The 107699-nt window shown below is 44.5% G+C and overlaps 2 protein-coding genes across 3 annotated transcripts; one reads left to right on the top strand and one right to left on the bottom strand.

The window, feature by feature from the left end:
- Positions 1–27283: 27283 nt before the first annotated feature.
- LOC140453282 (CD276 antigen-like) lies at positions 27284–72157 on the bottom strand. 2 transcript variants are annotated; one of them, XM_072547843.1, is made up of 5 exons: positions 72060–72157; positions 67392–67474; positions 60699–61052; positions 57978–58265; positions 27284–27346 (listed from the first exon to the last, which is right to left on the bottom strand). In XM_072547843.1, the coding sequence occupies exons 2-5, from the start codon at positions 67450–67452 to the stop codon at positions 27333–27335; spliced, it is 717 nt and encodes a 238-aa protein (XP_072403944.1). In that variant the 5' UTR covers positions 67453–67474; positions 72060–72157; the 3' UTR covers positions 27284–27332. The 2 variants fall into 2 exon arrangements, with proteins under 2 accessions (XP_072403944.1, XP_072403943.1); XM_072547842.1 differs by lacking the exon at positions 27284–27346 and adding an exon at positions 55788–56482.
- A 14708-nt stretch (positions 72158–86865) lies between these two features.
- Positions 86866–104762, top strand: LOC140453448 (F-box only protein 39-like). Its single transcript, XM_072548139.1, has 5 exons — positions 86866–86944; positions 93935–94402; positions 95087–95659; positions 101802–101978; positions 104566–104762. The coding sequence occupies exons 2-5, from the start codon at positions 93956–93958 to the stop codon at positions 104692–104694; spliced, it is 1326 nt and encodes a 441-aa protein (XP_072404240.1). The 5' UTR covers positions 86866–86944; positions 93935–93955; the 3' UTR covers positions 104695–104762.
- The last annotated feature ends 2937 nt before the right edge of the window (positions 104763–107699 follow it).

Genomic DNA, 107699 nt, shown 5'->3' with positions numbered 1-107699 from the left:
TAAACAGACTGCACAGAGTGGGGTACACAGACAGTATAGAGCGGGGTACAGAGACAGTACAGAGTGTGGTAAACAGACAGTACAGAGTGGGGTACACAGTACAGAATGGGGTACACATTGTACAGTGTGGGTACACAGATAGTACAGAGTGGGGTACACAGTACAGAATGGGGTACACATAGTACAGTGTGGGTACACAGATAGTACAGTGGGGTACACAGACAGTATAGAGTGGGGTATGCAGACAGTAAGAATGGGGTACACAAATAGTACAGAGTGGGGTACACAGACAGTACACAATTGGGTACATGGGTAGTACAGCGTGGGGTACAAAGACAGTACAGAGTGGGGTACAAAGACAGTACAGAGTGGGGTACACAGACAGTACAGTGTGGGGTACACAGATAGTAGAGAACGGGGTGCACAGACAGTACAGAGTGGGGTACACAGACAGTACAGAGTGGGGTATACAGACAGTACAGAGTGCGGTACACATACAGTACAGAGTGGGGTATACAGACAGTACAGAGTGGGGTACACATACAGTACAGAGTGGGGTACACATACAGTACAGAGTGGGGTACACAGATAGTACAGAGTGGGGTACACACACAGTACAGAGTGGGGTACACAGACAGTATAGAGTGGGGTATACAGACAGTACAGAGCGGGGTATACAAACAGTACCGAGCAGGGAATACAGACAGTACAGAGTGGGGTACACAGACAGTAAAAAGTGGGGTATACAGACAGTACAGAGCAGGGTACACAGACAGTATAGAGGGGGTATACAGACTGTATAGAACAGGGTATACAGACAGTATAGAGTGGGGTATACAGACTGTATAGAACAGGGTATACAGACAGTTCAGAGTGGGGTATACAGACAGTATAAAGTGGGGTGTACAGACAGTACAGAGTGTGGTACACATACAGTATAGAGCAGGGTTTACAGACAGTACTGAGTGGGGTATACAGACAGTACAGTGCAGGGTATACAGGCATTATAGAGTGGGGTACACAGACAGTACAGAGTGGGGTATACAAACAGTACCGAGCGGGGAATACAGACAGTACAGAGTGTGGTAAACAGACTGCACAGAGTGGGGTACACAGACAGTATAGAGCGGGGTACAGAGACAGTACAGAGTGTGGTAAACAGACAGTACAGAGTGGGGTACACAGTACAGAATGGGGTACACATTGTACAGTGTGGGTACACAGATAGTACAGAGTGGGGTACACAGTACAGAATGGGGTACACATAGTACAGTGTGGGTACACAGATAGTACAGTGGGGTACACAGACAGTATAGAGTGGGGTATGCAGACAGTAAGAATGGGGTACACAAATAGTACAGAGTGGGGTACACAGACAGTACACAATTGGGTACATGGGTAGTACAGCGTGGGGTACAAAGACAGTACAGAGTGGGGTACAAAGACAGTACAGAGTGGGGTACACAGACAGTACAGTGTGGGGTACACAGATAGTAGAGAACGGGGTGCACAGACAGTACAGAGTGGGGTACACAGACAGTACAGAGTGGGGTATACAGACAGTACAGAGTGCGGTACACATACAGTACAGAGTGGGGTATACAGACAGTACAGAGTGGGGTACACATACAGTACAGAGTGGGGTACACAGACAGTAACGAGTGGGGTATACAGACAGTACAGAGTGCGGTACACATACAGTACAGAGTGGGGTACACATACAGTACAGAGTGGGGTACACATACAGTACAGAGTGGGGTACACAGACAGTACAGAGTGGGGTACACATACAGTACAGAGTGGGGTACACAGACAGTACAGAGTGGGGTACACATACAGTACAGAGTGGGATATACAGACAGTACAGAGTGGGGTACACATACAGTACAGCGTGGGGTACACATACAGTACAGCGTGGGGTATACAGACAGTACAGCGTGGGGTACACAGACAGTACAGCATGGGGTATACAGACAGTACAGCGTGGGGTACACAGACAGTACAGCGTGGGGTACACAGACAGTACAGAGTGGGGTACACATACAGTACAGAGTGGGGTACACATACAGTACAGAGTGGGGTACACATACAGTACAGCGTGGGGTATACAGACAGTACAGCGTGGGGTACACAGACAGTACAGCATGGGGTATACAGACAGTACAGCGTGGGGTACACAGACAGTACAGCGTGGGGTACACAGACAGTACAGAGTGGGGTACACATACAGTACAGAGTGGGGTACACATACAGTACAGAGTGGGGTACACATACAGTACAGCGTGGGGTATACAGACAGTACAGAGTGGGGTATACAGACAGTACAGCGTGGGGTATACAGACAGTACAGAGTGGGGTACACAGACAGTACAGAGTGGGGTACACAGACAGTACAGCGTGGGGTATACAGACAGTACAGAGTGGGGTACACAGACAGTACAGCATGGGGTATACAGACAGTACAGAGTGGGGTACACAGACAGTACAGCATGGGGTATACAGACAGTACAGAGTGGGGTATATAGACAGTACAGAGTGGGGTATACAGACAGTACAGCAAGGGGTATACAGACAGTACAGCGTGGGGTATACAGACAGTACAGAGTGGGGTACACAGACAGTACAGCATGGGGTATACAGACAGTACACAGTGGGGTACACAGACAGTACAGCATGGGGTATACAGACAGTACAGAGTGGGGTATATAGACAGTACAGAGTGGGGTATACAGACAGTACAGAGTGGGGTACACATACAGTACAGCGTGGGGTATACAGACAGTACAGCATGGGGTATACAGACAGTACAGCATGGGGTACACAGACAGTACAGTGTGGGGTACACAGACAGTACAGAGTGGGGTATACAGACAGTACAGCGTGGGGTATACAGACAGTACAGAGTGGGGTACACAGACAGTACAGCGTGGGGTATACAGACAGTACAGCGTGGGGTATACAGACAGTACAGAGTGGGGTACACAGACAGTACAGCGTGGGGTATACAGACAGTACAGAGTGGGGTATACAGACAGTACAGCGTGGGGTATACAGACAGTACAGCGTGGGGTACACAGACAGTACAGTGTGGGGTACACAGACAGTACAGAGTGGGGTATACAGACAGTACAGTGTGGGGTACACAGACAGTACAGCGTGGGGTATAGAGACAGTACAGAGTGGGGTACACAGACAGTATAGAGTGGGGTATACAGACAGTACAGAGCGGGGTATACAAACAGTACCGAGCAGGGAATACAGACAGTACAGAGCGGGGTACACAGACAGTAAAAAGTGGGGTATACAGACAGTACAGAGCAGGGTACACAGACAGTATAGAGGGGGTATACAGACTGTATAGAACAGGGTATACAGACAGTATAGAGTGGGGTATACAGACTGTATAGAACAGGGTATACAGACAGTTCAGAGTGGGGTATACAGACAGTATAAAGTGGGGTGTACAGACAGTACAGAGTGTGGTACACATACAGTATAGAGCAGGGTTTACAGACAGTACTGAGTGGGGTATACAGACAGTACAGCGTGGGGTATACAGACAGTACAGTGTGGGGTATACAGACAGTACAGAGTGGGGTACACAGACAGTACAGTGTGGGGTACACAGACAGTACAGCGTGGGGTATACAGACAGTACAGCGTGGGGTATACAGACAGTACAGAGTGGGGTACACAGACAGTACAGCGTGGGGTATACAGACAGTACGGCGTGGGGTATACAGACAGTACAGCGTGGGGTACACACACAGTACAGAGTGGGGTATACAGACAGTACAGCGTGGGGTATACAGACAGTACAGCGTGGGGTACACAGACAGTACAGCGTGGGGTATACAGACAGTACAGAGTGGGGTACACAGACAGTACAGCGTGGGGTATACAGACAGTACAGCGTGGGGTATACAGACAGTACAGCGTGGGGTACACAGACAGTACAGAGTGGGGTATACAGACAGTACAGCGTGGGGTATACAGACAGTACAGAGTGGGGTACACAGACAGTACAGCGTGGGGTATACAGACAGTACAGAGTGGGGTATACAGACAGTACAGCGTGGGGTATACAGACAGTACAGCGTGGGGTACACAGACAGTACAGTGTGGGGTACACAGACAGTACAGAGTGGGGTATACAGACAGTACAGTGTGGGGTACACAGACAGTACAGCGTGGGGTATACAGACAGTACAGCGTGGGGTATACAGACAGTACAGCGTGGGGTACACAGACAGTACAGCGTGGGGTATACAGACAGTACAACGTGGGGTATATAGACAGTACAGAGTGGGGTACACAGACAGTACAGAGTGGGGTATATAGACAGTACAGAGTGGGGTATACAGACAGTACAACGTGGGGTATATAGACAGTACAGAGTGGGGTACACAGACAGTACAGCGTGGGGTATAGAGACAGTACAGAGTGGGGTACACATACAGTACAGCGTGGGGTACACAGACAGTACAGCGTGGGGTATACAGACAGTACAGAGTGGGGTATACAGACAGTACAGCGTGGGGTATACAGACAGTACAGAGTGGGGTACACAGACAGTACAGCGTGGGGTATACAGACAGTACAGTGTGGGGTACACAGACAGTACAGCGTGGGGTATACAGACAGTACAGCGTGGGGTATACAGACAGTACAGCGTGGGGTACACAGACAGTACAGCGTGGGGTATACAGACAGTACAACGTGGGGTATATAGACAGTACAGAGTGGGGTATATAGACAGTACAGAGTGGGGTATATAGACAGTACAGAGTGGGGTATACAGACAGTACAACGTGGGGTATATAGACAGTACAGAGTGGGGTACACAGACAGTACAGCGTGGGGTATATAGACAGTACAGAGTGGGGTACACATACAGTACAGAGTGGGGTACACATACAGTACAGAGTGGGGTACACAGACAGTACAGCGTGGGGTATATAGACAGTACAGAGTGGGGTATACAGACAGTACAACGTGGGGTATACAGACAGTACAGAGTGGGGTACACAGACAGTACAGAGTGGGGTATACAGACAGTACAGCGTGGGGTATATAGACAGTACAGTGGGGTACACAGACAGTACAGAGTGGGGTACACATACAGTACAGAGTGGGGTACACATACAGTACAGAGTGGGGTATACAGACAGTACAGCGTGGGGTATATAGACAGTACAGTGGGGTACACAGACAGTACAGAGTGGGGTACACATACAGTACAGAGTGGGGTACACATACAGTACAGAGTGGGGTATACAGACAGTACAACGTGGGGTATATAGACAGTACAGAGTGGGGTACACAGACAGTACAGAGTGGGGTATACAGACAGTACAGCGTGGGGTATATAGACAGTACAGTGGGGTACACAGACAGTACAGCGTGGGGTATATAGACAGTACAGTGGGGTACACAGACAGTACAGCGTGGGGTATATAGACAGTACAGCGTGGGGTATACAGACAGTACAGCATGGGGTATACAGACAGTACAGAGTGGGGTATATAGACAGTACAGAGTGGGGTACACAGACAGTACAGAGTGGGGTATATAGACAGTACAGAGTGGGGTACACAGACAGTACAGAGTGGGGTATATAGACAGTACAGAGTGGGGTACACAGACAGTACAGAGTGGGGTATATAGACAGTACAGAGTGGGGTACACAGACAGTACAGAGTGGGGTATATAGACAGTACAGAGTGGGGTATACAGACAGTACAACATGGGGTATATAGACAGTACAGAGTGGGGTACACAGACAGTACAGCGTGGGGTATATAGACAGTACAGAGTGGGGTACACATACAGTACAGAGTGGGGTACACAGACAGTACAGCGTGGGGTATACAGACAGTACAGAGTGGGGTATACAGACAGTACAGCGTGGGGTATACAGACAGTACAGAGTGGGGTACACAGACAGTACAGCGTGGGGTATACAGACAGTACAGTGTGGGGTACACAGACAGTACAGCATGGGGTATACAGACAGTACAGCGTGGGGCATACAGACAGTACAGCGTGGGGTACACAGACAGTACAGCGTGGGGTATACAGACAGTACAACGTGGGGTATACAGACAGTACAGAGTGGGGTACACAGACAGTACAGCGTGGGGTATACAGACAGTACAGCGTGGGGTATACAGACAGTACAGCGTGGGGTATACAGACAGTACAGCGTGGGGTATACAGACAGTACAGCGTGGGGTACACAGACAGTACAGCGTGGGGTATACAGACAGTACAGAGTGGGCTACACAGACAGTACAGAGTGGGCTACACAGACAGTACAGAGTGGGGTATATAGACAGTACAGAGTGGGGTATACAGACAGTACAACGTGGGGTATATAGACAGTACAGAGTGGGGTACACAGACAGTACAGCGTGGGGTATATAGACAATACAGAGTGGGGTACACATACAGTATAGAGTGGGGTACACATACAGTACAGAGTGGGGTACACAGACAGTACAGCGTGGGGTATACAGACAGTACAGAGTGGGGTACACAGACAGTACAGAGTGGGGTACACAGACAGTACAGAGTGGGGTACACAGACAGTACAGAGTGGGGTATACAGACAGTACAGAGTGGGGTACACAGACAGTACAGAGTGGGGTACACAGACAGTACAGAGTGGGGTACACTGCCACTGGCCCCCACCTCCCCATGTGCTGCAGCCACTCCATTCTGTCACAATTTGAGATTGAAACATCCAACCTCACCTCCCCACACCTCAACACGTATCCCCCAATCCACATCCCCATTCTTCCACCCCATCCCCCTCGCACAACCCCCCCATACTCCTCTCAACCCTTCACTCCACCTCCCACCCCACTCCTCACCCCCCTCCCCACACCCCTCTTCCCCACATTCCTCCCACTTCCCTACCCCATCCCCCTAGCCCCACCTCCCACCCCCACCTCCCCACCACCCCCACATCCCCCTCCTCAACACCATTCCCCAATCCACATCCCTCTCCCATCCCTCCTCCCCAACCCCACTTCTCACAATCCCCCACCCCACCCTCCTCCGAACCCCTCACTCCATCTCCCACCCCCTCTCCCCACACCGTCCTTTGAACTTCCCTCCCCAGTCCCCGTCCCCAGCCCACAGTGGAGCAGTGGAAGGCTATGGTTTGTTTGATCCATGCTCCCAGCCTGTGACTCCTGGTGCTTCCTGATGAACTGTGTTCCTTCGGTATCTTGGATCAAGCACCGGATTTTACTGACACTCAGTCGGTTATCACTGACCTCTCGATTGGTTTCTTCAGCACAATCAATAATTAATGATCGCTGCTTGTAGAATAAAAACCATGTGAGTGAATAAAATCATGTCACAAACATCATCATTTTGTGAAGAACTCCAGCAATACACTTCGTGTATTTCGTTCCTGGTGAAGGGCCTTTGCTCCAAAACGTCGACTCTCCTGCTCCTCGGGTGCTGTCTGACCTGCTGTGCTTTTCCAGCACCACACTCTTGACTCTGATCTCCAGTATCTGGTGTCCTCACGTTCGCCTAATACATTTAACCCCCTTCATCAAAGTCATTAACATGGATCGGGAATAGTAGACGTTTCTGCATGACCGCAGTCACACTCCATAATTTCCATAACCAGTGGAGTGTTGCAGGGATCAGGGAGGGATAGTGACTATTCCCGATCCATATTAATAACTTCAATGAAGGAGCTGAGTGTATTGTTGGAATTCTTCACAAAATGCAGTTATACTCTTGCTGCTGTGTTTCAGTTGTGACACCCTGTGCTGTGTGAATTCAGCTCATTGTGAGAGAAGCAAAATGAAAACAAATTCTGCGAGACACACAGAATTCTAATTTCATTGAATGGTTCTGTCTGATAACTATCTCCTGCCTTCATTTTGTTTATGCTATTCAATATGATGAGCAGAGCCATTTTACTGGAAATGTGTGTGTGTGCTTCCTTTCTGTTATAGTGGGCGCTCAGTGCTCTGTTCACATACCAGGTAAATATAACTTCAGTAAAGTTTCCAAGATTATGTTGAACACAAATATTAAACTAAAAGAAAAATACTATAGCCACTGCAAGTCTGAACTAAATGCAGACAGTGCTGCAGAAATTCAACAGGTCTGGCAGAATCTGTGAAGAGAGAGAAAACAGAATTATGAGGTTTTTTTCAGGATCTCTTCTTCAGTTCTGTAGAAATCATATTGGACTCGAAATGTTAATTCTGTTTCCGATTCCATAGATGCTGTCAGATTTGGTGAGTTTCTCCAGTATTTTTTGCTCTTGCTAACTAGTTGGCTTGGAATTGTCATGATTCTTATCTGTTCCCTTTTAAAAATAGGGTTTATAATAGCTGTTCACAAGTCACACCCCCAACATATCAGATGGTGAATTTCCGACAGGAAAACATGTTGTTAGTTGTTTATTTCCGGACTGGTTAGAACATGACTGTATTGCCATGTGTCAGCTCCATGAGTCCAAGGAAATTCTGTTAATAACCTGTGAGTCTTTAATCCCATAACGTCTTTGAAACTTTCTCATGAGATTTTGTGATGTAAACTTAAAATATCTTAACTGTTTCTCATATTAATACTGTATGTGGGGTTAACAGCTATCACAATCAAGTGAATCACATTGTGCTCGTTTTCTTCCTGTGACTGTACACCTAGTGTGCATTTGATGTTTACATTTTGAGATAAAATTAACAGTTCATTATTTGTATTCATCAATTTTCATTCCCCCTATTTTTGGCAACTGTATCTTCAGCCCCCTGTATCGTAAACTCTGAAGGGCCTTTGCTCCAAAACGTCGACTCTCCTGCTCCTCGGGTGCTGTCTGACCTGCTGTGCTTTTCCAGCACCACACTCTTGACTCTGATCTCCAGTATCTGCTGTCCTCACTTTCACCTAATACATTTAACCCCCTTCATCAAAGTCATTAACATGGATCGGGAATAGTAGACGTTTCTGCATGACCGCAGTCACACTCCATAATTTCCATAACCAGTGGAGTGTTGCAGGGATCAGGGAGGGAAAGTGACTATTCCCGATCCATATTAATAACTTCAATGAAGGAGCTGAGTGTATTGTTGGAATTCTTCACAAAATGCAGTTATACTCTTGCTGCTGTGTTTCAGTTGTGACACCCTGTGCTGTGTGAATTCAGCTCATTGTGAGAGAAGCAAAATGAAAACAAATTCTGCGAGACACACAGAATTCTAATTTCATTGAATGGTTCTGTCTGATAACTATCTCCTGCCTTCAGTTTGTTTACGTTATCCAATATGATGAGCAGAGCCATTTTACTGGAAATGTGTGTGTGTGCTTCCTTTCTGTTATATTGGGCGCTCAGTGCTCTGTTCAGATGTAAATGACAAAAATGACAAAAAGTCGAGGACCCAGCACCGATCCTTGTGGCACTCCACTGGTCACAGGCCTCCAGTCTGAAAAACAACCCTCCACCACCACCCTCTGCCTTCTACTTTGAGCCAGTTCTGTATCCAAATGGCTAGTTCTCCCTGTATTCCGTGAGATCTAACCTTGCTAATCAGTCTCCCATGGGGAACCTTGTCGAATGCCTTACTGAAGTCCATATAGATCGCATCTACCACTCTACCCTCATCAATCCTCTTTGTTACTTCCTCAAAAAACTCAGTCAAGTTTGTGAAACATGATTTTCCACGCACAAAGCCATGTTGACAATCTCTAATCGGTCCTTGCCTTTCCAAATACATGTACATCCTGACCCTCAGGATTCCCTACAACAACTTGCCTACCACCGACGTCAAGCTCACTGGTCTATAGTTCCCTGGCTTGTCCTTACCACCTTTCTTAAACAGTGGCACCACGTTAGCCAAACTCCAGTCTTCCTAACCTCACCTGTGACTATCGATGATATAAATATCTCAGCAAGAGGCCCAGCAATCACTTCTCTAGCTTCCCACAGAGTTCTCGGGTACACCTGATCAGGGCCTGGGGATTTATCCACATTTACACTTTTCAAGACATCCAGCACTTCCTCCTCTGTAATCTGGACATTTTGCAAGATGTCACCATCTATTTCCCTACAGTCTACATCTTCCATATCCTTTTCCGCAGTAAATACTGGTGCAAAATATTCATTTAGTAGAAGACAGAGGTTGGTGGTGGGGGGTTGTTTTACAGACTGGAGGCCTGTGACCAGTGGAGTGCCACAAGGATCGGGGCTGGGCCCTCTACTTTTTGTCATTTACATAAATGATTTGGATGCGAGCACAAGAGGTACAGTTAGTAAGTTTGCAGATGACACCAAAATTGGAGGTGTAGTCGACAGCGAAGAGGGTTACCACAGACTACAACAGGATCTTGACCAGTTGGGCCAATGGGCTGAGAAGTGGCAGATGGAGTTTAATTCAGATAAATGTGAGGTGCAGCATTTTGGGAAAGCAAATGTTAGCAGGACTTATACACTTAATGGTAAGGTCCTAGGGTGTATTGCTAAACAAAGAGACCTTGGAGTGCAGGTTCATAGCTCCTTGAAAGTGGAGTTGCAGGTAGATAGGATAGTGAAGAAGGCGTTTGGTATGCTTTCCTTTATTGGTCAGAGTATTGAGTACAGGAGTTGGGAGGTCATGTTGCAGCTGTACAGGACATTGGTTAGGCCACTGTTGGAATATTGCGTGCACTTCTGGTCTCCTTCCTATCGGAAAGATGCTGTGAAACTTGAAAGGGTTCAGACAAGATTTACAACGATGTTGCCAGGGTTGGAGGATCTGAGCTATAGGGAGAGGCTGAACAGGCTGGGGCTGTTTTCCCTGAAGCATCAGAGGGTGAGGGGTGACCTTATCGAGGTTTACAAAATTATGAGGGGCATGGATAGGGTAAATAGGCAAAGTTTTTTCCCTGGGTTCGGGGACTCCAGAACTAGAGGGCATAGGTTTAGGGTGAGAGGGGAAAGATATAAAAGAGACCTAAGGGGCAACATTTTCACACAGAGGGTGGTACGTGTATGGAATGAGCTGCCAGAAGATGTGGTGGAGACTGGTACAATTGCAACATTGAAGAGGCATTTGGATGGGTATATGAATAGGAAGGGTTTGGAGGGGTATGGGTCGGATGCTGGCAGGTGGGACTAGACTGGGTTGGGATATTTGGTTGGTATGGACGGGTTGGACCGAAGGGTCTGTTCCAATGCTTGTACCTCTCTATGACTCTATGGATACCAGGCAAATGTAACTTCATTAAAACTTCCAAGATTATGCTGAACATAAATACTAAACTAAAAGAAAAATACTTCAGGTGCTGCAAGTTTGAATTAAATGCAGACAGTGCTGCAGAAATTCAACAAGTCTGGCAGTATCTGTGAAGAGAGAGAAAAACAGAATTAATGCTTCAAGACAAATATGAGTTTTTTCAGGATCTCGGTTCTTCAGTTCTGTAGAAATCTTATTGGACTCAAAATGTTAATTCTGTTTCCAATTCCATAGATGCTGTCAGACCTGGTGAGTTTCTTCAGTATTTTTTGCTCTTGCTAACTAACTGGCTTGGAATTGTCATGATTCTTATCTGTTCCTTTTTAAAATAAGGTTTATAATAGCTGTTCAGAAGTCACATCCCCGACATATCAGATGGTGAATTTCCTACAGGAATGTTGTTAATTGTTTTCCTGACTGGTTAGACCATGACTGTATTTAGTTCCCTGAGTCCAAGGAAATTCTGTCAATGACCTGTAAGGTTTTAATTCCATAACGTCTTTTAAAACTTTCTCATGACATTTTGTGATGTAAACTTAAAATATCTGAACGGTTTCTCATATTAATACTGTATGTGGGTTTAACAGCTATTACAGTCAAGTGAATCACACTGTGCTAGTTTTCTACCTGTGACTGTATACCTAGTCTTCATTTGATACTTACATTTTGAGATAAAGATAACAGCCCATTATTAGTATTCATCTATTTTCATCCCCCTATTTTTGGTAACTGTATCTTCAGCCCCCTGTATGGTAAACTCTGAAGGGCTTTTGCCCGAAACATCAACCGTCCTACAGTCTCCAGCATCTATAGTCCTCACTTTTGCCTGCCTCTGAAGTTAAACCTAATCCTCAACATCTTTGTCTTTCTTGCCCTCTCTGTCTCTCTCTCTCTCCCTTAAAAGCCTACCTTAGTCACCCATCCTAATAGCCCCTTACATAGCTCAGCTTTAAATCCTGTTTAATTGCACATCTGATGCACTATTACATTAAAGATGCTATATAGATGCCTTGGAGATGCCGGTGTTGGACTGGGGTGTATAAAATTAAAAATCACACAACACCAGGTTATAGTCCAACAGGTTTAGTTGGAATCACTAGCTTTCGGAGCACTGCTCCTTCATCAGGTGGTTGTGGAGGACAAAATTATCAGACACAGAATTTATAGCAAAAGTTTACAGTGTGATGTAACTGAAATTATCCATTGAAAAATACCTTAATTGTCTGTTGAGTCTTTCATCTGTTTGAATACCATGATAGTTTTACTTCTTTCATGTGTAAATCACAAAACTTTTTTAAAAAGTTGCTATCTCCGGTTAGCTGTAACAATTAGTGTTAGCTGGACAATATGTTGAAGGTGTTAGCCCCCTGTATTCTCTGTCTGTGCCATGATGTTTAGATTGACTCTAATCTAAAAAGTGAGATAACAGAGTTTTACATGAATTCATGCAGTTTTTGAGCAAAGTACAATGTAACTCTGCAAGTACAAATTGACCCCACAAACGTGTATGTGTGCATGTGGGTCTTTGTGTGTGTCTGTGTGTCTGTCTGGGTTGGGGGATTGTGAGTGTGAGAGAGAATGTATATGTGTGTGTATGTGAGTGTAGAGTGTCTTAAGTCTGTGAGGGGGTGCATGTGTGAGTGTGGGAGTGTGTGTGTCTGTAAGGGTGCGTGTCTGCATATATTTGTGTCCATGTGTATGTGTGTGTATAGGAGTGCCTTTGTGTGTGTCTGTGTGTGTGTGTATATTGTAATGGTGGTCACCTGTAATGTGACATGAACCCAAGGTCCCAGTTGAGGCCCTCCCTATGGGTACTGAACTTAGCTATAGCCTCTGCTCGGCCACTTTTCGCTGCTGCCTGTCCCGAAGTCCGCCTTGGAGGATGGTCACCTGAAGGTCTGAGGTCAAATGTACTGGACCACTGAAGTGTTCCCCAACTGGGAGGGAACTGTCCTGTCTGTTGATTGTTTTTGCGGTACCTATTCATCTGTTGTCGTTGCCTTTGCTCAGTATTCCCAATGTACCATGCCTCCGGGCATCCTTGCCTGCAACGTATAAGATAGACCACATTGGCTGAGTCACATGAGTACCTGCCACGTACAAGGTGGAGGTGTCCCCACGTGGCATCCATGTCCACACTTTGACACGTCTTGCAGCGCCTACCATGACAGGGTTGTATGGAATTGTCCTGAATGATGTACGAACAATGATCTGTTTGAAGTTTGGCGGTTGTTTAAAGGCAAGCAGTGGAGGTGTGGGGAAGGTCTTGGTGAGGTGCTCATCCTCGTTGATAATGTGTTGCAGGTCACGAAGAACATGGTGTAGTTTTTCAGTTCCTGGGAAGTACTGAACAACGAAGGGTATGCTGTCGGTTCCAGCACGTGTCTGTCTCCTGAGGAGGTCATTATATTTCCTTGCTGTGGCGGTCGATGAGTTGAGTACCGTATTCAACTCATGTGACTCAGCCAACGTTGTCTATCTCATACGTTGCAGGCAAGGATGCCCTGAGGCACGGTACATTGGGGACAACAGATGAATGGGCACCGCACAACAATCAACAAACAGGAGTGTTCCCTCCCAGTTGGGGAATACTTCAGTGGTCCAGGACGGTTGACCTCGGACCTTCGGGTGACCATCCTCCAAGGCGGACTTTGGGACAGGTAACAGCGAAAAATGGCCGAGCAGAGGCTGATAGCTAAGTTCCGTATCCATAGGGAGGGCCTCAACCGGGACGTTGGGTTCATGTCACATTACAGGTGACCACCATTGAACTATACACACACACAGACACTCCTACACACACACACACACACACACACACACACACATGCACACATGCACACATATACACATATGTTTGTGGGGTCAATTCGTACTTGCAGAGTTACATTGTACTTTGCTCAAAAACTGCATGAATTCATGTAAAACAAGAAACAACTATTTATTACAAAGAAATTTATTGTCATCATAGAAAAAGGAAATATGAATTATCAGCTCATATCTCTGCTAGTTAAATTCCACCTACGTCCTAACCTATTGTATATGAATACATAAAGGTGCAGACAACCAAACATAGATAACTGGGGAAACACAGTTCATAGCATGAATCCACGGGATTTTTTGAGATGTCTCTTCGATTCTTCCAAGGTCTCTGATTTCCTTATTTCCAATTATTCCAGATATTTTTGCTGAAGACATGGGTCAGTCAACACATTAATTGTTCAGTCTTCCAGTCACTAGATAGAGGCAGCAGCTTATATCTAATAGTGAGAGAGATTAACTAGCTCTGTCCATCTGCCAACCTATTCTCAGAGTTTGGTTAGTTCACTGCAGAGAAGGGAGAAAGAGGTGCTGTCTCTTGCAATCTGGAGATATTCAGTCTCTTTTCTAGTCACATAAACTCTGTCCACCTGCCAACCTATCGTCAGGATGTGCTCATTCAGTATATAAAAGTACTGTTCCCTTTTACATTGCTATTCCTGATGAGTGCAAAACAAAAGGCTTCTGAAAGGTCTAACTTTTCCAGTACTTAAGTTCAAGATTACCAACATCTATGAAGCAATTTGTTGTCACTTGTTAAACTTTACTTCTTAGAGAGGTTGATGCATGTTACAACAGCTGTTTCAGGAAAGGGGAACTGTTTTGTAGAAAATAATCTTGTTTTACTTTCCACCCATTAGTAACATGCAAGTTTTTGCACAAAAAATGGCAGAGACAACAGACTTGAAAACATCATTGGAAACTGAAAATAACAGCATCTTGTCTTTACTCGTTCCATGCACTTCTTTCACTTCTTTTCTTGACCGCTTCCATTCCCTTTGGCACTGAAAGATCTTTGTTTGTCGTTATCTCCAGTGCTCCTTGCTCAAATTCTTTATGGCTTTTCTCTGTTCTAATGAAACATCATCAATCTGAAGATGTAACTGTTTGCGAGTTTTGAGAAGATTTGTAGCTCAGCTTGAGGTTCTGGATGTAGGTTTTCTCACTGAGCTGGATGGTTTGTTTTCAGATGTTTCATCGCCATATGAGGTACCATCTTCAGTGAGCCTCCGAATGAAGTACCGGTGGTGTAGCCTGCTTTCTATTTATATGTTTGAGTTTCCTTGGGTTGGTGATGCCATTTCCTGTGGTGACATCATTTCCTATGCTGACATAATTTCCTGTTCTTTTTCTCAGTAGTGGTAAATGGAATTCAAGTCAATGTGTTTGTTGATAGAGTTCCAGTTGGAATGCCATACTTCTAGGAATTCTCGTGCATGTCTCTATTTGGCTTGTCCTAGGATGGATGTGTTGTCCCAGTTGAAGTGGTGTTCTTCCTCATCTGTACGTAAGAATACAAGTGAGAGGAAATGACGTCACCACAGGAAATGACCACCAACCCAAGAAAACTCAAACATACAGGTGACTGACTGTGTGGAGTTTGCACATTCTCCCCGTGTCTGCGTGGGTTTCCTCCAGGTGCTCCGGTTTCCTCCCACAGTCCAAAGATGTGCAGGTCAGGTGAATTGGCCATGCTAAATTGCCCATAGTGTTAGGTGAAGGGGTAAATGTAGGGGTATGGGTGGGGTATGGACTTGTTGGGCTGAAGGGCCAGTTTCTACACTGTAAGTAATCTAATCTAATCTAATCTAATATAAAATACAAAGCGGGCAACACCACTGGTGATTCATTTGGAGGCTCACTGAAGCTATTCCCCAGTATGGTGACGAAACATCTGAAAACAAACCTTCCACCTCAATAAGCAAATCTACATCCAGATGTAAGTGTTTCTTTACACAGATACTGGATATTTCCAGAATTTTGAAAGACTCTTTCCCCAAGGCAGCAATACCTTATTCAGAATTAACTTTTGGCCACATGCAAAATGGTTGTTTTCCACATCCGCTATTAACTTCTTAGCGATTACAGCATTCTTACAAATTAATTTGAAAAGCAAGACAATGATATGTTGTTCTGTTAAACCTATTCAACTACTTTTACTTAACACTTTTGATGGATATCAGAGATAGGAGATGAACTACTTATATGAAATGGAAACACAACTAGCTCACAGAAATGATTGCTCCTCTCAAGTTTCTAAATTTACCTCAGAAAGCTTGGGGGGACACAGTGGCTCAGTGGTTAGCACTGCTGCCTCACAGCACCTGGGACCTGGGTTTGATTCCAGCTTCAGGCAACTGTCTGTGTGGAATTTGCACCTTCTCCCCTTGCCTGCATAGGTTTCTTCCAGGTACACTTGTTTCTTCCCACAGTCCAAGGATGTGCAGGTTAGGTGAATTGGCCATGCTAAATTGCCCATACTGTTAGGTGCATTAGTCAGAGGCAAGTGGGTCTGGGTGGGTTACTCTTTGGAGGGTCGGTGTGGACTTGTTGGGCTAAAGGGCCTGTTTCCACACTTTATGGAATCTAATCTAAAGTAATCTGCTACCAATTCTTTGAACTAATGTCGCATCAGTTCAGATGAAATGGAACTGCTAACTGAAATTATTGGAGCATTTTAATCAATAAATCAGAAATTAACATTCATAACTTTGTATTTTCAGACATATTTGCTGAGGCCACAATCAGATCAGCCATGATTTTATTGAATTATGGAATATGGTTTGATTGCCCTACCTCTGTTCCAACTTCTCACATTCATTTTTCTCTTTGTTGCATTGGAAACAGCTCGGCAGCCTGAAAATAATGAGCTTTCACACTTCTTAACAATATTGAAAGTTATTATTTGATAAAATCAAATAATCAGCCAATAGAAGAAAATAATTTAATGAAAATATATATAATTATAATCAACAGATACAAAAAGGAGACGTGAAATGTCCCTCAGTGCTCATCAATGGTCTAAATGTCTTTTCAATCAAGCATTTTATTATTTTTGCTACCTTCCCTCTGAGCGTCTAAAATAACTGAAATTTGACAAAAAAGCTATCTTTACTTATGAAACATGACAATACATACATTCAGTGAACAGAAAAATGGATACACAATCACTTTTGATGTTTTGTTTTGCAGCAAGTGAATAGCCACAGTTATAGAGGAGAAACCACCCATTTCATTCATGTTTGCTTATTCAATTAATCAGATCCAGGACACTGAAACATTTCATTTCATGGCAGTGTTATATAACTCCGCTGTTTTCAATTAGTGTGATCCTTTCATGTGTGGCTATACAATGGAGAAATGGTTTGAAAAAAAACTCTGAAAAATAAAGACTAACAAGAAAGTGGAAGGGGACCATTCATTACAATGCATAGTTTGTGGTTGAAATAATGCTTTTCGAATCAAAGTAATGGCAGCTCTTAAAAGAAGTGATGAATGGTAACAATGTTGAGCTGCAGTTTCACTGCAATAACAGACTGACTAAAAATCACAGCCACACAGTTGCATGAAATGCTTTTTCACTGGAAAACAAACCTCACCAAATATGAAATCTGTCAGTACTTTAAAAAGGAGTTCTTCCATTTTGTTTCTCTGAGTGGCCTTTTCCCATATTGTGGCCCAAACAAGTCACTTTTGCTTTAACAGATTCACTTTTAGCCAGATGTATGCCAATACTAGCTCTCTGTAGCCATTCAAACAGTTGTTCAAGTGTTGCAAATGATATTTTTCAGGTTTGGCTGAAGAGAGCCATGATGTTTATTTTTAATGTTGGGTCATCCTTTACTGATCTTGCTGGTCAATTTTGGAAGTTGCTGGTGAATTTTTCATTCCAAACAGTTTGACTCGACATGGAAAAGGTTCATTGGCGCCTCTTTTTCTTTGGTTGTATCAGCCAATGGAACTTGCCAATATCCTCTGAACAAGTCAATTTTTGTAACCAATCATACTTGTCTAATCTGCTCAATACAATTCTGCAATTGTGGAAACAATATGGATCTGCCCTTGTTACTGCATTGACATTGCAATAATTAATGCCTGTTACAATCAGATCCTGGGTGATGTTCTTCAATTCCTTACACTTCCTGCTGGGATACCCCAAACTGTTAAGGTCCCATGTGAGGAGGGATGAACTGCTCCCCATGTCCCTTCTCTCCCACTCCCCACCACCCCCAAACCCCACCTTCTTTATTCATTCACCCCCTTGGTTTGTTGCAACTAGGTTAATTTAGAAAGACTTCCTTCCCTGTGGATGCCTTTCTTCCCCATCCCAAATGGGAATGGCATGGTGGCTCAGTGGTTAGCACTACTGCCTCATAGCACCAGGGACGCGCATTTGATTCCAGCCTGAGGTGACTGTCTGTGTGGAGTTTGCACATTCCTCCCTTTGGTTTCCTCCCAAAGATGTGCAGATGAATTAGCCATGTACAGATTCTATGAAAATGAACTCATGTTTTAAAAGCAGCCAAGTTAACTGGGTTTTCTTAAACTAACAAAGGATGAGATTATTAATTATTAAACACAACAAAAATTGGTATTGCTACACACAGATTAGAAATAAGAGATGAGTCCTGAAAGATAAAAGTGAAAAAAAAATTAGTCCCTGCACTGTTCATGATCTATTCCAGACAGATATCTCAAAGTCTCTCTTTTTCTTTGATATTTGTGTTTTCCCACATGACCATCTACCCACCTGTAATTGTCGGTGCAAGATACCACAATAAACTGACAGGAACTCTGCTTCTTGGATCTTTAATACCTGACACAATCAGTTTTTAAGTTTGTTGGAACGTATTTTCAGAATTCTTCTATGATCATCATTTCCCTCCCAGTCTCAATCTTCTTTCTCACTTTAGAGATCTAAAGTAATGATTCCACAGCCTTGCAAACTATCTAAATGCTTGATTAGGTTCATTTCTTGTTCTAAATTTGAACTGACAAACTTCAGGCACAAGCTCATAAGCAATGAGTATTGCCAGTTTCATAATCTGCAGATTGTTCTTCTGACTAACTGCCATACCGAGATATTATTCTACCTGTCAAAACACTGTGAAACATGAAAGTCCAATCAACTTTTGGCCACTTCATTAATCCAGCTACCTTCCCATTGCTATGAAATACATTTCAACGTTCTCCTCAGGACATTTCGACACCAAGCATCGATACTTAGTTAAATCAAGCTGCTCATTGACATCAGAATCGTTCTCTGAGCTAGCACCTTTTGTTTCCATCTATAATCTAAGCTTTTCTATGTACTGGATTAGTGGTGCTGGAAGAGCACATCAGTTCAGGCAGCATCCAACGAGCAGCGAAATCGACGTTTCGGGCAAAAGCCCTTCATCAGGAATAAAGGCAGTGAGCCTGAAGCGTGGAGAGATAAGCTAGAGGAGGGTGGGGGTGGGGAGAAAGTAGCATAGAGTACAATGGGTGAGTGGGGGAGGAGATGAAGGTGATAGGTCAAGGAGGAGAGGGTGGAGTGGATAGGTGGAAAAGAAGATAGGCAGGTCGGACAAGTCCGGACAAGTCAAGGAGACAGTAACTGAGCTGGAAGTTTGAAACTAGGATGAGGTGGGGGAAGGGGAAATGAGGAAGCTGTTGAAGTCCACATTGATGCCCTGGGGTTGAAATGTTCCGAGGCGGAAGATGAGGCGTTCTTCCTCCAGGCGTCTGGTGGTGAGGGAGCGGCGGTGAAGGAGGCCCAGGACCTCCATGTCCTCGGCAGAGTGGGAGGGGGAGTTGAAATGTTGGGCCACGGGGCGGTTTGGTTGATTGGTGCGGGTGTCTCGGAGATGTTCCCTAAAGCACTCTGCTAGGAGGCGCCCAGTCTCCCCAATGTAGAGGAGACCACATCGGGAGCAACGGATACAATAAATGATATTGGTGGATGTGCAGGTGAAACTTTGATGGATGTGGAAGGCTCCTTTAGGGCCTTGGATAGAGGTGAGGGAGGAGGTGTGGGCACAGTGTGGGCACATATTTAATAAATAATAAACTCATTCTTTGTTTATTCAAGTATCACAAAGCTGGGCCCTTTTTTCTGAAAGTTGTTCCTTTTCTCAAGGGTATTACATCCTTGTTTTTTTTTTCAGAGAGGTTGTAAACTATCCTGATGCCGATTAGATTGGTTTGGTACAGAGATTAAAAGGTACTGAGAGACCTTTTTTGTGTAGATGTAAACAAATGAGACTTCAGGCCAAAGCGGTCATGTTTTAAAAGTGACCTGAATAATGAAAGGGGAGTGGTCAGCTCCCCAGCTGTGCAGTTCAGTCCAGAACTAGTTAGGAATTCAACAGTGAGCTGTGTGGGATCTCTTTCTCTCTTTCTGCCCTTCTAACTTCAACCTGTAAGCAACTGTTCCATTTTCTAAACTGTGTTTTAAGGGAGTTTGCTCATTGGGACTGTTGTGTATATTTGGAACAGCATAATTAAGTCTAGTTTGAATAGCCTGGGTTCTTTATTCTGTTCTTTGTGTTTCATTGTGTAATTTAGTGAATACATTTTTTGTCTGTTTCAAAACCTGATAGTCAACCTAGCTAACTTACTTCGGGTAATTTTCACTGTACACTTACCAAAACAAATTGCAAAGTTATGCTCTGGGTTGCCTGCTCAAGAATGTTTTGAGTGGTCTGGGCTAGTCCGTAACACAAGAAAGCCTGCATTGTTCACTTTAAAACAAAATATTTTATGGGTCTGGGAGAGAGATATTCAGAAGATAAGTGATTTATTTATAAATTAACATGTTGTGACCTACTAAGGGATTGGATGGATGAAGAATGGAGCCAGCAGATCCTTCCTCACCAGAGTGATTAATAACTTCTGGAACAAATTGAGGAATCTTGCCCAGGGTCTGGGCGTAGCAGCTGTCTGACATGCAGTAGAAGTTGAAGTCAACAGAAATAAGAAAAATGTAGGAGCAATGCAGAATGAATCACTGAAAATAATTTTACATGATTTGAATAAGTTGGAAATGGTCCAAATGACTCCTGCACCGCTCTAATTCCCAGACCTAAACCTACACCTATGACCATTGGGCACCATATGGACAACAACATACTAGATACCATGAATTTCTATGTAAGTTGATTAGGTTTATTTATATTTAACGAAACATGCAATATTTTTCATATCATATTTGATCATTGCAGTAAGTAACTCCACACATTGTCCAACAGTTCTTTTGCATCTGAGTGCAGGAAAATTGTTCTGCACTTTTCTGTGAACAAATCTTTTCTGTAATTCTCTGTCATAACCGAAGTGCAAATTGCAGCAAATTAGATCAAACAATGACTTCTACTTAATGATGTGAGATTTGTACAGCTTGATTTCTTTGATATTTCTAATAACTGTCTTAGTTGCACGTGATAAAAAAAACCATCTTCATTAAAATTTGAAACAATCTGGTTGGTTGAATACAACTAATCTAGAAATAGTTGTATTCATGTTCATCCTTTGGAAGCCGAAGTTAAAGATGTGTTCGCTGTGCTAATGCCACACTTGCCCCACCCAAGGAATTAATCCACATCTAACAATAAAGACTTCAGACTGCCTCCTCTCAAAGCAACCAAGTTGCAAATTTGTATTGCATAGACCAATTTTGATAGAACAAAGTACAGAAACATGCAAAACAATCCACCTCAATCCTTTCAATTGAAACACTACAACAGTTGCTAAAATCATGCCACAGTACTAGGTGAAATGATAATGATTTTCATTCATGTCCTATAATTTGAGCTGATTCTAAAGCTTTGAAATCTCACTTTGCTTCAACCTAAGCTATCACATGTTAAAGAAATCAATGTTCATTTCGCAGTGTCTTTAGGTTTGCAGCCAATTTAAAATTATACTTTAACTAATGGCTCTGCTGTCTAAAGAAACCACAGGCATGAGCAATGGTTTTGAAAAGAAAACAAACTTTTATTGTATCTTGGAAAGTTGACATTTTGGATAGTTGTTCAAGAAATGAGTTTGTATTTTTGCTGACTCACTTTATAGTGGAGCAACTCCAATTATCTAATAACTTTGCTTTTGGCAAAATGAGTGAAATATAGCAGTAATTAACACTGTTACCACCTTAAACAATACACTGGCAGAGATTTTGGGCAGGATTAACATGACTTTTTATATAGTAACTGGAAGGATGATTCTGATTTCTGTTGAGGGCAGAAACCTTTCAGCAGTGGATTCCGTGCCCATCATCCTCTACATCATTGACTTCAATGGATCAGAAAATTAGGCAGGGGTTTAATGACCTGCTGACCTAATGTCCTACCCCTGAACAAATTAACAATCGCTTCTGCTGTTCACTAAGAATTGTGTTATGGACCAGTCCAGACCCTCTCAAAATATTTTAACAAGGTTGGCTAGACCCTAATGTTTTATTATTTTATGGATAGAGGTGAAGTGCCGTGTTCTAGATGTAATGTGGCTGGTCAACCTACTCAATGTTAAATAAAACACAATTTATTTAAACATTGTAGTTAAAATACAAACAAAAAAAGGAGGAATTTAGATTAACTTAACCAAATAATAAATACAGTACCTATTACTAATTATCTGTTCCAATATAATAACATGCCATAAATATACCCCTTGGGAAAAAGGCAAATTTAGACACAGATTCTCATATGCAGTTCTCCAATCCAGGAGGAAACAACATCAAGAGAAAATTCAGAGAAAGTAGCAGCTAGGAGATATTCATGGAAGCTTCTGACTCTTTTGAGACCCCAAAGGCTTCTGCTTAAAACTAAAACTAAAAAGAAGACTAGAGACCTTGGTCTACGAGAGTGGGCCACACCCCCACTGCTTGCCTAGTTCCAACGTTTTAAATAAATCATCAAGTCCTTATAAATTGTTAACTTACTTAGAGACATCTTTGTATCTCTGCCTTACAAGCTCTCTTCAAAAAAAAAAGCAGCCTCTTGAAATGAGAGCCTTGTCACTGCTGAGAGCCTGAACTGTGGAAAGCATGATTAGGAGCTACTGTCATTAAAGCCAAAGCACTGTCTGTATTACCACTTCAAGATGTTTAAATCACAGGGATGATTTAGGAATGAAAGTTTCTCAAAGTTTCAGAAACAGTTCTCTGCAGCAGAAGATGGATGACAAGTGAAATTTCATATGCTGTCAATGCGTACTGAACCGAGTCTTCAATTATAGGAAATGTTTGCAATTCATGTAATTTTTGAAGTTTCATCTTCTACTTTGTGTCAATGCCATACCATGGTCTTCAGTTCTCTATTGTTCAACAAACACACCCACTCTATGGAGTTTCAGCCAGTCAGTATTGTTTTCTTGATATGATCATAGAGAAAAGGACAATGGGACAGACACTGCATTGTATGATAGCGGTAGCATGATATTGCATTAGGATTGAGCGGCTTTTGTTAGTAACTCAAACAAACACAAAGAGAAACTCAGCAGGTCTGGCAGCATCTGTAGAGAGAGAAACAGTTAATGTTTTAATTAGAAAGTGCTGCCAGACCTGCTGAGTTTCTCCATATTTGTTTCAGGTTTCCAGGATCTGCAGTATTTTGCTTTTATAACGTTACCAGCTCCTTTGGTCTGTTATGTGCAGCACATGATGAGGCCATGTGCAAATGGTGAAGTTTGAATTCAATTTAATAATAAAATCTGGAACGATGAGTCTAATGAAACCATGAAATGATTGTTGGGAAAAACCCATTTAGTTAGCCCTTTAGGGAGGGAAACTGTCATCTTTATCTGGCCTGGCCGACCTTTGAATTTAGAAACATAGCAACAGGGTTGACTCCGAATGCCTTCTGGGAAATCAGGGATGGGCAATAAGTGCTGGCCCAAGTAGTGATGTCCATATCCCATGAATGAATAAAAAGTGAAAGTTGGTGGGAGCTCAGGGAATTAATACAACCAGCCATGAGTTCAATGTCTCAATTCTTGTAATTCTATTGTGACTAGCACATGGGACTGGGAATAATCCTGACGCTACTGCTTTGGAGTGGCCTTTCAAGCTCCTACTGAACATCCTGAAATCTGTTTTCATGACATCATTCCCAATCCTACTTAAGCCATTGCTATCAACTTGGACCACAAATTCTGCTTAACCACTCTTTCTCCTGAAAGAATGTCTTGCAGCTAGTTGTAAAATGTTTTACCCTGGCACCAGGGAAGAAATATACCATTCTGAGTCATGTCACCAGCAGCAGAAGCACTTACCTCACTATGGAACTATGGAATCCTCTAACACTATTGCTCATCTACCCTTCTCCAGCATTCATGTTTACTTGGAAAGGCTATTGTTAATTAATTATTCCAATTTAGTTTCTGACCCTCTTAAAAAAATTGCAGAAATAAAACTAAAGAAACCTTTACTTTAGAATTCAAATTCACAAATAATATTATGATTAAAAACCTTTCTCGCACCAGTCAGAAACATTGACGATAGTGAAGGGGAAAATGTCCCAAAGCAGCTAAAAGATAGTGCATCAAAATCTGATATTTTCATCAGCCTGAAAATGTACAATGTTTGAAACCATGGGGGATTAAATGAAAGTCTCCAATTCTGAGATTGGGAAGTGAAAATGCCTCTTTTCTGAAGCTGATGGAGGATGGAAACTCTTTTTGTTGCAAAAAGTGCAGAAGGTTATTCAGTCAATGCTCAAACAAAACTCCAAACTCAGAAACAATCTTTCATGACTTCACCAGGTTAAAGGTCCCAGCTACATCTTCCCAGAATATATCACACTAAAAGCATTTGAAACCTATAATCACCTGTCATCAATGTGCTAAAACTCTTCAATAGTTCTCAATTGATACTTTAACATTTCCTTCAGAGCAAATTTCAGCTGTCAGTCCTGCCCTGTAAGTACTTCTTCATACACATAAATATAATATTCCCTCCTGTAACCGTTGGGGATATGTTCCAAGACTTACCGCAGAAACCTGAAACCACAGATAGGAGCGAACCCATTCATTTAAATGGGAAATGTACCTTCCCGGCAGCCTCCTGGACCCTGGTTTTGGAACGTTCCCTATAATATGTTTGTGCTGCGGTAAACCATGAGTAATTGAAACCACGGAAACCGAACCCATGGATACGGGGTTGCCCTGTACACCGATTGCTCGAATAGATAGGTTGGACAGCCAAGTTCTTTTGTCCAAGGTAAGTGAGTCCAAAACTAGTGAGCATAGGTTTAAGGTGAGAGGGGAAAGATTTTGAGGGACAACCTTTTCAAGCTAAGGGTGGTGCGTGTGTGGAATGAGCTGTCAGATGAGTTGGTAGATGCTTGTACAATTACAACATTTAAAAGGCATCTGGATGAGGACATGAATTGGAAGGGTTTAGAGTGTTACAGGCCAAACAAGAAGGCGTTTGGTATGCTTTCCTTTATTGGTCAGAGTATTGAGTACAGGAGTTGGGAGGTCATGTACAGGACATTGGTTAGGCCACTGTTGGAATATTGTGTGCAATTCTGGTCTCCTTCCTATTGGAAAGATGTTGTGAAGCTTGAATGGGTTCAGAAAAGATTAACAAGGATGTTGCCAGGGTTGGAGGATCTGAGCTACAGGGAGAGGCTGAACAGGCTGGGGCTGTTTTCCCTGGAGCATCGGAGGCTGAGGGGTGACCTTATCGATGTTTACAAAATTATGAGGGGCATGGATAGGATAAATAGACAAGGTCTTTTCCCTGGGGTCGGGGAGTCCAGAACTAGAGGTCATAACTTTAGGGTGAGAGGGTGAAGACATAAAAGAGACGTAAGGGGCAACTTTTTCACGCAGAGGGTGGTATGTGTATGGAATAAGCTGCCAGAGGAAATGGTGGAGGCTGGTACAATTGCAACATTTAAGAGGCATTTGGATGGGTATATGAATAGGAAGGGTTTGGAGGGATATGGGCCGGGTGCTGGCAGGTGGGACTAGATTGGGTTGGGATGTCAGGTCGGCGTGGATGGGTTGGACCAAAGGGTCTGTTTCCATGCTGTACATCTCTATGACTCTATGACTCTAAATGGAACGAGATCAGTTTAGGATAGCTGATCAGTATGGATGAGTTGGACCGAAGGGTCTGTTTCCGTGCTGTATAACTCTATGACACTAACTCCAAAGGTTCACATGACACATCATAGTTTTGCTTGCACACCTATTAAAATAACTATCGCCATCTATAGACTGACATTGGAATTGCACATAGGTGCTCGTCTATAAGGCCATTGGATGGAAGAATAGAGGTTGGCCATTTGAATCAAGTCTGCCCCACTATTCTATGAGACCATGGCTGATCTGATATTCCTCAACAATCCTTTCCTGTCTTTTCTCCATAAACTTTCATTCTCTTACTGATTAAAAATGTCTCAGGGTTGAATGTACTTAACGACTCTGTTTCAATAGCCCTCTGTAGTAAAGAATTCCACAGATTTACCACCCTCTGACAGAAAAATCCTCTTTATTTCTACAAGAAAGCCAGATGATGAATCACGAAACTAGGCAAAAGTCCTTAACTTGATTGTTTCATTGTTTGTAGAATGCAGCTTTTCCAAGCCAGTGTATAACTTGATAAACCAATAGGAAAACAAATCTAAACTGAACTAAATTAAACTGAAAGAATGAGTCGATAATGCCTTAGGAGACCATAATAACTAAAGACAAAATCACAAAGGAAGTATTTTATTTCAATTACAATGTCTTGTAGAATTAGAATTAGGTTTATTGTCATGTGTAGCTTATGCCCGAAACTCGATTCTCCTTCTCCTTGGATGCTGCCTGACCTGCTGCGCTTTTCCAGCAACACATTTTTAAGCTCTGATCTCCAGCATCTTCAGTCCTCACTTTCTCCTTATTGTCATGTGTACTCAAGTACAGATATACAGGGGTACAGTGAAAAGTTTACAATGTTGCTCCTCATGGTACCTCGATACAAATCTTAGATACAAAATGGGGAAATAAAGGAAAAACAAGTTACATTACCTTATACTGATTCATAGCACAAGCGAGAAAATAAGGAATAAAGTTAAAAGGATAAACATTACAGTCAGATAAACAGATTACAGATAAACATGATATTGCAGTAGCTCAGCACAGCAGCTTCCACACAAAGTTTGACCAGGCTCAGCAGATGCCGATTGCCCACACTGTCCCCCAGTCCAACACCTGACCGTGCCATCAGCCCACTCCGCTCCAGGTTTCCACCTGCCTCCACTCCGCTCCGTGTCGTCAGCCCACTCCGCTCCACTTTGAGTCTCAGACTTTAAATGCTTAGAAAAAAAGAGAATGGAAGAAAAGAGAAAAGAAAAAGTGGATGAATTTTTGTGGGGTTTTGATGCATCCCAGTCCTTGGGCTGCCCACTAATTCCAAAGCCCTAAGTGATAGCCACTAGAACACCATGTGGTTTTTCTCAAAGATCACCCATGACAGACACAACTACAGAAGTAGGATACAGTCTCTTTTTATACTAGTATATATAAAACCAGTTGAAAAGATCATATCTTTTTATTTTCTGTAATTTCGATTGTGGATTGAAATGGGAAAAGGACTGTATTAAAAACTGAGTATTATGGAAGAGCTTGCTTTACTTTATAACAGCAAGTTACTGAACCTCATTGCAAGTGATGTTTACACTGCTGCTTTGTCCAACCAGTGGGGGAAATGGGCTGGCATGACAGGGAATGTGTACAAAGTCAAATTTGGCTGGCAACTAGTAGCTGCTTAGTTTGTGGAATGTGGTGATCTGTTGTTGATAATAAAAGCCATCAGACAGCCAACAACATGATTGATTCCTCAGTAGCTGAAGAGTTTGTGGAAGTGAATGATAAGATCAGAAGGGGAGTGGTGTGTCCCTCTATAGTAAAAAATATCTGAAGCCTGAAGAAAGCCAAATATCTTCTCCCACCAGTTGATGTAAGCTGTTGTGTTTAGCTAATAAGTCAGAGACTTTCTAAGTTGTGAACCAATTGCTCTGTGCCTCCTGCACAAAAATGAAAAATACCTGGAAGAAAGATTGAAGAATGGCAAGCCACGCCAAACAAAACAGCATCTCAGCAAACACCATAGACAGGCACCTTTGAACAGCTTTAAAAGCTTTATTTTCTCACCACTATAAAACCAAAGTTTTTATCTATCTGTGTCTGCCTGAATGTGAATATAGGGAGAGTTTTACAAGTGAGTTAGAGTTTTAACTAACAGAGTTATATGCTGACAGTTCTCAGTTGTTAGAAACAAAAAAAACTGCAGATGTTGGAATCCAAGGTAGACAAGCAAGAGGCTGGAGGAACACAGCAAGCCAGGCAGCATCAGGAGGTGGAGAAGTCAACGTTTCGGGTGTAACCCTTCTTCAGGACTGGGGCTGGGTGTAAGCGAAGCTGCAGATAAAGGGAGTGGCAGGGGCAGAGTGGTGAAGTGGGAGTAGGTGAAGACAGGTAGAGGGTATGACCTTGTTGGTCAATGGGAGGAATGAACCTGGTGCAGAGAGGAGTGGAATGGAGGGGGACGGGCTTTGAAGGGAGTCAGAGGAACGGAAGGGATGTTATTTGAAATTGGAGAACTCAATGTTGAGTCCTCCGGGCAGTCGGCTGCTTAGGAAGAAGATGAGGTGTTGTTCCTTCAAGTTGCAGTTTGGTTTGTTGTGGTAATGGTGGAGGCCAGGTCATGTCAGAAAGGGAGTGGGAAGGGGAATTAAAATGGGCAGCAACTGGGAGGTCCGTCTGGTCAGCAACTGTGGGCCCGGCTGAGATGCTTGACGAACTGTTCCCTAAGTTCTGCCTGTGATTAGAATCTATTTGTACAAAATAGTAATTCTTCTTAAATACAGAAGGTAAATCCACTTTTTGTTACCTGGGTCTACAAAGAGTATAAACTGGAGGCTTGGCATACTTTGATAAAATATTTAACTTTAATGATGACTGTGGGAATAGCTGGGTTTGATTTCCAGTGCATTAAACCATACTATACTGCAGAGTGATCGTACACTCCAGGCCTGGTCTCCAGCCCTACAATTTCTTTTGCATTGCAGATCAAATGCAGGCTGGGTGTCCACTTTGTGGGAGACTTTGGCTCTGTCCATAGGTATGAGCCGGACCTTCTAGGTGCTTGCCATTTCAATAACTCACCTTGCTCTCATGCTAATGTTTCTGTCCTGGGTCTTCTGCACTGTTCTAATGAAGCATAACACAAGCTGGAGGAACACATCTCATTTTGCAATATTGAATTGTGCAACATTAGTGCCTGACCGCATGATGTTTGTTCTCCTTTTTCTTACATTTCCTTCCGCCTCCCCCTCTTCTTCCATCCTGCCAGCTGCTCCGCGCTCTCCCCATCACCACACACACACCTCCCCCCCCCCAAGCTCTGCCACAACTTTATCTAGTTTGTGTCTAGTTTCCTTTGCTTTCAGTAGGCAGTGTCCATTTTCTCCCTCTCATAACTTACACCCACTTTTCATCTCTTTTTCTCTTTCGCCACCATGAACAATTCCTTTGTCTTTTGCACTGGGCCTCCACACTGTTCCCTTCTCTCTTCCTCCAACTCTGCCAAAAGTATAAACACAAACATTTTCCAACACCCTTAAATTTTGAAGAAGTCTCTATTTCTCTCTCCATGTTTGCTGCCAGATCTGCAAAGTTTCCAAAACATTCTGTAGTCACAGTAATTTGCTTTCATCACAATTATTCTCAGTTGCTTGAAATTCCTTCCTAACTAATCCATTTTTTCTTACCAGGTTTGAACCTTGTTAGAAATAACCTCGAGGAATTGCAGATATAGACCTGCGAATTTGATATTGGTGGTGGGTAAGTTGTTAGAGGTGATTCTGAAAGATGGAATTTAGATGCATTTGGAGAGCCAAGGACTGATTAAGGATAGTCAGCGTGGCTTTGTGTGAGGGAATTGGTGTCTCACAAACTTGACTGATTTTTTTTGAGGAAATAAGTAAAAAGCTTGATGAGGGCAGAGAGGTTGATGCTGATTGCTTGGGCTTGAGGAAAGCCATTGATAAAGTTACACTTGGTAGACTGGTTAATGAAATTAGATCAGATGGGATTCACAGTGACCTTGCCAATTGGATACAAAGTTGGCTTGATGGTAAGAGACAGAGGATGGTGGTGGAAGGCTGTTTTTCAGACTGGAGCCCTTTGACCAGTGGTGTCCCACAGGGATTGGTGCTACATTCACTTTTGTTTGTCATTTATATAAATGGTTTGGATGAGAATAGAGAGGCATGGTTAGTAAGTTTGCAGATGGCACCAAAATTGGCAGTATAGTGGACAGTGAAGAAGGTTATCTAAGAATACAAAGAGATCTTGATCAATTGAATCAAAGGGTTTACGAGTGGCAACTGGACTTTAATTTGGATAAATCTGAGCTATTGCATTTTGGTAAAACAAACAAGGGCAGGACTTATACAATTAATGCCCTGGATAGTGTTGTCAAACAGAGAGACACCTAGAGGTCAGATACATAATTCTTTGAAATTTGCATCACAGGTAGACAGGGTGGTTAACAAGGTATTCAGCACATTTGCCTTCATTGCTTAGACCTTTGAGTGTAGGGGTTGGAATATCATCTGGAAGTTGATGAGGCTTCTTCTGGAGTACTGTGTGCAGTTCTAGTCAGCCCGGTTTAAGGAAAGATATTATCAAATTGGAGAGGGTTCAGAAAAGATGTCCCAGGATGTTGCCAGGAATGGAGGGTTTGCATGATTAAAGGAAGACTAGGACTTCTTCCACTGGAACGTAGGAGATTGAGGTGTGATCTTATAGAGGTTTATAAAATCATGAGGGGCATAGATAAGGTGAATAGCAAAGGTCTTTTCCTTAGGGTGGGGGGGTTCAAACCTGGGGAGCATATTTTTAAGGTGAGAGGAAAAAGATTTAAAAAGGACATGGGGGGGCAACTTTTTTTATACAGAGAATGGTGAGTGAACTGCCAGAGAAAGTGGTGAATGCAGGTACAGTCATAAAATTTAAAGACCTCTGGATAAGTGCATGTCCAGGAAAGGTTTGGAGGGATATGGGGTAAACACAGGCAGGTGGGATTAGTTTAGCTTGGGAAACCTACGTGGCATGGATAAGTTGGACTGTAGGCTCTAAAGTTGTGCTAAATATATGATTTTAATTTCAATAAATCTTATTACCAAAAGTTAAAGGAAAAAAAGCCTATGTGAAAATGCTGCTGGTTTTGAACAGCAGCTAACAATGTAGAAGATATATTCTCAGGTTAACCTAATGTCAGCAGTAGCATTAGCTTTCTTGTAATGTTCAGAGGCTGAACATAAATTGTCTGGGAGACTGACGAATGGACTGAGCACCTTATAAATCTGGATTCACACTAATTAATAGCTGTAACATGCACAGCATAAGCAGCATGAGTTGTCTCCTGTAATGGCTTTGCAAGTGGATAAATTGAATTATTTTCTCCATATTTTATTTCTGCAAATTAATTTACCTGGTATATCTTAACAACAGAAATATCTGAAAGTGTGACTAATTAAACTGAAGACCATGGGAGATGGTGGGCAGGAAAACCTTTTTGGGTGTGAATCCATCAAAATATGCCAATTAAATGTACTCAAATAGACAGGCCAGAGGCTAGAGGAACACAGCAAGGCAGGAAGCATCAGGAGGGACAGGCAGGAGGCTGGATGAACACGGCAAGGCAGGCAGCATCAGGAGGGACAGGCAGGAGGCTGGATGAACACAGCAAGTCAGTCAGCATCAGGAGGGACAGGCCGGAGGCTAGAGGAACACAGCAAGGCAGGTAGCATCAGGAGGGACAGGCAGGAGGCTGGAGGAACACAGCAAGGCAGGCAGCATCAGGAGGGACAGGCAGGAGGCTGGAAGAACACAGCAAGACAGGCAGCATCAGGAGGGACAGGCCGGAGGCTGGAAGAACACAGCAAGGCAGGCAGCATTAGGTTGATAGGGTTGTTAAGAAGGCATATGGTGTGTTGGCATTTATTGGTTGGGGGATTGAGTTTTGGAACCACACAGTTATGCTTCAGCTGTACAAGACACTGGTAAGAAGCACCGGGATAATTGCATACAGTTCTGGTCACTGCATTATAGGAAGGATGTGGAAGTGTTGGAAATGGGTCAGAGGAGATTTACTAGGATGTTGCCTGGTATGGAAGGAAGGTCTTATGACAAAAGGCTGAGGGAACTGAGGCTGTTTTTGTTGGAGGGAAGAAGGTTAAGGGGTGACTTATTTGAGACATATAAGATAATCAGAAGGTTAAATAGGGTGGACAGTGAGAGCCTTTTTCCTCGAATGGCGAAGGCTAACATGAGGGGACATGTGTGGAGGTGTCGGAAAGTCTCTGCTGGATGTGGAAGGATCCTTTGGGGCCTTGAATGGAGGTGAAGGGGAGGTGTGGGTGCAGGTTTTACACCATTTGCGGTGGCAAGGGAAGGTTCTGGGAGTGGAGAGTGGGTTGGTTGGAGGTGTGGACCTGACAAGGGAGTCACGGAGGGAGTTGTCTCAATGGAACGCCAATAAGGGTAGGGAGGGGAATATATCGCAATCCTTGACACAGAAATCCATTTGGGACGTAACTGATGCCATTTTGTCCAGACCACAGTTCACATCCTTCCCCCATGATGAGGAAAGTCAAGCAGCCCAGGCAGTGAGATTATCCACCATCACTGACTTCCACCAGGGGAGGCTGCCCTCACGTTGCTTTGAGACCCCCCTATCGCCAATCTGCAGAGTTCCTCATTAGCTAAGACTTCCCGTGTCCAAACTGTTTGCGACTATTGATGCCAAATTATGGAGATCTGCTTGAAATATCTTGGGAGTTGCTGTGACTCTTACATATTTGACATCTCACAGATTTGTGCCTCTTTCCAAGGTCCTTGGGTGACAGCAGGATGGTTGCTAGGAGAGAAGAGGTATCCCTCCCCCTCCACACATGGCTCATGGTTCCATTACGAACCCTCAGACTGACATGGCATGAAGATACCATGCTGCCTACGCTTCATGTCAGGGCTGAAGTGGACCAGAACATAATCGTCATTAAGATGAGGTTCTAATACCTGGACCAGCCTGAGGGGGCGCTTATGGTAAAGCCCCAAAAGGGTGCCCCTGCATCATTGAGGCAGGTAGTGCCTTTTGCTGACAAAGGGCTGACAAAATGGAGGTGTGACAATGGCCATCTAAGGATGAAGATAAGGCTGAACTTCAGAACAGTGACTGGAAGGCCATCCAGGACAGCAGGACTGAACGAAGCATTATTGAGCCTGAGAGGCCAGAGATAACCTCAATGCAAACATTTTCCCGGATGGAATAACTTTGTTTGCTCTTTGTTTAACTGTTTAATGTTGGTCATGTGGCAAGCAGCCTCTGTTCAGTGTGAGAAACATGTGGACCTTATGAGTCAGTTTTGAGAAGACATGTGGACCTTATTTTTGAGGTCTTTGACCTTTCATATTTCTGAATAAATGTCCTGTTTTCCATGTGATTGTCTGCTTGATTTTTTTTTTGGTGATCCCACTTTCAAGTATCTGGACCTTACATGTTCAACTGACCATTAGGGATAAAAGCTGCTGACTGTGAGACAGTGCACTCAAAGCACAGAGCACTGAGGTTAGGTAGCTCTTCAGGCATCCATCAGGGTATCACATCAAAGTATTATGTAGTCAGGTCTCTCATGATAGCCAGAAGGTTAAGAGGAATCCTGAGGAGTGTCCAGTATTGATAAACCTTTGGTGCTACCGAATGCATGTAGACTGCTTCATTGCCCCGAATCTTTGACCATCCTTATGGGGCAGTGATGAACCTGTTAGACATAGAGCTCATGTAGGCTCTCTCAGTAGACCAGGTATTATGAGGGAGAGTGGAGGTGCCCACTGGAGGTGCACAATGGGCCTTGAATGACAGTGCACTCCTTTGAAAAGCTTTTACATAGAATGAATGACATGTGTGGAGTTCTCACTGATTCTGTAGTCTCACGTTGAAGTTTGGCAGGTGTGTGTAGATCAGGCCCTGTCCATTACATTGAACCATTACAGTGCTGTCCCTGTTACAGTGTGGTGTCTTGGCTGCAGTCATCAACGTGATGGTTCCAGATGTCTGAGGCTATCGCCTGTCAAAGAATCGATTGCTTGTCAGAGATGAGCAATGATTAGCCATTCCAATGTATTTCATCTGTGGGGTGTGTGAGGAGGTGGCTCATCTCTCATATGGCTGCAGTGTAACCAGGTCCAACAGCTACACAGAGTAGACAGGCAGGAGGCTGGAAGAACACAGCAAGCCAGGCAGCATCAGGAGGTGGAAAAGTCAACGTTTCGGGTGTACCGGTTATACCTCAAATGTTGATTTCTCCACCTCCTGACGCTGCCTGGCTGCTGTGTTCTAGGCAGAAGTGAGGACTGCAGATGCTGGAAATCAGAGTGGTGCTGAAAAAGCATAGCAGGTCAGGCAGCATCTGAGGAGCAGGAAAATCAACGTTTTGGGCAAAAACCCTTCATCAGGACCTTCCAGCCTCCTGCCTGTCCCTCCTGAGGCTGGCTGGCTTGCTGTGTTAGAACATAGAAAAATAACAGCGCAGTACAGGCCCTTCAGCCCTCGATGTTGCGCCGACCGAAGCCTACCTAACCTACACTAGCCCAATAACCTCCATATGCTTGTCCAATGCCCGCTTAAATGACCAGAGAGAGGGAGAGTCCACCACTGCTACTGGCAGGGCATTCCATGAACTCACAACCCGCTGAGTAAAGAATCTACCCCTAACATCTGTCCTATACCTACCACCCCTTAATTTAAAGCTGTGCCCCCGAGTAACAGCTGACTTCATTAGCGGAAAAAGGTTCTCACTGTCAACCCTATCTAAACCCCTAATCATCTTGTATACCTCTATCAAATCTCCCCTAAACCTTCTTTTCTCCAATGAGAAAAGCCCCAAGTGCCTCAGCCTTTCCTCATACGATCTTCCTACCATGCCAGGCAACATCCTGGTAAACCTCCTCTGCACTCGTTCCAATGCCTCCACATCCTTCATATAGTATGGTGACCAAAACTGCACACAATACTCCATCCTCTTGCCTGTCTTCCATCCTCTTGTTCTTCCATCCTCTTGCCTGTCCCTCCTGATGCTGCCTGTCTTGTGTTCTTCCAGCCTCCTGCCTGTCCCTCCTGATGCTGCCTGTCTTGTTGTGTTCTTCCAGCCTCCTGCCTGTCCCTCCTGATGCTGCCTGTCTTGTTGTGTTCTTCCAACCTCCGGCCTGTTTACCTTGGATTCCAGCATCTGCAGTTGTTTTTGTCTCCAACAGATATGCAGGCACTGGAGCAGACATTTGAAGGGTGCGAGTGCACAGATATTTACATGCATGCAAGAATTACAATGACGTGTCAACCATGACACCCATGCTCCCTCCTTACATTCCTTTCCTCCCTCTCCCTCCCACGATGCAGTCCTGTCTCCATTGTTGCGCTGGACAGAGCCTGCTGTGTTTTTGGCTCTGTTGGTGCGGAAAACATGAGAAATGACCCTCGATGCCTGCTCAAAGTCCTCTGCTCAGGAGTAGGCCCATAATCCTTGGCTTCAACATCTGCAGGCTTTGGGGTGACTAGCAGGGGCAGATGTGAAGGGGTGGGCACCTCCGGACTGTCCTGAGAAGAAGATTCTGAGGGTTCTGTGTGTTGCTCTCACCCCAATAACACCACCCTGCATCTTTGAGAGAAAGAGGCCCCTGGACTAAGGTCATGGTCCCTCACTCCCCTCTCTCACACTAAGCACCAATGGCTAGAACGATGGAGTGCGTGTCTGTGTACATATCCGACAGACATGGCGTTTCCTGAACCTGGCCTCCATGGTGTCTATCCACGGAAACAGCCAGGCACACGTGTGCTGGAGCCAGTATAATACTGGTCTCCATTCTGGTTTCCCAAGTACCTCTGGTAAATCTTCCAGCTGTCCATTTGCCTGTCTGCACCTTCTGACAAAGCTACTAACGGGCGAGAACACAGCATCATCTTCTGCCGAGGGCTGAACAGATTCCCGCTCTCGGGCAGATCTCTGAGGGTTATAGATCTGGGGAATTCTGTCCTGGACCAACAGCAGAGACGTGTCAGGGACATTGCCAGCAGACTGTGTCCCTGAGTCTGGTCTAGAACCCACTGAGGACAATAGCCCTGAGTTGCTGGAGGTTGCAGGTGAAAGCCTTGCTGCTGCATCATGTGTGGGTTTGAGAGCAAACTGAGGGCTCAGGGTCAGGGTCAGGGGTACCGCACTGGGGTTGGGTGGATGGATGCGGCTTGGGGTCAAATGCAGTTCTGGGGGTCTGTGCCAGGATCCAGCCCGGGCCCTTTAATTGTGCCCCTGAGAGATAAATAGGAGGGTGGGGTTGGGACGGTATCTGGGCAGGCTATAGGTGGATGCAGGTGTGGGGGATAATTGTGACAGGTCGTTGGAGAGGGTGGAGTGAATAGTTGGGAAGGAAGATGGACACGTAGGACAATTCAAGAGGGCGGTGCCAGGTTGGAGGGTTGGATCTGGGATGAAGTAGTGGGAGAGGATTTAGAGGGAACCAAGACAGGAGATACAGTCATAGAGTCATAGAGATGTACAGCATGGAAACAGACCCTTCGGTCCAACCCGTCCATGCTGACCAGATATCCCAACCCAATCTAGTCCCACCTGCCAGCACACGGCCCATATCCCTCCAAACCCTTCCTATTCATATACCCATCCAAATGCCTCTTATATGTTGCAATTGTACCAGCCTCCACCACATCCTCTGGTAGCTCATTCCATATATGTACCACCCTCTGCGTGAAAAGGTTGGCCCTTAGGTGTCTTTTATATCTTTCCCCTCTCACCCTAAACCTATGTCCTCTAGTTCTGGACTCCCCGACCCCAGGGAAAAGACTTGGTCAATTTATCCTAATGATGCCCCTCATAATTTTGTAAACTTCTATAAGGTCACCCCTCAGCCTCCGATGCTCCAGGGAAAACAGCCCCAGTCTGTTCAGCCTCTCCCAGAAGCTCAGATCCTTCAACCCTGGCACCATCTTTGTTAATCTTTTCTGAACCCTTTCAAGTTTCACAACATCTTTCCGATAGGAAGTAGACCTGAATTGCACACAGTATTCCAACAGTGGCCTAACCAATATCCTGTACAGCCGTAACATGACCTCCCAACTCTGACCAATAAAGGAAAGCATACCAAATGCCGCCTTCACTATCCTATCTACCTGAAACTCCACTTTCAAGGAGCTATGAACCTGCACTCCAAGGTCTCTTTGTTCAGCAACACTCCCTAGGACCTTACCATGAAGCTTATAAGTCCTGCTAAGATTTGCTTTCCCAAAATGCAACACCTCGCATTTATCTGAATTAAACTCCATCTGCTACTTCTCAGCCCATTGGCCCATCTGGTCCAGATCCTGTTGTAATCTGAGGTAACCCTCTTCGCTGTCCACTATCCCTCCAATTTTGGTAAAAACAATGACTGCAGATGCTGAAAACCAAATACTGGATTAGTGGTGCTGGAAGAGCACAGCAGTTCAGGCAGTGTCCAATGGATGCTGCCTGAACTGCTGTGCTCTTCCAGCACCACTAATCCACTCCAATTTTGGTGTCAACCGCAAACTTACTAACTGTACCTCTTATGCTCGCATCCAAATCATTTATGTAAATGACAAAAAGTAGAGGGCCCAGCACTGATCCTTGTGGCACTCCACTAGTCACAGGCCTCCAGTCTGAAAAACAACCCTCCACTACCACCCTCTGTCTTCTACCTTTGAGCCAGTTCTGTATCCAAATGGCTAGTTCTCCCTGTATTCCATGAGATCTAACCTTGCTAATCAGTCTCCCATGGGGAACCTTGTCGAATGCCTTACTGAAGTCCACATAGATCACATCTACTGCTCTGCCCTCATCAACCTTCTTTATTACTTCTTCAAAAATCTCAATGAAGTTTGTGAGACATGATTTCCCACACACAAAGCCATAAATAAGAAATAAGAAATAAGAAAGGGATGATCACCTTATTGGGATTGTATGATAGACCCCCCAATAGTCAGACGGAAATTGAGAAACAAACTTTGAAGGAGATCTCAGCTATCTGTAAGAATAATATGGTGGTTATGGTAGGGGATTTTAATTTTCCAAACATTGACTGGGACTGCCATAGTGTTAAAGGTTTAGATTACTTACAGTGTGGAAACAGGCCCTTCGGCCCAACAAGTCCACACCGCCCCGCCGAAGCGCAACTCCCCATACCCTTACATCACACTACAGGCAATTTAGCATGGCCAATTCACCTGACCTGCACATCTTTTGGACTGTGGGAGGAAACCGGAGCACCCGGAGGAAACCCACGCAGACACGGGGAGAATGTGCAACCTCCACACCGAGAGTCGCCTGTGGCGGGAATTGAACCCAGGTCTCTGGCGCTGTGAGGCAGCAGTGCTAACCACTGTGCCACCGTGCCGCCCACGGAGAGATGGAGAGGAATTTCTTAAGTGTGTACAAGACAATTTTCTGATTCAGTATCTGGATGTACCTACTAGAGAAGGTGGAAAACTTGACCTACTCTTGGGAAATAAGGCAGGACAGGTGACTGAGGTGTCAGTGGGGAAGCACTTTGGGGCCAGTGACCATAATTCTATTCGTTTTAAAATATTGATGGAAAAGGATAGACCAGATCTAAAAGTTGAAACTCTAAATTGGAGAAAGGCCAATTTTGATGGTATTAGGCAAGAACTTTCGAAAGCTGATTGGAGGCAGATGTTCACAGGTAAAGGGACGGCTGGAAAATGGGAAGCCTTCAGAAATGAGATAACAAGAATCCAGAGAAGCTGAGGCATTCTTCCTCCAGTCATCAGGTGACTAGGATTTGGCGGTGGAGTGGCCCAGGACTTGCATGTCCTTGGTGGAATGGGAGGTGGATTTGGAGTGGTCAGCCAGAGGACCACAGGGTTAAGCACCCCACGCCCACCCCCACCCTCTTATTTATCTCTCAGCCACCCCCCAACATTCATGATGAAGGACTTACGCCGGAAATGTCGACTCCTGCTCCTCAGATGCTGCCTGACCTGTTATGCTTTTCCAGCACATTTTTAATCTCTCTATCCCTCATGAGTGGTCACACTGTTTGTTCACAGGTTAAGTCCATTGTCCTACCCACTCTGCATGTGGTCACAGCCATTTTCTTCCCCATTGCGCACTTTGGGGTTCCAGCTCAATGTCAATGGAAGGTGACAGTACGAGTTTCTCAGTCAGTGGGTTCCAGCCTCTGCCTCTAAGTGTGGGTGAGGTCCTGAACATTCAGAACCCCTTCCTGTAAGCCCCACATGGTGCATACATCCCCAGTTCCCTAACTAGCCTATCCATATGTGCCTGCACCTACCCACCCTGCAGCCCCTGGTGTGTGAAGAGGTGCAATGCCCAGTGTCATTGTTCACTGAAATCAGAGTGCCCCTCACTGTGAAAAAAAAACCCTTCCTTATGACCTCCCTTGTATTCATGATCTACCATAACCCTCTTTGCAGATTTTAAAATTTAATTATTCATTCACAGGTTCGGGGGTGTCGTTGGCAAGGCTAGCATCTATTGTTATTAAGTGCTGTGGGTCTGGAGTCACATGTAGGCCAGACCAGGTAAGAATGGCAACTTCCTTCCTTAATGACATTAGTGACATAGAACATAGAACAATACAGTGCAGAACAGGCACTTTGGCCTTCGATGTCATGCCAACCTGTGAACTAACCCAAGCCCATCCCCTACACTATCCTATCATCATCCAATGGCCCTAATGTGGCTGAGTTAACTACCTTGGCAGGTAGGGCGTTCTACGCCCTTATCACTCTCCGAGTAAAGAGTAAAGAACCTGCCTCTGACATCTGTCTTAAATCTATCACCCCTCAATTTGTAGCTATGCCCCCTCGTACAAGCTGACGCCATCATCCTAGGAAAAAGACTCTCACTGTCCACCCTATCTAATTCTCTGATCATCTTGTATTTTTCTATTAAATCTCCTCTTAGCCTTTTTCTCTCCAAGGAGAACAGACCCAAGTCCCTCAGCCTTTCCTCATAAGACATTCCCTCCAGGACAGGCAACATCCTGGTAAATCTCCTCTGCATCTTTTCCAATGCTTCCACATCCTTTTTGTAGTGGGGTGACCAGAACTGTACACAATATTCCAAGAGAGGCCGCACCAGCGTTTCGTACAGTTGCATCATGACATTACGGCTCCAGAACTCAATCCCTCTACCAATGAAACCTAACACACCGTATGCCTTCTTAACAGCACTATCAACCCGGGTGGCAACTTTCAGGGATCTATGTACATGGACACCAAGATGCCTCAGCACATCCACACTACAAAGGATCTTTCCATTGACCCAGTACTCTGCCTTCCTGTTATTCTTCCCAAAGTGAACCACCTCACATTTAGCTGCATTGAACTCCATTTGCCCCCTTTCAGCCCAATTCTGCAATTTATCCAAGTCCCCCTGCAACCTGCAAAATTCTTCTAAACTGTCCACTACTCCACTGACTTTAGTGTCATCTACAAACATACTAACCCATCCACCTATGCCTGCATCTGTTATTTATAAAAATGACAAACAGCATGGTCCCAAAACAGATTCTTGTGGCATGCCACTAGTAACCAGACTCCAGGCTGAATATTTTCCATCATCCACCATTCTCTGCCTTCTTACAGAAAGCCAGCTTCTAACTCAAACTGCTAAATCACCCTCAATCCCATGTCTCTGCATTTTCTCCAAAAGCCTACCACGTGGAACCTTATCAAAGGCTTTACTGAAGTCCATGTACACCACATCAACTGCCCTACCCTCATCCACATGCTTGGTCACCTTCTCAAAAAACTCAATGTGGTTTGTGAGACGCGAGCTGTGTTTGACAGAACTATATTAACTATCTGCAATCAAATTGTTGCTTGCTAGATGATTATAAATTCTATCTCTTATAATCCTTTCCAAAACTCTTCCTACAACAGACATAAGGCTCACTGGGTCATCTCTACTGATCTTCTTGAACAAGCGCACAACACTTGCAATCCTCCAGTCCTCTGGAACTAAACCTGTAGACAATGACGACTCAAAGGTCAAGGCCAAAGGCTTTGCCATCTCCTCCCTAGCTTCCCAGAGAATCCTCGGATAAATCCCATCCAGCTCAGGGGACTTATCTACTATCACTCCCTCTCGGATTGATAACACCTCCTCCTTGCTAACCTCAATCTTTCTGGTCTAATAGCCCATATCTCAGTCTTCTTCTCTACAATGTTCTCCTTTTCCTGAGTGAAAGCAGATGAGAAATATTTGTTTAGCACCTCTCCGATTTCCACAGAGTCCACACACAACTTCCCACTTCTGTCCTTGACTGGCCCTATTCCTACCTTAGTCATCCTTTTATTCCTCACATACGTATAGAAAGCTTTATGGTTCTCCTTCATTCTACCTGCTAAAGACTGCTCATGTTCCCTCCTTGCTCTTCTTAACTCTCTCTTAAAATCCTTCCTAGTTAATCTGTAATTCTCCATTGCCTCTTCTGAACTATCTAGTCTCACCGTCACATAAGCCTCCCTCTTCCGCTTAACAAGAAATACAATTTCTTTAATAAACCACGGTTCCCTTACCTTATCACTACTTCCCTACCTGACAGGGACATATCTGTCAGGCTCATGCAATATCTGTTCCTTAAACCAGCTCCACATTTCAATTGTCCCCATCCCCTGCATTTTGCTACCCCATTCTATGCCTCCTAAGTTTTGTCTTAGCGCATTATAATTGCCCTTCCCCCATCTATAATTGTTGCCCTGTGGCATGTACCTATCTCCTTCCATCCCTAAACTAAACGTAACTGAATTGTGGTCACTGTCTCCAAAGTGCTCACCAACCACTAAATCAAACATCTGATCTCGTTCATTACAAAGTACCAGATCCAGTGTGGCCTCCCCTCTTGTTGGCCCTTCAACATATTGTGTCAGGAAACCCTGCAGCGCACATTGGACAAAAACTGATCCATCCGACGTGCTAGAGTTATAGCATTTCCAGTCAATGTTGGGTAAGTTAAAGTCTCCCATAATGACCACCCTGTTTCTTTCACTCCTACCCTGAATCGTTTTGCCAATTCTCTCCTCCACATCCCTGGAACTCTGCAGAGGTCTAATAAAAAGCTCCCAGCAGTGTGACCTCGCCTCTCCTGTTTCTAATCTCAGCCCATACCACCTCAGTAGACGAATCCTCGTCAAAAGTTCTTTCAGCCACCATTATACTGTCCTTGATTAACAAAGCCACACCTACCCCTCTTTTATCACTTTCCCTGATCCTAATGAAAGATCTAAACCCTGGAACCTGCATCATCCATTCCTGACCCTGCTCTCTCCATGTCTTCGAAATGGCCACAACATCGAAGTCCCAGGTCCCTATCCATGCTGCAAGCTCACCTACTTTATTCCGGATACACCTTGTGTTGAAGTAGACACACTTCAAACCAGCTTGCTGTCTGCCAGTACACTCCTGTGACTGTGAAATCCTGTCCATATCCTCCCTACTCACATCCTCCTGTGCACTGGAACTACACCACAAGTTCCCATCCCCCTGCTGAGCTGGCTTAAACCCACCCGAAAAGTACCAGCAAATTTCCCACCTTGATGAGTTTTAACTGACAATGGATTCATGGTCATCATTAGACTTTTACTTCCAGAGTTATTTTATAAATTCAAATTCCACTATTTACCCTGATGGCATTCAAACACAGGTTCCCAGAATATTACCAGGGGATCCAGATCTGGTGATAATACCATGCTTCACAGTTGATTCAGTTGGCCCATTAACCATGTGTTTACCAAAAAATAACCCCTCTTAATCGGCATCATGAAACTCCCCAATGAAAAAACTCACCACTGAAAAGATGCAGCAAGATACTCCCAATGTCAGGATAGTCCTCATTGGAATTTTTGTCTGATGCTGCCATAAATCTCACCATCCCCCATTTTGTCATAACATTCCACCTCCTGAATATTTTTAAAACAGAGGTAGATAGATTCTTCATAAGCAAAAACGTAGGCAGGTAAACCGAGTAACCAGATTAACCATTACCAAGACAGGCAGGCATACGGAGTAATCAGATCAACCATAGCCTTCTTGCAGGCGAAGCAGGCTTGAGTAGCCTATTATTGCTCCTTATTTATAAGTTCATTTACAAAAACAAAATTGCTGGAAAATCTCAGCAGGTCTGGCTTTTTTACAAGTTTGTGTATTTGTTCACACTATTGTCAAGAGTGTCAACCACACTGTGCTTGCAGTGTAGCACCAACTTGTTTTGCAGTGGGTTTTACAGAAGAGTATCTTTTTAAATCAAATATTCTTGTATTATACCCATACCATTTGACTCTGACAGCTTCACAGATCAGACCTTATTGTTGGGTTCTTTCCAAGACCAGTGAATGAGCAAGATGGAGACCAAGCAGGAGTCTTAAAAGTTTTCTTTATTGAAAGCACTTCTTTGTACATCTTCAAGCTTAAGATTTTTTTTACTGTGAATGCACATGGCTTTTCATATCGCATTGCAACTGAAGCTTGTTTTACAGTATTCTTATGGTTATCTGTCTCTACTATGATAGACAGACTTCTTACAGAGTATATACTTATTCTATTTCTCTTACACACTCAGCTTGACTCACACAGGCTTGACAGCATTTGCTATCATGTGCTCCTTGAGTTTTCCACGTTAACCCAATCATCCACATTAACCCACATTCATCATATTTGCTATCATGTGCTACTTTAGTCATTCACCTTAATCATCCTAACTATCTTCAGTCGCCTCCTTCCACATTATCTAAAGATCATTACCCCTCTGTATTATTTTTATGCCATTATTGGAAGCATAATCAATACTTACATTTACTCTTGTTGATTTTTGTAGATGCACTATAGAAAGCATCCTATCCTGATGCATCACAGCTTGGTACTGCAACTGCTCTGTTTGAGACCACAAGAAATTACAGAGAGTTGTGAACACAGCCTAGTCCATCACAAAAACCAACCTTCCTTCTATTGATTCCATGTCCACTACCTAGGGAGAGCAGCCAAATTAATCAAAGATCTCTCCCACCCCAGTTATACGCTCTTCCACCCCCTTCCAAAGATTTGAAAACACATACCCAAACATTTCAAAACAGCTTCTTACCTGCTGTTATCAGACTTATGAACTGACCTTTCACATATTAGAGCTGATCTTTCTCTGCACCTTCTCTGTAGCTGTAACAATAGATTTTGCATCTTGTTGTACTACCCTGATGTACTTATGTAAGTTATGATTTCTCTGGTGAGCATGCAATACAATATTTTTCACTGTATGTTGGTACGTCTGACAATAATAAATCAAATCCAATCAAATTTTCAAATCAAGATTTATCTTAGTTGAGCTAGGGCATTGGGATGGATGAATTACCAACTTAAAAAGCAGGAGCACATTGAAAGGGAATTTGTCACATACATTAATCAGTGAAACTAACCCTGAAATCAACTCAATCACATAATTAAGCAGATGTTATTATCTTTAAAGAGATATTTGTACAAATAACTTTTACAGCAGTAATTTATGGAGTGCCAGGACTTACTCATGTATTACTTATGATCGTTTCTGAAATCTCATCTGATTACATTAGTGTAACTTATTTATTACAGATTCCACAATTATACATAATAAATGAGTCTCATTAGTTTTTAATCCCTTAAGTCAAGAATAAACCTAACTTCAAAGAGATAGTAATTTTTAAAAAGTCTGCAATTACGGAATTCTTAATAACGGAAATTGCTGGAAATGCACAACAAGTCAATCAACACCTGACAACGAATACAAAATTATTATTTTCAATGGAACCCTTCATCAGATTTCCCATTAAAAGTGTCCACTAGAAATGTTAATCAGCCTTTGCTTCATGGAGAATGACTAAAATGTGATTATGATTTGGTCTGGTAGCTGTCAACATATTATACTTGGCTGTTATATTTTTGTCTTGCTATTGCCAATGCAGATGCATGATCCACTTTGAAGTAGGTCTTTTCTGTCCAAATGGCAGATGCTCCTGAAGATGGCAATCATACCACACCAGAGCTGTAGCACCGATACAGTCATCGATGTAGCAGAGAAAAAGGTGGGGGGCGGTGCCAGTGTAGCTCGATGTGGCCTCCTCTACATTGGGGAGACAGGCCACCTACTTGCGGAATGTTTCAGAGAACACCTCTGGGACACCTGCACCAACCAACCCAACCGCCCCGTGGCTGAATACTTTAACTCCCCCTCCCACTCTGCCAAGGACATGCAGGTCCTTGGCCTCCTCCATCACCAGACCATGGCAACACGATGCCTGGAGGAAGAGCGACTCATCTTCTGCCTAGGAACCTTCCAGCCACAAGGGATGAATGCGGATTTCTCCAACTTTCTCATTTCCCCTCCCCCCACCTTTTCTCAGTCCCAGCCCTCAGACTCAGCACCGCCTTCTTGACCTGCAATCTTCTTCCCGACCTCTCCGTCCCCACCCCCTCTCCGGCCTATCACCCTCACCTTAATTTCCTTCCACCTTTTCGCATTCCCAACGCCCCTCCAACAAGTCCCTACTTCCTACCTTTTATCTTAGCCTGCTTGGCACACCCTCCTCATTCCTGAAGAAGGGTTTATGCCCGAAACGTCGACTCTCCTTCTCCTTTGATGCTGCCTGACCTGCTGCGCTTTTCCAGCAACACATTTTTAAGGTCTGATCTCCAGCATCTGCAATCCTCACTTTCTCCTAATCATACCACACCAGCCTGAATAATCGTTTATCGCATTGTTACCATTCCAGCTGGTTCATGCACAAGTGATTCTTGGTCCTTACGGCCCCTCTCACTGACTATGAGTCACCTTCCTGAGTTAGTTTGCGAAGAGTTATATCCTAACTGTCCTAAATAGGCCTTTTTTTCAGGGTCTTTTAACGGTTGTATGGTGGAGGGCCAGCGGTCATATTTTGTCAAAATGCCCACCAGAATTCATGAAACACAAAAAGAAATTGCTGCAAAAATGCAGCAGGTCTGGCAGCACAGTGTGAGGAAAGGAACTCATCATCAGAGCTGTTAGCAGCCAGTTAAAAATGGTATTCCTGCTGAAAGTGTGCGGGGGAGGAGGGGTAGTGGATAGGTGGAGATGGAGATCTGAGAGATAGAAATATGAATGGGGTAGGGGTTTGTGGGCGGCACGGTGGCACAGTGGCTAGCACTGTTGCACTCACAGTGCCAGAGATCTGGGTTTGATTCCCACCTCAGGCGACTAACTGTGTGGAGTTTGCACGTTCTCCCCGTGTCTGCGTGGGTTTCCTCCGGGTGCTCCGGTTTCCTCCTATAGTCCAAAAGATGTGCAGGTCAGGTGAATTGGCCATGCTAAGTTGCCCGTAGTGTTAGGTAAGGTGTAAATGTCGGGGTATGGGTGGGTTGCGCTTCGGCGGGGCGGTGTGGACTTGTTGGGCCGAAGGGCCTGTTTCCACACTGTAAGTAATCTATTCTAATCTAAAGAAGGAGATAATGCATAGCAGGCCAGGACAGAAAAGCTGAAAAAGTGATAATAAGAGCTAAGAGTAAGAGAAAATGGGTCAGCTATACTGAATACAAGCCATACAATGTGACAATGCTTCTCGGAGTACCTGCTAATGGATAACTGTGCCAAAAACAACCCATGCTGTTAACAGGACCGGGTGTGGTGTGGGTAAAAACATGGGAGGATACAATCAGGCTCTCAATTCAGTGAACTTGATGTTGAATCCTAGAGTTTCAAGGGTCTTTAAGTGAAAAATGAGACATTGTTCTTTAAGCTTGCACTGAGGCTCACTGGAATACTGCAGCACCAGAAACATTGGCCAGGGAACATGGCGGTGTGTTGAATTGGTGAGCAACTGGAAGCACAGGGTCATATTTGTAGATAGAATGTAGGCATTTTGCAAAATATTCACCCAGTCTGTGCTTCGTCTCCCCACTGTACAGGAGACAACATTGTGAACAGTGAATATAGTAAATTACATTGAGTGAAGTAAATTGCTGCCTCACCTACAAGGTATCTGGAGCCTTGGATTATGAGAGAGAGGAGGTAAACAGGGAGGTATAGCTCTTCTGGGATTTTGTGGGAAGGTGCTGGGCGGGTGTGACATGTTGGGAATGGAGGAGGAGTGAACCCAGTGTGTCGCAGAGGGAACAATCCCTGCAGAATGCTGACAGGGGAGGGAAGGGATAACGTATCTGGTTGTTGGAGGTGACAGAAGTAGAGTCCTCACAATTATTTGGATGCGGAGGCTGGTGGGGTGGGGACCAGGAGGATCCTATCATGCCCAAAATTCATCTCCACCCTATACTGCTAGAGAATACAGTGCCAAGAAAGTAGGGAACTAAAATATTTTTACAGATTAAAAGCATCAAGTATTATGAGTGACATATTAAGTTGTTTTCAATAGTGTAGCCCTCCTCTAACAGATCTTGCATGTTTACTCAGTGTTTGACATTGCATTTGTAGCATAGTCATCTGTTACTTCTTTCCTCAACTGAATCAACCAACAAATCAACGGGTCCCTCAATTAGGGGCTCATTACTCTGTTGTAATGGCACATCAAAAGAGAACATGCTAATGATTGAGTAACTAGGATGTAGAACATGTGACCAGCTGCTGTGCTCTTCCAGCACCACTAATCCAGTATGTGACCAGCAGCCATTGTCCACTTTCAGCAGCCAACTTACAATTTGCAGTGTTAAGAAGTGTACTGCAATTTTGGAACAAATCTACCTACTGGTCTATCCTTTAACAGACGTTCAAACAAATGGAATCTATTTTGTGTTATGTCTCAGCGTTTCAATAAGACATGCTAATGATATTGCCCCTGTCTCATAGGATACGACTTGAGTGTATAAGGGTGCAGAAGGGTATAATCACCGTTTTACTAGGGTTCACTTGAATCATGTCACACCAATAGAAATGTGCTGTTCTGTGTAACCTAATGGCTTAATATTAGCCCAGCACTCATGTGCCCGTGAATGTAAAATTTGTATATAATTAATAACTCTAATAAAGATCTGTCGGATTCAGTACCATGTCAATGACGTCCTAGATGCTATGTTTCAATAAATAATGTATGCAATGTGGCATCTGGTAAAATACCATGCCAGAGGCAAAATCCCTACCATGGTTAACAGTGGTGGCTGTCTACTTAAAAAATGACTTCAATGCCACTTGGGTGCAGGTCGTTGAAAAACTAATTGAAGACCGACTGAATAGCAGCTCTGGGCATCAGAGAATTCAGATAATGGCAGTATTAGGTTCAGTGAGTGTAGACCTATAGTTAGATCCATGACCAGCCAGAAGACAGAATTAATTTGCTTTAGATTAAAGTACATTTCCTTCAAGGACTTTTTAAGCTTACCCATACTTAACACTAAAAGAGCTGAAGTTACAAATACAAGAAAGACTAAAGGCTTCATTAAAAAAAAGACACGTCTTCTGGCAATCAAATATCCCTGAAAGCACAAATCTAAAGTGCTCCAAAAAGAAAATGCACCTTTAAAATTTTCAACAAAGTGGTTTTCTGCATTAAGACAGTTTACCTCTGACAAGACATCAACTGGTTATCTCCACTATCTTTTTCCAAATTGTAGAGGGAGACAAAACAAAACTGCAGATGCTGGAATCCAAAGTAGTCAGGCAGGAGACTGGAAGAACACAACAAATCAGGCAGCATCAGAGGTGGAGGAGTTGACATTTTGGGTGTAACTTGTCTTCAGGACTAGGGGTGGGTGTGAGGGGAACTACAGATAAAGGGGGTGGCAGGGACAAGGTGGTGAAGTGGGGATAGGTGATGACAGGAAGAGGGTACAACCTGGTTGGTCAATGGGAGGAATGAATCTGGTTGGTGGCAGGGAGGAGTGGAGGGGTTGGGGAGGGGCTAGGAATGGAGTCAGCTGATGACAAGGGTAGCTGTTTGAAATTGGAGAACTCAATGTTGAGTCCTCCGGGCTTTAGGCTGCCCAGGCATTAGATGGGGGTGTTGTTCCTCCAATTTGTGGTTTGGTTTGTTGTGGCAATGGAGGAGGCCAAGGATGGTCATGTCTGAAAGGGAGTGGGAAGGGGAACTAAAATGGGCAGTAACTGGGAGCTCCGGTTGGCACCTCATCTTCCACCTGGGCAGCCTACAGCCCAGAGGAATCAACATTGAGTTCTCCAATTTCAAATAACCTCCCTCCTCATGGCCCGACTCCATTCCTAGCCCCTCCCTTTCCCTTCCGCTCCTCCCTGCCACCAACCGGATTCATTCCTCCCATTAACCAACCAAGTCATACCCTCTGCCTGTCTTCACCTATCCCCACGGCACTACCCTGCCCCTGCCACCCCCTTTATCTGCAGCTCCTGGTACACCCACCCCCAGTCCTGAAGAAGGGTTACATCTGAAACATCGACTTCTCCACCTCCTGATGCTGCTTGGCTTGCTGGGTTCTTCCATGAAAGTAGAGGGAACCCACATGTGATGTCATCACTCCTTATTTGGCATGAATGCCCCTCCTTAGTTGGCATGATTGCCACTTATAGGCAGAAACTTGCAACTGTAAACCTGGAATTTTTAAAATACAAGCATGTAGTTCTCAAAGTGACCTTTTTAGCATGATCAAGAGCAAAAGGTATTGCAATAGGAAAAAAGAGAGTGAAAGAGAAGCAGAAGAGGGAAAAAGAGAAGGAAAATGAAGCAAACCAGTGAAAGAAATAAACATTGCATTGTATTTTACTGCTTAAAGGAAGGTAATGATCTGCAAAGAGAAATAGAAGGCAAACATTTAATTATGGACTGGGCATCTAGTGCCACCTTTACTGAATTATGATTGTTCAAAAAGCACATGAAATTTGTTTTTTACAAATTGGGCAACAGATGGTCCCACAAAATATTGCTTACAATTGGCACGGCGGGGTTTTGCAGCATTAATAGGTCTTGCCTATCCACCAGTGATCAGAAAGATCTGAAAAGTTTTCTGAGACCAGCTCAAGGAAAAGATTAACCTCAGGATTAACAGACTCCAACTCATAATGAAAGTAACCCCAAGAGTCTATTGACGTGTTGGTCGAAAGATGCCACATCAAAGATATGAGTGCTATATTTCTGAAGGGCTGCTGTCAGACTGGCTTATTGAGTTAGTAATGGTCTCCACAGCAATTAAAGCTTTCGGTAAGGCTCTCCTGGGGAAGGAAAAGAGCCCTATGATTGATATTATACTGGAGGATAGACACAAGTGGGAAGCCATCATGACAGGCCAACACTACCACATGTTTCTGATGTAGCCAACACTTTACTACTGTCAGCAAAACACACCGAACCAATCAAATCCGTATCAGATCTGATTTGGTGCACCTACCAAAGATCTGTCTAGCTTTTCTTAATATCTTGAAAGCAGGTGGCACCAAGGGACATTGGGGCCTGCACCTCCATCTGGGTTTAAAGGCTAATTCAGACCCCAGAGCAAAACACAGGTGACTAACAAGATGGTACACTGGTAGCAAGGGAAGTGTTAAAAAGCTGCACATATACAAACTCATCTATGAGGTTCAGAGATAACCAAGTGAAATGCAAATTGCAGAAGATGACCAAGTTTACCATATCATTAACCTTACCCATCACATCAACAGTATAAATCAATCAGAAGCTTTTATGACCAGGAATATTATATGTCCTGAAAATGCAGAATGGCACATTCAATGCAATAATCAACACAATACCGACTGATGACCATTATGTATCCTGAAAGATATATATCTCAGCGAGTGGTGCTCCATGGTAGAGCCTATCATAGATCCCAATTCCATTGCAAGCTCATATTGGCTTTCCAAAATCTTGTACCTAGGACGTACCAAAGGTCCAGCATTGGCAAGACTATCAGTATGCATGAATCCAGGTCTAGCCATTATTCATAGTTCCAAACCAAACCCACTGTGCCAGAACAGACCATGTGCAATGGAAATGAGTCCATCAACAAACTGCAAATATATGATTTTGAAGTAAGGCATAAGCCAGGCACCGGGATGATAAGAATGAAAGCGTTAAACTGCTGACACTGGAAATCTTGCTCTTTCCTTCTCTATAGTTCCTTTCCCTCTGTATTTAGACTTAATTCAAAACCTTGCACTCTATGTGTGTTTGGTGTTTCTAGTGTCCCATACTCTTAGTGCTTGGTAACTCAAAAAGATATTTAACATTGTCCTGGAAACAAGAGGGGTGGGGGCTATGGAGGTGGTGGAGGTTAGGGGGGGTGTGTGTGGTGGGGAATGTTGGTTGGGTGGATATAAATTGTGAATACAAGCATAGAATCATAGAGATGTACAGTAGGGAGACAGACCTTTCGGTCCAACCACATATCTTAACCTAACCTAGTCCCACTTGCCAGCACCCGGCCCATATCCCTCCAAACCCTTCCTATTCATATACCTATCCAAATGCCTCTTAAATATTGCAATTGTACCAGCCTCCACCACTTCCTTTTGCAGCTCATTCCATACACGTACCACCCTCTGTGTGAAAAAGTTGCCTCTTAGGTCCCTTTTATATCTTCCCCTCTCACCCAAACCTATGCCTCTAGTTCTGGACACTTCCACCCCAGGGAAAAGACTTTGTCTATTTATCCTATCCATGCCCCTCATGATTTTATAAACCTCAATAAAGTAACTCCTCAGCCTCTGACATTCCAGGAAAAACAGCCCCAGCCTATTCAGCCTCTCCGTATAGCTCAATCCTCCAACCCTGGCAACATTCTTGTAAATCTTTTCTGAACCCATTCATGTTTCACAACATTCTTCTGCTAGGAAGGAGACCAGAATTGCACACAATATTCCAACAGTGGCCTAACCAATGTTCTGTACAGCCGCAACATGACCTCCCAGCTCCTATACTCAACACTGACAAATAAAGGAAAGCATACCAAACACCTTCTTCAGTATCCTATCTACCTGTGACTCTACTTTCAAGGAACTATGAACCTGCACTCCAAGGTCTCTTTGTTCAGCAATACTCCCTAGGACCTTACCATTAAGTGTATAAGTACTGCTAAGATTTGCTTTCCCAAAATGCAGCACCTCGCATTTATCTAAATTAAACTCCATCTGCCACTTCTCACCCAATTGGCTCATCTGATCAAGATCCCATTGTAATCTGAGGTAACCTTCTTCCCTGTCCACTATACCACAAGATGAAGACAAAAACTTGGTTTGAATGGTTAGCATTGAACCAGCTACTGAGGAATATATGAAAATAGCCTGAAAAGAAACAAAATGATGCCAACAGCCTCACCGAGGCTGTGGTAATAACTATCTGCTTGTTTATCACTCTTTCCTTTTATCCATACCTCCCATAAAACAGCAGAGTTAGAATGTGGCACTCAACTCTTCTCAGAGCCTCCACACACGGGCAGGTGCTGGAGAAGTGGTTATGTCACTGGACTCAATATCCAGAACCCTATGCCAATGTTCTGGGGGATATGCTTTCAAATCCAGCTGTGGCAGATGATGAGATTTGAATTCAGTAAAAATTTGGAACTGTGAGCTAGCCTATTGCAAATCATGTCATTAAAAACCCATCTGCTTCATTAATGTGTTTGAGGGCATTAAAACACTGGAATATAAGAAGGTACTGCAGTTGGACAAACCTTGGCTTGGCCCCATGTGAAGTTGACTGGGCACCACAACTTAGGAGGCATATATTGGTCTTAGAAGGAGTAAAGAGTAGATTTACAAGATTGATACCTGAATTTCAGGGTTAACAGGAGAGATGATACAAATTAGGGTTACTTTCTTTACAGTTTAGAAGGTTACGGGATGATTTGATTGAAGACTTCAACCTCTAAGACCAATATATCCTTGCTAAGGTGTGGTGCCCAATTCTGCTGATCGTTCTCCACATAGGGTCAACCCAATGTTGTCCAACTGCAACATGCCTTCTGCAGTACGTTCTTGTACTCCAGTGTTCTAATGCCTTCAAGTACATTAATGAAGCAGATGGGTTTTTATGACATGGTTTCCATTAGGCGAGCTCATTATTCCAGGTTTTTATTGAACTCAGATTTCACCATCTGCCATAGAGGGATTTGAAACCATTTCCCTTGAACATTGGTGTAGGGTTCTGGATAAGTAGTCAAGTCTTCAAGATGTTAATGGGAAAAGACAGGGCAAGGAAACCATTTTCAGTAGTTGGAGTTTCTAGAATTAGGGGACAGAGGATGAGGGCCAGACTGTTCAGGAAAGAGGTTAGGAAACATGTCGACAAAGGGTGGTAGATGTTGGGAAATCTCTTCCACAAATTGCTGAGGATGCAGGATCATATGTTCATTTTAAATCTGAGATAGATAATGCGTTGTTAGGCAAAGATATTAAGGGACATGGGACAATGGCAGGTGCATGGAGTTAGGCCACAGATCAGCTATGATCTCAATGAATGATAGAACAGGCTCAAGGGGGTGAATGGCCTATTCCTCTTCTTATGTTCCAAAAGTTTGTTGTCCTTACACAGCCTGGCCTGTATGTGACTCCAGACCCACAACAATGTATTTGACTCTTGACTGCCCAATTAGGAATGGGCAATAAATGCTGGTCCAACCAATGATGCCCACAATGAACAAATTAAACAAAAATAGTGGCAGAAACATGCCTGTCTGAAATGAGAACTGCTAAGGGAACCATACCTTTTACTCCAAGTGTAGCCACTGAGCTTGTGCAAAAGAGAATACGACATAATGATGTTAGTGATGCCTGTACCTGATGGAGGAAATGGCCCAATGATAATTATCACTGGACTATTAAGCCAGAGGTAATACTTTGGGTTTGAATCCAGACACAGTAGAGTGTGGAATTTGAATTCAATAAAAATCTGTAATTAAGAGTGTAATGATGACCATTAATCCATTGTTGATTATCAGGGGAAAAGCCCACCTGGTTCACTAATGTCCTTTAGGAAAAGAAACTGCCATCCTTATCTAGCTTGGCCTATGCTCTCCGTCTCTCAAGTTATTGCTTATCATTGTAGTTATGTTTAACAATGCCACCCAGATGGGTGAGGGCTAACTACAGGAGATCTGGCAGTGAGAATGGTAAGCAATGATTGAGACACAAAAAGCATAGTTCAACAATGAGAGTTCCTTAGCTGATTGGAAGAGGTATTGAAGAGGATTGATTGGGCCCAAAACATCACAATCTTTTTTTGAAAAATTCATTCATGGGATATGGCATTGCCTGTCCCTAGTTGCTCTTGAGAAGGTGGTAGTGAACTGCAGTCCATGTGCTGTAGGTAGACCCATGATTCCCTGAGGGAGGATTTTGACTCAGCAACAGTGAAGGAATGGTGATATATTCCCAAATCAGGCTGGTGAGTGGCTTGGAGGAGAACTTCCAGGAGGTGGTGTTCCCTGTATCTGCTGCCTTTGTCCTTCTAGATGGAAGTGGACTGTCTAAGGATGGTTAGTGAATTTCTGCAGTGCATCTTGTAGATAGATAACATACAGTCCTGCTACTCAGCATCGGTGGTGGAGTGGATGGTCATTTGTGGACGTAGTGACAATCAAGTGGGCTGCTTTGTCCTGGACAGTGTCAAGCTTCTTAAGTGTTGGTGGAGCTGCACTCATTCAGGCAAGTATTCCATCAGACTCCTGACTTGTGCCTTGTAGATGCTTCCTGCAACACTCTTGAGAGCTGCTGTGAATCATGAGTTATGTGGGATATATTGGAAGTGACAGAAAAAGTATTCGGTGAGCAACATTACAGAACAAGATTAGCTTTGTATCCACAAGTAGCTGTTGAGATGTGAGCGTTACTACTCTATTGAATCTTACAGCAGATTGATAGGTTGCTGTAATCCTTTGTTTGTGCAGAGAGAGTGCTGTTGGGGCACTATTCCATACAGCACCAGAAGAAAGTGAGTACTTCCATCCTTACAGGAAAGCCAATAAAAAGTTACTTAGTAGTGTCAGAACAACACCTGCATCCCATTCAGCTAATTTATAATTAGCCTCAGTGGTCCTGAAAAGCTAATTTTGTATTCTGAAATATAAAATTTTTCCACACAAGAAAATGCACTCATTTAAAAATATACTTTTCTCTTTACTGAAATATTTACATTTAGTTTAGCACCTATTTAATTTAGTCGTAATTTTGGTATCTGAAAATTTAAACTAAACATGATTCAGCATCCTCACTGTATGTTAATTGTGCGAGGCTCTCCGAGTGCATTTATTTGCTGACTTCATTGCTGCTTCCAGCCTCTTGCATGTACCCCTTGGCTTGTCACCAGATTTAAACTCAATGCAGGAGTAAATTACTGCAGATGCTGGAATCTGTACTGAAAACAAGAAATGCTGGAGAGCACAGTAGGTCAGGCAGCATCCATGGAGAGAAAGCAAGCTAACTTTTTGAATCTAGATGAAGAGTCATCTGTGCAGGTTTAAACTGTTCTGAACAGAAGGCAAAGCCATGCTAGACAGACAGCTTTTAAGGTTAGTGGCAAGCACTTTGGCTTTGACGTAGATTACAAGGTTTTAGTGACAATGTGCCTGAGGGGGTAGTACTGGTTCAGCATTGTTAATCCAAATAAAAACTGAAATAACTGTGAATCTTGCTAAGCCAAATGGTATTCTGCAGCCCCCCCATTTACTTCAGTAGTCGTACATGTATTGATTAATAATTTTATTGCTGAATTAAATTGAAATGTAAGGAGCAAAATTGATAACTAATATTCAGATTTTAACTAATACTCAGGTAAAACTTCCAAATATTCAGCATCTAGAAATGACTCATCAGTATGTCATAGCTTTTTCATCACTTGCACACTTTTTAAAGGTTTGATCCACAACAATCACCAAACACTCCTCTTGCTCTCCTTCCCATGCAGGCACAGAGTGCTCTTCCACATGCTCGACTGTATCCATCATTACAAGCATCTCCTTATAAATGCGAGCCTTCAAGGATTAATAAGCCTGGCCATATGAGCCAGTACAGATTTGATGGGCCGAACAGCTTCTTTCTGTGTTGCAAGAACTTCATGACAGATGGATTCCTTGCAGCCTCTGCATGGGGACCGCTGGTCAATAATACAACTATTCAGACACAGTAACCGGAATGAAACATTCGAAACATGCTCCCCCACATGCAACCAGCACAACACTGCGCAGATCGACACACACTCCAGCAGAGATCAGTTACAACCACTATCATCTTATTGTGGGTGTTGCAGTGATCTCATAATGAACTTGGAACAATGACTTCTCTGTTGTTTGCTTTAAAATATTTATAGAGACATAATAGTACAGCCAGTGAGATTATCATTAATATACTGCCAACAATATAATTTGTGAGATTTATATAGTGCGGTTTTGACATCGACGTTTCACATCCTAAAAACAGAAATTTAAAAAATGGAAAATGGAGAGTTTTATTAATTGAATATAAGGAATCATATAAATAAGAGTATATCATAAATAGAGGCAGGAAGTCAGTAAGTCTAGCAGCAACTAAGGAGGGAGAAACCAAGATAATGTTTTGAGTTTGATATGATTTCTCCCTGTCCACAGATGATACCAGGCTTGGTTAAAAATCACACAACACCAGATTATAGTCCAACAGGTTTATTTGGAAGCACTAGCTTTTGGAGCGCTGCTCCTTCACCAGGTGATTGTGGAGAATAAAATTGTAAGACACAGAATTTATAGCAAAAGTTTACAGTGTGATGTAACTGAAATTATATATTGAAAAAGACCTGGATTGTTTGTTAAGTCTCTCATCTTTTAGAATGATCAAGCTGTTTTCAGTTCTTTCATATGTAAATCACTAAACTTTTTTAAAAAGTTACATAACTGGTGTTGTGTGATTTTTAACTTTGTACACCCCAGTCCAACACCAGCATCTCCAAATCCTGACTACCAGGCTTGGCTACTTTCTCCAGCACTTTGCTTTTATTTCAGATTGAAAGCATCTGCAGTATGTTGCTTTTAATTCCTCTTCATAAAGAGCCTGCACTAATTTTGAATTAGTGGTTAGTTAGCATTAAAATGATGAGATTCATCAAATTATTTAACTACTCCAACTGATATTAAATGTACCACAGAGGCAAATTGCCCTTTTTTGTTTTGTAGACCAATTTTCCAAAATAATGAATTGTGACTCAATGTGTGTCCATAACATTGGGCTTAATAATAATATGGTTGATGATGCAAGCAGCTCCAAAGCCATCAACCTGTCTGCTGGGATGCTTCCAGGATGACATGTACTTGTAAGGATGCTACATGGTTGAATTTGAGAATCTTATGATTGCTATTCAGCTAATAGTCATGAATCATTAGACTGTTCACCAAATCTGGCTTATTATTAATTACCAAACATAATATGGGACTAGGAGATAAACATGAAGGGGTGACAACATGGGGCATCATACATTTTGATTCTTTGATCTGATATTGGGGGGGTGGTGTCCTAACCCAATATACATCGTAAAAGATATCTTACATACTGCTTAAATCCTCCAGTGGCTTCCCAGATCTGCCTACGTGCTCAACATATGCTACATCAGGTGCTAAAAGCTGGAATAGCAGTACCAATATGACAATTGACCTATGCACCCTGGTGAAAGTGGGTACTGCAGATGCTGGCGATTAGAGTCAAGCCTGACCTGCTGTGCTTTTCCAGCACGACTCTAATCTTGACTATGTATCCTCGAGACCAACTCTGCAATCCCACGTTTGTGAGAAAAGGTCTGACGTTTTCGAGACAGATCCTTTTGCAAAACACCCACTATTAATGTACACCCAGACAATGATATGCAGAGTGTTACCACAGTCTCCTAACTTCAGGAGAAACAGAAAATTGGTGAGGAAAGAGGAAACAAAATCTTACCTTCAGTTATCAAAGTAAAACTCCTCGAGATCGTTTGATTGACCACAGCATTTCTTAAAACAAAATTACAGGTTGTATTGTACTTCAGGTTGTTGACTTCCACAACACTTTGGATTGTGTACAAGCCATCAGCATCTTGCTGGTAGGAAGTGTTGGACAAAAAGGAAACATCTTTGTTGTCTCCGATATACCAAGAAATATCAGCGTTAGGGTAGCCGCTGGACTCAAACATTAAACTGGTGCCACATGGTTCTTGCTTGATGATTAACCTTGGCTCATTGTAAAATGCTGTGAAATTCAAACAGTCAATTATTTCCTCAGTAATAAATGACTCAGGGCCATTCCAAAAGGCAGTGTACAAACATCATGATGCTATTAATAATGATGTTGCACTGACTCATGCAGAATGGAAGTTAATGTCATTTCAATCCAGAGCCCACCTCCAAAGGGTGAGATGGATTCTGGCTGTAATAGAATCTGACCACACATGGGTGACTCTGCATACACCGTACCTCAATGGTGAGATAGGGTAAAACCACTACAAACGTTACTCATTCAGTGTGTATCATTTCCCCTTATTCTGGCAGGAATCCTGATGGGTTTATTCTGAGCAAGGTCCTGGATGAACTAAGTAAGTCACCTTCACGGTCCCTGGCAGTCAAATCCTCACCCAACTCGAGGACTGTAGATTTGATTCCAAGATGCAGCAACATTCTTTGTGTGTTGTGTAACAAGCACACAGCTTTTGGCTCAGGTGAAAGGTAGGAGAAATGATCATGAAAAACCTTAGGTAGATAAACCATCTTCAGTGGTGCTTACTGCTGCCTCACAGTGCCAGGGATTCAAGTTTGATTCCAGCTGTGTCAAGCTGTGTGGAGTTTGCACATTCTCCCCATGTCAGTCTGGGTTTCTTCCCACAGTTCAAAGATGTGCAAGCTAGGTGGGTTAGTCATGGGACAAACACAGTAATGGGCCTGGGTGGGATGCTCTTCAGAGGGTTGGTGCAGACTCAGTGGGTCGAATGACTTCTATCTGCACCATTGGGATTCTACGAGTTGTAGTTCATATTAGCCATGTGTGCATCTGAAATCTCTGCTGAATGTACACAGATGTGGTAACCAAGAGGCATGCTTCCTGTATTGCTGTAACTGAGAGTATTTTTAGATACAAAATACAGTACAGCACAGCACAGGAATAGGCTCTTTGACCCACCAAGCCTATGTTAATTCCCAATCTTTATTTAGACCCGCTATTTATTGCCCATACTTGGTTTCTATCCCTCCGTTCACTTCCCATTTACGTGTCTACCAAAATACTCCTCACATGTTGCTAAAGTGCCTGTTTCCACCATCTCCAATGGCACTCCATTCCAAGCTATGCAGCCTTATCTATGCCTCTCATAACATTGGAGACCTCTGTCAAGTTGTCCCTCGGCCTCTGTCTTTCCAGTAAAAACAATCCAAGTTTATCCAACCTCTCCTCATAACAAAAACCGCCCAAACCAGGCAATATCCTGGTAAACCTTTTCTGTGCCTTTTTCAAAGCCTTCAGGTAGTGTGCGAGTAGCACTGCATGCAATATTCCAAATGTGGCCTAACTAAAGTGTTATGCAGCTGTAACATAACTTGCCAACTTTTGTAATCAATGATTTGCCCAGTCTTAGGAAAATATAAAATAATGGGCCAGAGAGTTATAGAACCTGCTAACAATATTTGATGGGGAGATATTGCTTGATCTGATCTTGAATTATTTTGATAAAAGAAAAAATTGTTGTGAACAATGAGAATCATGCTTTGTATTACTTTTGGAAGTATTCATGGAAACCGCTACAGTACCTCAAATGCTGAACAAATCAATTTCTGAACTTATTTGTTCACTCCCTTTTCTAAAAGAACTTTTAACAGGATCAGGATGAGGATGTGTACTCAGGGTGGGGCTCACTTGGTTGCTTATTTGAATGCATTGGAGTAGTTTTAAAATAGTTTAATTAAAGTTCTCTCGTTCTCTATACCTCGAGCTTCAATTTTAAAATTACTTTATATTATACAAAATGTTTGAATGGACGAGCAATGAGCCTGAAATGAACTTTTGTTTGGACAATAAAGCAAGATTACAAGGGCTCTTATGGTGCAGTGGGAGTGTCCCAACCTCTGAGCTGGGTGGCCTAAGTTCAAGTGTCATCGTGAGGTGTGTCAGAACATCTTGAAATAGACTGATTAGAAAATATTGAAGTGAGATTGGATTGCACTACAATGGCCTGTTACTAATTTGTAATTTGTAAACAAGGAGGATGGTTTGCTGGGGACACAATCTCCAAAGCATAGAAAGTGGCCATTGGGCCCATCAGGTCTGCACTGACCCTCCGAAGAGTATCCAACCCAGACCCTGACCCTCACCCTATCTCTTAACTCTGCATTTCCCATGGCTAATCCAACTAGCCTGCACATCCCTATTCACTACAGGTAATTTAGCATGGCCAATCCAACTTACCTGCGCATCTTTGGACTGTGGGAGGAAACCAGAGTGCCCAGAGGAAACTAAAACAGACACAGAGGAGATGTGCAGATTTTATACAGACATCGCCTGAGGATGAAAGTGAACCTGGGTCCATGGCACAGTGAGGCAGTAATGCTGACCACCGAGCCACTGTGCCACCCCTTACATGAAACAGTACTTTCAAGTAAGATGTGAGAAGAAAAGAAACATGTTATCTCTATTTACCTGCAAGAACAACAGTAATTGTTCCGTTATCACCTTTACGTGCATTGCCAACATAACACAGGTACACCCCACTGTGCTCTGGGTTTACTCCTTCTAGTCTCAGGGAAGCATTTCCATTTTTAAACTCTTCCGGGAATAAACTCGTTTTGCCGGAGTAATGAGGATTCTGCTTGCTCAGCTGGTCTTTCCCATAATAGTAACTGTGGACAACCTCCCTGTTCTCATCACGCTGCCAGTTGATAACCACGTTTCCCAAAGGTAACTCTTCAGACACAGTGAAACTGCATTCCAGCACCACAGCTTGGTTAAGGATAGCTACTACATGCTCTTTAGGCGTTAGGACTTTGAATCTTTCTGTAAATAAAAGAGAATATGAACAAAATGTTGGCAAATCTGATAGAGAACCAGAAAACGCTCAGTAGCATCTGTAATAAAACGCCCTGCATTTACAGGAGAGGTATCACATGGGCCGTAAACCCACGGGCCAAGGTTGGTATTTAAGGACTCCCTTCAGTTACCACTAAGACTTTTATCAACGAGGTAAAAACAATGACTGCAGATGCTGGAAATCAGATTCTGGATTAGTGGTGCTGGAAGAGCACAGCAGTTCAGGCAGCATCCAAGTAGCTTCGAAATCGACGTTTCGGGCAAAAGCCCTTCATCAGGAATAAAGGCAGTGAGCCTGAAGCGTGGAGAGATAAGCTAGAGGAGGGTGGGGGTGGGGAGAAAGTAGCATAGAGTACAATGGGTGAGTGGAGGAGGGGATGAAGGTGATAGGTCAAGGAGGAGAGGGTGGAGTGGATAGGTGGTAGGGTGGAAGGTGAGCACCAGGGCGTTCTGTCCTTGTTGCGGTTGGAGGGGTGGGGTCTGAGGGCGGACTATTACATGTGAGGGATGTAGAAGATAGGCAGGTAGGACAGGTCCGGACAAGTTATGGGGACAGTTACTGAGCTGGAAGTTTAGAACTAGGGTGAGGTGGGGGAAGGGGAAATGAGGAAACTGTTGAAGTCCACATTGATGTCCTGGGGTTGAAAGTGTTCCGAGGCGGAAGATGAGGCGTTCTTCCTCCAGGCGTCTGGTGGTGAGGGAGCGGCGGTGAAGGAGGCCCAGGACCTCCATGTCCTCGGCAGAGTGGGAGGGGGAGTTGAAATGTTGGGCCACGGGGCGGTGTGGTTGATTGGTGCGGGTGTCCCGGAGATGTTCCCTAAAGCGCTCTGCTAGGAGGCGCCCAGTCTCCCTAATGTAGAGGAGACCGCATCAGGAGCAACGGATACAATAAATGATATTAGTGGATGTGCAAGTAAAACTTTGATGGATGTGGAAGGCTCCTTTAGGGCCTTGGATAGAGGTGAGGGAGGAGGTGTGGGCGCAGGTTTTACAGTTCCTGCGGTGGCAGGGGAAGGTGCCAGGATTGGAGGGTGGGTTGTTTGGGGGCGTGGACCTGACCAGGTAGTCGCGGAGGGAACGATCTTTGCGGAAGGCAGAAAGGGGTGGGGAGGGAAATATATCCCTAGTAGTGGGGTCTGTTTGGAGGTGGCGGAAATGTCGGCGGATGATTTGGTTTATGCGAAGGTTGGTAGGGTGGAAGGTGAGCACCAGGGCGTTCTGTCCTTGTTACGGTTGGAGGGGTGGGGTCTGAGGGCGGAGGTGAGGGATGTAGACGAGATGCGTTGGAGGGCATCTTTAACTATGTGGGAAGGGAAATTGCGGTCTCTAAAGAAGGAGGCCATCTGGTGTGTTCTATGGTGGAACTGGTCCTCCTGGGAGCAGATCCGGCGGAGGCGGAGGAATTGGGAATACGGGATGGCATTTTTGCAAGAAGTAGGGTGGGAAGAGGTGTAATCCAGGTAGCTGTGGGAGTCGGTGGGTTTGTAAAAAATGTCGGTGTCAAGTCGGTCGTCATTAATGGAGATGGAGAGGTCCAGGAAGGGGATGGAGGTGTCAGAGATGGTCCAGGTAAATTTAAGGTCAGGGTGGAATGTGTTGGTGAAATTGATGAATTGCTCAACCTCCTTGCGGGAGCACGAGGTGGCGCCAATGCAGTCATCAATGTAGCGGAGGAAGAGGTGGGGAGTGGTGCCGGTGTAATTACGGAAGATCAACTGCTCTACATAGCCAACAAAGAGACAGGCATAGCTGGGGCCCATACGTGTACCCATGGCTACCCCTTTGGTCTGGAGGAAGTGGGAGGATTCAAAGGAGAAATTGTTAAGGGTGAGGACCAGTTTGGCCAAACGAATGAGAGTGTCGGTGGAAGGGTACTGTTGGGTACTGTTGGAGACGTCTGGAGAGGAAAAAACGGAGGGCTTGGAGGCCCTGGTCATGGCGGATGGAGGTGTAGAAGGATTGGATATCCATGGTGAAGATGAGGCATTGGGGGCCAGGGAAACGGAAGTCTTGGAGGAGGTGGAGGGTATGGGTGGTGTCTCTAACGTATGTGGGGAGTTCCTGGACTAGGGGGGATAGGACAGTGTCGAGGTAGGTAGAGATGAGTTCAGTGGGGCAGGAGCATGCTGAGACAATGGGTCGGCCAGGGTGGTCAGGCTTGTGGATCTTGGGAAGGAGGTAGAACCGGGCAGTGCGGGGTTCCTGGACTATGAGGGTGGAAGCTGTGGGTGGGAGATCTCTTGAGGTGATGAGGTTCTGTATGGTCTGGGAGATGATGGTTTGGTGATGGGGGGTGGGGTCATGGTCGAGGGGGGGCAGTAGGAAGAGGTGTCCTCGAGTTGACGTTTGGCTTCGGCGGTGTAGAGGTCAGTGCGCCAGACTACCACTGTGCCCCCTTTATCCGCTGGCTTGATGGTGAGGTTGGGATTGGAACAGAGGGATTGGAGGGCTGCACGTTGTGAGGGTGAGAGGTTGGAGTGGGGAGGGGGGTCGACAGGTTGAGGCGGTTAATGTCCCGGCGGCAGTTGGAAATGAAGAGGTCGAGGGCAGGTAATAGGCCAGCACGGGGTGTCCAGGTGGATGTAGTGTGTTGGAGGTGGGCGAAGGGGTCCTCGGAAGGTGGGCAGGAGTCCTGATTGTGAAAGTAAGCTCGGAGGCGGAGGCGACGGAAGAAGTGTTCGACATCACGGCGTGTATTAAATTCATTGATGTGTGGACGGAGGGGGATGAAGGTGAGACCTTTGCTGAGGACTGATCATTCGTCCTCAGTGAGGGGGAGGTCTGGGGGGAAGGTGAAAACTCGGCAGGGCTGGGAGCTGGGATCTGGTGTGGGTGTAGAGCTGGGAGTGGGGGCGGAACCTGTAACTGGAGTGGGTGTGATGGTGGGGGAATGGGGGTGGAGTCATGAGCAGGGGTAGTGTTCCCCTTGGGGTTCTGGGGGGTGGGGATAGTGACAGTGGGGTCTGTGGGGGGCATGTCAGCAGAATGCAGGTGAGTGGCGCTGGTGGGGGTGGAAGTGATGGTGACCAAGGCAGTAGGGGTGGCAGAAGTCACTGAGCGTGTGGCATCAGCGATGATGTGAAGGGCAGAAGTGATGTCAGGATGCATGAGGAATTGTGAGGGGTGGAAGTGGGCTGTGGAGCTAGCTGAGGTCTCACTTGTTTCGACATGCTGTGCTTAACAAAGCAGTAAACACCCCTTTCATCTTGCTGACCCTGGCCTCCCAGCTCTGCTATCTGCAAGTCCTCACCACAATTCCTGGATTTATCCAAAGTATCACCCCCTGCAGAGTTTAGATTAGATTACTTACAGTGTGGAAACAGGCCCTTCGGCCCAACAAGTCCACACCGCCCCGCCGAAGCGTAACCCACCCATACCCCTGCATCTATATCTACCCCTTACCTAACACTACAGGTAATTTAGCATGGCCGATTCACCTGACCTGCACATCTTTGGACTGTGGGAGGAAACCGGAGCACCCGGAGGAAACCCACGCAGACATGGGGAGAACGTGCAAACTCCACACAGTCAGTCGCCTGAGGCAGGAATTGAACCCGGGTCTCTGGCGCTGTGAGGCAGCAGTGCTAACCACTGTGCCACCGTGCCGCCCAACTCTAACCAACCCCCACTTCAAAACAAACTGCTTGTGCACGAATACAAACAGTACTAATAGAGATTACTCAACCACAGACTTGTAAACTGTTGATGGTCTCCTTCAATTGCATTGGGGGTTGAGGGGAGCTTTGCTGAATACACATTCACATGTTTAAAAGATTAAACTGACTCTGCTGCTGAGGGGTGGCATGATGGCCCAGTGGTTAGCACTGTGGCCTCATGGCATCAGGGACTTGGCTTTGATTCCAGCCTTGGGCAACTGCATGTGTGGAGTTTGCATGTTCTCCCTGTGTCTGTGTGGGTTTCCTCTGGGTGCTCCAGTTTCTTCCAAAGATGTGCAGGTTAGATGGATTGCCTGTAATATCCAGAGTTAGGCAGGTTAGGTGGGTGAACCAGGGTTCAAAGCTGCCTGGGGGCGGGAGTGGATCTGGGAGGGATGCTTTTCAGAGGGTCAGTTAAATCGAGACCTGAAAGGATTCCTAGCTTATTTTTTCAGGAGTCACCTGAGCTGCTGGCTGACAGCTCTCAGAGGCGGGACTTCCTCCCGATGGGGACCGGCTCAAGTCAATTAATGGGAATCATGACAAAGATAAATTTAGGAGAAAGTGAGGACTGCAGATGCTGGAGATCAGAGTCGAGAGTGGGGTGCTGGAAAAGCACAGCAGGTCGGGTGGCATCTGAGGAGCAGGAGAGTTGAAGTTTCAAGCATAAGCTCTTCATCAGGAACGTGCTTATGCTCAAAACGTCGACTCTCCTGCTCCTCGGATGCCGCCTGACCCAGCTGTGCTTTTCCAGCACCACACGTTTTGACAAAGATAAACTCAGGTCAATCAGGGTGGAAGGAACAATTGGAAACAATGAGTCAGATCAAAGAGGAGAAATGTGCTTTGAGTCATTACTAGCATGAGTTGACTTAAATTTCTAATCTAAGAAAGGATGTTCTAATCCATAAATATTCACGCTTTATTTCTTACTGTCTGTCAGGTGTAGACCATGGAGCATTATTGGCCAAAAAAAAAGTTTTAATCAATGTTCCCAGTAAGTTACAATCCACTACCTGCAGATTGAATTAGAGCATGGCTATAGTACAGAAGGTACTGGGGTCTTATGATGCAATGAGTCGAGTCCCTACATCTACATAGGTAAGCTATACAGCTGGGCTGAGAGGTGGCAAATGGAGTTTAATGCGGAAAAGTGTGAGATGATTCACTTTGGAAGGAATAACAGGAATGCAGAGTACTTGGCTAATGGTAAGATCCTTTGTAGTGTAGATGAGCAGAGAGATCTCAGTGTCCAGGTACATAGATCCCTGAAAGTTGCTACCCAGGTTGATAGGGTTGTTAGCTGAAAATGTGTTGCTGGGAAAGCGCAGTAGGTCAGGCAGCATCTAAGGAACAGGTGAATCAATGTTTCGGGCATAAGCCCTTCAAGGGCTTATGTGTCGATTCTCCTGTCCCTTGGATGCTGCCTGACCTGCTGCGCTTTTCCAGCAACACATTTTCAGCTCTGATCTCCAGCATCTGCAGTCCTCACTTTCTCCTGATAGGGTTGTTAAGAAGGCATACAGGTATGTTAGCTGTTATGGGTAAAGGGATTGAGTTTCAGAACCATGAGGTCATGCTGTAGCTGTACAAAACTCTGGTGCAGCTGCACTTGAAATATTGCTCCAGTTCTGGTCACCGCATTGCAGGAAGGATGTGGAAGCCTTAGGAAGGGTTCAGAGGAGATTTACTAGGATGTTGCCTGGTATGGAGGGAAGGTCTTACGAGGAAAGGCTGAAGAACTTGAGGCTGTTTTCGTTAGACAGAAGAAGGTTGAGAGGTGATTTAATTGAGACATATAAGATAATCAGAGGGTTAGATAGGGTGGACAATGAGAGCCTTTATTCTTGGATGGTGATGGTTAGCACAAGGGGACACTGCTTTAAATTGAAGGGTGGTAGATATAGGACAGATGTCAGAGGTAGCTTTGTTAGTCAGAGAGTAGTAGGGGCAATGGAATGGCTTCCCTACAACCGCAGTAGACTCACCAACTTTAAGGGTGTTTAAATGGTCATTGGATAGACAAATGGACGAGAGTGGAATAGTGTAGGTTAGATGGGTTTCACAGGTCAGCACAATATTGAGGGCTGAAGGGTCTGTACTATGCTGTAATGTTCTATGTTCTATCTGAGCCAGAAACTCCAGGACAAACATTTATTTCAAGAATATAGTGCATTCATAAAAATTCTCTTTGAATATACTGTATTCCTTGTCACAAAAGCAGTTCAGTTCTATATGTTGCATATTAAGTAAATAGCCAAAACATTGGACTTTGTCTCTAGCCGTAAAACCAAAGACCTCTCTTACACATACAATACTAATATTTACATATATTTGAGGCACTGGGAGGGTCCCATCAACGCCCTCTTCAAAACTAGGTAGCTCTGGAAGGGGGTAGTCACAATGTAGTGAAAGGCCTTCTGATACACTAGCAAGAGGAGGCGAGTCTTTTGGACAGAGTCACAGCCTTCAATCTACAGCATCTGTGACCTGTCCAAGGAGAAACAAGCTGTGAAATAGACCAATGCACACGTCTCTGGGTCTGTAATGCACAAGAGGTGATGTCTCTGGGTGAGTTCATACCAGCTGTGCGTAAACACAGAAAAAAAATCACATCATATCCCTTGAAATTAAGCTATTGATGACTTACCACTTAATGCCAGTCGTCCCCACAGAACAAAAAAGCTGAATTGAGAGATCTTTCGCAGCATTGTTCACTTTGCTCATAAACCCCTTTGAGAAAGAAATGCAAAGTATGGGAATAAAGAATGGTAACAATTAAATGGGTTGACGAACATTAATCAATAGAAACTTTCCCAAGAGTTCATTTTACATATGCGAACCTTGAAAATGAATGATTATAGCTCTAGAGGAGGCCATCCAGTCTGTGCTAGCTCTCTGCAGGAGCAATGTGCCTGGTGCCGTTCCCTGGCCTTCTCCCCATAGTCCTGCAGATTCTTCCTTTTCCAATCCAATTCCTTCTTGAAAGCTTCGATTGAACTTGAGTTCGCCGCACCTAGGCAGACCATTCCTAATCTCTATCACACACTGTGCAGAAACCTTTCTCCTCACTTTTCTGTTTATTTTTCTGCCAATGATCTTAAATTTATGTCCTCAGGTCCTTCCACCACCAGGGACTGTCTCTGCCTGCTTACTCTGTCCAGAGCATTCATGATTTTGAGCACTGCTGTCAAACCTCCTCTCAAATGTCTGGTATCTGAGCAAACAGTTCCAATATGTCCAAACTTCCTACATAACTGAGGGACAACATGGGTGATTAGCTGCCATTTCTGCTACCTCCAGCAGGATGCCACCATCAGGCACATATTCCATTCCCCTCCCCTCCCTTCCCTCTGTTACCTTCCACACGGAGCATTCCCTCTGGACACCATGGTCCACTCTCCTTCACTCCCAACAAATCCCCCACAGGCACACAGCACCTTCTCCTGCAACCACAGAATGTGTACTACCACCCTCCTCAGTATCCAAGGCCCCAAAAATACCTTTGAGGTGAAGCAGCACTTTACCCGCACTCCACACAATCTAATCTACTGAATTCGCTGCTCACAGTGTGGTGTCCTCTGCACTGGGAAAATGAAGCGTAGACTGGGTGACCACTTCACAGGCCACCTACGTTCTGTCCATAATAATGACCCTGAGCTTCCAGTTGCCTGCCATTTTAACACCCCACCCTGTTCCCTTGCCAACATCTCTGTCTCAGGCTTGCTGCAATTCTCCAGCGAAGTTCAGTGCACGCTGGAAGAACAGAATCCTATTTTCCGCTTGGCAACTCTACAGCCTTATGGACTCAATACTGAATTCAATAAGTTTGGGGCTTGGGCACCTTCTCCCATGTCCTTACCCCCCACTCCCCCAACACACATCAGGCCTTGTTATCACATAGTCTACTATTACACACAACCCATTGTTAGCCACTAATGGGCCCCATTAGCAGCTATTCATTCTCCTCAGTTGACCACTTTCACTCCTTTGTCTGTCCAATTGTCCTTCTCTCTCCTTCTATCTCCATCTATTGTTTACTCGTTATGCCCTCCTCCTACCCTATCTTCTACATGTGGTCATAAAAGCACATCAATACCTCTACTTCCTCAGGAGGCTAAGGAAATTCAGCACATCCATAAAGACACTTACAAATGTTTATAGATACACCATAGAAAGTATCCTATGCGGATGCATCACGGTGTATTATGGCAACGGCTTGTCCCAAGACTGAAAGAAACTACAGAGACACAGCCCAGTCGATCACACAAACCAACCGCCCCATCCATTGACTTCATCTATACTTCCTGCTGCATTGGAAACGCAAGCAACATAATCGAAGACCCCTCCCACCCTGGTTATACTCTCTTACAACCATTTCCATTGGGTAGCAGATATAAACGTTTGCATACACATACAAATAGATTCAAGAACAGCTTCTTTCCTGCTGTTGTCAGAGTTTTGAATGGATCTCTGTAATGTTAATCAAAAAGTGTGGTGCTGGAAAAGCACAGTAGGTCAGGCAGCATCCGAGGAGCAGTAGAGTTGAAGTTTCCGGCCTAAGCCCTTCATCAGGAATGTTCATCACATTCCTGATGAAGGGCTTATGCCCAAAACGTTGATTCTCCTGCTCCTCGAATGCTGCCTGATCTGCTGTGCTTTTCCAGCACCACACTTTTTGACTCTGATCTCCAGCATCTGCAGTCCTCAGTTTCTCCTACTCTTTAATGTTAATGTCTTTCTACACCTTCTTTGCGGCTGTAACATTGTATCCTGCACTCCGTTCTGTTCCCTAATGCACTTGTATGGTACCACCTGCCTGTAAATCACATTTAGACAACACTTTCCACTGTACCTTGGAACACATGACAAACATAAATCAAATCAGATAAAACGTTTTGTTAGCTACCATCAGTTCTGAAGAAGAGTTACCAGACCAGAAACGTTAACTCTGATTTCTCCATAGATGCTGTCAGACCTGCTGAACCTTTTCCAGCAATTTCTGTTTTTGTTTTCACTTTTACAATCTTCCTCCATAACTGAGGGACCTCAACGCCATAACACACTTCTCTTCTCCCTCTCCAATAATATCATTCCTAGAGTGTGATGCCCAGAGGTGGCCGTATGAGTACCACTTCTACCGCTTTACCCTCATCCACCTCCTTAGTCACCTTCTCAAAGAATTCATTAAGGTTTGTGAGGCATGATCTGCCCTTCACAAAACCATGCTGACTATCCTTGATCACATTATTCCTATCCAGATGTTCATAAATCCTATCCCTTACAATTCTCTCTAAGACTTTGTCCACAAAAGAAGTGAGGTTCACCGGCCTATAGTTACTAGGGTTATCCCTGCTCTCCTTCTTGAACAAGGGAACTACATTTGCTATCCTCCAGTCTTCTGGCACTATTCCTGTAGACAACAAGGACATAAAAATCAAGGCCAATGACTCTGCAATCTCCTCCCTTGCTTCCCAGAGAATCCTAGGATAAATGCCATCAGGCCCAGGGGACTTAACTTTTTTCACCCTTTCCAGAATTTCCAACACCTCTTTCCTACATACCTCAAAGCCATCCATTCTAATTAATTGTGACTCAGTATTCTCATCGGCAACAATGTCCTGTTCCTGAGTGAATACTGACGAAAAGTATTCATTCAGTGTCTCCCCAATCTCTTCAGCCTCCACGCACAACTTCCCACTACTATCCTTGACTGGACCGATACCTACCCTAGTCATCCTTTTCTTCCTGACATACCTATAGAAAGCCTTTGGGTTTTCCCTAATCCTACCAACTAAGGACTTTTCATGTCCCCTCCTTGCTGCTCTTAGCTCTCTCTTCAGATCCTTCCTGGCTACCTTATAACTCTCAATAGCCCCAATTTAACCTTCACACCTCATCTTTACATAGGCTGCCCTCTTCCCTTTAACAAGGGATTCCAATTCCTTATTAAACCACGGCTCCCTCACACGACCCTTTCCTCCCTGCCTGACAACTACATACTTATCAAGGACACTCAATAGTTGCTCCTTGAACAAGCTCCACATATCAATTGTGCCCTTGCCTTGAAGCCTACTTTTCCAAGCCATGCATCCTAAGTCGTATCTCACCGCATCATAATTTCCCTGCCCCCAGCTATAACTCTTACCCTGAAGTGCACACTTATCCCTCTCCATCACTAGAGTAAAAGTCACCAAATTGTGGTCACTGTCCCCAAAGTGCTCACCTACCTCCAATTCTAACACCTGGCCTGGTTCATTACCCAGAACCAAATCCAATATGGCCTCACCCCTTGTTGGCCTGTCTACATATTGCGTCAGGAAACCTTCCTGCACACATTGGACAAACACCGACCCATCTAACGAACTCGAGCTAGCTTTCCCAGTCAATGTCAGGAAAGTTAAAGACCCCATAACAACCACCCTATTACTTTCACTCTTCTCCTGAATCATCCTCGCAATCCTTTCTTCTACGTCTCTAGGCCTATTAGGAGGCCTGTAGAAAACTCCTAACAGGGTGGCCTCCTTTCCTATTCCTAACCTCAGCCCAAACTACCCCAGATGGCGAGTCTTCATCCATCGTCTTTTCCACCGCTGTAATACTATCTTTGACAAGCAATGCCACACCTCCCCCTCTTTTACTCCCACCTCTGACCCTACTAAAACATTTAAACCCTGGAACCTGCAACAGCCAATTCTGTCCCTGTTCTACCCATGTCTCCGTAATAGCCACAACATCGAAATCCCAGGTACCAACCCACTCAGGTGGACAAAGTTAAAAATCACACAAAAGATTACAGTGTCATGCATGCAACTGATACAATATATTGAATATACCAAATCTGGGTATACTGTAATCTTTTGTGTGATTTTTAACTTTGTCCACCTCAGTCCAACACCGGCATCTCCACATCATGTCTGCAAGTTTGACATGGGCAGACGGCTATTCGGCAAAAGCAGGCATCACAGTCTAGTCTCACTGCCCTCGCCTGATGACCCGAATGGATGCCAGCCAACGTTGAGGGTGAGGGCAAGCGGGAAATTTTCTACTATTCCAGTCACAGAATTTAATTCAAAACATCAAACTTGCATCGCGGAAGAAAGCAAACGCGTTCAAAGTCACCGCCCAGCCCAGCTCCTGTCAAAAACTGCAAGGTTTTGCACGGACAGAGGATACTGGCAGGGCTTATCACGGCGCTGCCTGGATTTCCCTGCAACTTTGAACAGCGTGCAGCCTGGACTAAACCTCCAACTGCAATATGAAGGAAGCACATCCAGACTCTGAAAGGTGCAGGCATTCCCGGGAGCAAAATATTTACCTTGTGCGGCCAGGCTCCTCGGGATCGAACCCGTTTTCCCTGGTGGTTGATGACACCGCCCCCAGCACTGCAGAAGAGTGAGAGTTAGAAAGTGAGAGTTACACTGAGCCGGGTGCCTTTAAACTTGTCTCTGACGTGGACTCTTCCCTACAACATGGGCTGTTCCCCTTGACAACAGGATTCATAGCAAAACAAAGTGACTGGACCAGAAGTTCTAATCACGTCAGGCGTGAGTAGATTCATGTCTGAATGTACAACCCAGAGCAAATTACACTGAAACTGACGTAGTGTCTGCCCTTAGTATTGATAAACTCTGATCAGAGAGGCGATTTGTCACTAATTCTGCTGTGTACTGTAAATAGAACATTAGAGCGCAGAAATAGAACATTTGGCCATCGATGTAGTGTTGCCCTGTCAAACCACAATCTGAAAGGCAAAAGTGAGGACTGCAGATGCTGGAAACCAGAGTTTAGATCAGAGTGGTGCTGGAAAAGCACAGCAGGTCAGGCAGCATCTGAGGACCAGGAAGGGCTTTTGCCCGAAACGTCGGTTTTCCTGCCTGACCTGCTGTGCTTTTCCAGCACTACTCTGATCTAAACCAATTTGAAGCCCACCTCACCTACACTATTCCATTTTCATGCATATGTCTATCTAATGACCATTTAAATGCCCTTAAAGTTGGTGAGTCTATACTGTTGCAGGCAGGCCTTTCCACACCCCTACTACTCTCTGAGTAAATGCTTTCCATTTCTTGTTAGGAATGGATCTGTTTGGCTGTTCCTAAAAAGGCACCTCCTGTATCCTGAACTGCTGTGCTCTTCCATCACCACTAATCCAGAATCTGGTTTCCAGCATCTGCAGTCATTGTTTTTACCTCTATCCCAGGATTCAGCCAAGGGACTCTCTTTCCTACTGGCTGCAATCCCTGTACAACTCCGTTCATAAATATGCAGGCCCCATACCTGTACACAGCACTCTCCAGCACAGCCTCATCAGTGCTCTATAGGCAGCTAGTTTCTGATGTATAATGATTCCAACAGCGTTCAATTCCCAGTCTTCTTATCAGACTTAGGAACGGATCTCTCATATATTAGATTTTATAGAATCTCTACAGTGTGGGAGCAGGCCATTCAGCCCAATGGATGAACACTGATTCCCCAAAGAGCATCTCACCCAGACACACTTCCCATCTTATCCCTGTAACCTTTGCATTTTCCATGGCTAAGCCATTATTCCTACACATGCCTGGACACAATGGGTGATTTAGCATGGCTAATTGACCTAGACTGCACATCCCTGGAGACTGTGGGTAATTTAGCATGGCCAATCCATCTAACCTGCACATCTTTGTACTGTGGGAGGAAACCTATCAGACACAGGGAGGATATGCAAACTTAGTTGCCTAAGGGTGGAATTGAACCCGTGTCCCTGGTGCTGTGAGGCAGCAGCACTAACCACTGAGCCACCATGCTGCCCCAGTTGATCTTTGTCACCGGCTTCTCTGTAGCTGTAACAATATGTTCCATCTTCTGCTCTAATACCCTGATGAATTTATTTAAGTTATGATTTGTCTGGATAGCATGTAAAGCAATACTTTTCACCGTATTTTGGTACATGTGACAAATCAAATATAAAATGAGGCCACAATGAAGGTCCCACCTTCTTAAAATGGCCCCTCACCGAGGTGTGGTGGCCTTCAGGTTAAACCACCGCCAGCAGTGTCTCTCGCTTTCTCTCTCCCTCTCTCTTTAATTACTGAGCAATTCTATAGTCTCCTGAGAATAAGGCAGCTTTATGCATGCAGTTGTAAGTAGTTGCCTCTGTTTTTAATATCCAAAATCCGAGCAATAAAGGCCAAAGTTTTCCTCAACTTCTTAAATACAGGCTGCACTTCCATGCTAACCTTTTGTGTTTCATGCGCAAGGGCACCTGGATTCCTCTGTGCTGCAAGGTTTGGATTCTGTCAACATTTAAGCAGTACCATGTCTTTTGAGTCTTCCTACTAAAGTGCCTGATCTCGTACTTTGCTGTATTAAATTCTGACTGCTACATTTCCACGCACTAACTCAACCTGTCCATAACTCCTTGCAGATTCCTTATATCCAATGTTGGGTGGCACAGTGGCTCAGTGGTTAGCACTGCTCTCTCACAGCTCTAGTCTCCCAGGTTCAACCCCAGACTTGGGCGACTATCTGTGTGGAGTTTGCACATTCTCCCTGTGTCTGTGTGGGTTTCCTCCAGATGCTCCGGTTTCCTCCCACAGTCCAAAGATGTGCAGGTTAGGTGAATTGGCTGGGCTAAATTGCCCATAATGCTAGGTGCATGATAGAGATGGGTCTGGGTGGGTTACTCTTCAGAGGGTCAGTGTGGACTGATTGGACCGAAGGTAAAAGCAATAACTGCAGATGCTGGAAACCAAATTCTGGATTAGTGGTGCTGGAAGAGCACAGCAGTTCAGGTGATTGGACCGAAGGGCCTGTTTCCACACTGTGGAATCTAATCTAAATTTCCAGTGTCTGCAGTTTTTGGGGTGGCCCAGTGATTAGCACTGCTGCCTCACAGCACCAGGATTCCAGGTTCGATTCTAGCCTCGGATGATTGTCTGTGTGGAGTTTGCACATTCTCCCTATGTTTGTGTGGGTTTCCTCTGGGTGCTCCAGTTTCCTCCCACAGTCACAAAGATGTGCAGATCAGATGAATTGGCCAAGCTAAATTGCCCCATAGTGTTAGGTCAATTAGTCACGGGAAATGAGTCTGGGTGGGCTACTCTTTGGAGGGTCGGTGTGGACTGGTTGGGCTGAAGGGCCTGTTTCCACACTGTATGGAATCTAATTTAATCCTCCCACTTGCTTTTGTATCATCAGGAAAGGTAATTGCCATCCTTACCTGGCGTGGACAATATTTGGCTCCAGACCTACAGAAATGTGGTTGACTCTTAATTGCCCTCTAGGCAATAAATGCTGGCCTAGCCAGTGATGCCATATCCCCTGAAAGAATCAAAAAAGGTTATGTGGATTAGTCATAGTAATTCAGGGTTATAGTGTAGGGGTGAGTCTGGGTGGGATGCTGTTCAGGGGGTCGGTGTGTCCTGTTTCCAGTTCTACAATCAACAGTTGTCCAGTCTGTTGGAATCTTCCCAGAATCCAATGAATTCTGGAATATCTTGACCACCCTCTCTGTAGCCACTTTCTTTAAAGCCTTTGAAACCTAAGCCAGCATTTATTGCCTAGAAAGAAATTAAGACTCAACCACATTTCTGTGGGTCTGGAGTCATATGTTGTCCACGCCAGGTAAGGATGGCAAGTGATGCAGGTATCCTGTCCTGTGACTAGTCTGCATTTAGTTCCATCAGTTTGTCAAATACTTTGTCCCTTGTTAGAGAGTCTGTTACGAGATCTTTCCTCCCATTAGCACCTTGGTTATAGAGTCATAGTCATAGAGTCAACAGCACGGAAACAGATCCTTTCGTCCAACCAATCCGTGCTGAATATAATCCCAAATTAAACTAGTCCCACCTGCCTGCTCCAAACTTTTCCTATTCATGTATCCAACCAAATGTCTTTTCAACATTGTAATTGTACCAACTTCCTCTACATGCGAACCACCCTCTGTGTAAACAAATGTGAAAACTAGTGCAAAATTTCAATTTGAATTATCTGCCAATTCCCTGTTATGAATTTCCCAGTTGCATCCTCCAGGTTCTACACTTACTTTAGCTACTCTCTTTTTATATACGCATAGAAGCTATTGCTGTTTGTATTTATATTTCTTACCAATTTACTTTCTTATTAAGGTTCTCCCTCTTTACCAGCTCATGGTAGAGGACAGCATATTATTTTGGGGAGCAAGAACGATTATCCCAAGTAAAGGTCACTGCTGGACACTGGCTGAACTCTACCAGGGTCATCAGGGGGTTTCCAAAATGAAGCTATGTCTGATGGCCAGGCTTGGATGCAGACATAGCCTCATTGGTGGTGTAGTGCCCAGAATCTCAACAATGCAAAAATTATTGCCAGCAAATCATCCATATCCATGGGCATGGCTGGGTTAACCTCAGACTCAATTGCACGTTGACAATGCAGCTCCTTTCATGGGTTCAATGTTCTTAGTCATTGTAGGTGCCCACTCAAGGTGGTTGGACATTCATAGGGTCCATCCATTAGACATGAGAACAATGATAGAAAAACTGCATGCGTGTTTTTCAGCACATGGAATCCCAGAAGTGTTGGTCACTGATAATGGTCCATCATTTACCAGTGGGGAGTTTGATCATTTCTTAAAGTCAAATGGGATATGACATATAAGGACAGCTCTGTACCATCATCTAATGGCCTGGCAGAAAGAGCAGTCCAAACTATGAAGGCAGGCTTGAGAAACCAGCCTACAGCATTGCTAGATACCAAGCTGTATTATCTGACTATAGGATCATCTTGCATGCAACTACAGGGATAGAACCAGCAGAGCTGATAATGGGTAGAAACCTCTGCACCAAATTAAATATGACCTTTCTGAACCTGGGGGAAGGGTAAATGGCTTCAGGAATGTCAATGTCGGACAAAAGACGCCGCTAAGTGAGCGAAACATGCAGGGGACCAAGTTTGGTGTAGGAACCAGGGAAATGGACCCACATGTATGTTGCAAGGCCAGGACCAGTGATGTATAAAGTTTGGGTAGGTGTGGCAGTCTTGAATGAGCATGTGGACCACATGAAGGCCGCAAATTCGCAAACGGTTCAGGTGCAAAACAGTACCCTGCCCCTTGGGACAGTCAGAAATGCTGCCAGAACCCATGGGTTCATCCTCTCCGTGAAGTGCAGTTGAATCCTCTGAATCCAGGAGGGACATGACAGATATTGTCACCACATTGCCTTTGCCGCCAGAAGAAGAGAGTGAAATTATACCGAGGTGCTCCTGGCACAAGAGATAAACTCCTGTGTGTTACATACTGCCCACATTGGATTCTGAGTCAGAGGAACCTTCCCAGGGCTCTCCAAGGAGAAAGACTGACCTATGTCCTCGGACACGGAGGGGGAAGGATGTAGTAATTGTAATGAGGTCAGCCTGGGGTGACCTCATTAGAATATGAATTCCCTGATTGGGGCTATTAACCTGGTCCAATCAGAGATCCCTGGCTGACAGATAAAAAAAAGGTGAACCCTGTGGTTTGAAGGGCAGTGCTTGTCACTGGCCACTTGGGTGTTATTCATATCTTCCTGGTGGTGGAAATTGAATAAAGATTTGCGCACTTTGTGTCCTTTCACTGTGTCTCACACCTGCGCACACACACCATGGGTGCTGGGGAAAAAATAAGCACTACCGCACTTAGGCAGTAGTGTGGGGATAGAAAAAAAAGGAAAAAAAAAAAGGAAAAAAAAAAAAAAAAGGTGAACCCTGTGGTTTGAAGGGCAGTGCTTGTCACTGGCCACTTGGGTGTTATTCATATCTTCCTGGTGGTGGAAATTGAATAAAGATTTGCGCACTTTGTGTCCTTTCACTGTGTCTCACACCTGCGCACACACACCATGGGTGCTGGGGAAAAAATAAGCACTACCGCACTTAGGCAGTAGTGTGGGGATAGAAAAAAAAAGGAAAAAAAAAAAAAGGAAAAAAAAAAAAAAAAAGGTGAACCCTGTGGTTTGAAGGGCAGTGCTTGTCACTGGCCACTTGGGTGTTATTCATATCTTCCTGGTGGTGGAAATTGAATAAAGATTTGCGCACTTTGTGTCCTTTCACTGTGTCTCACACCTGCGCACACACACCATGGGTGCTGGGGAAAAAATAAGCACTACCGCACTTAGGCGGTAGTGTGGGGGTTAAAGAAAAAAAGAAAAAAAAAAAAAATAAAAACAGGCTTCTTGCAAAAAAAAAAAAAAAAAAGGTGAACCCTGTGGTTTGAAGGGCAGTGCTTGTCACTGGCCACTTGGGTGTTATTCATATCTTCCTGGTGGTGGAAATTGAATAAAGATTCGTGCACTTTGTGTCTTTCACTGTGTTTCACACCTGCGCACACACACCATGGGTGCTGGGGAAAAAATAAGCACTACCGCACTTAGGCGGTAGTGTGGGGGTTAAATTAAAAAAAAAAAAAAGGTGAACCCTGTGGTTTGAAGGGCAGTGCTTGTCACTGGCCACTTGGGTGTTATTCATATCTTCCTGGTGGTGGAAATTGAATAAAGATTCGCGCACTTTGTGTCTTTCACTGTGTCTCACACCTGCACACACACACCATGGGTGCTGGGGAAAAAATAAGCACTACCGCACTTAGGCGGTAGTGTGGGGGTTAAGAAAAAAAGAAAGAAAAAAAAAGGTGAATAAAGATTCGTGCACTTTGAAAAAAAAAGGTGAATGTCAGAGATACTGCTATAGTCAAGGACTATTCATGTATAAATAAAGGGTGATGGGATAGCAGTCTCTGGAGTATTTCAGGAATGTTGCAGACAAGTTGAAAACCAGAACTTTTGCGTTCTGAAGAGTAAGTATCAGGTCTGGACATCAAAAAATTGGAAGATGCTGGGGTGGGTTGGGAAGGTGCAGAATTAGCTAAACCAAAACTATGTAGAGCTTTAAAATGATATTAAAAACTTTGTATAAATGTTTGAATTCAATAGACATGAATCATACCCCTTCAGTGCTTCACAATTCACAAATCACAGTCTCCCCCGTTACTGATCCACCAATCACAACCTCTCCTCTGTGCTCACTGACCCACCAATCACAGTCTCCCCCTGTGGTCACTGATCCACCAATCACAACCTCCCCTCTGTGCTCACTGAAACACCAATCACAGTCTCCCACTTGGTCACTGATCAACCAATCACAACGTCCCCTCAGTGCTCGCAGTCTTCCTCTGTGCTTTTTGATCCACCAATCACAGTTTCCCATCTGTGCACACTGATTTGCCATCTGTGATCCACCAATCATGATCTCTAGACTGTGCTCTGTGATCCACCAAACACAATCTCCCGTCTATGCTATGTGATCCATACCCAAACCAATGATTTTATCGATGGTGATCCTGGTCTTGAGAACTGGCAAGAGGTGTGGAAACATGGGAATCGAGTGCACTGCTCCAGTTGGGTCTGAGCGAGAGCAGTTTGTGGATGACATCTCCCTGTGAATTTCCCAATTGTTAGTAGTTGTGTGAGAGTGGGACTGACAGGGAAGAAATGTCAGTGGCAATTTGCTGCAGTTATTTTCAAGGTTAATTGTCGGGGAGGTCGGGGCGAGGGAAGAGGGTGTGGTGTTGCAAGATTGAAGCTTCACCTTGAGCTGATGCCCATTCTCGTTCCACCCCTGCAAAAACTGCTGGCAAACCTTACTTGACTTTGACTGAAATCGTCTTTTCTCAAAAATATGATTTCCTTCAGAGCAGTGTCATTGTGAGGTCTCTCAAGCTAGAGATTGTAGCTTTAAGACAGGTACAGACAGGTGCTAGTCTAACTCCGAGCCTATCTCAGGGAGCAGATCCATCTTGATTTGAAATGATGTCTTTTGCAAACTTGGGCTTTCTGTAAATGTAGCACAGCCAATGATGTACCTTTGTTGTGTGTTCAGTGCCTACAATGCAATTAAAGGTTCATGAAAGGCAGGTTATAACTAATCTAGTGGAATTCTAGGAAGATGTTATGAGCACTGTGGACAACATAGATATGGTGAATCTGGATTTCCAAAAGGCATTCGACAAAGTGCTGCACAAAAGGCTGCTGCATAAGATAAAGATGCATGGCAATATGGGTAATGTCTTAGAGTGGATTGAGGATTGATTAATTAACAGGAATAAATGAGTTGGCAATCAATGACTAGTACAGTGCCTCAGGGATCAGTGTTGGGACCGCAATTATTTACAATTTACATATATATGATTTGGAGTTGGGGATCACGTGTAGTAGTTTGTGGATGACACTAAGATGAGTGACAGAGCAAAGTGTGCAGAGGATTGTGAGATTTTGCAGAGGGTCATAGATAATTTAAGTGAGTGTGCAAAGGTCTGGCAGATAGATTACACTGTTAATAAAAGTGAAGTCATCCATTTTGGTAGAAGTGACAGTAAAAAGGACTATTACTTGAATGGTCAAAAATTGCAGCATGCTGTTATGCAGAGGGACTTCAGTGTCCTTGTGCATGGTGCAACAGGTAATTAAGAAGGCAATGGAATGTTGTCCTTCATTGCTCAAGGGATTGAGTTTAAAAGCAGGGAGGTTATCTTGCAGCTGTACAAGGTACTGGTGAGGCCACATCTGGAGTACTGTGTGTCGTTTTGGTCTCCTTACTTGAGAAAGGATGTACTGGTACTGGAGGGGGTGCAGAGGAAGTTCACTAAATTGATTCTGGAGTTGAGGGGATTGGTTTATGAGGAGAGACTGAGTAGATTGGGATTATATTCATTGGAATTTAGAAGAATGATAGGGGGATCTTACAGAAACATATAAAATTATGAAGGGATTGGATAAGATGAAGTAGAGAGGATGTTTCCACTGGCAGGTGAAACTAGAACAAGAGGGTATGGCCTCAAAATTAGGGGGAGCAGATATAGGACAGAATTGAGGAGGAACCTCTTCACCCAGACGGTTATGAATCTGTGGAATTCCCTGCCCAGTGAAGTTGTTCAGGCTTTCTCGTTGAATGTTTTTAAAGATAATATGGGTAATTTTTTGAACAGTAAAGAAACTAAGGGTTAAGGTGAGAGGGTGGGTAAGTGGAACTGAGTCATGGTCTTATTGAATTAGTGAAGTGGGCTCAAAGGGCCAGGAGGCCTACTCCTGATTTCAGTCCCTATGATCTTATGCTCTAAATACAGCATCCAGTTTCTGAGATTCTCCTGAGACAGAAATGAGGAAACACCTAGTAATCTTTTTTGTGTTTAAGTGTCTGCCAGGGGACGGGTAAGTATGTCAGAAGCAGTGAAAGAATACAAAGGTTGTCTTGTAAATTTGAATGAAAAAAAACTAACTCTCAGTTGATCAATCAGAATTACTGTAAAGAATTGAGAAGCTGAATCTGATATGTCCATCAGAGGGAAATGCTTTGTTTGGTGGTCATTGCTCTAATCAGATTTCTGATCTACCCATGCTTGACTCAAGGGAAATTATTGTTTAGTTCTGATGATTCAGAACTGAGGGCAAATTCCTGGTGTGCACTTTCACAAATTTTTTGGCTTTGCATTCAAGAAACATGTAGCCATGGAACTGGTGGAGTGCCTTCTTCAATACTAGAACAGGACTGGCAGGCCAAATCATACACCACTGCTCCTATTTCTTGTGTTCTTCTGTTCTTAAGACTCTGCCACAGTTACAACATTCTTTTAATCCCAGGGCTTCTACTTGGAAAGCAGAGTTTCAGAATTCTGCAGTCAGGAACTTGTTCAAACAAGTTATGCTATCTTTGATTGTTGAAATTGTGATGGTTGTGTTGGTGACAAAGAATTTGGCTTGTGAAATGTTGCAGTAGTAATGGCTGCCAGTAAGTTCTGATTAAATTATCCCAGCTGTACTCCTGCTGTTACAGTTCAATCACTCCTCTCCCTCACCAACGTACTCCAGACCCTCCCAAAACCCCCCTTCACAGTTCCAACTTTCACTCTCACAGGATCGGTCCCTGCCACTCCACTCACAGCTCATCCCTACGCTCCATTGTCAGTGTCACCAGCCCTTTCCACACCCCATCACTGGCCCTTCACCCCAATCTCTCACCGGCCCTAAATCCACACCCCCTCACCGGCCCTATCCAACCACCCCCTCACCGGCCCTACATCCCCACCCCCTCACCAAGCCCAATCCACCCACCCCCGCACCAGCCCAATCCACCCACCCCCTCACCGGCCCAATCCACCCACCCCTTCACCGGCTCTACATCCCCACCCCCGCACCAGCCCAATCCACCCACCCCCTCACCGGCCCAATCCACCCACCCCCTCACCGGCCCTACATCCCCACCCCCTCACCGACCAAATCCATCCACTCCCTCACTGGGCCTATCCACCCACCCCCTCACCGGCCCTATCAACCCACCCCCTCACCGGCCCTATCCACCCACCCCCTCACCGGCCCTATCCACCCGCCCCCTCACCGGCCCAACATTCCCGCCCCCTCACCGGCCCTACATCCCCACCCCCTCACCGGCCCTACATCTCCACCCCCTCACCGGCCTATCCACCCACCCCCTCACCGGCCCTACATCTCCACCCCCTCACCGGCCCTACATCTCCACCCCCTCACCGGCCTATCCACTCACCCCCTCACCGGCCCAATCCACCCACCCCCTCACCGGCCCAAACCACCCACCCCCTCACCGAGCCTAATCACCCACCTCCTCACCGGCCCAATCCACCCACCCCCTCACCGGGCCTAATCACCCACCCCCTCACCGGCCCAATCCACCCACCCCATCACCGGCCCAATCCACCCACCCCCTCACCGGCCCAATCCACCCACCCCCTCACCGGCCCAAACCACCCACCCCCTCACCGAGCCTAATCACCCACCTCCTCACCGGCCCAATCCACCCACCCCCTCACCGGCCCTACATCCCCAAACCCTCACCGGCCCTACATCTCCACCCCCTCACCAGCCTTATCCACCCACCCCCTCACTGGCCTCATCCACTCACCCCCTCACTGGCCCTATCCATCCACCCCTTCACCGGCTCTATCCACCGTCCCCACTGGCCCTATCCACCCACTCTCAGCAGGTTCATCCCCTCAGTATCACCAGCAGTCCCCCTCTCTCCACTCTCACTGGCCCTCCCCCTCACCCGACTCTCACCGGGCTTACCCTCTCACTATTACCAGCCCCAACCCCCCCACTTTGACTGGCTCTACCCACTGACTCTCACAGGCCTTACCTTCACCACTTCCACGACCCTGTTCCACACCCCCACTTTCACCAGCTACTCCGCTGACTCCCCAGCACTCACGACTTTTGTCCCCACCACCACAGCTCCAACAGGGCTCCATCACCTCTCTTAAGTTTTCATTGAGGGGCTGTGACAATTTCCAAGCCTTGAAAAGGGTCCCCAACAGGAAAAGGATAGGCCGCGTGCTGTATAAGTACTGCCCTCACCATAAGTCCAAAGGGCAACAGTGTATTCTGTCTATGTGCTGGGCTGTATTAACTCTATCAACAGCACCTCCTAACCCAATCTGCTTTTTAAATGGACAGAGTTAAAAATCACACAACACTAGATTATAATCCAACAGGTTTATTTGGAAGCACTAGTTTGTGGAGCAATAATCCAACCCTGTCTCCTCCACATCATGTATAAATTGGATAGAAGGGGGTATTACAAAATGGCTCCCAGAAATCATATGGCTACCCTTATTGTTTCAGGTGGTGTTAGAACTACATCATAATAACCTCTTTAAGTCTTACAAGAGCTATTTGGAAACTCAGTGAACATTTCCAAAGGCAAATAGAAACTCAGTGGCAATGATTTTCTTCAGGGTGTGATCAGCTCTTTCTACCCCTGCTAAAAGCTGACAGAATGACAGCTTGTTCTGAGGACAATGGATGAGTCAGTGCTGCAGATCTGGGTTAATCCAAAACCTATTAGCTAAGCGTGATGCAACAGTTTGGGAAAACAACCAATCTAAAGTTGAACATGAATGTAGGGAAGAATGCCTCCTGGGTTCGGGCAAGCAGCTGGGGTGACTGTGGCATAAAATCAGGTGGCACGGTTGGTGTTAATGTTCCTATTTCTACTCACCTCTACTGAGGAGTTTTAACCAGCGACTGGGCAAGTGATGGGCAGCTCGCCTATACTTGGGCCATTGAAGCTCTTAAATGGCTTATAAATTAAACCTTTAGGTTTCTTCCTGCATTGTTGGTATCAACCTCGGGGTGGGGGGGGGGGTGATGGTTGGGGGGGGTTGGTGGGCAGCACAGAGTAATGGTAGGATATGCAGCTGGTGATGGTTGGAGATATATTCCCTTTTATTGAATTCAACAGGGTCCAATACCAATGGCAGTCGCCAGCACTTCTTTTTGTTCCCCTCAGCCCGGCTTCACAATTGTGGCCCCTATCCCTTCTGCCCTTCATGGCAAGAGCTAGTCCCAGAGACGATATCCAGAGAAGACCTTGGAATCTGACTTCCTTGCTGCTTCTCTCAATGGCCTGACTGCAATCTCAGCAGTGGCCACCACTTCTGGGGTGCTACTGAGATGGGGGGGAGGGAGGTGTCTGATTGACCAGCAGTTCTTGGAGGGAGGACAACTTTAACTCTGGTCTCTCGGTGTGTTAGTGGCCTGATATCCTAATATGTGAACTAGTGTGCTGTGAGGTTCACAGTTCTGATCACATCCACTAAACACTCTTGCTCTGCAGGTGAAGAAAAAGAAAAAATAATCTCTCACAGAGTGCTCCTAGTCAGCTACAGACGAAAGGAATCAGGACAAAATCAATCTAGAAAATCAAGAATCTTGAACTCAACTGTTTAACCACTAGTGTCAAGAGTGTGATGCTAGCTTTTGCCTGAAATGTTGATTTTCCTGCCCCTCGGATGCTGCCTGACCTGCTGGGTGTTACCAGCACCACAATCTTGACTCTAATCTCCAGCATCTTCAGCCCTCACTTTTGCCCTGTTTAACCACTAAGTGTCAATGCTACCACTAATATCCACAACAGCCATAATGTGTAACTATCCACTCTTCATGAACAATTCAGTGACTAGTCTATATATTTTCTTTTAAACTTTATCTTTTTGGCCTGACCTCTTATTTCCAATCCGCGTATATGTGTGTCACTCCAAATTCTTCTTGTGGTTAGTAGTTAATCAAGTAACTCTTCTAGTTCATTCAAGGAAGCTGGGATAAGTTGGTTCATTTTAAAGCAGAAGGTCATTTTGGTCTGGGGAGAAAGCATTGCACAAGGAAAGGGATCCTTTTAACATTAAACTTGATGCGACCAACTGAGGGGATGGATGAATAATTAAGGGAAACCAGTTAACCCCTTCCTCACCCAGGAACTGAGCAATTTAGCAGATTCAGTCTGAAGTTGAAACGAATCAGTGAAACACGTGTGGGGATTGGTTGTAACAGTTAGAACTGGAGCAGAGTAGGGCGGAGATAGATCCTGCACGTACTTGTCATGTACGTTCTATACTTAAATCCAGTTTGAAGAAGTAATTTGAGGTCTAGTCTGATTTTATGTGAATAGATAAACACACACTAGAATGGGCTGGAGATACCAATCCAGTGTAAATAGAGTTTTTCTGGAAAAAAATCGCAGGACAAGAATCCTGAGAATTCTGAGGGTGAAGAGACATCTGAAGTGAGGTACTCTCTGGCGTAGGTCTGCACCAGCTGACCAGTCCCTGAGGCTTCCTGAGCTGGGGAAGGGCCAACACTTCTATTGGGGTGGAGTCACCTCAGATCCACATCCAAAATCAATAAGAGTTTCCGGGCAGTAGACGCAGCAGGGCCTGAATGCATTGGGCATCTTTCTCAGACAAGGTAACTGATGAGTCTGTAGCAGGTTTTTGGGTAGTGCTATTGGCAAATAGCTACTTGAGCTGCAAGCAGAAGCCCCTCATTGCCATTCAGTTCAGCTGTTGGTCTGGGCAGCCAGGGGAATCAGCAGATGCCTTAAAAACAGGGTGAAGGTGGGTTTGCTAAAGAGTTGTCAAGCAGCTGCCATCAGTGAGGAAACAAACATTTGCTGCCTTTTGCCTTAGATACGATTGGTCTAAAACCATGTTAGTCAAAAAAAGCAATCATTAGCCTGGTCAAATTGGCCAACAGTAAATGAGGTACACACAAGGTAAGCTTCAGTCTCCCAAATGGTTCTGTGAACATCTTTAACCAATATGATTGTTGAAAAGTGACACAATGAGCAAATCAGAAACAAAACCAGAGATGGCTGTAAAAATATGAAGGAGGGTCACTGGACCCAAAACTTTAACTCTGCTTTCTCTCCACAGATACTGCCAAGCCTGTTGAGTTTTTTTCCAACAATTCTTGATTTCTAGCATTTGCGGGTCTTTGTTTTTTTTTGCTCGATGAACAAGTCCTTTCTCTAGACCAACGTAATTGCTGGAGACCAGCACTGGTCAACCAGTTGACTCAGGAACAGAAGGCATTTTAAAAGTAAATGTAGATTGCTTTTAGTGAAATGTGTCAATTTGTACTGTAACTGCATCATAGGTTACAAAGGCCCCACGTGATCGTTTTGTTTCACCAAAAACAGTGCTTCTTTCTGAACTCCACATCAGGCTTGAAATTCCTCAGGGAGAACTGGAGAAGTGTGAGGGAGAAAATTTGTGAAGGAGCAAAGCAATGGGGGAGTGGGGAGGAGGAGGAGGAGGAGGAGAATGTGGGTGGGAATTATTCATTGCTACTTTAAAACTTGCGGCACCCAAATTTCACCTCCTCTTTGGGAATCCCTGCTTTGGCAGTTTAAGATTGATGTGGAGACTTGAAAGTTCAAATTCCTGAGGGTCCTGCAGTAAGAAACATCCCGACTCTCACAGTTCTGGTGGTTTCTGAACAAGTCCACGCTCGCTGGCAGAGTGAAAATGACTCCTTTTTTAATCAGCTAACAAATTTCAGTCTGGGAATTTTAACAACACTGACACAAAGTGAAATGTAACAATCATGACATGATGTCACAGAGGTTGCTATGATCTGATAACACCGTGAGACATCACTTGATCAGTTTTAATGGCAGCACAGGAGAGAAACTTTGATTCACAGTTAATAGTGAAAGGGGTCTTGATTGACAGTGAACCAAGTGTTTGTGGGGAAGTGCAATTTGATGAAAACTACCACCAACACAACTGGTTCTCAGTCTGTGCTTAGAACAATCCTTCAAGAAGATATTGATATTTGACTGAATTTATAGTTATTCTTTAAGCTGGAGTGTGATGTGACGAGTCTCTTATTGATGAATTAGCTGGTAAGTTACTAACACCTATTACTAAACCAAGCCTGTGATTATTTTCATTATGGTGAACCTACTTTGTATATATCACATTGGAAATTGTTCGAGCTATTCCACTATTCTCAATTATTGGTTTCAAACAGTTTGAAGTTTTCTGGAATTATTCATTAATAACCTGCTCATTTTATAAAGAATATGACTTTTTATATAGAAGATGACAATATAATGGAATGCTTCAGAAAGTCACCCTACACATTTCTGTATCAGCCAAAGTCTGCCATTAACATTGCAACAGCTGACAGCAAGATTGAACGAGAAATGTCGACACTATAGTTTGCAAACACACACAAGTGGAGAAAATGTGTTAGCTATGAAATATCATTTCCTTAGGGTTATTACTAGGGGTATAGAAGAGTGAGGAGGCTGTGATAAACTAGTGTGGAGCACGAGGGAAGGTCTCCCTACCATACAGCATGGAAAATGGCCATTCAACCCATCAAGTCCATACCAACCCACTGAAGAGCATTCCACCTCGACCCATCCCCTACCCCTGCATCTCCTGTGGCTAATCCAACTAGCCTGCACAATCTGGTACACTAGGGGCAATTTAGTATGGCCAATCCATCAAACCTGCACATGTTTGGACAGTGGGAGGAAACTGGAGCACCTGGAGGAAACCCATTCAGACATGGGGGCAAACATGCAAACTCCACACAGACAGTCATCTGAAGTTAGAATTGAACCTGGGTCCCTGGTGGTGTGAGGTAGCAGTGCCAACCACTGAGTCACCGTGCCACCCTAGCTAGAGCATTGCATTTCATTCTGCATGTCACACTTTAGGAGAGATGGGAAGAGTATTGGAAAGACCCAGAAACAATTCACAAGGATGCTTCCAGCAATGAGAACCTTTAGGTGGAAAGACGAGATTCTGTGGCTCTTTCTTCGGGGAAGAGAAAGTTGAGTGAATTTAATAGATATGTTCCAAATCACGAGGGGTCTGGAGAGAGTGGACAGAAGCTATCCCCATCAGTGAAATGTTTGAGAATGAGAAAGCTGAGATTTATGGTAAATCCAAACAAAACGTATTTATAGAGACCTACAGCACAGAAAGAGATCCTTTGGTCCAATTCGGCCAAGTTTCCCAAACTATACTAGTCACACTTGCTTGCATTTGGTGCATATCCTTCTAAACCCCAGATATGAAGAGAAAGATCCCCATGCAGCAAATGGTTGGGAATGCTTGGTCTTAGAGTATGGCCTTCTGGATAGAATCAGATTGTTATCTGAAAAGAGAGGGAGTTATGGGGCATAGAACATAGAACATAGAACATAGAACAATACAGCACAGAACAGGCCCTTCGGCCCACGATGTTGTGCCGAACTTCTATCCTAGATTAAGCACCCATCCATGTACCTATCCAAATGCCGCTTAAAGGTCGCCAATGAATCTGACTCTACCACTCCCACGGGCAGCGCATTCCATGCCCCCACCACTCTCTGGGTAAAGAACCCACCCCTGACATCTCCCCTATACCTTCCACCCTTCACCTTAAATTTATGTCCCCTTGTAACACTCTGTTGTACCCGGGGAAAAAGTTTCTGACTGTCTACTCTATCTATTCCTCTGATCATCTTATAAACCTCTATCAAGTCACCCCTCATCCTTCGCCGTTCCAACGAGAAAAGGCCGAGAACTCTCAATCTATCCTCGTACGACCTACTCTCCATTCCAGGCAACATCCTGGTAAATCTTCTCTGCACCCTCTCCAAAGCTTCCACATCTTTCCTAAAGTGAGGCGACCAGAACTGCACACAGTACTCCAAATGTGGCCTAACCAAAGTCCTGTACAGCTGCAACATCACCTCACGACTCTTGAATTCAATCCCTCTGCTAATGAACGATAATACTCCATAGGCCTTCTTACAAACTCTATCCACCTGAGTGGCAACCTTCAAAGATCTATGTACATAGACCCCAAGATCCCTCTGTTCCTCCACCTGACCAAGAACCCTACCATTAACCCTGTATTCTGCATTCTTATTTGTTCTTCCAAAATGGACAACCTCACACTTGGCAGGGTTGAACTCCATCTGCCACTCCTCAGCCCAGCTCTGCATCATATCTAAGTCCCTCTGCAGCCGACAACAGCCCTCCTCACTGTCCACAACTCCACCTATCTTTGTATCATCTGCAAATTTACTGACCCACCCTTCGACTCCCTCATCTAAGTCATTAATAAAAATTACAAACAGCAGAGGACCCAGAACTGATCCCTGCTGAACTCCACTTGTAACTGGACTCCATGCTGAATATTTACCATCTACCACCACTCTCTGACTTCGACCGGTTAGCCAGTTTTCTATCCAATTGGCCAAATTTCCCTCTATCCCATGCCTCCTGACTTTCCGCATAAGCCTACCATGGGGAACCTTATCAAATGCCTTACTAAAATCCATGTACACTACATCCACTGCTCTACCCTCATCCACATGCTTGGTCACCTCCTCGAAGAATTCAATAAGACTTGTAAGGCAAGACCTACCCTTCACAAATCCGTGCTGGCTGTCCCTAATCAAGCAGTGTCTTTCCAGATACTCGTAAATCCTATCCCTCAGTACCCTTTCCATTACTTTGCCTACCACAGAAGTAAGACTAACTGGCCTGTAATTCCCGGGGTTATCCCTATTCCCTTTTTTGAACAGGGGCACAACATTCGCTACTCTCCGGTCCCCTGGTACCACCCCAGTTGCCAGTGAAGACGAGAAGATCATTGCCAACGGTACTGCAATTTCCTCTCTTGCTTCCCACATAATCCTAGGATATATCCCGTCAGGCCCGGGGGACTTGTCTATCCTCAAGTTGTTCAAAATGTCCAACACATCTTCCTTCCTAACAGGTATCTCTTCTAGCTTATCAGTCCGTTTCACGCTCTCCTCTTCAACAATACGGTCCCTCTCATTCGTAAATACTGAAGAGAAGTACTTGTTCAAGACCTCTCCTATCTCTTCCGACTCAATACACAGTCTCCCACCACTGTCCTTGATCGGACCTACCCTCGTTCTCGTCATTCTCAGGTTTCTCACATACGCATAGAATGCTTTGGGGTTATCCTTGATCCTATCCGCCAGGGATTTTTCATGCCCTCTCTTAGCTCTCCTAATCCCTTTCTTCAGGTCCCTTCTGGCTATCCTGTATCCCTCCACTGCTCTGTCTGAACCTTGTTTCCTCAACCTTATGTAAGCCTCCTTCTTCCTCTTTACTAGACATTCAACCTCCCTCGTCAACCAAGGCTCCCTCACACGACCATTTCTTTCCTGCCTGATCGGTACATACATATCAAGGACACGTCGTATCTGCTCCTTGAAAAAGTTCCACATTTCCACCACATCCTTCCCTGACAGCCTATGCTCCCAACGTATGCTCCTCAAATCCTGTCTTACAGCATCGTAATTTCCCTTCCCCCTGCAGTGTGGTACCAGGTGAGTTGCTCATTCAAGGAACCAGCACGCACATGATAGGATGGATGACCTCTTGTGTTGTGACTATTCTGTGATTCTATAGATTAATTGGGTTTAATGAGTAACTTGCTTACATACTTGACAATTAAATGCAATATTACATAAATAATGGACAGTTCGACATAGAGAAAAGAAAGGAAGGCAAATGAGGTCAGAGGTTGATATAAATTCCCAGAAAAAACTTGTGAGCTAAAATCTGGACCACAAGTATGGTTATTGGTGACAAACTCCAATCCTGAAAACAGCTGTAGGAAAGGAAGGGAGGCTCATAATTAGCCTAACAACAGCACGTAGACAGGTTATAAGGAGCGCGAGAAACTGTGACAGTTTGATGTTGGAAAATATGAGCTTATGCACACTGTACGCAAACAGTTACATTTTTTAAGTAATGTGATATTAGGAAACTGAAGAAGAAGGATGTGATTTGGGAGGCCATTTAGTAAGAAGGGGAAACAGATGTGATAAAAAATCACAGAGCCAAGTATTCCTTGAGCTTTGAGCCAGGGAGATTGGAATGGAAAAGGAGGAAGCAACTTGTGTTTGGTTGTGTTGTGCTTTTGGAATAAGGACAGTATTTTATTTTAAGACGAGGAAGATTCAAGAGGACATGGAGGGGGTGTTAGCCAGAATGATGTAAGTTCAGAGTGTTAATTGTTTGGGCGGATTGCCAAAATATAGCGATTAGATTAGATTAGATTAGATTAGATTAGATTACTTACAGTGTGGAAACAGGCCCTTCGGCCCAACAAGTCCACACCGCCCCGCCAAAGCGCGACCCACCCATACCCCTACATCTACCCATACCCCTTTACCTAACACCACGGGCAATTTAGCATGGCCAATTCACCTGACCTGCACATCTTTGGAGTGTGGGAGGAAACCGGAGCACCCGGAGGAAACCCACGCAGACATGGGGAGAATGTGCAAACTCCACACAGAGAGTCGTCTGAGGCGGGAATTGAACCCGGGTCTCTGGCGCTGTGAGGCAGCAGTGCTAACCACTGCTTCCTTGAGAATACAAGATTGAATTTAGAATGAAACCGTTCATGAAGAAAATCGGGAAACAATTTTATTTTTGTACGAAGTGTATGGATGATGAGGCAATTAAAACTTTCAAGATTGAGATAGATAACTATAGATGTGGTAGATTTTAGTTATCAAGATTTTTTTTCTCAATTAGTTTACCAGTGTTACTGGTTAGGCCAGCATTTATTGACCATCCCAAGTTGCCTTTGAGATGGAAGTTGAGCTGCTTTCCTGTACAGCTATTGTTTGGGAATGGGGTATGGGGCAGCAGGGGTGATGGGCACACTCTCAATAATGTTAGGAAGGCAACTCCAAGACTTGAACCCAGCAACAGTAAAGGACTGACAATAGATTGCCAGGGCTGGATGTTGGGGGTAGGTAGAACACCACATAGATGCTGGTGTTCCCATCTACCTGCCTGCCACCCATGTCCTTCTGGATGGATGCAGATGAAAGTCATAGAATCCCTACCATGTGAGAGCAGACCATTTGGCCCATCAAGTCCACGTCACCGACACCCCCCAACCCAAGAGCATTCCACTCAGACCAACCCCTCCCCACCACCCCCCCTCCCCTCAACCTATCCCCACGGCCCTGCATTTCCCATGGCCAATCCACCGAACCTGCACATCTTTGGACTATGGGAAGAAACTAGAGCAATGGAGGAATTTGCAAACTCCACACTGACAGCCACCTGAGGCTGAGATTGAACCTGGGTCCCTGGTGCTGTGAGGCAGCAGTGCTAACCACTGAGCCACCGCACTATCCCAGAAATTAGAAAAATTGAATTGGGATGCTTGTCAGCAATGGCCCACTTGAATGGAAGAGCTCAGCTAGAGGGGCCACAGAGATTTGCGAGGATAAAACTCTTGTCATTACAGACAAACCTATTGGGTGGTACACTCAGCTGGGTAGTATTCTTACATTTAATGTACGTAGCTACTGAAAGGTGGATATTATTGTTATTAGAGAAATTTCTAATGGGAGAGAGACTGATGTGAAAGTTTCCAAGAATTGTGTGACCTGAATTTAATGAGGTATTTTGGACTTGATTTTCAATCGAGGGTTTAAACACCATTCTGTGCCATGTGAGTCAGGCAAGCTAGTCCTTAAATGTAAACACCCTGTTTTGGACAGAGGTGAACTTGATGTCCATTTGATAGAAAGGACTGTTACTTGGGGGTGGGAGCAACCAGCAGAGAGTGAGGGTGGCAAAAGCAGATAGCAGCCATGATGGGGCCTGCCAATGCTTTCAAATGGGGTAAGGGCGACACACGTTCCTCAGAGGGTCAGCAGACTCACCACATGCAAATGGCACTACATCCCATTCACAATAAGACCATCTCGTTGCTAAAACAAAATGTGGCACAGTAGCTCAGTGGTGAGCACTGCTGCCTCACAGCACCGGGTTCAGTTCCTGCCTCGGGTGACTGTCTGTATGGAGTTTGCACATTCTCCCTGTGTATACCTGGGTTTGCTCTGGTTTCCACCCACAGTCCAAAGACATGCAGGGTAGGTGAATTGGCCATGCTAAATTGCTCATAGTGTTCAGGGTTGTGTAGGCTAGGTGTGTTCGTCAGGGTTAAATATAGAGTAATAAGGTAAGGAAATGGATTTGGGTGGAATACTGTTTGGAGGGTTGGTGTGGACTTGTTCAGCCAAAGGGCCTGCTTCCACACTATAGGGATTCTAGGTGAAACCAGTTAGCGTCTGCCCCCATTGAACCCAGTAGCCATGTATACTGGACACCAGGCTGTTTGGTTTAGTTTTAAAATCACTTTCTTGCCCTCCCTAGCCTGTTAACAAGCTTCTCAGAGAGATTATCTGGCCATTAATTGGAGACAAGCATGTTCCTGACCTTCCTCTCCCTCTTGCCCAACACGCTGAAAATGGCAATTAATTTCAGAGACATTAGGATACTGACATGCAATCCAGGAGTAGAAACATAGGAACATCGAAATAGGAACAGGATCAGGCCATTTGGCCCTTCAAGCCTGCTCACTCCATTTAATGTGATCATGGATGATCATCCAACTCAGCCCCCTGTACATGTTTTCTCCCCGTACCCTTTGATCCCTTAAGAACTATATCTAACTCCTTTTTGAAAGAATTCAATGTTTTGGTCTCAATTGCTTTCTGTGGCAGAGAATTTCTCAGGCTCACTATTTGTTAAGTGAAGACAATTCTCCTCATCTGAGTCCTCACTGGCCTACTCTATATCCTTAAAGTGTGGGTATTTTCTGTGTCTGTGGGCAATTGAAAATCTGAGCAAATATATTGCTGATCTCTATTGTAAATCTTACTCGGTATTACCAGTAGGTTGGCACTCCAATTAGTGAGTAATAATGAGCCCTTCAGTAAAGTTGTACAAAAGTGAGCTGGCCCTGAACTATCTGATTGACACTTGAACTGGCTTCTGACCTAACTAGTGCTTGTGTTTTTAATCCATGTCAATGGCAGTGTTCATTCTGACTGAACAGGATGGAGATATGTCATGACCAATCTACGGATGCAGGAAACTGGAGTGAGTTACCAGAGGTATCCCTGAGGCAGGTGTTCCGATGGCTTGGGGATCAAGACAGGGTCCGGGCAGCACTGGTATGCAAATGCTGGAACCACGTGATGCATTCACCTGCTTTGTGGAGATCCAGAACGTTCACCTTCTGCGGGAGGCCATCTAAGTACCGTCGGGCTGAGTACGAGTCAGCCATCTGGTACGCCAAGAAGTTCGGCAGATATCTGGTAAACTGCGAGATTAAATTCATGAATCCGTACAACTCTCTTCTGACACGGAGATTCCAAATAACAATGAGGAGTTTCCTGGCGCGTTTGGGAAATGAAAATAACAGATTAAAGTCATTCACCATCCAACATTTAGAATTGGACCGCCTTGTGTGGAGTTCGTCCGTTAGGAATGCCTTCCTAAAGGTAAGGTCTTATCCTTGATTTCAGTTGCAAGGTTCAGTTTGTATTTAATGGAAGCTCCTGTCAAGGGAACACTACAGCACCTTTTTAAGGCTGTATACACTGAGTGATTGGGTCTTCCCACATTAACGTCTACTCCCACCAGAAGGTGTAAACGAGTAAGCAAGTTGCCGTTTCCTTCCCTGGGCCCTTTCCACAGGGCATCTCCAAATAATCTCCATGCTGGAGCATGCCCAAAAATGGCACCTCGGGAATGGGCAGAGTGGCCAGTCGATGTCCACCTGACTGATGAAGGCCAGTGTGCCAAAAGCCTTCTTCACTGCCCTGTCTACTTGTGACTCCACTTTCAGGGACCTGTGCACCTGAAATCCACAACACCCCTTAAAGCCCTCCCATTCACCATGAAACTCCTACCTGGTTCTGGTAATGTAAACAAAATAACACCATTCACTGCCACAAGCCTCAAAAATAAGATTGAAAATGTAATGTCTGTAAAGCTAAGTAACACTCAGCACTTCATGTTTCTTTGAGGAGGATGAACCAATGTGACATGCTGAATTTGGAAATGAGAGAAACTGTAGCAGTTTCTGTACAGATTTATGATCTGTATTTACTTGAAATGTGTAATGCTGTCATACAGATTGAACTGAAAATTGATCCAGTACATTCTTTTCCCTTTCCTTAAAGAGTCTGAACTTCTTCCTCCGACGTGAGTGCAGACATCTCCAGTCCTTCAACCTGAGGGGGGCACGGTTAGGCATAGAACAGGGCTTTTCCATCTTAAACTCGCTGATCCACCAGAGGAACAGGAGCTCCATCGCTGAGCTCAACATCGAAGATTTCTTCAGCCATCACCTAGCCATCTACGCCAACCCCACCTTCCCTAAGATTATTCGCAGCTTCTGCAATCTGAGCAGCCTTTCGATCAACTACAACTGCATCTCTGATGACCTCCTGGACACCCTGTGTGAAAGCTGCTACCAGACCCTCAGGACCATGAACATTAAATGCCATATCCACGATCCCCACAATCAGGTTGTGTGGGGGCTTTCCTGGTCCAAACTCGCTAAGCGGGCTATCAATCTGAAGGTCAACTTTTATTTTGAGCTTGTGATGAAGAATGATCGCCTGACTCGGATTTTGGTGCCAGAGATCCCAGTGAGGAGTTTAAATTTTAGGAGCTGTTACTTCAGTGATCCCGACTGGACAATGAAACCCACCCTGACTGATCTAATTCCACATTACAAGAATACACTACAGGTAAGAGGGATTTCAAACGTGTGGTCAAGGACCAGCTCAGTGCAAGTTCAATATTTAAACCATTCAGGTCAGACTAGCTAATCCCACACACGCAACATTTCAGTAACTCTCCATTCAGTAACTCTGAAACAGATACTTTCTAATCAATGTGTTCAGAGATGTTTGTACACACCACTGGAGCTGGTAGGGCTTGGACAGAAGCCTCCAGGTCTAGAGGTGGGGATAGTACCCGTGTTTTCTGGGTCCTCAAGGGGGAGGGGGAGCAACGCCAGATCGTGATCCACATTGGCACCAATGACATAGGTAGGAAGAGGGGTGAGGATGTTAGGCAGGCTTTCAGGGAGCTAGGTTGGAAGCACAGAGCTAGAACGAAAAGAGTCGTTGTCTCTGATTTGTTACCCGTGCCACGTAATAGACAGTCGAGGAATAGGGAGAGAGAAGAGTTAAATGCGTAGCTACAGGGATGGTGCAGGAGGGAGGGATTCCGGTTTCTGGATAACTGGGGTTCTTTCTGGGGAAGGTGGGACCTCTATAAACAGGATGGTCTACACCTGAACCTGAGGGGCACCAGTATCCTTGGGAGGAGGTTTGCTAGTGCTCTTTGGGAGGGTTTAAACTAACTCTGCAGGGGCATGGGAACCTGGACTGTAGCTTTAGGGTACAGGACCTTGAGTGTAGGGAGGTTAGGAACCATGGCATCGATCTCGAAGGAGGGTGCCTGTAAACAGGAAGGTGGCTTGAAGTGTGTATACTTCAATGCCAGAAGTATAAGAAATAAGGTAGGTGAGCTTGCAGCATGGGTTGGTACCTGGGACTTCGATGTTGTGGCCATTACAGAGACGTGGGTAGAACAGGGACAGGAATGGCTGTTGCAGGTTCCAGGGTTTAAAAGTTTTAGTAGGGTCAGAGATGGGGGTAAAAGAGGGGGAGGTGTGGCATTGCTTGTCAAGGATAGTATTACAGCAGTAGAAAGGGTGATGGAGGAAGACTTGCTATCTGAGGTAGTGTGGGCGGAGGTTAGAAATAGGAAAGGTGAGGTCACCCTGTTAGGAGTTTTCTACAGGCCTCCTAATACTCCGAGAGAAGTAGAGGAAAGTATTGCGAGGATGATTCAGGAGAAGAGTGAAAGTAGCAAGGTGGTTGTTATGGGGGACTTTAACTTCCCAGATATTGACTGGGAAAGCTATAGCTCGAGTTCGTTAGATGGGTCGGTGTTTGTCCAATGTGTGCAGGAGTGTTTCCTGACACAATATGTAGACAGGCCAACAAGAGGTGAGGCTATACTGGATTTGGTTCTAGGTAATGAACCAGGCCAGGTGTTAGACTTGGAGGTAGGTGAGCACTTCGGGGGCGGTGACCACAACTCGGTGACTTTTACTCTAGTGATGGAGAGGGATAAGTGTGTACTGCAGGGCAACAGTTATAGCTGGGGGCAGGGAAACTATGATGTGGTGAGGCATGACTTAGGATGTGTGGATTAGAAAAATAGGCTTCAAGGGAAGAACACAAATGATATGTGGAGATTGTTCAAGGAACAGCTAATGGGTGTCCTTGATAAGTATGTACCAGTCAGGCAGGGAGTAAAGGGTCTTGTGAGGGAGCCGTGGTTTAATAAGGAATTGGAATCCCTTGTAAAAGGGAAGAGGGCGGCCTATGTAAAGATGAGGCGTGAAGGTTCAGTTGGGGCGATTGAGAGTTATAAGGTAGCCAGGAAGGATCTAAAGAGAGAGCTAAGAGCAGCGAGAAGGGGACATGAAAAGTCCTTAGTTGGTCGGATTAGGGAAAATCCAAAGGCTTTCTATAAGTATGTCAGGAATAAAGGGATGACTAGGATAGGTATCGGTCCAGTTAAGGATAGTAGTGGGAAGTTGTGTGTGGAGGCGGAGGAGATTGGTGAGACACTAAATCAATACTTTTTGTCAGTATTCACTCAGGAACAGGACACTGTTGCTGATGTGAATATTGAGTCACAAGTGATTAGAATGGATGGCCTTGAGGTATGTAGGGAAGAGGTCTGGGGAATACTGGAAAGGATGAAAATAGATAAGTCCCCTGGGCCTGATGGCATTTATCCTAGGATCCTCTGGGAAGCTAGGGAGGAGATAGCGGAGCCATTGGCCTTGATTTTTATGACGTTGTTGTCTACGGGAATAGTGCCAGAAGACTGGAGGATAGCGAATGTGGTCCCCTTGTTCAAGAAGGGGAGTAGGGATAGCCCTAGTAACTATAGGCCAGTGAGTCTCACTTCTGTTGTGGGCAAAGTCTTAGAGAGAATTGTAAGGGATAGGATTTATGAACATCTGGATAGGAATAATGTGATCAAGGATAGTCAGCATGGTTTTGTGAAGGGCAGGTCGTGCCTCACAAACCTTATTGAATTCTTTGAGAAGGTGACCAAGGAAGTGGACGAGGGTAAAGCATTGGATGTGGTGTATATGGATTTTAGCAGGGCGTTCGATAAGGTACCCCATGGTAGGCTACTGCAAAAATTACGGAGGTATGGCATTGAGGGTGCATTAGAGGTTTGGATTAGGAATTGGCTGGCTGGAAGGAGGCAGAGGGTAGTAGTTGATGGTATAGGTTCATCTTGGAGCGCAGTTACTAGCGGTGTTCCACAAGGATCTGTTTTGGGACCATTGCTGTTTGTCATTTTTATAAATGACCTGGAGGAGGGGCTTAAGGCTGGGTGAGCAAGTTTGCGGATGACATGAAAGTCGGTGGAGTTGTGGACAGCGAAGAAGGATGTGGCAGATTACAGTGGGATATAGATAAGTTGCAGAGCTGGGCAGTAAGGTGGCAAATGGAATTCAATGTAGCTAAGTGTGAAGTCATTCACTTTGGTAGGAGTAACAAGAAGATGGATTACTGGGCTAATGGTAGACTACTTGGTAGTGTGGATGAGCAGAGGGATCTTGGTGTCCATGTACACAGGTCTCTGAAAGTTGCCACCCAGGTAAATAGTGCTGTGAAGAAGGCATATGGTGTACTGGGCTTTATTGGTAGAGGAATTGAGTTCCGGAGTCCTGAGGTCATGTTACAGTTGTATAAGACTCTGGTGCGGCCTCATCTGGAGTATTGTGTGCAGTTTTGGTCGCCATATTATAGGAAGGATGTGGAGGCATTGGAACGGGTGCAGAGGAGGTTTACCAGGATGTTGCCTGGTATGGTAGGAAGATCGTATGAGGAAAGGCTGAGGCACTTGGGACTTTTCTCATTGGAGAAAAGAAGGTTTAGGGGAGATTTGATAGAGGTGTACAAGATGATTAGGGGTTTAGATAGGGTTGACAGTGAAAACCTTTTTCCGCGTATGGAGTCAGCTGTTACTAGGGGACACAGCTTTAAATTAAGGGGTGGTAGGTATAGGACAGATGTTAGGGGTAGATTTTTTACTCAGCGGGTTGTGAGCTCATGGAATGTCCTGCCAGTAACAGTAGTGGACTCTCCCTCTTTATGGGCATTTAAGCGGGCATTGGACAAGCATATGGAGATTATTGGGCTAGTGTAGGTTAGGTAGGCTTCGGTCGGCGCAAAATCTATGTTCTATGTACCACTGCACCACTGGAGTCTGAGATAAGTTGCTTGAGATTTACAATTTGTCTGCCTGACAACGCTGTGGCAAAATGGTCACTTTGGTGACACAACTCTGCAGGGTTCGTGTTGGTCAAACCAATTTAACTGTGCCATGCAGAACAGATTCATATCCAAAGCTTGGTACATAAGCCTTTAAACCAGTGAGAGGAAAATGGTTCAGGGTCCGTGCTCTGGGTCAAAATGCAGTGAGCCCCTCTTCCTGGCTAGAGGATGTGTGTGTGCAGCCCCTGAGTGATGACTGAGATATCCTTGCTTGCAACGCCCTCTACAATCAAACTGCTTTATTACTCCACCATGGAGAATGACTAACCAGTAAGGCACCTACTGGAGCCCGCCCAAGAATCAATGTCCATTGAAAAAAATTGAGGATTGGCAAAAGAAAAACACAAGGCCAAGTTCTTTCCACTGATGCCAATCTATTTTTAAGAGCAGTTATCACATTTCTTTATTTTCAAACTTTACATTAAATAAAAAAATGTTATTGACAAAAGAAAAGGTGTAATTAAGTTTATCATTTCATTTTCTTCATTTTGACTTGCTATGATCATCTTAATAGTATCATGGATTCATACAGCACGGAAAACAGACCCTTCAGTCCAACCAGTCCATGCCAATTATAATCCCAAACTAAACTAGTCCCACCTGCCTGCTCCTGGCCTATATCCCTCCAAACCTTTCCTATTCATGAACTTATCCAAATGTCTTTTAAATGTTGCAACTGTATTTGCATCCACCACTTTCTCTGGCAGTTCATTCCACCCATAAACCATTCATTATCAAACTAATGATTGGAAAGTCAGCGGTCTTAGCTTAAGCCCAGATTGATGAGTTTATGCAGTTCTACATTACAGGAAAGTGATCTTCCACATGTTAGGTCTGTGTTGAATCCACACGAGAAAGGTGTGTTTTTCATCTTCAACATTTAAAGGATTGAATAGCGTGGCAGTCGATAAGCAAAATATCATTACACTGTGCATCAGGGTGCAGGAGTTCGCTATCTGCTTGCCCTTGTGAGTCAGTGGTTACTTCATTGGTTTTGCTTTGTGAGCTGAGTGGCTGTTGGCCATTGCCCCAAAGGCTGGCAGTACCTTGTCCATGCAGTTATGGGCGCAAGACTAACAGGTTGCCCATGTCTGTGATACAAGGGTATCTGTAAGTGAGGTCTCGAGTTTGACCAGGATTGGAATTGATGCCTGGGAAGTCCTCATTGTTAAGAGGAGGTTCTGGAGACAAGAGCATAACAAATAGGGACAGGAGAAGGCCATTTGGCCCCTCAGACCTGCTCCGCCAATCATTAGCATCATGGCTGATCTGACATTCCTCATGTCCACTTTCCTACCCTTTCCCAATAATCCTCAATTCCCCAACTAATCAAGAATCCACCTCATCCCTAAATATACACAAGCACCCTGCCTCCACAGCTCTCTGTAACAAGGAGTTTCAAAGAGTCACAACTCTCTGAGAGAAGAAATTCATCCTTGTCTCAATCTTAAAATAGCTCCCCTTTATCCTGAGACTATGCTCTCTGGTCTTAGACTCTCCCAAGGGGGGAAACATCCTCTCAGCATTTACCCTGTCAAGCCCCTTAAAGAATCCCATCTGATTCAATTTGATCATCTCTCATTCTTCTAAACTGCAGTGAGTAGAGTCCCTACCTGTTTAGCCTTTGCTCATAAGACAATCCCTCCCATCCGGGGATCGTAAGAGTGAATCTTCTTGAACTGCCTCCAATGACATTTCCTGAAATAAGGAACCAAAACTGCTCTCGGAACGCCAGATGTGATCCTGCCAGCACCTTGTACAGTTGCTTCCCTACCACCCTACTCTGACAACCAAATAGGAAAGGTGTGGAAATAAAGCAGTGAGCAAAAGAAGTGGTTGGATGGCAGAGAAGAGAACCCCTTGAAAGAAAAGTCACTGGTCAGAGTCAGGCCAACCTGGTTCATTGGGTTAGTTGCTGCAAGTACTGTCACTCACAGTGCAGCCTCTCCAAATCCAATAGATGATGTCAATCCAGAAGTAATGCATATCCTCGGCGCAGTCCATCATCTTTTCAGATGAATTAATGCCAACTAAGGGACCCATCTTTGTTATTGTGCTTTGACATCTCAGTATATTTCATCAACAACTTCACTTAGAAATCCTCACCTTGACTGGTACAGCTATTTTGCGGATGATGGGATGGCATACGATGAGGTCCTGTCTTGGCTGATCCAGGTTCGTCGACTGATGTTCCAAACGAAATGCTGCTCTGCAGTACACAATTCTCCTTTTTTGTTGTTCGTGTTAAGAAATTAAAATATAATTGGGAATCAAAAGAAATTCTCACCCTGTAATAAGCAGCTAGAGAGACAATAAAATCCTGTAAATGTCTGAAAGCTGAAGTTAAAAAAAAGGCTATTCAGAGGAGTCTGATAAATATTGGAGAGTTAATGTTAAGTTTTAGAATGCACCATTACAGTAGGATAGACACTGGTTCTCTTAAACTTATATTAGCTATGTCTATGATTTGCACATTCCTCATTCTGAGATTTTGATTTTTCTTTGCCAGAAATTGACATTGGAATTTAATAATAGTCATGAACGGATAGATGATGAATTACTGCAGCTGGTGTTAATATGTGAACGACTGCACTACATGAAGGTTTGGGCTTTCCTCAGCATTAAGTTCATTGAGACAATGCTACAGTATCGTCAGGAGGGAAAATCCAACTTCCGCACCCTTAAGGTAGAGCAACCATCTTTATTAAATTCTGGTCGCCCTGATATAAAAAGGATATTATTAAGGTGGAGATGGTTTAGAAAAGATTTACCAGCATGTTGCTGGGTATGGTAGGTTCGAGTTATAAAATGCTGATAGGCCGAGACTTTTTTTACTGGAACGTAGGAGGTAGAGGGGTGATCTCATAGAGGTTTATAAAATCACGAGGGGCATAAAGAAGGTGAATGTCAAGGTCTTTCCCCTAGGGTGTGGGAGTTCAAAACTACGGGCATAATTTTAAGGTAAGAGGAGAAAGTCTTAAGAGAGATCTGAGGAGCAACTTTTTCACACAGAGGGTGGTTCATGTATGGAATGAATTGCCAGAGGAAAGTGGCAGATGCGGGTTACAGCATTGAAAAGGTATTTGGACAGATGCATGAATGTGAAAGGTTTAGAGGGATATGGGCCAACTGCAGACGAGTGGGACTGGTTTAGTTTGGGAAACTTGGTCGACATGGACAACTTGGTCCAAAGGGTCTGTTTCCATGCTGTATGACTTTATGACTCTATTAAATGGGCCTTTTAAACATGAGCAAAGGCGTAGTCACTGACAGAATCCTTTTACTGCCTGGGTTTACTGCTGGTCAACCAGGCCCCCAATTGTCCAGCAATATGTTTCTCATTCTGAAGAGGTTACTCAACAATTGCTGGGTTTTTATCCCAGAATCTAGAGCTGTTGTTGTGTTTGGCTTTTATTGCGGTGAAAACATACCCCTGATGCTGTTTGACCTTCTGTCCCTGTTTATTATTTCAAATCCTGAAGTCCTTTGTGAATGAGTAATCCCTAATCACTGATCCCTGGGTTAGATTACTTACAGCGTGGAAACAGGCCCTTTGGCCCAATTAGTCCACACCGACCCTCCATAAGAGCAACCCACCCAGACCCATTCCCCTACATTTACCCCGACTAATGCACCTAACACTATGGGCAATTTTAGCATGGCCAATTCACCTAACCTACACATCTTTGGTCTGTGGGACGAAGCCCACGCAGACACAGGGACAACATACAAACTCCACACAGACATTCGCCTGAGGTGGGAATTGAACCCAGGTCCCAGGTGCTGTGAGGCAACAGTGCTAACCATTGAGCCACTGTGCTGCCCCAGGGGATTAGATGGAAAGGTCAGATAAGCAGGGTCTCTATTTTTTGGAATGTAGAGGAATGAGAGGAGATCATTCTGAAACATTTAAGATTCTGTGAGGTCCAACATGGTGGATGCTGAAAGGATTGTTGCCCTGGGACAGACTAGGACTAGGAACACAGTTTAAAGATAATGGGACTCTCTTTTATGAGACAGTTTTCTTGCAGATGTTTTGGAAATCTCCCAGAAAATGATGCGAGTGAGCCCATTAAACACTTTTAAGCCACAGGTAGATAGATTCCTGATTAATGAGGGAGCCAAAGGCTAGCGACAATTGACATGAATATGGAATTGAGACCACAATCTGATCAAGCATGATTTTATTTGGTGGTAAAGCAGGTTCAAGGGACTGAATGTTTACACCCACTCCTAATTCATATGTTGGTAAGTTTAATCACTTTGTGTTGTGGGTGTGGCCATATATTTCTTCCACAGGTTCCATTAACATTGCAAATAATTCTGTTCTCGGAAGGTGAAAATCACTTTATAAATCTTTGACAGTCAACCTCTGCTTCCTAGTGGTTGAATTGTTAAACTGCGCCCAGGAATCTCCCAGATTTCATTCCTTGTCTCAGAGTTATAAAGCTGTACAGCACAGAAACAGACCCTTCCGTCCAGATTTCCCAACCTAATCTACTCCCACTTGCCAGCACCCACCCCATATCCCTCTAAACCCTTCCTATTCATATACCCATCCAGATGCCTATTAAATGCTGTAATTGCACAAGTCTCCACCATCCCATCTAGCAGCTCATTCCATACATGCACCACCCTCTGCATGAAAACATTGCCCCTTAGATCTCTTTTATATCTTTCCCCTCTTAGCCTAAACCTATGCCCTCTAATTCTGGACTCCCCACCCCCGGGAAAATACCTTGTCTATAAATTTCGATCAGAATAGCAGCAAATTCTGCTGCTACGTAAATCTCTACTGGGTTAGCAAGATAGCTCTGGGTTTGCGCTTCCCTGTTACTGTCCTCTGATCCTTTGTGGACAATGTAGGATTTGGAGAAACACAAACAGAATTGCTGGAGTACTCAGCAGGTCTGGCAGCATTTCTGGAGAGAAAAACAAATGTTAATGTTTCGGTTACTTCACCTGTTCTGAAGAAGGGTCACTGGACCCAGAACGTTAGCCCAGTTAGCTGAATGTTGATTTGTAATGTACAGTAACACCGATTGTGTGGATTCAATTTCTGCACTGGCTGAGGTTACCATGAAAGAGACTCCTTCTCAAACTCTCCACTTACCTGAATCATGGTGATCCTCAGATTAAACCTCCCATTGGTCATGTCGAATGAGAGAGCAGCCCTATAGTCTGGTAGAACTATGACAACTTTACTTGTGACAACAGGCAGTAATAAAACATTTATGACTATCGATATGATTGAGACATTGTTTGATCTACAGGTGAGAATCTACATGCACAAGTATGAAACAAATGAAGAAGATAAACTGCTGCGTAACTTGTACATGAAGTACCGAGATCTAATTGACACAGAACTCAATTATTTTGTAATTACTTACCCCTTGATGTAAAGGACAGCTCCACTGAATGGACAATCCAACTAAGATACATTTAAGCAGTTAAAGAATCAATAAGTGTATTTTGTCTGCCAGTCAAATAAAGCCTTCCGAAAAAAAAGATATTATCAGAGGTACACGATGTGTAGGAATAACTGGGAATTATCTCCTACCATTTAAAACATTTGTGTAGCGCCTGACTATTTCAGTTCTTATTCCTAACATGAGAAGCCAGTTGGAACCTAAGACACAAATCCACTGGCTGTAGAAAATGACTGGGGATCTGTAATTCATGTTTGAAGTGGTACAGGGACATTGGTACGATTCTGCAATTGTATAGAACAAGCTGCACTTTTGTAGAGATTCATTCAACAGAATGGAAATCCCAGTCTATGAAACACAAGCTTATCTTGTGTATTATCGACCCATGTGTTGCTATTAGCCAGTAGACAACCAAGGCATTTTAATGTATTAGTGCTATAAATATTTAAAATGATTTTCATTCAAGACTTTTGGCTGTACCAGATCTGCTGATTAGAAGAGCTGTAAGCAAATGCAATTGGTTAAGAGAACGGGTAATTGAAACGTAATATAGCAAACATCTATAAAACCAATTGGCAGATCAGAACCATATACGATGTTACAATTACCATATTGCTTTGTACCGTGCATCTTTTCTATTTGTGTGTGTGGTTATAATAAGTGTCCAATATATGTTAGACCTTGAAGTACTCCTCAGGCTTCCTTAGCCCTGGGAAGAGACACATGATCTAACCAACACAGAGAAGAAACTCAGTTCATATCAGGGAGTAGCAGGTCAAAAGAATGTGAGCCTAGCAAAGTATTCCTAACAATGATCCTAATGTAGAAATGTGCAGGGTTGGTTACTTCCCAATCATGCACAGAAAGCAGGGGGGTCATCTGCAGGAGCTGGTTCGGGTTGGCAAATTAGTTGGCAGAGGACATGCCATTCATTAACAGTGCAGACTAGGGATTACCTGGACACTGTGTAACTGCCACATTTATTCAGCTCAGCTATTTGGAGGAGGGCACAGTCGAAAAGGTGAAATTACATTTTTAAACCAGTCAACAAATGGGTTCCTAATTTTATAAACCAATCAGCTCTACTATTGCAAAGATTTGTAGAATTTTTATGTGTATTATGTTCACATATTGAGAATAAAACAATTTTGATATCTAAGCAAGTTGGCCCTCTCTTACTTCATATTAAAAATTAAAACATTCACCGACAAACCTTGGAAGACCTTTTAGAAGCCAGGCAGCACACTACTGCACAGAACAAACCTAACACTAGATGGCATCGGGTGGGTACGAGTAGAGGTGACTGTATGCTGCTTCCTTTAGCTTGACGCTGTGCTGCAAACAGTGTTTTTAAAATTAATGATCTCTTCCAGTGCTTCCCTGTTACTGGCTGAAGAGAGATGAATGGATCAGAGTTTTACAAGTGTTGTTGCTGAATATTTGCCATAAGCCCCTTGAATGTGCTTTCTCATGAGCAAATAGCAGACCTTCAATTTATAGGGATTTGGGTTGCACAGTGGCTTCTAATCTTTAAAAATTCATTCATGGATCAGAGATGTCACTGGCTGGTCAAGCGTTTACTGTCCATCCCTAATTGCCCACAGAGGCCAGTTTAGAAATAACCACATTGATGTGGAGAACATGTAGGCCAGATTTCTTTTCCCTGAAAAGAAATGGTTGTTTCCCACCAATCAATTTATGGTCATTATTAGACTCTTAATTCCAGATATTCAAATTCAAATTCCACCCTCTGTCATGGTGGGATTTGAACCCAAGCCCCCAGAACATTATCTGGGTCTCTGGATTAACAGTCCAGCAATAATACCACTAGGCCATTGCCTCCCTTTGATAGCCACACCTTCCACCTCTCCATTTTCTGGAGATCAACACAGGATGAAAGTACACGTTGTTAATATCAAGAGTCCCTGTCTCTCTCATCTGAGTATTAATCTTTCATTGTGTATCTTATTCCATTCTGCCAAATTTCCTCCCTCTTTTGCTTGTGAAGACACTATGTGGTCATGGTGAGATCCTGCTGGTACCTGAGCCAAGTTTCTTCATGTAGAAATCCAAATAGTTTAGTTTAATTTAACATAGGGCAAGGGGAAATCGTGCTTGGAGTCCCTAAATAGATGTGGCAAAGTGTTGGAAGTCAAGCATGGCCCAGCCAACTTTACTCACCAGATCAATTCTGAGAATGGTTGATTGCCCCAATGTCAGTCCGAGACCCCCCCCTCTCCTGCAATTCCCTGCACTACATCAGGGCCATTACAGAAAGGAGGAGTCCACGTCTTAAAGGTGACAGCAGTCACTCATTTTAAAGAATTTTTTACACCTCTGATTTGTAGCCTTCTCCGACACCAGTGTGAGAGAACATTGAGGCAGTGTTTCTGTCTCACCAGTCAGGATCACAGAGAAGTGCCACTTCCACAAAACAGGAAGTAGATGCCAAACAGGAAATGCCAAACTGAGAGGTGGCAAAGGAGCTCAGCAGCAGAAGCTGCACCACGAGCGCCTTGAGATCAAATGGCTCCACAAGGTCAGTACAGCTCAGGATACATCCCCCAACATCGCTGGCAGCCCAGTTGTTCAGCATCTCTCCTCCACAGCACAGACCTACCACTATCATTGTATCCACACCCTCCCCTCCAAGGGTAAAGGTTATATGATGCCATCTCCTGTGTTCGCTCTGTAGACACTCACCTGATGTATTCGCTGCTTCCATTAGCTCTTCACACCTACTGACAGGTTTTTCCTCAATTTACAGCTTCCTACTCGAGTCTCTCATTCTCTTATCGTTTTGCTTCCCTCTCCCTTCATCTCACGTACATTTCAGTAAATATCCAGCCTCTCGTCACCAAGCGAATTCCTGTCCTTTTCTTCTGCAGCAAAAAGTGCACTTTCCACAAAGATGTTAAAACTAAAGAACTTCCTGACAAAAGGCAATAGGGTGGGTGGGTGGGGGTGGGGAGGTGGTG

Source organism: Chiloscyllium punctatum, chromosome 27 (assembly GCF_047496795.1).
Source record: "Chiloscyllium punctatum isolate Juve2018m chromosome 27, sChiPun1.3, whole genome shotgun sequence".
Taxonomy (NCBI): Eukaryota; Metazoa; Chordata; class Chondrichthyes; order Orectolobiformes; family Hemiscylliidae; genus Chiloscyllium; species Chiloscyllium punctatum.
The sequence above is the reverse complement of the archived record's forward strand: the minus strand, read 5'-3'. Positions and strand labels throughout refer to the sequence as shown.

Bases quoted from the DNA above. Each gene is read 5' to 3' on its own strand.
- LOC140453282 (XM_072547842.1), bottom strand. From the start codon at position 67,452: ATGCTGCGAAAGATCTCTCAATTCAGCTTTTTTGTTCTGTGGGGACGA. The intron at 61,053-67,391 runs GTAAGTCATCAA...TTTTATTTACAG, and splicing joins GGGACGACTGGCATTAAGTG to AAAGATTCAAAGTCCTAACG. The intron at 56,483-57,977 runs GTAAGATTTTGT...TTCTGTTTTTAG, and splicing joins TTTTACTTTGATAACTGAAG to GATGTGAAACGTCGATGTCA.
- LOC140453448 (XM_072548139.1), top strand. From the start codon at position 93,956: ATGGAGATATGTCATGACCAATCTACGGATGCAGGAAACTGGAGTGAG. The intron at 95,660-101,801 runs GTAAGAGGGATT...TTTCTTTGCCAG, and splicing joins ATTACAAGAATACACTACAG to AAATTGACATTGGAATTTAA. The intron at 101,979-104,565 runs GTAGAGCAACCA...TTTGATCTACAG, and splicing joins CCAACTTCCGCACCCTTAAG to GTGAGAATCTACATGCACAA.